At 45.3% G+C, this 137,863-nt stretch overlaps 3 protein-coding genes and 1 long non-coding RNA gene across 11 annotated transcripts; 1 reads left to right on the top strand and 3 right to left on the bottom strand.

The window, feature by feature from the left end:
* Nucleotides 1-25,186: 25,186 nt before the first annotated feature.
* Nucleotides 25,187-68,970, top strand: plekhg4 (pleckstrin homology domain containing, family G (with RhoGef domain) member 4). 4 transcript variants are annotated; one of them, XM_072718361.1, is made up of 24 exons: nt 25,187-25,299; nt 33,879-34,076; nt 35,900-36,854; nt 40,155-40,373; nt 40,719-40,842; nt 40,951-41,044; nt 43,591-43,677; nt 44,080-44,196; nt 44,562-44,660; nt 47,346-47,491; nt 52,148-52,286; nt 52,601-52,723; nt 52,869-53,060; nt 61,598-62,478; nt 63,606-63,855; nt 64,804-64,893; nt 65,196-65,420; nt 65,583-65,753; nt 66,009-66,189; nt 66,346-66,462; nt 66,554-66,793; nt 66,881-67,077; nt 67,886-67,960; nt 68,098-68,970. In XM_072718361.1, the coding sequence occupies exons 1-24, from the start codon at nt 25,297-25,299 to the stop codon at nt 68,101-68,103; spliced, it is 4,929 nt and encodes a 1,642-aa protein (XP_072574462.1). In that variant the 5' UTR covers nt 25,187-25,296; the 3' UTR covers nt 68,104-68,970. The 4 variants fall into 4 exon arrangements, with proteins under 4 accessions (XP_072574462.1, XP_072574460.1, XP_072574459.1 ...); XM_072718359.1 differs by having other exon boundaries at nt 35,900-37,778; nt 67,917-67,960; XM_072718358.1 differs by having other exon boundaries at nt 35,900-37,778.
* On the bottom strand, nt 68,926-74,839 carry LOC140593467 (uncharacterized). Of its 3 annotated transcripts, none has more exons than XR_011993875.1 (4): nt 74,400-74,839; nt 71,474-71,609; nt 69,974-70,723; nt 68,926-69,289 (listed from the first exon to the last, which is right to left on the bottom strand). It is a non-coding gene; the product is annotated as an uncharacterized lncRNA (long non-coding RNA). The 3 variants fall into 3 exon arrangements; XR_011993876.1 differs by having other exon boundaries at nt 68,926-70,065; nt 70,600-70,723; XR_011993874.1 differs by having other exon boundaries at nt 68,926-70,723.
* A 6,760-nt stretch (nt 74,840-81,599) lies between these two features.
* tppp3 (tubulin polymerization-promoting protein family member 3) lies at nt 81,600-87,493 on the bottom strand. Of its 2 annotated transcripts, XM_023790439.2 has the most exons (5): nt 87,336-87,471; nt 87,184-87,259; nt 84,059-84,257; nt 83,769-83,922; nt 81,600-82,578 (listed from the first exon to the last, which is right to left on the bottom strand). In XM_023790439.2, the coding sequence occupies exons 3-5, from the start codon at nt 84,244-84,246 to the stop codon at nt 82,375-82,377; spliced, it is 546 nt and encodes a 181-aa protein (XP_023646207.1). In that variant the 5' UTR covers nt 84,247-84,257; nt 87,184-87,259; nt 87,336-87,471; the 3' UTR covers nt 81,600-82,374. The 2 variants fall into 2 exon arrangements, with proteins under 2 accessions (XP_023646207.1, XP_023646208.1); XM_023790440.2 differs by lacking the exon at nt 87,184-87,259 and having other exon boundaries at nt 87,336-87,493.
* A 7,252-nt stretch (nt 87,494-94,745) lies between these two features.
* zdhhc1 (zDHHC palmitoyltransferase 1) lies at nt 94,746-111,678 on the bottom strand. 2 transcript variants are annotated; one of them, XM_023790418.2, is made up of 11 exons: nt 111,012-111,678; nt 109,343-109,561; nt 108,657-108,832; nt 108,203-108,304; nt 105,937-106,061; nt 105,383-105,538; nt 102,576-102,697; nt 100,255-100,343; nt 98,545-98,659; nt 98,222-98,321; nt 94,746-97,437 (listed from the first exon to the last, which is right to left on the bottom strand). In XM_023790418.2, the coding sequence occupies exons 2-11, from the start codon at nt 109,559-109,561 to the stop codon at nt 97,007-97,009; spliced, it is 1,635 nt and encodes a 544-aa protein (XP_023646186.1). In that variant the 5' UTR covers nt 111,012-111,678; the 3' UTR covers nt 94,746-97,006. The 2 variants fall into 2 exon arrangements, with proteins under 2 accessions (XP_023646186.1, XP_072574458.1); XM_072718357.1 differs by having other exon boundaries at nt 94,746-97,311.
* Between the last annotated feature and the right edge of the window lie 26,185 nt (nt 111,679-137,863).

Here is a 137,863-nt window from a genome sequence, read left to right as displayed (position 1 = left end):
CAATTTATCGATAAAGATTAATACATTGCTCCTTGTTAGAGTCCAAATCATGTAACCCAAATTTCAGATAACTAGAATTTGCAGGAACAAACAGAATACAGGTGTTAGGAAACTCTTCATAATGGATGTGCTACCAACAGAGGAAGTTGCAATTTTCCTTTACTGAAGGGAGGCTCATAGTCTCTCCCAGGCAGCATAGGGCACAAGGCAGGGGTACACCCTGGGTGGGAGGGTAGGTCATCACAGGGCACACACACATTTTACAGATACCAGTCAGCCTAACTTCCTGCTTTTGGAATATAGAAGGAAACATGAGTACAGGTGTGACACATAACAGACAAACTCCACACTATTCTGTATATTTTAGCAATTATATATAATTACACAAGACTGTTTAACATCTTGTAACAACTTGAATGTATGACAAGTGGCCAAACATTTGGAGGTAATGTTGTTTATACAAAAATGCTTTGTACAGTACTTCTCCGGTACCATGCGATCTTTTCCCCGAAGAGTTAATCCTAAATCTTCAGCACTGCGAACTTGTATATGTGGATATATGAGCTGACAGAGCAATTTCCCTCTTTCATCGTATATATCATTTGAGAAATGAAGTGGTGCTGTCACAAAGTCTTGAAACAGTGGGACTGGGACTGTGCTACTGTGGTCCCTTTGTGGCCTTGACAGTAGGATGTCCTTGTCACGATCTGCATATGCGGAAACCCAGAACAAAATTGGCACAGTGCCGAAATTGTGAAATCCATTCACAAATTGGCACAGTGCCGAATAACAAAGAAAATCCAATCCCAACCTTTTGCACCTATCTGCACAGATGTATAATATTGTGCCTTTGGAATAAAGAACAGAGCTAGAAAATAGAGAGGGCCCTCTGTCCAGCATGTGGTGCCACAGCCAGTTTCCATATATCTCAAGTGTCATCAATATTCAAACTGTGTAAAATTTTAATTTCTTGTAAAGTTATAATAAACCTATACTGCACAATGTTTATTTTGTAATTTCATTGTTCTATTTTCTTTGTGCCTACATCTTCTCTTGCCATAGTTATAGCTCCGAAGAGAGCTACTAAATTAATGGCGAGCAATTGGAACAGTATTACTGCTGGTCACGTGACTTTCCTCTGGCCTTGGATGAATCGTGCCAGTTTTAACGGAGTCTCTCATAACCAAAAAAGTTATGCTAAAGTAATAGTAGTGCTTATCAATGTGACAAAATATCAAGATGTTTTATTTCACGTCAGCCGATATAATTATCACTATATATAATTCAAGTCAATTTTTTTCACTTCAAGGCTCCATTTTTGCTTAAAATTCCCTATGAACTGCCCGTAAACAGATACAGAACATGAAAAAAGCGAATGAATGGAGCATTGAATGGACCGCAAACTGAAATCTAATTTCAATTAATAAATTACAGAAAAATTTACATTAATATGTTAGGGCCGGCGTACCACTACAAAACGTCAGCAGTGCGGTTTATTGCTACTGTAGGTGTTTTCCTCTGACTGCCTTTCTACCCCCTTCAATTTTATAGGACGATAAGGCAATATATCATTTACATCGCCCAGCTCCCATAGAATAGCGTGCCATTAAGAAAATCGAGCGTTTTTGTGTACAGGTACGTGTTTATCCCAGCCATGTTTTCTGGTAAAGTAGTTATTTTAACTTATCCCAGATTAAGTAAAATAAAAATATATCCCCCGCGAGCCTATACTGGGTAAATGGCTGGAAACCGGATAAAAGGACAGTGCTTGGACTCACCACCTTTAGGACAACAGTCTTGCTTTTAGTACTAAATTACTGCCTGCATCACGTTTTCAAGACTATAAAATGAAATGCATACAAAAGGACCTTGATTTCCACAAAGCTGATAACGAACTGCAATGGTGTTCGTAACAACAAATCATTTAATTGTACTACATCCTTCTAGGAACTGAGTTAAATATATGATGTAATGTTCGGCAGCGCAGCTGACCAGTATAAATTATGATTACTGTGGGTGGAGGTGGAAGTATCATACAAAATTAATGTGCTTCTCGTCAGGTACGTGTCAAGGTCACGCTGGCATTTGATAACCATACATTTGCGATGTACTGTATGAATTATTGCGTCGCGCAAGAAGCATTAAAGGTGTTATCAGTAAATATTTCAGTGGTTATTTTGTACATATTTTCCTCCAACAACACTCAAGCCCCTTTTGCAGCCACAGCCTACAAAAACAGACGAACAATTAACGCCAGCAACCGAATTATATGATAAATATATTTTTGCTAAACTAACTTAACTAAACCAACTTCTTGTCTTAATGTTTTACAAGCGCTAAAAGCAGCCAGAAAGTATAGAACTCCGCACAACGTCACTTGGCCCTAATTGGATTATTCGCAAAGAGGCAGTCGGTTTGTTCAAATGAAAACACGTGGTTACTTGCAAGCCAATCATCGGTTAAAATGGAAGGGCGGTAAAGGCGATGTGGCGTTTGCGGCTTCAACGACTTTAACAGTAAGTAAAACTGTTAATGTAACTTTAACTTTATAGCTAAGGCATTTTATTTATATATACATAGTCAGCAATTCGTTGTAGTAATATTAAATTTAAGTAAGAAAATTAGGTACTAGTTGCTAATGTAAGAACGTTATTTAACGGTAGCGTTAATAGGAACGTGTACAGTAATTGAGACATGCCACCTTAGGCATACAGATTTTTGGGCGGTGGATAACAGACAGTAGGGAGAAGTGTGCAGGTTAGGATTTGGCGGCATTATGGCAGTACCCCTTCCCGACAAATTTTATCGTGAAATATCGGAATATCGTTGCTTTTTAAAATTCATCAAGATACAGTATACTGCGGTGTAACGTGTATGCGGTATAATAACGGTATTAGAGTTAGATTCTGCCTAAGCCGGGTGCTGGCTGCGGAGTGACGACTTGCCAGCAGTATATTTTCCGACCTGGCGGTACAGGATTGCAGCAAATTTTGACCGTCGCTAAATAGTGAAGGACAGATTCCAGGGACACTGCGCATCATTCGCTGGTGTCAAGGAGCTGCTATCAATTTGTGGGAGACTCCCGGAACTTCTGGGAGACGTACGTAGGATGTCTGCTTATGAGGTCCCTTAAGGCTTAAGCTCTGTTTAGTTAGGTGTCCCTGAAATAGTGACATTTTATTTTCTTTTTTTTTTTTTTACTTCTTCCTTTTTTACTTTAGAGTAGATTTCCATATAACCAGTTCTCCGGGTTACTTCCTAAATAATCCGACAGCCTAGTCGACTACCGAAATAAAACTTTTAGAGATTAAATAACACGTTGGCACCATCATTAGGCTACAACTTAAGATTTAGGTTGGTGTTTATACTTCCAGTCAAAGTTTACGGGGATTTTACATTTTGTGCGGGTCAACCCCTCGAGATGTAAACGTATTTAAAATGAAACGAGTACTTCCAGAGCTTCATCACATTTATGATGATTATGTTAGAAAACATCGCAAGCTATACTGCTTAATTTCCGTGTTTGGTGAGCAAAAAAAAAGGAAATGACTTAGTTGCTTATAATAATGTACATGCAGTAAATACGAGGTATCTTGCCTTCTTTTTGTGTATTGAAACATTGTGGCTCTATCTCTGTATTCCCATGCACAGATAAACAAGTTATCTCTCTCATTAGAATCTCTTTCTGTAAGATAAAGCAAGAAAAGTCAGACGTTCCAAATCACGACCAGTGATCAGGATTATTTTTCCACCCCTCTCCTCCCTCCTTTGAAATATGAATAGCCGGGTGAAGTAATGACATGAGCATAAAGAGTCTTTCCAGCGAGTTGTGGCTGAATGTAATCCCTCGCAGTTTGTGAACTGCAGTGAATTTCACACTCCACAGCAAAGGGAAAATGAATAGTTTGAGTGCATTGTACACTTGGAAAGCGCAGGGTGGGCCTCTATACCCCATTCTAGTATTTGGCATATAATTTTTTCCCTAAAGGAAAACATGGTTTGCATAATGGTAAGATTGTCCATTAAAAATGTTATGATCATTAATAGTATTATACTGTAATACTTGTGGAGGAATTCAGGTATTTTGCATTGATGATTGTAGCTATACGTGAGGCCTGAGAATGAAAGGCACAAATGTATCAGCCTAAGATTTCTGTGCATGTACAAATCGTATGTATTTAAAATGAGACATGCAGTCTGTTAAGCATTTACTATTCACTCATACTAATAACACAATTAGTCATTTTGGAGTACAATACTTGTATAAAACTTGTACTTAAGCATTTCATTGTGTTAAAGAATATTTTCTTGTTTTATGATTTTGAAAAGATTGTTATTGTTATTGCACCGCTGTGCAAAAGATACATCTAGTTATCTGCTTGCAGCTAAATGTAATGCTACTGGTAGTGAATTGTCTGGTCTGTTGTCTAGTGCTGACCACTGAGCAACTATTGTAGAATTATACAAAAAGTAAGGAATTTTGGTGCTTCAGACTTATGAAGTGATTTTCTTATTTTTTTTCTGCAATTTTTACAATTATAATTTGCCTACATTTTCACAGTGATTGTTTCTGGTCACTTGTGAGCTTTGGAATGGGTAGTGGAAGTCGGCAGTGGGACTGTGTTCCTTGAATTTCCTGTGTGTTAACTATGCCTTCACAGTAACTCCAGGTATAAAGGCCTTGGCACCACAGAGAGTTCTTGACATGGCTTGTCGAGGGACAGGGGATTCTAGTAATAACATTGTATCCGTCTCATATTTTGAAACAGATTTACTTGTGCCAAGGTTTGATAGCAGTTCTGTTGATGAATCACCAGCTATTGTAAAACTCTTTTCACTGTAAAACTTGCAAAAGCACCTGTATGAGTGCATTGCTTGCATGTTTCTTGTTGGGATAAGTGCTGACCTTTGTTTTTAGGTAAACATGTTTTCACAGTCCTTTATGGTATAAGCATTTTGTTGTCCTACTATTATGTAGTAAATCTGAGTTAAGCCAGAGTATGTATTGGAATGATGCAAAATCCAAACACACATTGCTGCAAAAGGCTTTTTTTACCTTTATAATTTCTCTGGGTTTTTTTCTGCATGGTTTGGTTCTTTGAGCCATGTCACTGCATCCTCTCTATCTTTCACCGGGCTTTCTGTCTTCACCGGGGGATTAACTCACTTTAAATGAAAATAATTGCTGAAGTACAACCAGATATCACATGGGAATAATCCTTGTATGTGGCACAAATGAAAGACTGTCCGAGTGTCAGATTACAGCCCTTCAACATCTGACAAAAGCACACCAGCAGTGGGAGCCCAGAAACCTCCCAACCCGACAGTTACAGTCCTCATTTTGTCTCCCAGGAAGTCGGAGGATTGGCACACTAGGGGCAAGTGTTTTAATCAGCTGGGTACTGCAAATGGTATCAAGTTAATGCCAACCTCTGTGGTATTAAATGGATGTTGAGGGTGGCCAAGGATATCGAGGATCTTAATCGGCAATAAAAGAAAGATTAAACTTGTGTTCATTTGGTTAATACACTCCAGTAGGCAGTTTGAGGTGATATCTGAGTTTAGTTTAGAGCAGATGACATTTTTTTTAATACTTCAATTAAATACATCTACAGAAATTCAGAAAATGAATTGAATAAATGGATTTTTATGTGTTTACTGGCCCTGGAGAAAACCGCAACCCCTACACTTGTGCCAGAGTAGATTTTCTAGCTTCTGAATATTACAAAGGAAGCATAAACTCAGTGAGACAGTGATTCCACATTGGCCAGTCAGCCCATGACAATGGGAGTCTCTTTTGTATTTTAATAGATTTTTTTTTGCTGCTATTTTTTTTTGCTAGTGTTGTACATGTGTTCACTTATCTGTCCATTGACAGTACTGGACTTGCCAAACAGAGCGTGGGTGAATTGAGCTGTCACATGGAGCAGAAGTTCGTGGTGATAATTTTTGCTACTTGAATGTGATTAACCACTGAATACTCCAGATCCCAGTTTGAGAACAAGGCCTTCAGTCTACAGTGTGTCACCACGACTATTGTTTTTTTGCACTTTCAGACATGTTTCTGTGTTTAAAGAATTCCCAGTTTATTAAGTGACAAGTTTCATCACTGTCCTTAGGTTTACTCTTATTGTTACTTTGTGTTAAATGTTTATTTTTCAGCTGCATATTGCACAACCACTGTAGAAAACTAGCCTGGATGGGTGGAGTCAGTGAGTGTGTAAGCAGCAGTCATGTGACAAATAGGGTGGCACTTTTTTCTTGTACTTTCTTGTGTACTGTCAACAGTGGAACACACATAGGCTCTGTTGGTAGAGAAGCCATGGAGTGATGTACAGTTGGATGACTGTGGTGCACATGCTTAAGGGGAGCACTCTATACATCCTGAGCAGTAGACCCCATGGGATGGGCACTGTCCTACTCAGGAAGCGCAGATGCATGACTAGCAGAGCTCTGCCAGGAAGTGTCGGATGTGTGCAGTCTGAAATCCAGGCCTTTTTTCCCTGAATTCTATAAATGGATGTCACTCTTAACCAGTCTTTACTCGTACACCACCAAGCATTCTGTCAATAAATATTACGTCACCAGCATCTGAAAGTTTTATAGATGGTAACTATGTCTTACTATCCCACAGTGAAACACAAATATTACAAATACAACCTGAGATCAGAAGTGTATAGGCCTAGCATACCCAGACTTGCTGTGTAGTCGCTGTGAGTCACACCTTTTTAGTGCTTTTGTCGTTAACTTGTTGCATAAGAATGTGTTTGAGAGCCGCCTTGCCTAGCAGGCAATAGCAATGAGCTACTCGTCTCTTCTAACTCCCACTTGTCATTCAAACACAACTCTTCATTTGTATTTATGCTTAGATGAGACGTCGCTGAATGCTGAGGTCTTAAGGAACAGGTAAGCTTTGAAAACACGTCATAAAATGTCTTGCGGCACATGAGATAAGGATGGAATTATAAACGTATGAGAGCATTTGTCTGGATTTTTAATAGTTGATTAAATTTTTGTCTGGTATAGACTTTAGATATTAAAGACTGTTTGTTTGTGTTTCAATGTTGTGAATGGAATACTTTTTAAAAGAAATATTCTGTCTGCATCTGTTTAAACTGGTCCTCAGCTGAGTTTTTGCTTTGGGTCTTTTTATTCCATATTCTATATATACACTTCACTGGCAAGCAGCAATGTTCTTCTTTAGTGTTAATTGGATGCTGATGTTGGGTGCCCCTCTGTAGTCTTGAAAAGGATTTCTTATGCTTTCATTTGGAACGTTCCTGAACTTGACCTCAAAAGGGTATTTTTTCTGGTGTGCTGAGTTAATTAGTGGATTTTCTCTTTTTTTATTCAGGATGGACCCTGCTACCCAGCTTCTCTGACCTTTTGATAAAGGCTAAAAAGAATTGCTAAATATTAATAGGTATTAATGACCTGAGTGCGTTCTGGTCTCCGTTTTGCCCCCAAGGAGACATCAGATGACTGGCGCTTTGTCTCACAGTAGTGCTCTTGGTCTACTGATGTCTTGTTCATTAGGAGTGGTTTTTCCAGTCCATTTTTTGAAGATGGCCATTAATGAGGCAGGGCCATTCATGCTATGGCATCCTTGGCATCACGCTCGATATCTGAGGCTGAAGTCTCAGTCTTCAATTATGTTGTGCTCCAGGCTGATTGCAGTCCAACCCAATGCAATATCATTACCATGCAGGTAGTCTAGAAATCACTGCTTGCCTTTCATTTTTATTTAGGTACTTAATAATTTTGTCAGACAAATTAGATTTGTAGTTATTTGTTTTATAAGTTATGTGAAGGAATCGTAACTTCGGGGGGGGTGAAATCCATCTAGCTCTCTGCTGAAGATGGAACAGGCTTGTGTGTTTAATGAAAGAAAGGTCCTCTTCTAGGTGCTTGATGTAAATGGACATGACTCCAGTAAAGCAGTGGGGGCTTCCTGGGGTGTACATGACTTCCCTCTCCTGAAAGCTGATTACAGGGTCAAAACTAAAAATGTTGCCTAAGTAGTTCTTACGTCCCATCATGCACATGGTGTGATTTAAGGGTTCCATAGGTAATTGTAAAGACTTGGTGCTTTAGTTGGCTTCTCTCTAAGTGTTTCTGCTGGTTGTTGTGCAGACTGAAGGTGGTCTTAAAGCACTTCACCCTACAAAGCCACCCCCCAGGATGTTTCAGCTTCTACAAACCAAACACAAGCACGGCTGACCTGAAATCTGCCGTTTGGGGTCACCTGCGGCTGTGGGCTTGTTATGCCACTGTGAAGCACAGTGAATTGCAGGTCCTTCTGCAGTATCAGGGTACTGCTGGACTTCAGCCTCAGCCTGTGTCAGTGTCACATCCTGTTACTGTTATTCGAATAAAAAGATGAGTATACTTACTTTTATTTAAAAAAAAATAAAAAATTCTGGATTTCAGTCTTCATTAATAATGACATCAGGGTATGATATTTGATATAACCACTATGCTGCCTCCTTTTTAAAGTTTAGCGCCGCTTTTGTTTGTTCATTGTAAATCATTTGAAGTTTAATGTAATTACCTTAACATTTATGTAATTATTAGTGCTGTCAAACGATTAAATTTTTTAATCAGATTAATCACAGGGTTACTGTGGATTAATCACGATTAAAAATCATTCATTTTTAATCTATATTAATCACATTTCATTTTGCCTGAGCAAACAGACTCAAGAAAAAAGGGAATATATATGCACTTAACATGTTTATTGAACATCTTGAACACGAGTCGGATGCATTTCATCTGCCACAGAAGTGCAATACCATGGACCTATATCAAAAAACAAGATTTTTTGCTTAGCCGGACAACTCGGATTTCAGGTACCTCAGTTTATCTTCGTTCGCTTACAATTAGCATGAACTACCGTAAATCTGACAAATAATCCAACTAATCATGAAGTCCTATTCTAGCCCGGTTAATTGCCATTGTTAGCAATATCAGTTGATAACACATTACGTGCGGTGCTTTACATATAAAACTCCGTAGCAACACGTCCCCAGATAAGTTGGACGGTATAGTGTGTGCAACCGATTTTATGAGCCACAAATGAGAAGTAGTGCTTAAACAGTATAAAACTACAACTTTCCCTTCTGTTGATAAAGGGCGCAGCCATCTTGGATTCTGAACTCGGGATCCTCTGTGCTGCTCCGAGATATTTCTCGGATCTCCAAGAAACGGGAGCGCATGTCGTCATTCTGCGCTGCAGATAGGTTAATTGCGTTAAAATTTTTAATCGGATTAATCCCCGTTAACCCGTTAATTTTGACAGCTCTAGTAATTATATTATAGCCATTAAACATTAAAATCATTTAGCTAATTAACAAAATAACCAAACTTGTGCCATTTGAAGGGTGCTTATTATATGCATGTGGATTTATTGTGATCTTTGGCTAGTATTGCATATTTAGTGTTGTACGTTTAGATAATTTGGTTTCAGTATTTTGGTGTAGAAATGTTGTCTGGACAGCACTATGTGGAAATCATTTGAATTTATTGGTTATGCCTTTGGGATAAAAATTTCTTTGGTACCACATTCTAGGTTTTCCGGCCGTAGTCTTTAAAGGCAATTACATTAAAGAATTGAACATCATCTGGTCTCTCACTCTCCACTGGTGTCCGAAGGCTCTAGGTGTGGATTTATGTGCGGCTAACCGTTGGCCACGATGCCAGAGTGAACCGCCATTCCCAGTCGCTGGTGGTCTCCTCCAGCTGTCTGCCTCATCCGTGTGCGATCAGATAGATGAGCTCACATGCTGGGGCAGGCAAAGGGGGAGGGGGTTGTTTGGAAAGGAGGAGGGAAGGGGGAGGAGCCTTTGTGGCGTGCTGTCCGGGTCATAACTCTCAGGGAGCCACTGTGCCGAACGAATCCCACGCCACTGTCTCCTTCCAGGGTCCCACTGCACCGGGGCTACGGTTCGTGTCACACTCTGTAACTCCAGACGGATCCGCTCCAGGCTCTTTCCGCACGGCAGTGGATGGGCGGGAGTTCACCCTGGGGTAAGTGTCACCTGTCTCTGGCATTCAGCCAGGACGACCTGGATTTGGGGTGTCGAATGACGCCACATCTCCGGCTTGGGACAGCTAAACTTTTTGATTAGAAATGCAATAATAACATAATGTAATGTCTTGTTTTTAAGAGGTTGTGGTAATTTCCATGGAATCACTGTAAGATCTGCTCTGTGTTATGGTTGAATATAAAGTGTGGAAATCAGCAAAAATGTAGCTTGGGCTTGCTTGTAGTCCAGAGTGTATTTATTGACATTTACTTTAATTAGGAAGCCAGAATGGAACGATCACAAAGCCTGAGTTTGTTACCCCAGTCATTAAGTCAGTTAAACTTTTTCAAAAGTTTCTTGAGGAAGAAGGCATATTGATCTTGTTCGGCATGTAATTTCTGCTCTGATGTGGCATTCAGACATAGGTGTGTAACAGCAAAGAGGTTATGAAATGCTTTGTCTCGTATTTAGGTAATTAACCTTTATACATGCTTGCGCACACATACAGACACTGTAACACTGATAAAAACAGTAGTAAAGAAATGAGATTTCGTGGCCTTGACTTTATTGCCGTTGGCCAACGCTCTGGCATCGCTCTGTCATTGTGGCGTCCGGCCGGTTATACAGGGAAGGGTTTTTGCCCCGGCCTCAGCCCATCTCAGTCATTTTGCCAATGCTGCCCATCTTCTGGCAAGGCCCTTTCTGAGCTCGCGGTCAGGCTGGCCAGTCGTGTTTCTGAGGAGGTGCAGGTTAGAAGTGTGTGATGCAGGCACACGCCCTTCGGGAATTCCAAGCTCCAGGATTCCAGGTGAGCGAGTTCTCGCACGTGTGGGTGGCGCGTGGCGCGTCTCCTGAGATCACAAACCTGACATGAAAGAAATGACTTAATCTTAGAAGATGTAACAGTCCCAGGTGCGATGTTGGAAAGACTTATACACCCCTCTTTTATACTCCGTATCCAGTGCAGGGAGGCAGTGTGAGTAAAATAATAATGGAAATAAAAATGGATATTAAGTTTGCTCGCCCTCCCCAATACTACTAAAATCAGCAGTCAGTTTGTGTATGATGAATGCCTTCAAATAAGATGCTCAGCTCGAATACAAGGCAAAACATTAAAATACTTCGGGGACACAATTCAGCAGCATCTATAGATGGGAATACCCAGTGAGGCATTCCAAAATGACAAACTGATGGTGTGGTTCCACTCTGGAATTCTTTCTACATGCAGGGTGTATTTTAGAGGTGCCATATGTCATCTATGAGTTATATCACGCTCTGCATTGTTTACAGGGCAGGCATGGCTGTCATCAGCATAGAGATGGATCTCAAAGACAGCCAGTCATATAGACACACACACACACACACACACACACACACACACACACGCGCACAGATCAGACCTTTTTCTATCATGAGATGAGAAATGTCTTTTTCCCGGCTGGATCTTAAAAGTGCTATTAAAAGTGTTTGGGGGATGATTTATATGGCTTAAAGATTTTCAATGGGCTGTGTTTCATGTGTAACACATCTGTAAAATGCAGACAGGTTTTTGCTGACCCTGTACAGTATGAAAGAGACACTTTAGTGAAATTGGGCATATTCAACTAGGAAAAGTTTTGTGCTTCATTATGCAGTATATAATGAGATGCACTGAGGATGCCTTGTAGGCCTTGGGATGACTATATTGGGATGGGGTGGCCTCCTTCAGCTTGGAAAGTTGGTTTTCCTCCCTAGTGAGCTCAGGCCTGTCCAAGTGACATGTGCAGCTTTGGTCAGCATTTAGGCTGGTAAAGTGTTCCCTGGAAGGGTACGAGCAGGAAGACCGTAAGCACATCCAGCACGAATCTCAGCTGCACGTGTGATTCTGCAGTGTCATCGTGACACCAACTGACATGCAGTAGCACTTAAAAACAGCCACGCTGTCTCGGCACAATTTTTTGGAACGTGTTAAAATGGTATGGAAGTAATTATATTCTCCATGTATCTGGCAGGCTGACTGAAACCATGCAGCTGTGAGTCCAACATGGTTTCCCATGCGAATCAAGGAAGCCGGCACCTTATTCATGAAAACACGGCCTCTTTGATGTGCCTTTAAAACACTCTGGCCTTTTGAGACTTGTCTCTACTGAGCATCTTTCCATTTTCTTACAATGTAAAGCATTTACATTTGGAACAGTTATCACGAAATAGCCATGCTGTGTATGAGGGTACTGTCTGACAGTTTAGAGACGACTGAAGGATTAATGAAGAGTACAAGCTATAGAGGCACTAGATTTATGACTAAGAGGTCAAAGTTCAGTCCTTAGATGTGTGCTGCATTCTGCGAGCTGTAAGGTCCGTGGTACTGCTGAAACACTACAGAACATTCATTCATTGTGGACTTTGAAGCCATTCTTCGTACCTGAGGGTTGTGGGAACTTACTGATCCCCGCATGATGCCTTTTTTTGTCAACCCATATGCTCATTCACCTGCTTGTCCCTCCCAATCAGGTGAGGTTTGATGAGGTGTCCTGCTACAGTTGACGTTGTCTTCTCAGGTGACAAATTGTTTTCACGGTAGTAGAGCCTGGTAGTCGGTTCAGGGTGTCAAGTGCGACTTATTCTTCCTCATTCCAAACAGAAGAAGTAACAGTTGGTGCCTTTTGAAATTAGCTTTCGTCTGTATTGTGTTGCTGTCTATGGGAAGCATTTGGTGTAATTTGAATCTGTACCTCAGTACCATTTTAAGGCAATAATCATGACTATCGCTGGGTGTGGTAATTAGTTTCTGTAATATAATGCAATCATTTAACAGAAGCTTCCGTTAAAAGTGAATTTGAGTGCTCCTTAAGGACTGTTATGATCAATTAGGGAGCAGTGCACTTTGTCGCATGGGCTGGAATGCAACCACCATGCTAAGAATTGCGCTTGAGGAGAAGACTGTGAGTCGCTTCTTGTGTTTATCTTCATAACAAAACCAGGTAAGCCTGACATGGACATGTGGTATCATACGAAGCTCTGTACATCTTAATTCGTCTTTACATTCAGTGTGTGTGATCACCATGGTTATTCACGAAAGGTGCATTTTTAACAGCCTCTGTAGATTGGTACAGGATGTGGATTGATGATTTTGCAATGATCTTTTTAGTTGACATTAATCCTTTAAATGACTGGGATTAGCCATGGATGATCTTAGTTACTTATTTGCTCACCTTTTTCTAGTGTTATTCACAAGACTGATTTATCTTGCAGCCAGGTTGATAAATAGCATTATATCCTTTTATCATTAATGTCAGTAGTTCTGTCTGCAAGATTGCTTTTAACCTTCATCAGCTGAATGATTAAGCTGATTCAAGGTCATCCCAAGTTACTAAATTTGCCTTCCACTGCCCACCATGTTCTGACGCTGTACTGGGAGATATACTTTGTTAGTTATTCTTTCTTTGTTCCTTTGGACTCAGCTCAGCCACCTCAAATCCAGTATTTTCCATCAGTCACAGCTGATCTTTGAATATCTTGACCTCCCTTGGTCTTAAACTTGGATCAAGCTTATCGTGTTTGGAATGAAAGCTGTACTTTTTCTTGAAGGCAGTTACACATTTAGAATTGGATACGATTAAGTAAATGGCTGTACTTTTCCCAAAGATCTTTCCTGCTTCCATGCCTCCCAGTTAGCATTGTTGGTAGGATTAAAGGAATCTCTGAAAGCCATGATGGATTTGAGCATCATGTGTTATTAGTCACTGACTGGTTTAACCCACTCCCAGCTGGATTCTTTATTTGTTCATATTGGTTTAAACCATACAGAGCCACGGAACTCGTGTAGCTCCTGGCCACTTTGTGTGTCGCTTTCCCACTGCACAACAGGAACTGGGATGCTAAACAAGCCTGGGAGAAGCAAAAAGCTTGTTGGTAAAACGTACACGTAATTTCTTTAGAAACTACACTGCTACCCCAAAACAATGGATGACTAACAAGTTGTTTTGTTAGTTATTTGTTAGTTCCTGGGAAACATTGATCGCAATGATAATGAGAGACAGCCTTTTATTCATATTTAGTTTATCATTCATTGTTAAATCTGGCCAGTAGATTGATCTTTCATTAAAATATTATTCCACTAATAAACTGCCAAATTTTAACACTGATTGTATTTTCTGATACAGAAATATGAATACACAAGCAAAAAGGTATTCCTTAATGTATTAAAAGTAATTGAGGTACAAAAACAATTCCATCTGCTCAGTTTTTGCTCTGCTAGTTCTGTCTTTTTCCCTGCACTTCTTCATAAGTTCCAAGCCAGTGTTGGAGCCTGTGGTGAACCAAATCAGTAAGATATTGCTGTAAGGACCTCCCCAGTAGTACCTCTGAAGAACTACAATTGGACTGAGGTCCATCAGCAGGAACACGACAGAACTTCCTAATTCCAGAAAGTTCCTACCATGGGAAAGTGCCTTACCGTATTTTGCGCTCTCTCTCTCTCTCTCTCTCTCTCTCTCTCTGCCTCCCTCTCCCTCTCTCTCTCTCTCTCCCTCTCTTTCCTCCCCATGTGATATAGGATGATGGTTTAAAAAAACAAAAGGTATACTTGCAAGTCACACCCCCACCAGACTGTACTTTTGGCACAATGCAGTCAGGTAGGTAACGTTCTGCTAGTATCCACCAAACCCAGAGTTGTCCATCATACTCCTAGACTGAGAAATGTGATTTGTCACTCTACAGAGCACCGCTGCATCCAACACTTGACATTGCACTTAGTGATGTGAAGCTTGCGGCTGCTTGGTCATGGAGTCCATTCCATGAAGCTTAGAATTCGAAGTTTGGAGTTCTGCAGATATTGAGTCAAAAGAGCATCTCTATTGTTCCTAATCACTTCCACTTTGCAATAATACCACTTAAAATTGACTGTGGGGTATCTAGCAGGGAAGAAATTTCGCAAACTGACTTATTGCAAAGGTGCCATCCTATGACCGTATCCCGCTTGAATTCACTGAGCTCTTCAAAACAACCCAGTCCTTCACAAATGTTTGTAAACCTGACTGCATGGCTGGAGGCTTGGTTTTACACACCTGTGGCAATGAGTCTGAATGAAACACCTGAATTCAATAACTGAGAGGTGTGTCCCAATACTATTTTCATATAAAGTACATCGGTTGTACATATAGCCATGGTCTAGTGAGTGAAATGACTGATAAAGTCTTGCTATCTGGAACATGTGGAAATGTGTGCAGTTGCGAAACATGGTAAGTTTAGGGCAATAAACTGCCAACCCTGGCAATTGATTATGTTGCAAGTGGTGCTGGCTGGCATTGCAGAGGAATAAATGCCCGTGAGGGCATCACAGTCAATGGGACATGCTGTGACCTTTGACCTCTTGGCGGAACAGAAGCATCAGTCCAGGCACGATATTAGTAATGCAATTTTTGCAGTCCTTCACATTTATTAAATATGCTAAATAAGGTAGTGGTGGAAAATACCTCAATTCAAAACTTAAATTGGGTAGATGAAAGACTGTAGTGAGAGCTTATCTTGGTGTTGAGTGGATGTTAAAAGCAGGGATGCACAATGTTGGATTTTTGACGATATTTTCAAACTCTTTTTAGCCGATTCCAGTATATATTGACATTTTTTTCATATTTGCTTGAAGAGAAAAACACCAAGTCACTACTAGAAATAACCTTTTACTCTTATTGTAATGGCCTACTTGGTATAGAGACCTAAAACAAGACCAACAACATTTGATTCTACCCTAAATGAAGTCAAATTTGCAAATGAAGTTTTGAAAAATAAGGGAATTATTTCAGCTTGGTCTAGATGTAGATTATATACCAGTGCTGCATTTAATTTTTAAGTAAAACAGCAACGGCAAATCTAAACTCCAAATCCAACTTTTGGTGATCCATAAACACCACTGTAACAACCCATTGACAGTGAGCTGTCTATTACACAAAATAAAAAAGTTATTTTTAAGCAACATTAAAGTAACTTTTTCAAATTGTGATGTTAAATATGTGTTGAAAATAACTTTTGCTATGTTTCAGATACAGTCTGCCCACTGTATGTATGGCATCTCGGATGCTCAAGTCCCTTATATAAAATGGTGTAGTATTTCTGTATAATCCATGCACATCCTCCCGTGTTCTTTAAATCATCTCTAGATAACTTACAATGCCTATTACAGTGTAAATGCAGTGTAACTAGTTGTTACACTGTACAGCCTTACATCGAGATATGCTTGATTGAGGCCAAGGTCCATATACACTGATTGAGAGATGCCTGAAAGTGAACATAGTACAAAGTTAGTAGGTATAATGCTTTTTATTATAAAACTATTATTTTCTCTAGAGCGCTATATATATTACATAACTGTACTTATTTCCTTACCTCTCCCCTATGACTATCGAGAGATGCTCAAATTGACTTGTGTCCGATGGTCCTGGTCCAAATGCAGATGCATGTCTGTACACTAACTACATGTCGGCAAATAACATTTTCTTCCTTTAATGAGCGTGTGGCTCAGTGGGCTAAGCCTGTGTACCTGTAATCACAAGGTCGCCGGTTCAAACCCAGCCTCAGCACGTCTGTGGGTCCTTGAGCAAGGCCCTTAACCCCCAGCTCCCTGGGTGCCCCAAAAGGTGGCTGCCCTTCACAGACTGCTTACTCTACAAAGAGCAAGTTGAGGGAGGCATAGAAATAATTTCCCCACGGGGATCAATAAAGTGTCTATTATATTATATTTTATATGTAAAATACAAGTACATATAGAAAATATAATTATTAAGTAGAGAAAAAACTTTTGGGATTTACTTTTCCCCAGAATATTTCCAGTCTGCAGACTGGAATACAGAGGGCTGAGTATACTTCAAAATAAGTCCATAAGCAGACATGTTAAAGCTTGTTCCTGGCTCTTATACATTCAGCACCATCGCGTATGAGGCGTTAACACGTCACCTTATTGGACTGGCTCATAGGCAGAAATGTTCATACCTACCGATACCAATAATGAGCTTTTAAAGCTTTTGTCGGCCGATATTAACGTCGTTCTGATATCATGCATCCGTAGTTAAAAGCGGTCTTTAACTGTGGGCAGTGAGTAAACTGGTGGGGGCTGCATTGGCTTTATAGGCATTAGACATTCAAAGTCCTTATACAAGAAACTCCTTGGATGGACAATATCAAAGGTCTGCTAGAAAGTGCCATTTTTAAGGCTCATCACAGAACAGGCCCAGCCTTGAGAAAACCAAATATTTAACTTTTGTTACCTATTGATGGGAGAAGGGTTAACCCGTGTTCCCACAAGGATGTGGCCGGTGTGGGCTTGCAAGGTGGCGGGCGGCCCTGACCTTCAGTCTCTGGGGGGGGGGGGGTATTACAGACACGGCGGGCCTCTGCAGGCCCGCACCGTGTGGCTGGGCGCGCATTTCCACATGCATTTCACAAAAGCCGGCCTGCTGACTCCCAGTTCCTATTTCGATTTCTATTGCATTATAGTCTCCTCAGAGATGAAAATTGAGGTGTGGTTTATGTGGTGTAAATTTGTGTATATAGGTCGATGTGTAGGTCTACTGTATATTGACTAACTGTTTAATGGGTTCCTTTTTCAGCCATGTCAGTGCCTGGAACCTTGATGCCACCTGGCTGGTATGCGGGGGTTGAACTGGGAGGCTAAGCATCAACCTGGGTGTGACATGTGGCGGGGTTGGGGGAGGGGGCAGGGTCAAATTAGTGGCCATTGTCAATTTATAAACAATATCTCTGAGTTACGATTCATAAAGCAGCTGTGAGTTACTGAAGTAAAGAGCTTTATTAGAGCGAACATATGGCATTGTTAATAGTAATATTTTAAGTGCACACAGTTTAGGTCTTTGTGCTTTGTGTTAAATTCAGAGCAGTCATTTTTTAAGGCCTTTGTTGTTCGCTGCATTAGCAGACGATTTGTCCTGGATAATTCTGACATCAGCTGTGGCTGCGTTTGACAAACGTGAGTAAATTGAATTTGAGCAGCAGCCCTATTCTAGACCTCAGCTTCCACATCTCTCAAATCCATTAGATCCGAATGGGGAAAGCGGCCAGGCACACGTCACAGTGGCTGAGGTAGAAATGTCACATCATCATCCGAGAGGAATTCTCTCTGACTGAGCGGATGGACTTTGCTTTCATCCAATAAAACCTGCTATCAGCAAGTGTTCCCAGAGGGCTGCTTAGAATCTTTCATAATGTAATTACAAGATATTTAGCCTGCAAATCAGTCTGAACACCCAGATTGCATTTCCTCTCTGCCTATTGTACAGCAGTGCAGAGAAGCACAACGAACAAGGTCAGCTTTTGTCGTTGCTTCTGTTTCTGTCAGCCCAGTTGAATTTGGGGTTCTCTTCCTTTATCTTGTGCCTTGGTGGCGACTGATGAAGATGCAGTGAACCTGCGCTGTCGTCACAGAGGCATCATTGCCTAGACTGTGCTTTGAAGACGTGCTGCTTCTGTCCTTCACCTTGGCTGTGAGGCAACAGCCCCTGGCTCCAGATGATTACCCCGCTGGAGCAGTAAAGCAGTGGTTTTAATTAGGGCTGCATTGATATCAATGCTAATATTGGTATCAGGTCCAATACAGCAGTCATGTACTGGTACTCATATTGGTATCAGGTCCAATACAGCAGTCATGTACTGGTACTCATATTGGTATCAGGTCCAATACAGCAGTCATGTACTGGTACTCATATTGGTGTCAGGTCCAATACAGCAGTCATGTACTGGTACTCATATTGGTATCAGGTCCAATACAGCAGTCATGTACTGGTACTCATATTGGTGTCAGGTCCAATACAGCAGTCATGTACTGGTACTCATATTGGTATCAGGTCCAATACAGCAGTCATGTACTGGTACTCATATTGGTATCAGGTCCAATACAGCAGTCATGTACTGGTACTCATATTGGTGTCAGGTCCAATACAGCAGTCATGTACTGGTACTCATATTGGTGTCAGGTCCAATACAGCAGTCATGTACTGGTACTCATATTGGTGTCAGGTCCAATACAGCAGTCATGTACTGGTACTCATATTGGTATCAGGTCCAATACAGCAGTCATGTACTGGTACTCATATTGGTGTCAGGTCCAATACAGCAGTCATGTACTGGTACTCATATTGGTGTCAGGTCCAATACAGCAGTCATGTACTGGTACTCATATTGGTATCAGGTCCAATACAGCAGTCATGTACTGGTACTCATATTGGTGTCAGGTCCAATACAGCAGTCATGTACTGGTACTCATATTGGTGTCAGGTCCAATACAGCAGTCATGTACTGGTACTCATATTGGTATCAGGTCCAATACAGCAGTCATGTACTGGTACTCATATTGGTGTCAGGTCCAATACAGCAGTCATGTACTGGTACTCATATTGGTGTCAGGTCCAATACAGCAGTCATGTACTGGTACTCATATTGGTATCAGGTCCAATACAGCAGTCATGTACTGGTACTCATATTGGTGTCAGGTCCAATACAGCAGTCATGTACTGGTACTCATATTGGTGTCAGGTCCAATACAGCAGTCATGTACTGGTACTCATATTGGTGTCAGGTCCAATACAGCAGTCATGTACTGGTACTCATATTGGTGTCAGGTCCAATACAGCAGTCATGTACTGGTACTCATCCTCGTGACAATGTGTCGATGCCTATAAACCGACATCACGTGATGACGTATCAGCGATATAATTCAGGAGTGAAAGAAGCAGGACCGCAAAATGTCTGTGGTGTGGAAGCACTGCAAAATTAACCTTTTATAGTGAAAGTAACAGAAACTCTTACCCAGTATTTTGTTCTTGACGATCAGACATAATGTTGAAATGGCGGTATGCAGAGATTGTAATTCTTTTCATGGTGACATACCATGTAAAAAGTTTGTAAACCACTGCTTTAGACAATTGAATCGGATATTTCTGTGTGACACCATACTACTCAGTTAAATCTGATTTGATTCCAGAGGTGTAAAGTAGCAAAGTACAAATACTCTTTTACTGTACTTAAGAAGTAGGTTTTTTCCAGATTTGTACTTTTACTTGAGTATTTTAAGTTGTTGCAACTTTCACGTCTCTACATTTCTTAGCCAAATAACTTATATATTGTCTTTATGAAGATGGAACAGTCAACATGTAGAGATGCATGATATATCCATTATCATACCACAGCTAAACACATAATTCTTAAAGCAATGGAGATGATTATATTGGGCGATCAGCCATTTTCCCTAGTGGAGGATGAAGAATTTTGTTGGCTCAATAGCCAGTTAGAAGAAGCCAAAAAGTAACAGCCCGCGACATCTTTATAATTCTTTATTAAATCTGGATTGTACATCTATTTTTTGTTTTCCACAAAATAAAAATGTAATTCCACTAATCTGCTCTGGCAAGCTTGCCAAGTTTTACTTCTTATTCTGACTAAAAATAAAATATCTGCAGTTTTCCTTATTGTGCTGTAACTTACGATGCTATATTCAGACCTGTCTTGAGTGAATTTGAAAGGATTGTTTGTGTTTCGTAAGATCAATAGATTTGAATATATGGTACTTTTTACTTTTGATACTCAAGTACTTTAAAAAATATTTTACTGGATGACTTGTCTTAAGTAATAGTTTGGTTTGGATTGAGTACTTCTGTTTAAGAATGACATTTGTGTGCTTTTTCTACCACTGTTTGTGTTACATTTACAGTATGATCAGATTATCTTTAATAATAATCTTTATAACAGTTACTTTGTGGGAATTGTAGTAATCGGGGTCTGGACCAATGTAATTACTGTATTTTTCATTTAGTGCAGGTGTGAATCTTTGAAGAGAGGCTTGTGACACATTGTGTGGTCTTTGGTGTCGTAATCATTTTGTCCCCCCTTAGTGGTGTTTATGGGTTTATTTATGTTTAGTTAACAGAGGTGGACAGCCTCATTTTCTTCGAGGTATTTGACTAAAAGATTGGTCCTTCTGTCACTCTTTTTCTGTTTAATTAACTTGACCATGCCAGCGCAGAGCTGGACATGGGCCATTCCAATGCCGCACTGGACAACAACTGCTAGCCAGGGTTTCTACGGAATGCCACTCTGGGCAATACCATGAGAGAGGGGCTGTCTACACTCTCTTGTGCCCAGTCACCCAGCGTGCCATTGGCTGCCTGTAGTGCCATTCAAACAGTGGGTCCACCCATGCACTGCGGGATCTTTCCAGAAGCACAAAAGTGGGCTTGTGTTGGCACTAGAGGGCAGCCAGCCCATGTGCATCTCAATCTCTGGGCTGCCTTGGACAGAAAGGCCATACTGTCAGCCAGTCCACCCTTTAGACTTCGGTGCCCGTGACCACTGTTCATCAGGAGTCAGGTGTTTTACCTTGGCCTTGAACCACCAGGGAAATCAGAACCCGTCTGGTTAAGTTAAGATCTCCCAGTGCTGCCACTCCATGTCCCCACTGACCAAAAGTGAGTTTTAGGGTTTGAACAAAAAGCCCTGTGAAGAGTCAGACAGAGAGATGAGCCAAATGAAATGTGTGGTAGGCTGGAATTTTTAAAGGTTTCCCAGGAAATGCCTTCCCAGTGCCAGGCTGTTTATGCCAAAAAGTGTGCCCCCTGTGTTTCTTCTTGGAATTAATAGCCTGTAAGTCCAGTATTTAGAATGTTAATGCTGGGCCTTGGGGAGTGGGGGTAATCTACATCGCCCTACTTGAGTATTAACGTACAATTACTCACTTGGTGGGGCTGTTTATGGATGCTGCCACATGCTGGTTCAAGATTTCAAAATTTCCCAGCAGCAGCTGGGATGGATGGAGATTTTCTGCTATGCCTGAGCGTGATGCCTGGTGCCCCCACTGTCCTGCGCGCCGCCATTGACCGAATGTTGACATTATAATCCAGCCCTTCAAGGGGAGTCGATGGAATGTCCCCCAAGATGGGGGGGCAGTGGGGCCCTGCACTGCTTTCATTGGTCTGGACACCCCTGCACTGCACCACGAAGGCTCACTTGCCCTCAGCCACCTTGTAAAAATCTTAGTTTTTATTACAGTTTGTTTTGGTACATGAGATAATGAGCATCGTTAAATGCGTCGTTACTGCCCTAAAGGCTGAGAATGCTTATCTGATGAGGCCATGGAGAAGATTAAGTTCTGTGAATGTGCATGTGGCTCAGCACTTAGTCAGGCACCAGGCATCAGTTTTTGTAAAATTTCAGAGAAACCCTCAGGTTCCGAAACCTGTCCTGCTTGCCTTTGCTAACTTTACTGACCACAGCGCTGTTTCTCACATACCGAATAATCTACTGCCACCTTGGGATTACCAGCAGCAGCGCCACGCTGTGTAGGTGTGAAGTCAGAAGGCTCAGATTTTTCTTGCACACGCAGTTTGGTGTAGGTTTTCTCTTCCCTTACACCCCCCACCCTCACCCCTACCCCTCAGGTGGCTGGTGTTGCTTACAGATCTGCAAGTTTCAGGGATTTAGCAACAGTCTTCTGGGTGAAGCCAAATGACAGACAGCAGACACCCAGATAGTTATGTAACAAGTCACTGGATGGTTCAGAGCTCATGTGAGCTCCGCCTCTGGGCCGTCTGTGAGTCAGGGGATTTGGTTGGCGGCACGGACTTGCCCCATGTACTGTAGCTCTGCTATATTCCTGTGTTTTATCATCAGGGGATTTGGTTGGTGGCACGGACTTGCCCCATGTAGCTCTGCTATATTCCTGTGTTTTATCATCAGGGGATTTGGTTGGTGGCACGGACTTGCCCCATGTAGCTCTGCTATATTCCTGTGTTTTATCATGACGGCCTCTGAGCTGCTCCTTTCTTAAATGTATGAGGAGTGTGTGGCTTGTGCTGTTGCGGTGAGTTTGTGCCTCACTGAAAATACCTCTGAGGTGCAATATGAAAATACATCCATCTCCTCACATGCTGCTTCACGTAAGCTATGCTGTGCCATTTACTTACACATTTGACAGTATGTAAATCTGTAGTCTGTTTTCCAACTCCTTTGTTGTTTCCTCCATTGCCTTATATGATTTATACAGGGTATTAGGCCTGCTTGTACAGTGGGTGGGCTGTGTGTAAAGTACTGAATGCTTTGAGCCATTTAGGCGTGATACTACTGTAGCTAGGGATGTAAATCGCAGCTTTCCTCGCGATACGATACAAATCGATGCATTGTTACACCCTAATACTAGCCTGTATGTTTGATATGGGGTCAGTGCAAGTGTCTGCATGTATAGAAATGTCTGCTGTCAAAGTTTTACAGTGAGATCTAACTAACATTTATTAATATGTAATAATAACAGTAGTGGAAACACTTGTTACTAGAACAGAAGTGTTTTGCATATCATATAAATCATCTTAAGCTCCTTTCTAAGGGTACAACAGTAGAGCCTCTCTTTGGAATTGATCCAGCAATCTTTTGGTCTCAGCTTCTGAACCACCGCTGTACTTCGTGGGGTGTGTGTGCAATCGTAGGTTTTTATGCTCTGTTAAAACAACTCATGAATAATTCATTAGATGCTACAATTTACTTGGTTGATATGTAGGCCTTTTCCATTTAGGGTTGTTTTATGGCTCCTGTCTGGACCCCACGCGGACACAGCATCCCAGGGTTTGTCACGGCAGGCCCGTGGGCCGGGTCGTCGCTCCTCCTCATCCTCACGGTCAAAGTCCGTCTCGCTAATCAAGTCAGCCGAGTGAAGCTTGTGTTAGAGTGTCATGGGAAAATGGGATCAAAACACTGTGTGACTAAGTCACGCATGAAGGTTTTAATGGATTTCCTGCAAAATACTGGGATTATGGATTAATTACTGTGGGATTTTGTGCCGAACCTCCTTTCTGGCAAAACAACACAAAACGTGAACGTGAAAAGCAGCGCTTCCTTTACTATGTGTAAACCCGCCATATGCTTTTCCAAGTTTTCCTTCTCCTTTTATGTGCTTTTATTTAGTTTTAAATATGATGGCGCACTTTTGGTTGGTCATGCACTCAGGAAGCCGTCTCCTCTGCGTTTGAGGGTTGCGGCACACATCTGCAGTGAATTTCCCTGTGAAACACAGCACTCCACATGCTGCCAGGCCGGTTAACTTCCCACTTGACCACATTTCCCTCTGTCTAAAGCTGGATCGTCCGGGATCAGAAAGGGGCTGCAGAAGGGAGTAACAGACACAGCTTTGTTGTCAAAGCGCAGTGAAGCCTGTGGAATCGGACGTCGCTAAAGCGATTGTGCAGCTGTGTTACCGGGGCAGGCTGAGAGGAAACCACGAACAGTGGGGCTTTAAATCTCCCAGTCTGCCTCGGAAAATAGATCACCTTACCCAGGGGGTCGTTAGCCCCCCCCACCCCCATGCCCCCTTTATCGTTCACCTAAGACGTTTGGAGATTTCATTGTAAAACATGGTAAATAATTTCAGACTATTTTAGGATCACATTTATGTCCTGTGTCTCTTTTTTTTTTTTTTTTATTCTCCTTCCTGCTGAATTTTTCTCTTCTCCTCCTGCTTGCTGTATTTTCTCTAAGTATCAGGATACACATTTCTGGTCTTGAAGCCCAGCTGTGCAGCTTGGGGTCAGCCCATGTTTGAGTGCAAGTGGCTGTTTGGCAGGGAGGTCTGTTTGGGACAGGAACCCCCCCCCCCCGCATACTGTATCACCCTGTCCATGTGTTGTGGAGTGTGAAATCAGCGTGCAGGAAACGCGTTTAATACTCTGGAGATCAAAGCGGGGTCCGACCTGAGTCAGGCACTGCCTGCTGCTCATGCTGAACCTCCTGGGCCAGACCTGGGGCCAGCGACAAACCCATCTTAGTCCTGGACCCTTAGTGGGCCCTTAAATGAACACATTTGGGTTTTTCATTGTGTCTTTTGAAAATAAGGTAGCACAACATAAAATTGAGCAGAATTTATTGAGGAAAAATAACAGTGAACGATTCCATTAAAACTTTTGAAACAGTCATGTCAGAGAGGCTGTACTAGGCCGTACTCGAGCTTAATTTACACACCAGTTTCCCAATTCCCCCTTAGAAGCCCCCTATGTGTATATGTCGCTTGTCTGAGCACCCCCTTCCAGAGCCCCGCCAGCAGCAGCAAGTGTTTGTGGAGAGAGGGAGGGGCATCAGGGCAGGGTAGGGGACGGCCAGGGGCGGGCCCAGCTTTAGGAGGCTTGCTGCAGTGTCTAGGGCAGAGCAAGCGCTGAGCCCTGGGGAGGACGGAGCCAGGTTAAGCAGGCAGAGCTGAGCATGGTTCAGGAAGAGGCAGTCCACCTCAGCGCCGGGGCCCAGCCTGCGCAACATGGTGAGGACTGGAAACTTTAGGGTTGAGGTTGCGTGTCAGTTTTTTTACTTGTGTAAAAATCCATTTTACAACCTTGTTTGTTAGCAGTTGGTGCTGGTGGCTTGGCCTACCTGGGGGAGGGGTTGATTGGATGAGGGGTGTGGGAGGGGTGGGGGGCAGTGAAGAAGAGAAGTTTACTTTGACACAGAGGTGCTGTTAACTTTTGTTAATCCTGGAAGCTGTGAGGCAGCAGCTCTTCTCCGCGACCATGGTGTGGAGGAGCATGGAGGTCAAAAGCTGCATTGCTGCCATGCACTCAGAGTGGCTGGACGCAGGACATGCTGCAGCACGTGCGCATCAGAACGACGGCCCGCTGGCCGCGGCGATGGGCTCCCCACCCTTTGGCTAGGGAGCCATCTGGATGGAATGGCCCAAAGCTTCCTTCAGGCAATTGTGCGTGTCAGAGGGGGGGTGAGTAGATGGATTGGTGACTGGTGCTCAGTTAGGGGTTAGCATTGGCGGCTTTTGTCATGCTGAGGGGCTAGCGTTAGCAGCTAGCGTGGCACTGGGTGGACAGGGTTGTGGGCTACTTCCCCACTGGGAGGACTGGGTGAGTTGTAGGTGGGGGAGGATTGGATTGCAGCTTTGGCTACCACTCCTGTATGCCGGCTGATAGTGTGAGGTCCCCGTCAGGAGTCGCGGGAAAGCCTGAGTCACACAGGTGCTTTTTTTTTTTTTTTTTTTTTGCCAGCTCTTCTTCAAAACTTCGATGCAGGTAAAAACTCTCATTTCAGCACATTTGAGAACTGCAGCAGCATGTGAGCCTGCGTGATGTTTTGCGGCTCACGGCCGCGATTTGATGGGCTTGTAGCCGTTCCAGGACGAAAGATGAGTAGGATAGAAATGACTCATTCCTTCAGCGACACAGAGACTCAGAATCCCCCTCTGGGGTTAGTTATGGATTTGATCTCTCTAAGGTAATCAGGAACAAATGTGCAAATAAACTGGAAAACCTTGTCTGTTTCAAAGTGCTCTATGACTCATGATGTGAAAGTCTTTAAATAGATCCCCCTTGTTCACAGTAGCCACCCCCCCCCCCCATCCCTATTTGGCTTTGGCCCCACAGTTAACGTGAGGTTCCATGCATTCAGCCATACCACTGTGATGTTTGGGTTTTTTGACCCCCAACTCCCCAATGTTTTTGTTAACCGAGGGTAATATAGACTTTTCAGCAGCCATTTTAGCCTTGTGCTGTGTTTTTTTTTGCTTGTGGAGTGTGATTTGTTGATCTGCTAAAGCATTGCGCTCCGAGTAAGAGTGTCAGCCATGCAGTCGCAGATGTAACCCAACGCCGGATCACAGCCAGGAATCCCCGGGGGCCAACTTCTCAGAGTATCGTAATAGCTAGTACCCCAGAGGGCACCTTTCAGAACCAATGCAGACATCTCGGCGAAAGCGTCCATTTCACCAGGGCTGCAGTGGCAGCCGGCAGAGCTTTCGTGAAGGCTTGCTCCTTACAGGCCCGGTTCTGTTTGTTTTGTCAACGTGAGGAATATACCAAAGCTGGAAGCTGCACAGAGAACCTGATTTACATGTGAACGCACACTGTAAAATGGGCACCTACAAGGAGAGAGAGTGTGTTGTTCAGGGGCTCGGCTCTCATGTATGGGACCTAAGAGTGGGCTGTGTAATTACGTCCAGTTGTGTGATCGTGTCCGGTGGTTGTGCAGTTACCTTCAGCTGGGGATTCTGTGCCAAGGAGTGAATTATTTACATGCTCCCTGATGCTGGGTTTTAACTTTGTACAGTTGCTACAAGAAGAGACGCAAGAAATGAATACTCAGGGATTAAATGGTGGAATTACTCCCTGCCTTCTTCCTTAATGCAAGCTGTTTTGGTTCCTTGTGCGACTGAAATGTTAGCTTCGGTGTAATTTAAGCTTTCTGCACCTGTGCTACTGGCCTTTCTTGTCTTATTGTGATAGTGTTGAAATGATGTACAGTGTACAGTGCTGTACTGATGACCATGAAGGTGCAGCTGAAATATGGATTGATCACAAGTTTGTAGTTGCTTGTTTAGAGTTGGCCGATACCAAGATAGTTATGCTCTGTGCCGGAGAATATGGCTAGTAGTGGTTTCTGCTAACCGGTACAGCCAGCTAGTCTGAAAGTAAAAGGTGTACAGTTTTTGTGAGGAACAACAGCACACCCACAACTGAAAATAACAGAGGACAAACCTGTTTCTTTTTTTGCTGTTTTATAAAGAGTGTTCAGAGGAGTGTGACTGGCTGAGCAATATGGGTGAGAGGATGCTGAGGGTGTGATGTAGAGCACCAGGTACCGCTTGTGTGAGGCCAATAAACAGAACTGAACCCTTTGTTTATTCTGCTGTTTTGAAATTATTGCTTTTCATCAGTGCTACTGTCCACCCATTGATCCATCCATCCATTTTCTGTGACCTCTTATCCTATTCAGGGTTGCGGGGGGTCCAGAACCTATCCTGGAAGCTATGGGTGTATGGCAGGGAATAACCCAAGACAGAGCGCCAACCCATCACAGGTCACACGGTGCTACTAAATTATAAATATATGGAATAATAATTCTTTTTGAAACCGTACTGTTGGTTACGAAAAGACAAAACCTTAAAGAGCTTTGGCTCAGAGTTCTGGGGTACAGTGAAATCACCTTAGGCCAGAACAGCTCATAAATGTGAGCCGTGTCCAACCAGAGACATGTGGCTTTGGGGGCGACGGGGGGGGGGCTGCTGTGACATTGGGGAGACAGTGATGAATCGGCTGTGTCCAGAGACTCTTGTAGGACCTGCAGCCCTGCCTAGTTCAACTTCATCCTCTTAAGGGCAAAACCCATGGAAGAAAAGGCACACAGAAAATATAACAATAGTGAGGTGGCATTTGGATTGGTACAGCTGGCATTTGGATTAATGCTCAGCACATCTGCTTGCTAACTTTGTAAAATACAGCAATGTGGCTGATTCTCTTCAGATGATTTTTCTCTCATCATGTACTGGAACAGTAGGGGGGTTATGGTTTCTCTGAGACCTCCTTGTGGCTTCAAGGTTCATGGTCATGCTTGTCTTTGCCATCAAGGCACAGGTATCAGGTGAGTCAAGTCTCCTGTCAGGGCAGTGCTGTCCAGGCAGGTCTGGAAACTGCAAACAGGAGCCAGCCCCTCATATCGGGCTCTAAAGCGGTTACTGTGGAACTTTCCACAGGGGCTGGTTACAGGGCATGGCTTAATATTCCAGAAGAGGACCCATCTGCTGCGTGATAAGAAAGTCAGATGCTGGTAAAATAATGGCCTGGAACTGTGGTCTTTTCCAAAGCTTGGAGATGGTAATGTTTTCCACATACATGCAAACCCTAGTGTACTACTGAGCCCAATGTTTGGTGAAAAATAGTTACTGGAGAGGTTAAGTTTTGAAACTCATGAAGAGTGGGGTCATTGTGTCCCCAGATTAACTCCATTGTAATACCTCAAGTAACTAATAGGAAATGGGTGGTGTAAGTTTGTTCCCTCCCACCTGGCTGGTTTCAAAAATAGTTTTCCCAATAAAAATGTTAAATACTTGACTTCTAGTGTGTTAGTGAAAACTTTCTGTTGTGACTGTTTATGTGCAGTTTTCCTGTGGTGGGTTACTGATAAAATCTTTAGTTACTCCTAAGGTGGGGCTGGGAAATTCTGTTTGGTGTTCTGGTCTTGGAAGTTGCTTGTAAGGATCAGCACAATTTATGTGAGAAAGTCCTTGAATAGCAAGACCTCAGATTGTGAGGAGGTGATGTCAGAGCCCTGCTGATACTGCAGAGTTAAGTCCCTCTCTAGAGGTTCACATCTCAGGCTTTGTGATGCCGGCCTGCACTCACGCGAGCCGCCGCAGTCACAGGCCGGTGTGCACCTCTTCTGTCTTATGCGCCTGTCGTTGTTTAGCTCCCCTGTTCGTGCCATAAGGGCAGATCTTTTTGTGCAGTGGCAAGTGAACAGCGTGGACCAACGTTGCCTTGACTTCTTTTTGTTGTTGCCCTGGCCCTGGGATAGTGTGTGATGGGGGTGGGGGGCAGGCCAGGGTGGTGACAATAGCACTTTTGAGCAATCACACCAGAAACTTTGATTTTGAGTTTGTTTGAACAGACGCAGTTAAAATAAATTATTTTGATGATGCATATTTGACTTAAAAATGCAGAATAAAATAGAGTTGTTTTGATGACAGGAAGCTGCACTGGGATCAAAAAGTACACACTGGATTTAGTTGCAGTCTCTTTGCTTATATCCGTGTTGATCATGTTTTTAGCTGTGCAACACTTTAAAATTGGAATCAGGCTGTAAATTGTGTTCAGGTTTCCAGACCCCTACAGAACAGTCTGTTTTGTTCTTTCTGATCTGGTCTGGTAACACACTGTGCCCTTGTAGGGGGAGAGATGCATGTAAAAGGCTAAATTCATTTTTTGTCAACAAACAGACCTTTTTTGCCTTGGTAATTTTTTTCCTGAATATGATGTTTTTCTGGCTTGGGCTCTACATTTAAATCAGGAGAGACTTCCAGAGTTGGTGGTGATTCTGATTTTCATTTTTTCGTGGAGCTGATTCTGTTGAGAATCTCTGGCAGCGCTGGAAACGGAAAGGCAGAGCACTGTGATTCAGAGAGAGTGTCTCCGGAAGGCTGAAAGGTGAACGTCTGTTTCATCAACTAGGAAAAGAGTCCAACCCAAGACAGACAACCAGCAGGGCTTGAGCTCTTATCTGCCGTCATCAGCTTGCAGGAGCTTGCCGTCTCTCCCGCTGCACCCCTGTTCCTTCACTCTTGGTGTCAGAGCTGGGCTTTTTCATCCCTTGAACTGTTCTGCCGCTTCTTGCGAGTCATGCCTGTTTCTGCTGTCTCATTACACACACACACACACACACACACACTCGCAGTCTCTTGTGATTGACAGCAGGGCCACGCCATCCCTGCAGGGGTTCCTGTGGGAATATTTGGCTCCCGTCTGATAGATTGGTTAACTGCAGCCTCTGCAGTGGTTTCACAGCTGTCAGAGAAGAGAGTGCTGCTTTAAAATGTTTAGGAAGTGCTTTAAAGTAAACATGGCAGTGCTGCGGAAGGTTTACATTTCAGGAAAGATCTGATATCTAGTGCATATTGACAAAAGGTGTAAGAGACTAGAACATGCCTGGTGACAGGCTGCTAAGAAGTAGGAAACGGTGGGTAAAGAATAAATAGACCTTTATATGAAAGACATACAATGTTTTTTCTTAATTCTACTCTTTAAATGATAGGCAAAGTTAAAAACAAAATGAAGAACGTAAATCAGTCTGACTGTTGCTGACTTTTACGTCTTTGTCTCCAGCATTCTCTTTAGTGAATGAGCAGTTAGCCTATCTGTTCCATCGTCCTATTAACGCAAAACCTTTTAGTAAAAGCACAAAGTAGCATGCTTCTCCCCAGAGACTATTGATTGTCCTCTGAGCCATGAGCTACAGAGAGAGAAGATTAATCAGCAAATGTAATAAGTCTCCATTTGATGCAGCCTAGTCAACTTAGGCACATGCTTGACAAAGTGCTGTCTGTGTGGCTCCCTGCTGAGGGATATTAGTGGTTAGACAGTTCTTAGCATCCTGCAGGGCCATCGTCATCATTCATGCTGTCTGCTGTGCTGTACCCACCACTGTGCTGTCTGCTGTGCCACGCTCTCCGCTGTGCTGTTTGCTGGGCTGTCTGCTGTGTTCTACTGTCCACTGTGCTGTCTGCGGTGCCATGCTGTCTGCTGTGCTGTCATCTGTGCCATGCTGTCTGCTGTGCTGTACCCAGCACTGTGCTGTCTGCTGTGCCGCGCTCTCCACTGCGCTGTTTGCTGGGCTGTCTGCTGTATTCTACTGTCCACTGTGCTGTCTGCTGTGCCATGCTGCCTGTTGTGCCATGCTGCCTGCTGTGCTGTCATCTGTGCCATGCTGTCTGCCGTGCTGTCTGCTGTGCTGTCTTCTGTGCCATGCTGTCTGCTGTGCTGTCATCTGTGCCATGCTGTCTGCTGTGCTGACTGCTGTACTCTACTCTTCACTCCTCTGCGCTGTCTGTTGTACTGTCTGCCGTGACATCTACTGCACAATGCTGTCTGGTGTGCTGCCTGCTGTGCCACGCTGTCTGCTGTGCCACACTGTCTGCTGTGCTGCCTGTTGTACATGCTGTCTGCTTCTCTCTCTGCTGTGCCGTGCTGTCCTCTGTGCTGCCTACTGTGCTGTCCTGTGTGGCGTCTGACCCGCTGTACCAGGCAACAGCTGCCTCCTGTTATGTTGCGGTTGTCATGCAGACACATCAGTGGTAGAGGATAGGGGGGGTGGGGTGTTGGGCTTTTCTTATTCCCTCTCTCTGGATGAACAGCAAATGTTTCTCCCAGACAGTCCAGATGCCTGTGACAGTTCCTGCTACAGTGATATAATGTGACCTTGGACCCTACGATCCCTCCTCCAGCTATATTAGAAAGGAGGCGTATTTTCTTGTCTCTTCTGATAATACCCACTGCCTGCTGCGCTCTATGTGTGTTAGATTGAATTCCCTGCCTCGTGATTGTTCTGCTGTATTAAAATCCCACAGTTACACCATTGTCACTGTTCTCTGCTGCCACCTTCTTCTGCTGCCATGTATTTTCAGAGGAGCACCTACTGATTTATTGGATGTTTTTTTTTTTTCTCACTACCTATGCAATTACCTAAAATGTCCCACATCACCATAGTCCCAGCTGTGTAAGATCTGGTGGCACTGTGAAATGCATCATAGTGTCTCACAGTAAATCCATAGTGCTGTGTCTGTGTCCACTTCGTTTTGCCGAGCGCGCCTTACTTGCAGTTGGGTATTTTTGTGGCTGGTTCAGTGATGGGACACTGCGGCCCAGATCAGCTCATGCAGGGCCTCTGGCCCTTCTGTGGGAGGGGCTACAGTTTGGCCCCAACCATCCATTGCATTATTCAGGAGTCTTTGGTCCCAATGGAAATAAGATGTAATCCACCAATGGAGGATGTTTGCGGTACACGAGGCCTCTTGAGAGGGTGACAGATACTTTTGTTGTCTCATCCTTGAGGAAAATTAGCAGGGATGTGTGAGGACCAGGCCCCTGGGAGCAGTCCCTGCTGATTCCTCAAGAGGGTCCACGCTTCTCTGAGACACACTGCTAGCCGTCCACTTCAGTGTGTCCTGTCACTTTTTGGAATTTAATTGGAGCTAAGCAGTAATACACAGCCAGTTAAGTGCCACTTTTCCGATGGCTGCTTTAGCCAAGAGCAAATGATAATGTCTGTTCAACATTTAAGAACCTAATCTGCCATTGGTCGCGGTGGCTGTTTCCATTCCTTTGTCTATTTCTTTGTGTGTCTTTCAAATCTGTCATCAGTTCATTTTTAGCCTGTCCTAATGCTTGCTTAGCCATGCTGTTCATAACCCACAGCCGGCAGAGGACCTCCTGCTTCACAGTCATGATTGAGCTTCAACGATTTCCTGTCCTCGTTCACAGATATTGTTTATTTTGCAATGTCTTGGAACGCTGACTTATGCAAAGCCTATTTGTTAGGCCGTTTAACAGTTAACCAGAGATGTAAAGCGACAGTTGATTGTTAACCTGAGAGAATGAATGCAGATTGATCTGCAGTACATACAGGGGTCTGTAGTTGGTTGTGGTTTATTTGGCTTGCCTGCACAGTGGTAGTTATGCTGACTTAAGGTGCACATGTCCTTAATGTTCTGCTGTTTAGTCCGGTTGGATCCTCTGTCTGGCTCTGTTGTGTCTTCCCTCACTTTCTATTTTTTAAAGGACTAGGATGTTTGTTGTTCCTGTGTGTTAGTATGTGCTGTCCAGTAGCCACAGCTGAATCGTCTTAGCGCTTTTCAAATCTCATGTACATTCTTCTGATCTCTGTTAAAATGATGTTTGCTCCTGTTCCTCCATGCCTGTGCTGCAACTGTTGCATGTCAGGTTTTTTTTTTTTCTTTAACCAGTTATCTCGTTTTTAAATTATGTTTCAGCTGATGTTCTGGTCCACACTAATATAATTTTTCTTTTCATACATTTTATTTTCATATGCACAATGTAATGTGTCTACTTCTGATAGGGTGAGGATTGGTCATTTATATATGCAGAGTTTCATCCAGGAGGTGTAATCCATGTGGTGGTGTTGCAGGGTGATTTGTAGAAATCAGGAGGGGAGGGGCTGTGCGGACAGCTGAGCTCTCCATTGGGTTACCCATGCGTCCCAGGGGAATGTCCTATTTAAAGCAGGGAGTGACCCCTGTGCCACATGGTTCGGTCTGTCTGACATGAGGGGGAACGGCACATGCAGAGAGCAGCCGTTGCCAGGCCTTCGGGGCAGCAATCTGAGCGGATGTTTGTAACAGACATTGGCCTACTGCCTCCCTGGATCTCAGCAGTGACTGGAGCCCAGCAGTCTGTAGTGCTTCTGTGGTACCGATTGTTGCTCTCTGGGTTCATTGGTGGGTTTGATTTTGGCTTTACCTCGGTCCAGAAGTGAAGCTCACAGCCTCGCCGTGTGTCGGGCAGCAGCTCCCTTCCCCAGGTTTCACTCACTTTCTCCCTGCAATTACCACAGGACTCTGAATCCCTGGACAGCTGCGTACAGAGTGCCCTGTCTGCCCTGTACCCACCGTTTGATGCCACCGCGCCCACCGTACTCGGCCAGGTCTTCGACGTAGTGGAAGGCACCTACCGTGGGGACGGCCTGCGCTACCTGATCGACTTCCTGGTCCCGGCCAAGCGCATCCTTCAGGGCGTCCAGCAAGATGCCTGCGTAAGTAGCACGTGTGTACGGTCTAAAGAGCACGAAAAACAGGAAAAACAATGATGGGAGAATGGACTGTGGATGGTTCCGCTGGTTATTTGAGAAGGTGACCCCCAGACGGGGGCCGTCTGAGGCCCAGTCCTCGATGCCTGTCGTCCGTGTCGGTTCCTGTGACGCTCGCCTGCAGCTATTTCTGTTGCCCACCTGACCCTGGCAGGATTTTTTTTCAGCAGTCGTGATGGCTGAAATATTGGCCGACATACATCTCACAGCCTTGCTGAGGTACCCTAAACTCAGGCAGATTCTGGAGTAGTGCCTGAACCATTAAACCATTTCAACTTTTAAATAGCTCTTGGGTAAAGGAAGAAAAATAAGCTCTGATGGTCAGCCTCTTGCACCAGGTTTTACAGCTCAAATGGCCTTCCGCTGTACCATGATCTTCTGCATGGTCAGACAGCCTTTTAATAGGACTTTCTGATATTGTGTTCTGTGATTGGTCAAACACTGTATCATCACACAATAGGGGAATGATTATTGATCAGCAATTAGTAATTGGCAATATTTGGAGTATTTGGCAACAAATTATAATGATACATAGTGTTGTTTTTGTATTGTTAATTATGCATGGAGACTTTTTGGTTGGAGTAAGTTCAGGGAATGTGTTAGCAGGCTACTTCTAAATTAAATTCTTTATAATGTACCTCTATATGTAGCTGATATTAGTTTTAACAACATTGCATTTATGTTTGTTTGTGTTTTTGGTTGCTATGAGTTCCTTGCTGCAGTTAGTGTCCCTTTAAGTATGACCAGGGTCCTGATTGTAATGGAAAATATCACTTTAGCTTGGTGTTAGCTTGCTTTTGCTTTGATGGTGACAAAAAATACTCTAGAGACAAGAATGTGGACATTATTTTTAAGAAGCACTGTGCAGAACATCTCATAAGAACTTGAAGGTTGCGATTCCCTGATAATTTCAATAAATGACAGATGGGGCTGGATCCATTAAGATTGTAGGTCTTTGCTAAGAATCATAGCCATATGTCATGCTTTATGATACAGGCCTGATACTCTTTGAAATTTCAGCTGCTTTGGGGCTTGCCGCTGCACTCATCGTAGCAGATCATTGCAGGCAGATAGATCCTACAGGGACCATCTCTGGAATACAGCGGGGTGTTCTGTATGGGGTGTTTGAGAAGAGGCATCTGCCCCGGCCAGCTCCACGGTGGATCATTCCAGGCATCCCCCTGCATTATCAGTGTCGACGTAAACCTTGAAGCTCCTACAAATTGCTAATGCTGTAACGCCACTGAAGCAGGCTATTGCTGGCACGTGTCTGCTGGAAAAAGGGCCAAATCCGGATGGGATTGTACCACTACACAGGCTCATCTGGAAACTTCTGGAGCTCTGTGATCTTAATCTGGTTATTTAAAGTAACCTCCGTACTGGATAAGGTCCCAGAAGTGTGTCCGGCCTGCTCCTTTTTCGTGTTTGGTTAAATGCTTAACTCCAGTAGATTCACAGAGCTGTAAATGGTTGACGGCTGTTCCCCAGCCAGTCATGCCTCTCGCAGAGTCTCCTCCCTGTGGCGGTTAGTCATCTTGTTTTGCAGGAACACCTCATTCACTAAGGAAGTCTGTGTTGCTTTATGGATGAAAAGGGGGACTTTACATTTAAATCAAGGCTCAGCCTACTGGCTTGTTGCAGCAGTGCTGGTAGTAGGGAGAGTTATGTTGAATGCTGTATTAAATAACATACCCACTTCATGAAGGACTTCATCCATGTTGGCGAGGATTCCCCAGTAACCCTTCTCTCCTTTCGGCTTCTCCCCACAGTCTGCGTTCAGTGGCCTTCTCTTCCGCCATGAGGGTTGGCCTCTGTGTGTCCACGAGAAGCTCATAATCCAGCTCTCCTCCCTGGACCGGCGAGCGCTGCGGCCCGGGGACTTCTACTTGCAGGTTGCACCGTGCTCAGGAAGTCCCCCGCGCATCGTGCTGAGGGCCTTGGCTGGTGACGGACGGCACGTGGAGCAGTTGGAGGTGCCTGAAGTGAGCTACACCTCCATTTTCACCATGGCTTGGCTGGATTCGGTCAACCGGGAGCGAGTGCCCGGACCTCTGGAGCACTGCCTGCTGGCTGCCGATGGCCACGTCTTCCGAGTGCCCTGGGAGGATGTGGTGCAGCCTGAATTCGTCTACAGGCCCCCCATAATTGGGGGAGAAGGGCTGGACAGTCAGTCCATGAGGATGAATGGGGAGGGTTCAGACATAGCTCCACAGGAAGTGGATACTCTGAGTCCGGAGGCTGCGCAGGCCCCAACCCTCAGCCAGTCTACTGGAGATGTGGGCAGCAGATCAAATGGGCTGGATAACCTAGTATTTGACTTGGACAGTGAACAGTTCTCATTGGAAAACAATGACAAACTACAGGAGGATGACAACAAAAAAGTACTGGAACAAAATGGCGAAGTACTTGAGGAGACGGTTATGCAGGACCCTAAAGACACGATGTTGGAGGACTCGGACCAAGAGGGGGAATATGTGGAACTGGCTGATCTTCCTCTGCCTTGTTTCATCCCCCAGAAGGGATCATTGACTCAGTCTATAAGTCTTTGTTACAAAAACCTGAACACGCCGAGGACTAGTTCGCATGGCCAGACCACCTCTGCTGAAGGGTTCCTGGACAGTGGCCGTTACTGCCAGGCTGCGGTCTGTGCTAAACTCATAGAGGAGAACCTGAGCGATGTACCTCCCCGGCTGCCGCTTGGCCCTGCAAGCAAGCCACCAGGAGGTACGCATGTGGAGGACACTGCCGTCGTGTGTGAAAGCGAGGTGTCTGTTTGCTGTCCTTCTGCTGAAAGCGATGGCTCGCAGTCGGGATGCATTGACGTGGCTGACGGAGATAGCGTACCAAACTCAGAAGTAAACTTGGGGTCTTCAGACAAGGTGGGATTTCCAGACAAGGTGGAGGGAGGTGCTGGTAGCCATAGCTTGAGTGGGATTAGTGAGGCAGGTGATGTGAGCCCCAGTCTCGATCAGGAAGATGACACCAGGTGTAATGGTGAGGAGATATGTCTGGTTCCTGTTCCGTTAGCTGTAGACTCTGACTCGGGGGAGAGATCCCAGAAAGAGTGTGGAGCCTCTGGTCCTGGTCTTCAACCAGATGCTCTGGGGAACTCTGGCACAGGATCACCCCCAGTCGTGCTCTGCATGGAGGGCATTGGGGGTGTAGAAGAATGCCCGGGACTAGAGATTGAGGGGGAGATGCTGAAGAGCGCAGCACAGGTGTTAGCCCCCAGCGCGAAAACAGAAACAGAAACTCCAGTGGAGCTCACTAGTGTTGAGGAAGCAGCAGAGAGTGAGCAGACTGAGAAAGAGGATAAAGAAAAGGAGGAAGGGAAAGAAGCACACGGAGAGGTAGACAAGCAGAGCGCAGGGGCTGTAGAGATGGGCAGAGGAGAGGTGGGGGAGGACAAGGTTGCTGAGAGTGTGGCAGAGAATGGACATACCTCCTCCAGCAGCAGCACTCCCAGCGTGGAGGTGGGGGCAGAGCACAACAACTCCCCCCTCCTGGAGAAGCCCTGTGGCTTACTCACAAACGGCCCCGAGGAGCGGGGGCTGGAGGATGAGGCTGCGGGGCGGGAGCCAGAACAAAGCCCTGAGAGTGACGGCCCCCTCCACCTCAAGGCAGTGCCCTTGGACTCTCAGCCGCAAGGTACACAGTCATTCACACTGATTACAGGCCCCCCGCTTCTGTCCCTCACCCATCTCTAACTATCAGCCTCACCTCTTCCCACATCCTTTCCAAGCACTTCTCATTCCATGCCAGTAAGTCCGACATGCCTGTATTTATCAATGCTGTCTTCCTAAAGATGTCGTCTTGTCATGCATTTCTCCCACACCTTCTCCTGCCTCATCCCCACCTTCTTCTTCATAGTCTGGTCTCCACTGTCCCATAATGCCTTGACCTCTTTTTCTAATTATAGCTTTTTATTTTAAGCCAGTTCGTTAATCAGTATTAATCATCTATTTTCCAACCGCTTATCCTGGTCACGGTTAATCAGTTAAGTAATTTTATCTAACAAGGTTCAGTTGAATGTGGTGTACACTTGTGCTTGTTTCTTATTAACCTTGGAGTTTAACTGGTGTGATACCTCCAAGTACCTCCAAGAATTTCTGTGTATTTTGTTAATTTAGCATTATCTCTTTCTAGTCTGCTTTGTTCAGATGGCATATTACCTGATAATAGGTTTAAGGAAACACCTTAACTTAATTCGTAGTAGGAAAATCATGCCTCACCAAGAGCAGTCTTCCTACCTAACCTTGAATAATTCTTTGTTTTGTTATCATGTTGATGGGCTCTAAGGAATTACATTTATGTTATTTTCTTTCTGCTCTGGGGAATCATAGCCATTAATATTGCCTTTCCATTTGATGTATTCACCCTCTGATTGCTGGGTTTACTCCAGTGAGTTCCCAGAGCCCAGGCCATCATTTAATCGACTCTGACGGTACCTCTGGGGGGCTGGGGGTGCAGCATTGCCGTGGACCCCGTTTCCTGCTCCTGTTTGTCAGGAGCATTGTGCTGGTGTCTCCTATGGCCCACGTTGGTCACCCTCGCGGGGATTTCTGTCTGCAGATATGCTTCTTGTCTGGGTGATGCATCTGCTCTTGGATGGTTGTGTCATAAGGAGTATTTTGTAATGTGAATATTGTTTATGGAAAGGATTGGTTTACTGGTCGTTATGTAATTGGTTGCAAGGTAACTGTCCTGCTCACTGCACTGATTTGCTTACTGCTGTCCCAGTAACAGATTGAGCTGTGTTATAAAAGTCAGCTTTGACCTAGGAAACGCATTCACGCAGTTGAGTAATCCATATTCTTCATTTCCAATGAAATGAGGCATTTGAAGTTTGCTTGCTGGACAGATTGTTTTGCGAAGCCCTCGATTGGGTTTTTGTGAAGTCTTTTTTAATCAAATGCCCTTTGAAAGGTTTTAGTCTTCCTCAAAGGTTTTATTTTCAAAGGGACAGAATTGTTTCAAAATTGGATGTGACTATACAGGCTGTACTGCTGTACAGTCATTTTTCTTTTTTTCAGTTTAATAGTAATACAGTGTGGCAGGTCTGATGTATTTTCCAGATGTTGCCTTGTCAGATCTTTGGAGAGGAGCAGCGTGTATCTGAAGTCACGTGACCTAGTGTGCTTCTGTGTGTGTCAGTGGGAGTTCTTGCTATCAGAAACTAGCAGGCCAGTAGGGTTTGGACATGCTGGTAGGGAGGAAGGCTTTCAGCCAGAGTTGGAGGTAATGGAGGTCGCAGTCCAGGCAGGTGGGAAACTGGGTCACCAAGAAGTCAATGTTTGTAGTATCTGACTGGGCGTAAAACAGCAGCATGGGTTTGTTGACGCCAGTGCTGGGCACCAGGCAGCAAAGGGAAACCTGTAACAGGTGACCGGGCATCCAGACCCTAGTGCCTTATCTGCAGGGACTAATAATCCAGATAGTTCCATTAAAACCGTGCTGCTGCTGTTCCTGCATTCGCAGCTATCTCATTGCTCCTCCAGCCTTTGAGTTGTGAATTTACAATGAAAAAGTAGCGTTTGGAGTTTTAAAAGCCGCTGTTTGTTTTTATATAGTCACATTTCCTTCTTCGGTGTGCTGCATTCACTTCCCCGTGACGTGAGGTTGACTAGAACGGTGCTTTGTGCTGCCGGATCCCTTTCGGCACCAGCCAAAACAGGCTGTGAAAACGTGGGCCATTCTTCTAAAACCCTACGATCCCTCTTCACTGTGTTTCCAGGGTTAAACAAGGAAGCACAAGGAACCTTAAGAACATCTTTAATGTTTTCTTACACATTTTTAACATCAGTCAGCAGCTTGGTTGCGGTTGCCAGTCTGGTGTTTCATTTTTGTGGTATATTTATTCGATTAATTTTAATCACCCAGAAATAGGGTTATGCATTGTTTGTGTATATGTTTGTGTGCGTGGTTTTAATGAGTGCGTCTTCACAGACATCTGTGAAGCACTTGTTCTGTTTGTGCGTGTGCCTGTATGAGATCTGCACCCATTCACATATCGCACTGCCCTAGGGCCCAGTCGGGGGGAGCAGCAGAGCCCAGAGCCCACCCACACACCCCCCTCTGCCGCGGAGCCCGCAGCCCAGACCGCCACGCAGGGAGGGGTGGTTTCGATGAAGCAGCAGGACACTCCCTGCCTCCCGCCGGCCTCCTGGAAGACACACCCCATCCTCGCCGAAGCCCACAAAGTCAACACAGATGTCCTGGGCTCTGGAGTGCTCTGTCTCACTGGTGAGTTTATGTGTGCAGGATCCCAATTAACATGCAGCGCATCACAACCTAAACATGTAAATAATTAGTCATTTTGGGTGAAGGGGTCTACATCTGTATTTTTTTTTTTTTGTATCTGAAAGTTGGACCACTTGGCTAAATTGTAAACACTGGGATACAGTTGGGAGCATGAATGTGCTTCTGTTGTTCTGCTAACTTTGTGTTACCAGCTAAAGAATGGTGTCATTGAATTTATTTTAAATGTTGTTTCACATTTATATCGCTGCTTTGTTCAGCTCTGACCCCCCCCCCCTCCTGTTTAATAAGCAATTAATTAGCAATCCTGTTTTTTATATATTGCCACAGGGACAAAAGATAAATGTGGGCGTGCCCTTGTCACTGTGACAACCAGGAGCACCGTTTGGTTGAACCCAGACTGCAACAGCGGCGAGCTGGTGCGGATCCTGCAGTACTTCTATGCCACCCTAAGGTAGCCGCCGGGCCTGCGCCTCGTCACCTTGTCCCTGAGCGTGCTTTTGCCCGCATCATCACCTGTCTCCAACCCCCCCTCCCCCACGTGTCTCCCCGCATCCTGCAGGAAGGAGGCACGCTCGCAGGGCCTGACCGTGCTGGTGGATGCCCGGCGCTGCTCTCCCGTCGCAGCCCTTTTCAAGGCGTTTTCCATCTTGCAGGTGAGTCTGCTTCCCACGGTTCGGTCTGTTCAGCTCTGCCGCTCTGCTCTATTCATGTTGTTTTGCACCCAGTGCTTTAGTGTGGTCGTGTGTCTTGTTCTGTGCCTTTAACAGTAACCACTCGCTTCAGGGTATAACAGCATTTCCCCTGGGTTTTTGACTCCACCCCTTAGAGCACCTGCCGGCAGTTGAAGCTGATGTGAAATTAGTTGATACAGTGAAAAGGGTGTGTTGGTGTAAAGACCTGACTTTTTAACGGGTGGGTCATTTATATGGGACCTCATTTCAAATTTTGCATTGTCTTAATTAGATTTGGACCAGATCCCTGAGGGGTTGTGCATTATATTTGAATATCTAATAGTATTATGGCAATTACCCAAAAATATTAAATATTCAGGGGCTCACAAGATGTGTCACTTTGTCACGATGACAAAAGCTGACTGGAATAAACAAGATCAATTTAACAGAGACGCTGAATGGATTTATGGATTTATTCCCCACACAGTGTGCTCTGTATGAATAGAACGTGACCTCTGGTCATGGCTAGTGTTTGGTAAACAATGGTGTAATATTTGATTAGCTGGCAATAGCGGTCGCTAACTCGGGGCCCCGACGAATGTTCCCTGCCTGTAGACAGAGGCCGACCTCATTATTTCTGTGTTTATTCTGCTGCCAGCGTAACTTAGAGATTGATCCAAACCCTTGGCTCAGGCTGCGGGGCTGTGGAAACCAGCCTTGTATCACAAATTAAACGCCGAGACATTTTAAAAGTGGAGCGCTTTCTGCAACTGGTGGGGACACTGATCCGGATGCTTTTAAATGCCGTGCTTGCTTTTCCATTTTTATTTTATGACTCCGGCATAATGCCGAATCCTTTCTTCAGGGACTTGGTTCTGTTCAGAGTTTCTTTTTCTAAAGTGGATATTCCGAATCCTTTGTAGTTTGATCCAGCCACGGTCATTGGTTTTGTTCTCAGGCAGGTGTTGAGAAGCCTAGGCATGACACACACACACAGGGTTAAGCGATGCAGAGTGTTGACAGATAAGCATCGCTTCCTCCATGGGGGGGGGTGCGTACTGTTTGTCAAAGGACACCTTGGCTCTGTGTTTCCAGCCCAAGAAAGACACATCTGACCTCTACTCCATTCCGGGTCGCCACTAACAAAGACAGAGGAGGCGTCCTGAGCTCTGCTTTCGGCAAGGGTTGGCCCTGGCTGGTCCACTGTAGGGACAATAAACCAAGATAGCATCTTCTTTTTAGACCACAGTTTACCACTGACGCTGTAGTCTTCTGCTGGCTTCATTTATCATTCACTGATGATACCGTGACCTTCTGAGCCTTGTATGTAATGGGAATAGTTCTAGTCCTTTAAAGGTCATTTTTATTTTAATTTTGCTTCTGTCAGGTGTATTGGGTTAGGATTAGCCGAGTCAGTCCATGGTCGGGTTGCAGCACAAACCCGGTCGGCCGTCCATCACCATACACCACTTCAAAAGGAGTCCTTCATACAGAATCCTGCTCTCTGATAGGCTGTGGTTCTGTGTTTTTGGCATGTTGGTGTTGCGTTCAGAGAGAGCCCCACGTAATGGGGTAAAACTGAAGGGACACAGACTGACTCCTAAATCAGCTTGTGATGTAATGGTATTGTGATTTTTTTTGACCACTGAAACGGGTAACACAATTTTCTTGAAGTGGTCAACTTCACATAGTATAACAATAGTGGGTATTGTTTATTATGTCAGCTTATTGGATTTGTAGTAAAATTTTGGGCTGTAGTTTTGCCAGACACTGAGATACTGAAAGGACATCTCGTCTCTGTGATGTCTGGCCTTCTAGGAGCCATGTCTCGTTGTGGCTGCAATTTCTTCGGGGGGGGGGGGGGTGGTGGCGGTGGTGGTGGTGGAGGGGTTGCCGTGTAATTCCCCTGGGCTAGCTTCGTATGAGACTCATTAGTACATTGTACTCTTACTCTCAGTCAGCAAACTTCTCTACAAAGCCAGTGTGATTTGTTTCTCAGTGCAGTCGACTTCCCATATTAAGAGCCCTGTCTGTGTGTTTTCGACATTTTAACGTTGTTACCATGTTATGGAAAGGTCAGCCACTCTCAAACCAGGTGCACTGCATCGCACTCCTGCTAAAGCAGGGCATAATGAATGATAGAAGTCATTTAAAAACATACATATTACTGCTTCCCCACCATCCTTTGCATATTTCTTTACAGTTTTCTTTCGGTGACACCTATGCCAGGATGACAGCACTCATCTCATTTGTAAATGTCAGAGAGGGTAATATGGAAGTAATGAGGTTTTCCTGCCTGTAGGATACACACAGAGTCCAAATACGTGTCATAAATTAAAGAAACGGAAGGACGAGGAGACCTTAGAACTGCCAGGGTCGCTGAATAGGGGAAAGGTCCTTTCACATGACATTTAGAGTCTGAGAATCGTGGGGCTGAAGCAGAAGCCTCCCGCACAGCACATGGTGAGCAGAGGGTCACCTGAAGAAGGGGGGGGTTTCAGCAACTTTTCATTTCCTCTCCCTGACAGGAGGGGGCTCCCGGCTGCATTAGCACAGTGTTGCTGCTGTCTGATAGAGAGCTGAGATCATGGCCTGAGAGACCCCCCACCATACAGGTAATACCCTGTGACTTTCAGGACCCTCTCCCAGCCCGCTCCCTAATGCGCGCCAGCTTGCTTCAGAATATCGCCTCGCCCTTAGGGCAGGCATGATAAGGGATCCAGCATGCCCTGAATTCCTCATTGTTTGTTAGCTCATTTAGGAAGATAGAGGGCTATTTTAAACCTGGAGTGGGCCCCATTAATCTCACTGTAAGCTTCCAAGAACACACTCAGCTCCCTTGATCTGTGGACAGTACTGTCATGTCAGCCGCAGGGAGAACTCCTCTGTAGTACAAACATGTTTTTGTGCCATATGTAGCCCGAATTCTGAGCTTGAGAGTTGGAATTAGACCAGGCAGAGAGGTGCTGTGAGATCTCCGGCACTCACACCATAACTCTTGGTGTTGCCCCTCGCAGTTTGAGGTCCTTACCTCCCTCAAGGCCCTCCACAAGCACGTGGACAGCACCCAGCTTCCCGCTGCCTTTGATGGAACCTTTCCCTACTGCCACAGAACCTGGATCTCTTTTCGGATGGTGAGTGAACTCTCTGAGCATCTTCATTTATCACCATCATGGTGGTTTCACAATTGATCCCTGTATCCCTCCAGAGTGATTCTGCTGTAAAGAACGCTGCGGGATGTGGGTTTTAGTCTTATTTATGACATGATAGTGAACATGTATTATGTAAAGTATACATTTGTTCACTTGAATTGTCAGTTGAATAAACTGTGTGAACACTTGTATGTATAACAGAGAGAATATTTTTAGTGGGTTTGTTTATTAGTATGGTGTCATGTGAGTGGTGTGGCATCAACTGATTGGTGTAGAAGTGACATAAGACTGGTGTGATGACATAATCGTTACGGCTTTGTCATGGCATTCTGTGTGTCTCCCCCCAGAGAGTGGAGCAGTTGACCAGCAGCTGCCAGGACGCTACTGTCCTTCTTAAGAAGGCTATCGCCACCTTGGAGGCAACAACCCTGCCATCCTGCACTGAGGTAACCAAACCATGCCCATTCTGTGGCACTGCCAGGCTGACAATACATTGTATAGCTGAAGCTGCACGTGGCTGTTTTATATTACTCTAACATACATGCTTATGTTAAGAACTTGTAAAGTGAACTGGCACTAAGGCAGGAAACTTATAGAAAATTGGTTCCTGTGGTGCTTTTGATAAAGTTTCCACAAAATTTGACTAACGATACATCTTTAGGAAGTATGTGATTTAATTCCTCACTGTTGTTGGGAAGAATGGAAAGATCTTATAATGAATGTGAAATTGTTTTGGAGAAATTATCCAAAGTGGGTGGACATGCTTTGTATGAAATCTTACCCAGAATGCTCTCAAAGGTGGAAGTGTGTAAAGATTAGATTTAAATAAATTGAGCGATTTGGCTTCAGTTCGGTCGTGGTTTATGCTTTTAATTTTATGGGTCTTATATTGATTCGTTTGACCTTTCGGTGTCCATCTGTGTGACTGAGTAGCACACGCTGTTCCCCAGGGAGTGGAGGAGTGTTTTAGTTAAGAAAAAGACAGAAATGGGGGAGGGAGCGCTCTGAAGCAGGAGAGACATCTGTCAACAGCCATCTTTGTAATTACAGTATTTTTGTATGTGGATGGTGCTTTTCAAAGCCTCCCTGTTGGTCAGATTTGTGTGTTCTTCCTGGAAGGTGTGTGACAGCTGGGTCCTAAAGGAGGTAATGCACTGAACATGAAATCTGGGGCCCTTCAAGACCTACTTTGGGATTAAGGATTAGGGGGTCTGTTGCCCTGAGGCTGTCAGTCAACAGGCAGGGAATTTGTGCACACACACTTTGCACACATGCGCACATTCACACACAAAAAGGTGGCATGAGTACGTATTTAGCACTATCTCACGACAGTCCCACCACACTCTACACACATGCATGCACCATTGAGAGCTATGCACATGCATTTAGCTCAATCTAAATACAGTCCCACCACACTCTACACACATGCATGCACCATTGAGAGCCATGCACATGCATTTAGCTCAATCTAAATACAGTCCCACCACACTCTACACACATGCATGCACCATTGACAGCCATGCACATGCATTTAGCTCAATCTAAATACAGTCCCACCACACTCTACACACATGCATGCACCATTGAGAGACATGCACATGCATTTAGCTCAATCTAAATACAGTCCCACCACACTCTACACACATGCATGCACCATTGAGAGACATGCACATGCATTTAGCTCAATCTAAATACAGTCCCACCACACTCTACACACATGCATGCACCATTGAGAGACATGCACATGCATTTAGCTCAATCTAAATACAGTCCCACCACACTCTACACACATGCATGCACCATTGACAGCCATGCACATGCATTTAGCTCAATCTAAATACAGTGCCACCACACTCTACACACATGCATGCACCATTGAGAGACATGCACATGCATTTAGCTCAATCTAAATACAGTCCCACCACACTCTACACACATGCATGCACCATTGAGAGACATGCACATGCATTTAGCTCAATCTAAATACAGTCCCACCACACTCTACACACATGCATGCACCATTGAGAGCCATGCACATGCATTTAGCTCAATCTAAATACAGTCCCACCACACTCTACACACATGCATGCACCATTGAGAGCCATGCACATGCATTTAGCTCAATCTAAATACAGTCCCACCACACTCTACACACATGCATGCACCATTTAGAGACATGCACATGCATTTAGCTCAATCTAAATACAGTCCCACCACACTCTACACACATGCATGTGCGTGCCTGCATGCTTGCTTTTCATCATACATGCACGACTTGCTGCTCTGAACCTGTCAGACAATGCTGTGTAGCAGTCTAGTTAGTCTCGTATTCCTTTAAGATATTTGACGTTGTGCTGACAGCGAAAGGTGATCTAAGTGTGTAATTATCGTAATTACAGTGTAGTTAGAAAGGCTGCCATCGCCCACTTGCATGTTTTTTTTTCCTTTTTTTTTTTCCTTTCCATTGTTAGGTGTGTTCTGGATATGTCAAAATTTCACAAATACCTTTAAATAGCTTTGGGGGGTTGGGGGGTCACAAATTGGAATAATCTTGTTAGTTTTCCAGATGTCATGCGATTGTCCCAGGATACCATGCTTGTGACAAATGCATAACAGGATTTTTTTTTCCCTGATACCTCCATCGTGAATCTCAGTTCGGCCAGATGTTCCGGTTCAGCAAATTCATGGGTCACGGAGTGGAATTAACCTTTGGTTAGAAGTCTTTGCCACAGGTGGTGCGTCTGTGTGTGAGAAAGCTGGCTTCCTTCACAGCAAGACTTTGAGTTGTGTGTTATGGGATGCTCTGAATTTATAACGCATATAAGGAAGCAGCTGTACCCTGTTAACTAAGCTTAAAACCAGGCATTCGACCTTTGCTCTTCAATTTAGGAACATAGTACAAATCATGGATTCACAGACACCCAAAACAGGTTAAGTAGGTCTCTCTCCAGATTCTAATTACTTCAATAAAACAATTAGTAGTTGCAACAATTACTGAGTGAGGACTGGGGTGGGGACACGTGCGGTTGAGAAGAACACCCAGTATGTACCCAGGCATTGCTGCAGTCTGGAGAGATGACACAGGGTTTGGGAACCTGACGAAATTCACTGCTGCCTTTTGTTCCGGCCAGGAGGCCCAGGTGCTGCTGTGCGAGTACAAGGACTTGATGCGCAGTGTGCTGGGGGACGCGCGCCTGGCACAGCTGCAGCTGGAAGGGGGTGCGGCTCTGTCCCGTCTCAGGAAGGAGAGCAGCATGGGCCTCACGGAGGACCACAGGTAACCCCTCCCCCTCCACATCCAGGCTTGTAATTGGCTGCTCTGTGGGAAATGAAGCAACACATGATCAGTGACCTACTCCAGGAACTGCTAGCTAAAGTAGTATTTCCATCTCTGAACGAACCCTGATATTTAAGGTGAATAAAATGTACATATTTTACTGGAACAATTCTCAAAATAGATACTTGTAGCAGATATACAGGCAAGTGTCAATCTACAGTTAATGTCGAATAAGTCTGTGTCCACTATGGAATGCGAGTTTGCGTTTTCCCCACTGAAAGCCAATGAGAACATTCTTATCCACAGTGATCTGGATTAGTGCTTTGACCTGCTCTTAATATCTCCAGCTTGTGTGAGAGATATGCTGCTGTTTCCCATTTATGTTCCATGTGCAACAAGTGTCATATCCTGCTTTAAGGAATATGCTGGACCCTGTGCCCAGTTTGCTTTTGGAAGACTGTAATATCAAGTAAAGACAAGCTTCATCTACAAATACTGTATTGCTTTGGGGTTAAAGAACAGTTTGTATTGCAAGCTTCTGCTGTGGAACCTAAAGATTTTCAAGGTGACACCCTCGCAAGGACGGGTGTCTTTGGCTGTAAATGTCATTCCTGCTTTGAAGGCTCGTCTCTCGCACTTCTGCCCGTGCTGTTCTCAAAACCCTTTGAATTGTTTCATGAGGTGAAATACGAACCACCATCCGAAGTCCTGGATACTCGTACCAAATTTGGCTCACAAAAACAGCAGCAGGTTGTGCAGGTTTGTTTGTTTTTTCTTTCTAAAAATCCTGGGCTGGAGTTTCCTCCCTACTTATCAGAGTCAGATAGGCAGCCTAATTCTTTCACAGTGAGAACATCTGAGGAAAATGTTTTCTTGGCTTGGCCAGCAGCCCTGGAGTGAACGGGTCCGACGCCAGCCAAGCTCCTGTGTGGCAGGAAAGCCGCAGGCAGGACTTGAGAGGTCAGCACTTTGGATGGTGCTTTGGAGAACCAAAAACCTCCAGATGCAACCAAAGAACCCAGTCCTGTTATGACCCTTGGCGTCAGAGAAAGGCTTTTAATCTCAGTGCTGTTCTTTTGGAATGTTTTCTTATATGCACTGTGATTATTGTGATTACAGTATGTTTGATGGAGAAGCTCCTCATTTATTTATGATACTTTTGGGATTTTTAGACCATAAAGCTCTGAGGTTCCTGGAGTAAGAAGGGCTTTGTGAGCTGTCATTCAACCTACTGACTTTTATCTTTAAAGACTTTTTGAGGCATTTTTCTCATACTTTAAAAAGGTCAAATTTCATGAGTAACAGCATTGTAGTAAAGATGTCGATGCTATATTTATTGTGAAGCTTACATGGTAACCATCCCATCTTGGGATCTTAGTTTGGTGTTTGCTGTGAGTCACTTCCTGGTATTGAAAGGCCTCAGTGTTTGCAAACAGCAAGCATCACTTTCAACGAAGGTCAAAGCCATCCGCTTCCAAGAGAGCAGGCCGGCACATCTGTTGCCTGGTGATTATGGCCCATGTTAAGCGAAACTTTCATCATGCGATGGATTCCTGGGTAACCAGCTCCTCTGCCCCATTAAGAGCTTATCAGTGCTTTTCCTCCTGACGCTGGAATGCTTTTGAAACATCTGGCTTGCTCACGAGTCGTTGATGTTTACACTGGGTGTGGAGAATGAGCAAGCACGTCCCCACTAGGCAGCGGGAGGAAAGTGGCACTGCTTCCACAAAGCTTCCATTCACTGCCAGGGCAAACGTCATGACTCACCCTTCCTAGGTTAAATACACTAATTATTTCATGGCTCTGATGAAACAAGTGAATCATGGTCTCTGCCCATAATTTCTTATTCATTTTAAACTTTCTTAAGGAGTTGAATGGAGTCAGTTTAAACAATGTATCGCTATTTCAGTTTCCTATTTAGACATTTTTGCTGTTTGGCTTAGTACAGATTACACCAGTTAGGAGGAAAAGGCCTTTAGATCTTCCTCTGAGAAATCCTGATTAAACCAGCACTCGGGATGGTGATAAACACTCAGTATTCCTTTTGCAGTTTTGACTTTCTGCGAGCCCTGCTGGTGATAAGGCCCTTTTCGGGGAATGAGCCTCCAGTCAGTCGGGGTTTGTTTGTTCTCCTGGCAGCGGGAGGAAACCTTGACTGCTCCTCTCTCTCTGCCTTCTTGCCCCCAGCCCTCCCACCTTCAACTGTACTTCCCCTCTGCTGGAAAAATGGGGAAAGTATTATCGCCTAGTATAGTTTGTTAAATGCTGGAAAATTCTTTTTTTTTTAAAAGAACAGAAAAGAAAAATCACAGGCTGTAGACAAAAGCCCTGGCTGACAGAACGGTCCGATTGGGGCACAGACATTTGCATAAGAATGGAGCTGAAAACTACCCAGTGGTCAATGGCCCATTGTTCTGCAAGGTTCTGGCCCACTGTTACCCGGGCTGCACAGTGGTGGTATTGGCCATTAACTTTGATTGATTGTTGATTTTATGTCAGGCGATGTTGCTGTGGATTTTTTTTCTCCATGTCCCTTCTTGGGCTTTACATTGTTTTGGCCAGGAACCTGCTATAGAACCGGACATATAGGGCACAGAAGGTACAGTCAGCTGCGAGAATAACCGGCCAGGAACCTGCTGTAGAACCGGACATATAGGGCACAGAAGGTACAGTCAGCTGGGAGAATAACCGGCCAGGAACCTGCTATAGAACCGGACATATAGGGCACAGAAGGTACAGTCAGCTGCGAGAATAACCGGCCAGGAACCTGCTATAGAACCGGACATATAGGGCACAGAAGGTACAGTCAGCTGCGAGAATAACCGGCCAGGAACCTGCTATAGAACCGGACATATAGGGCACAGAAGGTACAGTCAGCTGCGAGAATAACCGGCCAGGAACCTGCTATAGAACCGGACATATAGGGCACAGAAGGTACAGTCAGCTGCGAGAATAACCGCCCCCTCTGTATCAGTATCAAGTTCATTTTGGCTCTCTGTCGTTTTAGTGTTAGATCAGTAGAAATGTTCTCTGTTGGAATTAGCAGCCTTGTGAAGGTGTCCCACCTGGATTGTGTGGTCCGCCCCTCAGCAGGGGGTGCTATCAGCCAGTCATCAGCTTACTGTTTAAGGCTAGGGTGTAAAACTCCAGTCCTGGGGGGCCGGAGCCCTGCACATTTTTGGGTTTCCCCTCATTTAAGTAAGGAATAATTGACGACGGGCCGTTGAATTATTAGAAAAATAATGCACACCCGAGGTGGTGATGCGGCCGCGAAGCGGAGTGGCCGTTACACCTCGGGTGTGCATTATTTTTCTAATAATTCAACGGTCCGGAGTCAATTATTCCGCTTATACTACGGTTGCCACACCTCAAGACATCGATCAGATGATATATTTCAAGGGATTCGTCCGGTTTTTCTACTTAAATCGCTATTGTGAGTAGGATTATTTCTTCCGCATCTCATCCAACGACTCTTTTGCTAGTTCCAAAACGTCATTAGCTGTTGTTTTTTTGGTGTTTTCTTCGTGTTTTTCTCCCTCGAGTATGTCTAGCTGTTCTTCGCTGATCGTTTTATGTCTTTTGTTGTTGCTGGCTGCCTTTGATGTCCGCTTCCGTTTATGTTGTTTTTCATCTGGACTGTCTAATACTGCTGCAGCCCAGTTGTTGAAAGTTTCATATTCACCGTAAATATTAAAATTTACTTTCGGAAAATCGTCTGTCATGTTGTTGTTTTTGTTAGTCCTGTGTGCTGTATAGGTACTGTATGCTAATTTCCGTTATTACAGTTAACTATGCGAAGTGATATGGAACTGTAATACGGTCAAGAGAGCTGCCTGGAACTACGTTCGCCGTGCGTTTCCCTGAAAATAATTGCACACCTCAGAACGTTCGTCAGCCAATCAGATTCAAGCATTCAACGGTCCCGTAGTATAACACACCTGATTCAACTCCTTGTGCTAATTAACATGCAGCTCTTGAGCTGAATCATTTGTGGTGGAACAGGGAAAGAACTAGGCTACACAGGGCTCCGGCCCCCCAGGACTGGAGTTTGACACCCCTGGTTTAAGGGATCAATATGCTGAAACTTACTTCTCACAAATCTCATGAATATTATGTCATATTTAGTTGTCAGGCCTCTTTTTCATCTTTAAAAAGTAAAAATGCAATGGCATATGAAACACATCCAAACACAAAAGCATCCGAGCAGAACTGGCAAACACAAAGAGGCACACAAACAAACGCACAAACAGACACACGCGCACAGTCACACATTCAGGGGCACAGTGGCCCTGTGTGTACGCAGGGCTGCGCTGAGGGCAAGGCTGCGGCGCGCAGGTTCCGGGGTGAAGCGCCCGCCTCTCACTCTCGTTCCGAGTCTGCGAGCCTGTCGTACCAGCGGGCCCATCTCGGCCAGGCTCAGGGAAGCGACCACAGAACAGGCTTCAGGGAGAACTGCCTCTTCCTGTTGTTAAGGATTGACCACAGCCGTGACTTTTATGGACACGTCTTGCTCTGGTTCAAAAGCAGAGTCACCTTGGCCAGCTGGGATAAGGATCACGGTGTGCGAGCACGTGTGTCGTTTTAGACCCTTACCATGACCGGCACAACGAGGCAGCAGCCAGGCTGACCACGACTGTGTCTCCCCCGTCCCGACAGGGATGCCATCGATGCGGTCAGCCAGCTGTACGAGCAGGTGGACGAGCTGGTGCATGGGCTGGTGAAGCTGTCCAACAAGCGCACACAGGAGCTGGAGCTGGTCATGGAGTTCAAGAGCCTGGAGGAAGGTTTCCAGGAGGTGAGCTGCAGAAGGGATGTATGACAAAGGAGCTTAAGCAGATACGCTGTAAGTGTGACTGTGAAGAAAGCTGAATGGGAGAAAGCCCTGTGAGAATCGCCGCTTCGCAGGGTTTGGAGTTGACACGTAAATCTTCTGGGCCTCCTAGACATTTATACAAAGATCGTGTGGAACATATTAATGAGGTTTCTCGTGACCTGGAACGAAAAGACAATTTAGGAGCCTGGCTGTGAGAATAGTCATTGTAGCGGCCCTCATCTAGCGATGCATCTTGTCGTTCATTGTGTAAGTGAATCGTGTGGTTTTGAAATCAGGTGAGGGGCTGGATTGAGGAAGTGGGGGAAAGTCGCCTGAAGACCCTCAGTGAGCTGGGAGACTCTCTGGAGCAGCTGCACAAGAAGCAAGGCCTCTTCAAAGACTTCTACTCCGCCGCATACGTGAGTCTGTGTCCCGACTTTTGACTACTGAGGTACCATGTGAATGTCTAATGCCGTACTCTGTCCGGGGGGTACCCCGTGGAGGTAAGCACGTAAGCCGTGACCACTCCTGTGCCACCCATGGTTTATATTCCGGCGTTTACAGGAGCACTGCAAGAGCGGGGAGGCCCTGCTGAAACGGCTAGAGCGCTGGGAGGACGTGAGCTCCGCAGAGCTGCAGGTCTACGAGGTGAAGGTGCGCTCCTTCTGGGTGCACCTCCATGATTTCTCCCAGAGGGTGGAGGACACCAAGGATAAGATCGACAAGACCGTCCGACTCTATGAGTTCTTTGACAAGGTAAGAGCCAGGTGCTTCTGCCGCGTTTAGCCAGAACCATAAGCGCGCTCTCTGAGATCTCTGTAGAGGTGGTGCTTTGGTGGCATTGTCTTGGTGTCTGTGTGGGATGAAAAGCAGCTGCACTGCAGGGCAGATCATGATAATTACACAGCTCTGCTCCAGCACTCTGATGGATTTCTCATGGTAGTTTTCTTCAGGAGGCCATTCCTTAGCGTAAGCTAGCTTGGGACCCCGAGGGTGCTACTTCTCCCACCAGATGTGCTTATGGAATGCAGATGTGCAAACTGCTTTGGGTGATAGTGCTACTGACCATGAGTAGGACACAAGACTCTTGTGTGGTCACTTTGATTTGTCCTTGCAAGATATGGCTCCTATTACCTATTACTGTACTGCTGTGCTTACTGTAGTCTATATATAGATTTAATCATCATATATGCATTTGATTTGTAGTCTTCCTTGCAGTGTTTCAAGTTCAAAGTAATTGCAGTTTTTAATTCATGAAGGGGCCTGCAGGATGTCTGGCAGCTTAGTTAGTGTGTGTGACTTCACTGCAGTCCAACAACAATGAATGGTTTCTAATTGGAATCTGTCCATTCTGTGTGCTTCCATTGTATCCCCATGACTCTGGTAGCCACGGCAATGAATGAGTGACAATTGCACACTTTTCCCAAATTACGGAAGCCGTCAGACGGTGATACGCTGTCAAGTTATACTCCGAATTCTTATGCTGTATTTTAGGCGTCGGCAGGTTTTGTTAAATTTACACTTTAAACCCGAAAGAAAATATTGTTCTCGGAAATGGGCAAGATGCAGTGAAAAAATGACTGTATGTTGAAGTAGAGGTGAGGGATTGCCATAGCATCTGTATTGCATCTATAATCAGTTAACAATGATGCACTGAGTCAACAGTGTTTCATTAAAAAGGACGCATTAAATACAGGCTGCTGTTTTGTGTCAGTGAGATCATCCCAATGCTGCTGGCTAATGGGTTCCATAAGGTAGTGATTCAAAAGCTGCTTTTATGTTTAGACTGTGGTATAACATGGGGGGGCGGACGGCTGGTAGCTTTCATTTACAGCATCATTGTAGGATGTAAGCATCAGTTCCCCAGGAAGGAGGAGATCCATGCAGCCAGGCCTGGTCAGGTACAGCAAAATGCAGGGGCAGTTTAAACCTGAAGCCTTGTGCTGTTGTTTCAGTTCAGATTAGCGCCCCACAAACTCTGCCTCAAGTATTAATGTCTCCATACCTTCCTTCATGTGAGTCCTGGTGAAACTTTATCTGTTGCATGAGTCCCTGAATCCGCGTCCTTAATTCCTACATTGCTTGGTACCCTGTAAACGGCTTATTTGACTACTTTGACATGTGCTTGTAAAAGTGTATTTTGGGCTGGAGGCGTTCTAGTCGTGCTTCTTTGTGTCAGTGCTGAGGCGGCACATGGAGGATTCCCCTCAGGAGCGGGCTGGCCGGGCTGCTCCCTCCGACCTGGGCCAGCATGCCGGCCACCTTTCCTGCGCATGGGGATCCCATGCCATCTGTTAGCTTATTGAACTGTGACATTAATCCCAGTTGTTTTCAGGGCACAATGTGTGCTGATAGCTTAGCATGCATTTGCATTTAGATATATTCAGCACTTGCCCCGGGCATATTGTACCCAGACATGTTTACTAAATTGTTCAACAAGTGGAGAAATTCTGTGGAAAAAGCATCAGTTGTCCTTGTCGCTCGGTATTGTGGGAAAGTGAGTCACATGGATGGGCTGTGGAATACTTACTCCTATGGGGTCTGCTTTGTGGGACCAGCGCACACTATGGTCTTCTGGGTTCCTGTGCTTACATAGGGGCAAATTTCTTAATTTCCTTTTTATCTAAATTTTGCTATGACTGTCTCTCCAGGCTGGTTATGTTAAAAAAAAAGTTGTCCAAGTTCTCTAAGGAAGTTCTGTGGTATGGAGCATGCTCCATGTGGTGAACTGTTGGACGGTCTTTCAGTCTGCTTTTTGTGGTGAGTCATTACCCACAATTCCCTTGGAAAGAAGGAAGTAGAGCCCATTAAGGTTACTTATGGTGGGAAGCAGTACCAGACATGGCTCTCTGACTAGTGCTCAGCTCCTTCAGAATCGTGCTCAGAAGGTTGCAGTGAATTGACAGGGAGTTGATCCCCAGTGCTGTACCCCACTCACACCAACACTGGAGTGTGCAGTGCCTCTTACAGGTCAGCCCAATGGTAAATACACAGTATGAAAACACAGCTGTAAATGGGTTAGCAGCCCCCCAGCTGGGCTCCAGAGGGATCCAACCCCGCTTTCTCCTCACAAAGCCCCATGAACACGCCTGGGTGGGTTTGCCCTACAGCCAGAGGTGTCAGGTCTGGACTTGGAGCCAGCGGGCTGAACCGTGACTGTCTCCCCACAGTGGGTCTGCGACAGGCCCCCGTGGGCACGGGCCGCTCATTGTCCCTGACCCTGCGTGCCGCGCTGACCTCCTCGCGGGCCAGATGGGCTCAGCCCAAGGAGTGCGGAGTCACTCGGGTGATTCCTCACCGCTTGATGTGTCGACAAAGGAAAATGTGAGTGCCAGGTTCAACAGCCAGCCAGACGCATTGGAAGGAGCTGCTCTGACTCGACTCGACTCGAATCCAGATGCCTGAAATATTCGTTTCATACATTTAATAGGACTTAAGTTTTCTAACAGAGAAATGTTTCAGTAATATTAGGTTATTTAATCTTTTTTAATTGTTATTGTTGAAGTAATATAATACATTTCAAAGCTGTCAGTCATCTGAATCATAAAAGTTTCTCTATTATTTTGTCTTGCTGGTAGCTCATTATGAAGTCTGTTTTTGGGGAAATTTGGCCTAGGTGGTGACTGGGGAAATGGATTAGCCAAGCAGCACAAGAAAGACATTTCTACTGAAACTGCTTTTGTGTGACGCCGCTGGACGTTTGACCGTTGTCCCCCTGCCCTTCAGAACAGGCGGCTCGCTGGTGCCGCTTGTCCCTCAGCGGGGCCTTTCACAGATGACCTGCTGGCCACCCCAGCGACCAGCGGCTCAGTAATTAAGTCCTGGGCTTCTTCTCATGCTTTGTGCAGCACAAGGCTGGTGCCACGGTGTCTGACCTCAGGTGGGCCACCAGCTCGGCAGCGGAGATACGGATGCTTGCCGAGTATCGATCTGGACATCAGCGCCGATCATCTGCAAAGCTCTCGGAGGAGTTGGCTCTGCTTTTGCTCCCAAATTGAATATTGGGGAAAATTAGCATGTGAATGTGAAATTAGCAGCTGAATAAGAACGGTGTAGGCAGCTCAGGCCATCGCCGTCAGACAGCAGCCAAACCTACACCGCTTGTCACAGAACAGCCCCGTCCATAAAGCTGGCCCATTTCAGCCCTAAACGGACACATTTGACAATCTGTGATACAAACATAGATCCATCTGGTACTGATTCATGCATCACGTCTGTCTGGTCAGTCGCTGGTTTTCTGGGGTCGGTCCAGTGCCAAGTTTTACCTCCTCCCCTCCTTCCCCACTCCAGTTGCTTTGTAGTGCCGTGACAGACACCCATCTCACCCCCCCTCCCCCCCAACCCTCCACCCACCAGCCCCAACCCCCCCATCCCGTGACTGGGGGGCTTGCCCATCTGCTATTTAGACTAACATTTGCCTGTGAATTGGGGAAGGGAGCATGGATGGGGCCTCTGGGCGCCGGGGGCTGAGTGTGGACTCGGTGTGCAGCATGACTGCGGCCGCAGCAGCTCCATGTGCCGAGCAGGAACCGGAGCAGGAGACGGCGGACGGCCGGCGTGGCCAGGTAGGGCGGCCTCACGGGCTGCTGTGGCACCTAAGAGGGTCACCGATTTATCCATTATCACATGCATCTCTGCTGATATTTTTCATTAAAATATTGTGATTGGTGGGTTGAATGTAGCTTGCATGATGTTGCGGATTTGAGCTAACAGCGGACTGGGGGCTCGTATGCTGTAGATCTGTATGGAGCTGACACCGGTCTGTGTGCTGCACGGGGATGATCTGCCGGTGTAAAGCCGGGGCTCTGTGTGTGGCAGTGACCTGCGGAGTCTCATATACCCCAGCGGGGTCTCATATACCCCAGCGGGGTCTCATATACCCCAGCGAGGTCCTCTGCTCAAACAAGCGTCGTTTTTAATGTAGTCATTCAGCCAGGAAAATGGAATCCACCCCTTTTATATTTTGTAAGCTGATGTGTTGATAACTTTTTTCACAGCTATAGCATGGGGGGCCGTACTGCCCCCCCTCTTTCCTAGCTCTGTACGTCTCACAGTACAAGTTGGGGTGAGCTTCTCTGTTTGATGTTCGTCTGCGGAGTGTTGCAGCTGTTCTTTTGGTGGGGGGGGATTGCGTGTGTGTGTGGGTAACAGAGCGTGTGTCTCCCATAGAAAACTCTGAAAATGTGTGAGGAATGATAAACGGAATATAGAGATTGTTTATACACCAAAATTGTTTATACATTGAAATGCTATTGTTTAGAGAGGCAGATGGAGACTTCAGATTATTTCAGACTGCAGGGAATATAGGCCATTCACTGGGTGTTTATACATAGTGACACTTGTCCACTCTGTATAAGCTAATAGGTGTAGACATGCCAGGAGACATTCCAGAGGGGAATTAAACACCCCCCACCCTAACCCCTTCCCTTTCATCTGTTGGACTCCGAATCCTGGTGGTTTGATTTAGCTGAACTTACTGGGTCAGTGGGCACCCCAGAGCATACTTCCAAAGATCCTGGAGACTGAGTTCAGGGGTCACCAGAGTACATCTGCTGCGAGATGCAGTAATCAGCTGCCATCTCTTAATTGTGGCCCAGATGACTTCACTGTGTTTGCATTTCTCAGCCCAGAGTTAGGAAGCCTAAAGAAGCTCAAGGAAGCCTGTTGTGTCTGCTTTGCGTCTCAGCGCTGAAGGGCATCGGGCCCAGTGCAGTCATGAGCCTACTGGCACATCCACGGCACATGAAGCGGCTCACCCGGGCAGTCACCCGGACAGTCAGCTGTGGCAGTCACCCGGGCAGTCATCCAGACAGCCAGCTGTGGCAGTCACCCGGGCAGTCAGCTGTGGCAGTCGCCCGGACAGCCAGCTGTGGCAGTCACCCGGACAGTCGCCCAGACAGCCAGCTGTGGCAGTCACCTGGACAGTCACCCGGACAGCCAGCTGTGGCAGTCGCCCGGACAGTCGCCCGGACAGCCAGCTGTGGCAGTCGCCCGGACAGTCGCCATGACAGCCAGCTGTGGCAGTCACCCGGTCCTCTTTTTTTAAATCTGTTTTACTGATGTGAGAGTTCAATGAAACCTGCTCACTCTTATTATTCTGATGCCAATGGTGGAAAAGAGATTCAATAACAAAGCAGGCAGCTGTTCGCCTTCCTTGCTGCTCCTTCTTACACGACCCGACTCATACTGAGATGCTGCTCACATGGGCCCAGGACCCAGGCAGACTCGCCCGGGGCACAATTCACAGGAAGCCCAACCAGCCCAGCAAATGAAGGTGGATTATGAGCTTATTACAGTCCTCACATGAATGGAGGGGATATCGCAGCAATGACTACGACTCTGGCGGCTTGGTAACTCTGTATACATCATTAGCTGCTATAAAATCAGTGAACCGTATCTCTGTTTTTTTTAACTATAGGTTAGTTAATAAACATGTGCTTCTTATTTGCACACCAGTAGCTGCCTCTAAAGGAACCAGCAAACAGCATGGGGGGGGGGGGGCACTGCAGGCTGAAGAGGAAGCAATGGACAACAATAAGTGAGAAAAACATAGGATGCATTTAAATGGGAAGTCAAATGGGGGGTAGCTTGTGTCTCAGTTTGCCCATTGTGGTTGGGAGCCGAGCAGCAGGGCCGGCCAGACATGCTCCGCAGCCACACGCGCGAACAGGGCTCCCTCTCTCAGTCCAGCTGCTGCCGCTCCGGTCCCTGCATCCTCCTGCCCGGAGCACGTTCCCGCCTCCCGGCCCTCAGAAGGGCCTTTTCATAGCTTTACCAAAACAGCAGGTGGAATTTCTTAGGAGTTATTGTGGATGCAAGTTCCTGTAGATTTGGTGTGTTCATTAGTTGATGATCATTAGTCTTAGAAGGAACATTCACAGGAGATTTGTTTTCAGATGTGGCACTGGGACTTTTTCAGGGGGGCCTGACCTCACTGTGTGGTCCACCTCCTCCTGAGCACGTCCCCTTTCCTATTGTATTGCTGTCAGGTCACCTTTATCAGCCACTCTCCTAATTCTGCACGTGAACAGTAACAGGACCCTACTGGTAAAGCGTCTCCCATGCAGGGACATTGAGACCTCGGCAGTCAGCATATCCATACAGTATGTGTCATTAGTCCTTTAGACCCTGCATGGAGTGTTTTCCCACTGGAATTCCACTGTATGTCTCTTTGGCGTGTTTTGCTGTTAGAACCACCTTGGTGTTGTTTTTTCCAGTAGAGTGAATGATAGTTCCTCAAGCCTTCAGAATTGTTCTAGCAGAGGAGGAATTCCAAGGTTCACTTACTCCTCTCGATTCAACACACTTTTAGAAAAGCACCCTTAAAGTTGTTCAGTTATTATATCAGACAATAAATAAATAAATCCAGGCAGAAAGCTCCTCCAGTATGCCTTGAAGTCCTAATTTATACACGTGGACAAAGGCTGTAGGCTCAGCGAGGGTCATGGGCTCTTCCAGCCCATTGGGACTCCTCCTCTTTGCCCATGCGCTCAAAGGAATGCTGTCCCTTTTGTGGGCCCTGTGAGTGGAGGGCGCATTGTGGTGCTTTAGAGCTTTGCTCTCCCCCCCCCGCCCCCCCCCCGCCAGTGCTTTATCTAGGCCTACTCCAAGCCCTCACCAATCAAACATGCTTTTCACGGCTGCCCATTCACACTTCAAAGGTCCAGGACCGCTAACAATCTCCACCATGATGTCATTTTGAAACTCCAGCGACCAAACACAGGCTGGCGATGTTCCCCCAGTGCCATTAAGTGGCTTGAAACCTGAAACGGGCATTAGCCATGGGGATTTTAAGGCCGGGGTGGTCATTTGGGAGTCTGGAAAGAATCTGAGCCCTGTCCCCCACTTTCAAATGGCAATGATTTACACTACAGCCATGAAAGTTTAATATGAATGAAACAGCAAAGAACATAACTTACATTTTTGCTGTTGAAGCAGTTTAGCTGTTGCATTGACTCATTTTGCTCCTCAGGTCTTCAGAGTTAACCTTGGGTCTTCCAGAGCTGATGGTGCTTTGGCAGGGCATCCAACAGGTCCCTGAGTGATCGCGACTGTTGGCCATGTTCTAAAAAGATCAGTTGGCCAGTATTTTGCCCATCAGCTCTGAAATAACATTGTGAAGTTAAAATATTGTCTAAAATCTTCAATTATACGCATGACTTCTTCTGGCTGTTATCTCTGCATGACTCCAACTCTGTCGCCCATTCTGCTGCTCCCATTGTTGTGGGGACATGACCTCCAGGCCGCACGGTGACAGCAGTAATTTGCACTGGGAATTTTGTCACTGGTATGTGACCGCAGTGTCTCTGCATGCTATCCAGAAGGTGTGTTTGGTCACGGGGCTTCAGAGCTGAGGTACTGAAAACTCACCGACTGAAACACATATGCAGAGAGGGAGAGAGCAACAGAGCCAGGATTTTCCAGAAGCTGGAGACCCTCCCAACATAGGCCCAGGCAGGAACATGGGGTCCTGCAATGTCAACCCAGTTTATTCAGGTCTTGGAGCAGGTTTGATATGCGCTAATCTCTGCCAAAAATCCCTCTGTGTTTCTGCGCCTGCAAGCCAGATTGAGCTCATTTAGTCAATCTCTCTGTTGCTGGATTGGATGATTTCTATGTGTATGTTTATATATTGCCGGCTCTGAAAGGGAAGGACACCGATGTCACAGATGCATTTTCCCCTGGTTGGTACAGGTGCTCTGGGTTGGTACAGGTGCTCTAGGTTGGTACAGGTGCTCTGGGTTGGTACAGGTGCTCTGGGTTGGTACAGGTGCTCTGGGTTGTTTCTTGCCTTGTCTGGTGCTTAAGGTAGCCGTTCGTCAGACTGAGCAGCAGTGGCGTGATGTAACTGCTTTGGTTCAGCCTGTGGTCTCCCTCATTAGCATAACCATAACAGCCAGGAAAACGGAGATCTGAGAGGCTGTCGCACTCCATTAAGGAGCCGTTACCTCATCCTCGGGTGATTTGTGTGTAAAACCTCACCTCTGTAAATTCAGCCCCTGTTTCCATGACAATGGCCTTCCTCTGAGAGGGCCCTGGTCTCAGACGGACGGCCTCGCTTCACAGTGGGGGAGAGAATTGCCTTTGAGTCGCCACCCCCATAAAGCCGGCCTTGTCCGCTCTCCGATGTGCATAAAATACAGGCCCATTGTGCGGCTGGTGCCCTCTGGGCCGCCGGCGGGCAGTGCCACGCAGTGTCGTTTTCAAGCGCTCCGAGGCGCCCGCATCTTCAATGTTTCCTTTCTTCTGCCCATGAGCATGACCTGATGCTGTGTTTTGTCCTCCGATCTCAGGCATACGAGTGGGCGCTAGAGGGCATGCGTCACCTCGCCGCCATAGGCATGGAGGACTGCAGCGTGCCCGAGAAGTGCGGCTCAGTCATCCGCTGCCTGGAGAGCTACCAGCGCAACCACCCAGACATCCCCGACGGCCGATTCCAGGAGATGAAGGAGCTGGCCGGGGAGCTGAAGAGTGACAAGGGACTCAAGCAGTGGAAGTTTGCCTGGTCCAAGTGTCAGGAGACCAAGCAGATGTTTGAGAAAAAGCTGGAGAGGGCCCTTCGGACCAGGCGGTCATCGCCCGCGGACAGTGAGAAGGCCGACGTTGAGGATGCCGCTCCCCAGCAGAACCTGGAGAGCTTCTCCCCCCAGCCGACCCAGAAGCGCAGTGGGAGCCTGTCTTCCTGTCGGAGGGGCCTCATTGGTGGCTGGGCTAAGGAGATGCTGGGTATACAGTCAGTGGCCAAGGACGTCAAGGACTGTGACAACAGGGGCACCATTGCCCATCTGGGGCGCCTGGAGTACTGCAGCCCTGGGACGCCCCCTAACTCCCACCGGCTCTCCCGCAGCACCTCCTCAGAGGGGCCCTCGCCTCTCCAGGGGCTGCCGTCCTCCTACAGCCCTGGGTTAACTTCTGTGGAGCCTGGCCGCCGGGTGCTGAGAAAGACCCAGAGCTTCGACGCAGCGGGTGTTGCAGATTTGCCGCGGTACCCCACCTGCCAGCGCACGCTGAGTGAACCCGCCCGTCGGGGCAACACGGGCGTCTTCATCAAGGGCCTGGAGGTCAGTAGCACGGAGGTGGCAGACCGCTCACTCAGCTCCCACCTGCCCTCCCACAGCTGGTCCCCCACGGACTCCCTGAGGAACAGCACCCCGGAGCCCACAGCTAAGGGCAGGTACGTAAGCGTCTGCATCTATCCCATGTCCAGTGGCCTCAGCATCTTGGCATGCAGGTGTTAGCAGGAGTGACCTGTACCCCTAGCAGGAGTGACCTGTACCCCTAGCAGGAGTGACCTGTACCCCTAGCAGGAGTGACCTGTACCCCTAGCAAAACATCACCAAGAACTCACTGTCCTTGCGTCGGCTAAAACACACAGAGACATTTCTTTACTGTCCTGATTTTCTAGTCTTGAACAGCCAGTTATGCTTCTGAACCACATTACTGTATGTGTCTAAGGTCTGAAACAGCAAATTAGATGCAGTCTGTAAATGCAGTCCCCCCCCCCCATCTGTAAATGCAGTCTCCCCCCCCCCCCCCCCCCCGTCTGTAAATGCAGTGCCCCCACCCCCCCGATAGCACTAATGGCTTAAGCAGCCCCACCACCTTTAAGCTGCGACCCCCCCAGTAGAGAATAAGCACTTTTCCTGATTGGAAATCCATCATCAGCCCCTGAAACGCTTTTACACTTTATAACTTTGGGCTCTGTTTTTGTAGCAGGCGCCATCCAACACGAGCTGAAGTGCAAAATTTCAGCCCTTTTTTTGGGGGGGGGGGGGCAGCTTTGTGAACCCGACAGCCGAGGCTGCCTGTGGCTCCAGGGTATCAGGCTGCATGGAGCATTTTTGCTCTTTGCCGGGCCTTAGCCAAAAATCACATTTTCCTTATAAAAGGGAGTCAGCCGCATGTTCCCCCCCTCCCCCGCTCTAATAAAGGGATCAGCCTTAATACATTCTGCCACACTGACTGGCCCGAGGACATCCCACTCCGGCAGGCCAGGCAGTCGGAGGGTCTGTCTAGTAAGTGGAACCTCACGAATGACAGTGGAAACAACTGCTCTCGTACCTGTTTTTGTTTCAGTCACTGCTAGTTGGAAGGAAATATTAAATTTTTTCCTGGCCGGTTCAGTGTAGATCAGAGAGCGGTTACTCCTTCCTATAAGTATCCCTTATTTTTGGGTAGGTTTTTTTCCCCCAAAAATAGCCCATGAAATAAGGTGTCAAACCAGTATGAAATGGCGCGGTGACACTGGACAGGGGTGGTTAGAGGCCGTGACCCACTGGCTTCCCTTCCCTGCCCTGACAGCAAGCTGCGGCACATCGTGGACGAGATGGTGGCGACGGAGCGTGAGTACGTGCGCTCGCTCAGCTACATCATGGAACATTACTTCCCCGAGATGGAGCGGGCCGACCTGCCGCAGGACCTGCGGGGAAAGCGCAGTGTCATCTTCGGCAACCTGGAGAAGCTGGTGGACTTCCACAGCCAGTACTTCCTGAAGGAGCTGGAGAGCTGCTGCAACCACCCGCTCCGTGTCAGCCACTGCTTCCTCAGACATGTGAGTGCGGGGGTCCGGCTGGGGCCCGCGGGGGCCAGTCCAGCTCGTGCTGAATGCCTGAGCTCCTTATCTCTGTACCATAAATACCACAGAAAAGGTTCTGACAGTAAAGACTGTCCATTAAAAGCTGTAACCTCTGACTGAAGTCTGAAAAGATACAAAATAACATCACAGTGGTAAAGAGCCATTTTACATGTAAAGTTTTCTCTTGTGAAACATTCTCACTGTCACTCTCTAAGATGACCAGTTTCACTGATCGGGGCATGTTGGAGAATCGTTCACCTTCCAGTGAGCATCATTACCTGGGTCCTCTAACGGAAACATTCAGACAGCTGCACAAACAGTCTCAGGAATTCCGCTTCTCGTGATCAGACTCTAGGTAGTTTACTAAGTGGGGTGGGGGGGGGGGGGGGGGGTTCGTCCATCTCATATTTCCTCTTCCTAGCAATATATCTTTCATAAATACAAAAATCACTCCACAGAAACGAATGAAAGCCACATAAAGCACATGGTTGAAGTATTTCAGGGCTCTTTGGCCACGTCTCGCTCATTTTTGCGGTAACTCCAGTCTGTCGGCTTAGCCAGAGGCTCGAGGCTGCGGCATTTTAATATGCAGAACCAACAACGTCTGCCTGGGCACCAAGTGAAGAATAGATTCCTCTAATTAGTCTGGAGCCCAACAGTCAACCTTTCATAGAAGGCTGCAGGAACTGATAAATGTGCTCTGAGGGATGTGTTCTTGGCATCTGAAAATATCCTCAAAATACTGTATGTTGTCTATGTGGAAAACATTAAACCCATGTTCTGCCATACAAAAGTCATTCCAAATAAAAGGAAAAGTGACTGTATGAAAAATGAGTTCCTCAATGGTCCTGGAACGTGGGCAAAGCGCGTGACTGACTGGCTCGTAATGTGCGCGTGTTTGTTTGTTTTTTTTATTGATCCCAGCAAGACCAGTTTGGGCTGTACGCCTTATACAGCAAAAACAAGCCCAAGTCGGATGCACTGTTGGCCAGCCACGGAAACACTTTCTTCAGGGTGAGCCTTGCGTCCGCATGGATACCTTCACAGACGAATACTGGGGGGGTAGAGTCATGCACAGACTCCATTAAAGCATAGTTCCATGGGTGGTCTTGTACCTGTAATGTTTTGACAGATTTGTGATTATATGGCAGCTTTAGTCTTTTCTGCTGGGAATTTCACTCATTATCCTTCATGGGAAAAAGCTGTGTGACCCATCCTTGAAGTATCTGCATGTGTGAGAGCTTTGCACCTTAAGCATGATCCCCCCGCCCCCCCCCCCCCCCCCCCGCCGCCCAAAATGTGTGTTCTGACTACAGAACAAGCAGCTGCAGCTTGAAGATAAGATGGACTTGGCCTCCTACCTGCTGAAGCCCATCCAGCGCATGAGCAAGTATGCTCTGCTGCTGAAGGACCTCATCAAGGAAGTAAGCGAGGTACAGGAGCAGGAGCTGGCTTACCTGCAGGCCGCCGCCGAGATGGTGAAGTTCCAACTGCGGCACGGCAACGACCTGCTGGCCATGGACGCCATCCGAGACTGCGACGTGAGTGCCCACGTCCGGGCGGCTGCTCAGTACGCAGCACAAGGGCCGGTCATGAGAGTTCATTCAAGTCTGTGTGAAGGCAGCGTGGAAGGGCAGAGCCCTGGTTAGGACCATAGATCTGCTGGTTTGGAATCCTGAGGGATGTTCTTGGTTTCCTCTTAGGTCAACCTGAAGGAGCAGGGGCAGCTGATGCGGCAGGACGAGTTCACGGTCTTGTACGGCAGGAAGAAGTGCCAGAGACACGTCTTCCTGTTTGAGGACCTCGTGCTCTTCAGCAAGCCCAAGCGCATTGATGGCGGACTGGATGTTTACATCTACAAGCACTCCTTTAAGGTGATGCCGTTTAAAAATGATGCCGTTCAATTAATGAATTAAAGGAGAGTGTTGCCATTAAACTTTGCTTGGCAGGTATAGTTCCTGTGTGGTTGGTCAGTTCATAACCTCTTGATTGGTGCACCAGGCTGTGTGTGTGTCTGTGTGTGTGTGTTCCGAGGACCAGTGAAGTTCCACATCTGGGTCAATGAGAAAGACAGCATTAGAAACAATACATCTCAAGTTTGTGTCAGCATGTCCCCCCTCCTCCCCCAGACCGCCGACGTGGGAATGACAGAGACCTCTGGGGACAGCGGACTGCGGTTTGAGATCTGGTTCAGGAGACGGACCTCCAAGAATCAAACATACATCCTCCAGGCAAGCGCACCCGACATCAAGCAAGCGTGGACGTCCAGCATCTCCAGGATCCTCTGGCAGCAAGCAACACGGAACAAAGGTGACGTCCCTGTTAGTGAGAGCGGCCGCTTACGGTTCTGTCCTGTGTACATATAGTCAGCATGGTTATACTGGTGTCTGCCCGCAGGGGCCTGTCTATCGATCTCCCTCAAGTGTCCCGTTACAGCCTTTAACTGTGTATCTAATTGTTCTGCAGAAATAAGAATGCAGGAGATGGTGTCGATGGGAGTGGGGAACAAGCCTTTCTTGGACATAAAGCCAAGTGACGCGGCAATCAATGACAGAGCCATCGACTACATAATGAAGGGCAGAGGTACTGGCAGTGCTGAGCCCGGTGGCGGCCGTGGGGGATTCCGGAAGCGTCGCGCTCTGACCACCTGTGTGCTCTCGCCTGCCTCTCCCAGGAGCCAGGACCAGGGCCTCCATAGCGGTTTCCCTCTTCGACCACTCCAACCCCTTCAAGCAAGCGCAAGTTAACGCGGCTGCGGGTGGGAGCCCGACCTCAGGGGGCCCCTTGTCCTCATCCCTGCTGGGGCCCCTCAACCTGCACATGTACAGCAGCCAGGCCCTGCTGTCGGGCGAGCGGCCCTTCATCCTGGAGGAGGACGAGCAGGAGCACGAAACCAGCAGTCAGCCCTCCATGAGTACGTCCCCCACCAGCCGTCCCAGGCCCTCTGCCCTCCTGCATCAGGGCTTGGCCCCTCTGACTTGTGACACTTTTCCCTCTGCAGCCACAGAGAGCTCAGAGTCCTCCTGTCCTTGCCTGTCGGGCAGCGGCTCCAGCAGCTCCGACAGCGGCTGCGTGTCCAGCCACCTTCCGGAGGCTCTGTCCGAGGAGCCGAACTCCCCCTGCGATTCCTCCTGCTACTCCAGCGTGGCCTCCCCCGTCGAGGACAAGCCACGCTTCAACAGCCAGTATATCTCAGCGGTGAGTGTGGGCAGGACGCTATGCACTGCTCTGCCCACATCGCCACACCTCCCAGTACGCCACACCTCCCAGTACGCCACACCTCCCAGTCTAACGGCGACAAGGCCAGGCTACTGCTACCAGACACTCACATTCTAACCCAGTTCCTCATGGCTTTCTTCATATTGCTTGCAGTTTCTTCATTTCTTTTCCAGACACTAGACTACGCACTACTCAAAAACGAAGCTGTACCGTAATGGGGGGGGGGGCAGGTGTGGAGTACAGCCCACTGCAGGGGGCCACACACTCTGAAGCATGTAGGAATTACAGTCAGCTTGCTGAGTGTACCTTCATACCCACGCAATGTCCACACAGAGCAGAGGCGGGATTCAAACCAGCAACCCTAGAAATGCAAGGCAACAGTGCTAAGCCAGCATGCTAAGCCTCTTAAAAGCCCTTAATCCTCATTAATAAAGGTTTCAAAAGCAAACTTCTCCTGCAGATCATAAGCATGACTGGTTCAAGTTTCCCACTTTAAGTGCAGTATGAAATGCAAGAGAAATTTCATTTTATAAGAGACAGATACCGAAGGGGTGGCAGATCCTTGACAGGCGATGCTGTCACGTCTTAGATCACATCCCACAATCCTCAGCATCACAAGCGCAGGGAGTAAATGGTCAGCATGCCGACGCGCGTGTGTGTGTGTGTGTGTGTGTGTGTGTGTGTGTGTGTGTGTGTGTGTGTGTGTGTGTGTGTGTGTGTGTGGTGTCACACAAACCAGGACCCCAGTGACTTCATCCCCCACTTTCCCTCCATCTCCACCTAACAGCCCAGTAACAGCTGCCTCTCTCCACTTACAGAAGGCAGGCCAGATCATAAACCCATCCACCATAGTGTGAGCGTGGTAAGTGAGCACTCCTCTTCAGCTCAGGCTCCACCTCCCCACCACCTAACCTGCTTTTCCATTTCATTTACCTTTCTGTAGGCAGGCTGTGGGATGTGCATCCAGTCATGCTCATTTTGGATTGTTTTGTCTTTCAGGTCTGATGAAGCTCCTCTCATCAAGAAGCCAGTTTTGCCGTGAGGAGACTGAAGTATTTATAGCTCTCTGTGCCAGAACACCTCGTCTCAGACACTAAATGACCTTTAGTAAAGCACTGATAAGTCTCAGATATAGCCTTTAATTAAAGGGTTTTTTTCTCTCTTCCTTCCAAAACATGTTCAGTTGTGTTTGTGTTATAGTGAAAACTGTAAATAATTATATTGTAATAGTTTACAATGCAGTTAAACTGTCTTTTGACCACTTTGCTGTAGACTGCAATTAACAGCATGAGATGTACCTTCATGTAAAAAGGTATTTCCGAGGGGTACATGCATACTCTGGTTTAAAAGCAATGTGCTTTCTTTTTTAAAAAGGCAATTTTTCTACGACCTGGTCTTTTCCACATCTCTTCTCGTTGTTGTTGAACTGACCTGTGGTCAGGCCTCTTGTATCACTGTGACTCGCACTGTGGTTGCACAGGTCACTCTCTGGGTTTGGTAGTACTTCCATCTCAGAATAGTTCAGGGCCTCTGGTCCATCAGCTCAGGAGGCTCATGGCCCTGCTGACCTGATCCCCTGAGCAGAGTGTGCGCCTGGCCGAGGGTCCGAGGGGCCGGACAGGCCTGCCAGGGAGCAAAGAGGCAGCAGCTCGGCGCGGCTGATGGACGCCGTTTGAACACGCAAAAGTGTATATTGTAAATACTTTGCGCCAGTGGTGCTCTGCGATTGTACTTATAGATAACTTTGTACATGTATGTATTAACCAGCAAGACAGGGAATCACTTGTGCCATTCTTACCGTGTTCAAGAAGAAAAAACTTAATCCTCAGAAGTTCACACGTATTTAATAAAGATGGAGTCCGTTTCTTTGAATCCAGTGTTGTGTGTGTCTGTGTCTGGACTCAGATATAGAATTTATGTGCTCTGTGCTGCATCCTGCCTGTTGTGTGTGTGACCTGGACTTGTACCCAGTGACAGCGTCCAGGTTGCAGCACTTGGACTCTCAAATGTGTCGTCAGTGATTACAGCCCCTCCCCCTCCAGTCCAGGGGTCCTGCGGGACTGTACATTTATCCAGGCTCATTCAGCAAAAAGACGGCTTGATCATCACATCAGCACCAGGCTTCATGGATGAGTCCCTTGGGTGTGCAGGGACCCTGTTGCACGCTGTGTGGTGCTGACTGCCAGCTTTCCTGCCAGTGAAAAGGGGACATTTGTCTGTCCCGAGGAAGCAGTGTCACTGTACAGCTCTCCATTCCAGCAGGCACTTATTACACTGCCTGTAATGCTTAGCCAAGGGTAAGGTGACCTGGCAACGGGGTTAAGAAACGTGTGATTTAGCATCGGACATAATAACGATCTTGGAAGTTACACAGTCTAGTGCTACAGGACCCTTCAGAGAAGTCGATGTTTGTACAGTTGGCTCATCTAGTGTTTTGGGTATTCATGCCAATTAAAATATAATTTGTAAGACTACAGGGGACCAGAACTGTGAACTTTTTGTCTGGGATGTGTAGAAGCATCGCATGAACACACACATGCGTGTGCATCAGCTCCTATGATGCCGTCACTGACTGCCCCTAACACCAAACTGCAGTGTGGAGCAGTCACACCAGTGCCTTCCCTCCCACTGTTTTTCCATGTGCTGCAGTTTTCTGCCATAGCCACACCCACAGATGCACATAACAGGATGAAGTTCAGACACAAGGCCTTCACCCACTGCAGGAGACCGTCTGAATTGTGCTTCTTTTTCCTGAAGTAGGGGATCTTGAAAAAGCCCGGCGACAGACGGCCCAGCATCCCTCTGCTCGGTCAGTGAACACAGCACAGACATCCCCGCCGCCCATCCTCATGGCCTAGCAGCAGCCTAAGCTTACCCACTGGAAAGAGGGCTGTCGGGGTCCAAGGGTCCCTGTCAGAAAGGCTGGGAACCGCATTTCCAAATAAGACTGAAGCAAACATGCCACATCTGGAGAAAAATGTCAAAAACTCTTCATTCAACATATCTTCAGAAAGGTCAGAGCTTTACAAAGTCATAACTGCATGTAGCAGTCCAGACACATGATGCTTATTTTAGAAACCTATCATACCCACACCAACAGCAGTTTGTAGGCTATGATATAGTGACTGAAAGTGATACAATGCCTCCATCTTGTGGTGATATCCTGCAATGACATCTTTATAACAGCTGTCGTGATTTACAAGTTATACTCCACGGGTGAAATTATTTTTAATCCAGATTCCTCCACTGCCTTCACTTGCAGTTTTCACCACAGGTCGAATCAGATTTAGAAGAAAACATAAATCCATTAACCCCTGTCTTACGAAAATCTTGCTACCCTCACGCTTTTGTAATCATTTATGACTTAAACCAGCAGTGTAATTAAACTCACTCACTCCGGCTTTTGCTCTTCAGCGCCCCCGTTGTGAGTCTGGCCTTTATTTCAGAAGCTTAAGTTATGAAGCGGAGTTCCAGCTGTGGTGGAAAGGCCGACGTCCTCACCTTGGTATGTAAATGAGGCTCTCGGTGAAACAGCCCCCTGCTTTCCCTCTGGCCAAGGAGGGTATTTGACCCACAGTGCACTGCCCAGGGAAGGCTGGGCTCCACTGGCTGCTTTGCTGCAGACCTGTAGGGGGAGCCAAACCACAAACATAGCTCCTTAGTGCCATTAAGCCATCACAACAAAGGCCAACCCTATACAAACTGAGGCAAGGCCATCAAATTATTAATTTGTTTACTTAAAGGGGCCCTATAATGCTCATTTTCACTGATCACGATTTTATTTTATTTTTTACATGCTTCAATGTTCCCAAAACACACTGTCTCATACTGTACATATCTATTCACTGACTTCGACTCTGTCTGAAGCACTCTGTTAGAGCTTTAATCCCCACCCCCGATGAGATCAGCGTGCTCTGATTGGTCAGCTTGTCCGATTGGTCTGCTTGCCCTACACGGTCCACCCGTCTTGCAGTCTGCAGACAGATCATTGCAGGTAGGCAGCCAATAAGGATTGTGTTATGAGGTGACCTCACCATGTCATGGAAGTAAGGACTGGAATTTCAATGAGGCGTTTCAGGCCGATTAAAATAAAGTGGCTTCTGTGGTGAGATTTACTCCCTTTGTACTTTGGGTCTCAATATTTCATTTGGGTCTTTAATATTTCATTATCTGTACTGTTTGCATAAACTACATATCAATATCAAATTTTCAGATTCAGATTTGTCGGTGGCCTTTTAATTGAGAACATTTTTAGAACACTACACATAAATCCTAAATCTCCTAAATAAAAGGGGTTTTGTGTGAGGTGTAGAGGGAATTTACAGCATTTCTACAAAGACTTCTCAAACCCCGCATCCTGTAAGGTGCCTCTTACATGGAACAGGCCTTTGGTCCTGCACTGCCAACCCCATGCCAGTATCCTATCACAATCCACTGCTGACAGGACCCTGGTCACCATTCACCAGGTCACTGGTTCACCATTGGACAGGCAGAAGCCCCTCTCTTCAGTTCTGTGGAAAGTCAGACATCCTTGTTTCACAGTCTACGCTCATCAAAGAATAAGCCTGTGGTTCTGGCAGCCTGGGATTGTTCTCCCACAGGTAAGACTCATTTAGTGCATCTGAAACCCAAAGTTCCCTTCCTCTTCCCTGGGATAGCAGCCTGGGATTGTTCTCCCACAGGTAAGACTCATTTAGTGCATCTGAAACCCAAAGTTCCCTTCCTCTTCCCTGGGATGGCAGCCTGGGATTGTTCTCCCACAGGTAAGACTCATTTAGTGCATCTGAAACCCAAAGTTCCCTTCCTCTTCTCTGAGAAGAAGCAGGGACTCAGCTGATGAACAGAGCCCATTTCCTGCCAGCTCCTTGTTCTCACACCAGGCTCTGAAAGGAAATCAGCATTATTCTGTTTCACAGCAGAGGGAATGTCCCAGACTGTGGTTCACTTGGCTGCCAAGTGTTTTCTGTATATTATTTAGGTCACAGTTTTTATGAAGATTTGTATAGCTGGATAAGCCTCAGTGAAGAAGTACTTTGGTAACAAAGATGTCTGAATATCAGACTAGACGACTCCAAAATGGGTTTGCATCTATTCATTTGTAGACACAAACTGGACAGAGTAAATAAGGCACTGCTGGTGAACCAATGACTGTAAAATGCTGGAAAAGCAGAGGGCTGGAGATCCATGTGGTGGGAGTAACAAAGCAGGACCTTCATCTGAAGGTTCACATCTCCTCCAGAGTATCACACAGAGCCGGGGTCTGAAACTCCTCAATTTCATGGCAAAGCAAAGGCCACAATTTATATAATGAACATTATGGCTACATATAGTCCATAGTCCATCTCAAACCTAATAAAAATGTATTGATGGTATTTTAAGATTTTGGTGTTTTGAAGGTGTTATAGCACTGAAATAGTCTTATACACGTCATACCTGAATTAAGGGCCTTGAGGTAAGGAGCGTACCAGTGGGTCTCCACGTAAACTTTAATGACTCTGTAAACTGTGAATGTTGTCAGTGTGGGAGACCAGGGTGCAGCTGTGAAAGTTCCAGTTAAAAAGAGTGAAAATGAAAGGAGACGTGGGGAGAACAAACCAATTAGAGCATGAGAGACTATGTGTGTGTGTGTGGGGGGGGATGTCTGTGTGTGTGTGTGTGTGAGGGAGAGAGAGAGAGGCTTCTTGTTCAAGAATTCCCACGCCTCAATAGGCCCCACCCAGCCTGCTGAGGTACTCAATTACACCACAGAGCTTACTCCACATATTGTAAGGTGAGCCCTGTGCTGTCATGTATGATTTACTACCATTCAGGTTACTCCTCATATTAGAATCAGAATCAAAATCAGAATCACTTTATTTCGCCAAGGATGTTACACATACAAGTCATTTGCATTGGTGCATGCACACGTGATTGACAGGTAACATATTACACAAGCTGGACAAGTGCAGACCATTTACATATATTCAAGATAATGTTCCAGATAAATCAAGTATGTGAAAGTGTACTTATAAGGAACACACAGATAGAGTTACGTTTACTTTGCACAAATGAGAAATGGTGCATTATGTGAAAGAGTTCAATGTGGGTGTTTAAAGTGCAGAGCATCCAGCACTGTTAATGAGTGCCACAGCTCTCGGGGAAAGGATGTTGACATGCCTTGTTGTGATGGCCTTGCTGAGAATATACTGCCCTCCAATGGTGGAGTCTGGGTACTGCACCAGAAGGATACTGCATGCAAAAAACAGACACTGATTCTGGTCTCTTACCTGGAGGCTTAGAGATGTGTCTGCAAATTCATCACCACCTTTCAGTTTTATTAATATAAGTATTTATTAGTTATTTCATACCTCTTAGATTTTCTGGTTTGCCTGTGAATTCAGTCATGCCTAACTCCTGGTGCTTCAGAAATGTTTTATAATCACTGAAGTGGAGATACACCGATCGACCTGCTAGGGACCGTAATCGGTCGATTTTCATCGTGTTCGACCCGGACCAGAAACCGGTCGGTCAGTCTCATGTATTTCCGATACCAAAGCTGTACCAGACGTCTATGGGCCGTGATGTACTTCACGCGAGGCGACGCATACGCAACGCGACACGTACGCAATGCAAGCAGCGTACCCTCTGTACTTGCGCGCGTAGTTTACGTCTGTCTGGAGGGTTAAAGGTGGTGTCCGCCAGGGAGCAGTGCGTTTCAGTGATTATGAAACATTTCAGGAGTACCAATGTTAGGCATTACTGAATTCACAGGCACACCAATCTTAGAGGCATGAAATAACTAATAAATACTCGTATGAATAAAACAATACTTCGTACACATGATACTACTTTGTTAGAAACTTGAACTGCCATTAAATTTTGAAAACGCTGTACACATTGTGTAGTGCTCGCAATATCTTCTCTGAAGATACACATTCACTAGCAAATGTGGAATGAAGGGGAGTGGCGCTTATACTCAGCGGGGTGTGACTTTGTCTTACGCTGTCTGTCGTGGGCTTGAGGCTCTGATAGTGTGAACACAGCGTTCCTTTCCCATGTCAATCTGCCATCATAAAATGCTGTTCTCGTTAATTACGGTAGCAAGCCACTTATCGAATAACGTGAAACAAATCAAATTCAGCATAAATGCATGATAAATGATACTGTTTGATAAATGTTAGTTTGATCAAATGTAACACATCATTCTAAATAGCTTATAAATTCCAAAAAGATATAAAAAATCTCTAAAATATAGGAAAGACTGACATATAAACTTTTAATGAGACGATCGAGGTGCACTCGGCGCTAGGACGGTGGCTTACCAGTTTCTGCTGCATGCTATTCAGCTGCTCTCTTAGGAATGTCACCTCAATATTATCATATTGACTAAAGGGGGCGACACCCTCTCACTTTTTTTTGCCATGGAAACGGTCTCTTCTCTTTGCCAAATCCCTGCTTGTTATGGATATCTCAGGCGGGCAGTAGATGTGACCTGCCAAAAGGTCACAGGCCACAGCTGTGGGAGGGTTTTGTCTTTGCGTTTGTTTTTGAATACACTATAGACGGTTTTTACATGGAATCTCTGCTAACTTCCTGAGCAACATGAGTTTGTCCTGAATAAAGTAGACAAGATGGACCATCACAGGCAGGCAAACGAATCTGCATCTTCCCAAAAGATCTTGATAGAGATTTAAATAGAATGAATCAAGAGCCGCCCTGTCAGTCAGCATGAACCTGCATCAGCGCTCCGAGTCTTTATCTGCTCCCAGACTCTCAATCAGACAAGTGAGTCTCAAGCCTCAGGGTGTATTTTTCCATGGTGTTATGTATCTCAAACATCTCTAAACAAGAGCATCACGTCTTATTAAATAATAAATACTGACTCATATCCAACATGATGTATTTATATATATATAATGCATGTTACGTCTTTTAAACTGCCAAATGTGTTTGTGAGAAATTGTTATTTTTGATTAATGAGTGGTAACGTGTCAGATGCAGAGCTCTGAGAAATCGTCAGCTGTCACCAAAGATAAAGATATGTCAAACTCAATAGTGCTAAATATTATATTAAAAAAAGAAAAACGGGACACAAGAAGGATTGATGCATTAACTGTAAAGCTATTAAGTGGGTCATCCAGGAGGGGCTCCATAGGCTGTGGGTAGGGGGAGCTGGAGGGTAGCCGGGGAGAGAAGGGAGGGGCAGGGGCTCCTTGACATCCAGAGAGGGGGGAGATGAGGCTGGTGCTCAAAGCCCAGGAATCAGGCCCGGTGACCTAGAAGGACTGCGGTCCAACAGACTGTCCACAGAGACGCTTTGGGGAGAGCCTGTGCAAAGGGGCCTATTTTAAAAAGCAGGGAGAAACTGAGCAATGGCAGTCAGGAATGCGGCTGAACGAGGAGCCAGTGAGGAAACAGTAAGGATTACAAGGAAGTAGCCTGAGCCTGCAGTCGGGTCCCTTTTTGGGGGATTGAGGAAAATAAATTTACATGTGTGTGAATAAATAAATTTTACAGATTAGTATTTCATTTCCTTTTACAAGGTTGCCCTCTAGTGTCCAGAAGCAGGAACTTCTACCCTTTATTACATTTAGCAGACGTGCAGATCACAGCTAAAACACCACTGGCGATTTCCTGGGAATGAACACATGGAATAAATTTACTACAAAGCTTAGTAGATGAATAATCATGTGACCAGTCAAGGGTCACACAGCTGGCGATGCTACTATTGGTATGATTAAGCATTATCATCAATATAAGACTGTTTTCAATACACATTGATCTTCCAGTTAAGATCAACGGACCAGTTAAGTATAACATGACTGTGACCCTTTATGCGTAACTGGTTGGTTGAAACAAAATCTTGGTCTGGACTTATAATTTCTGAACCTGAACGTTCCACTTGTGAAGGTGTGTGGACAGGCTCCTGGCCCAGTGGATGGGTGCTTTCTTCACTGCTGACCGAAGGGGGGCTCTCTGTTTCACAGGGGGTGAGGCTCATAGGCTGTTCTAGAGCCTTTTTAGTGCGGCTTCAGCCCCCCTATTTTTTGTCTCAGCACCCTTAGAAATAATTTTTTAAAAACCATTTAACAATTTGTCCAGTATTTTTCTATACATCATGCATACATTTTGCAGTAGGTGAGGCTATTGTAATAGTGACTGGACTGTCCCAGTGTCCTGGGCAAAGGTCACTCTAGTGCCCCCTTTTGGATCGGGCTGGGTAATATCTTGAGTGCTGGAGAGAGCAAATGGGACTTGGGTCTGGTGAGCTGAATCACAGTCCATGACAAATCAAAGGCAAATCAAAGGAAAACACTAAGCCTCTTGTTTCACTAAAATTATTGCAAACAAAACTACCCTATCTTCAAGTAAGTATGATCCAATCATTTATGGGGTTTCCAGGCTACCTAAAAAAAACATTTTGAAGATTTTCTGGAAGTCACTGCCATTGTTTGTCATACTCCAGTGATGAAGAACATATGAAAATCTGATAATAATTATTGCAAAAATGTCACCCTGGTGATCTATAGAACTTCCTGATTTAGCTGCATAACATCACAAAGATGTCAGAAGAACTCAGACACCTCAATGTCAACAAACTTTGGTTTTCTGGAACCATTGAGGTCCAGTAGCTGCAGCACACAGATAACTGTTTTTTACAATGAAAACTTAGATGCAGTGAAATTAAAAGAGGTGTATTGCAGCTTGAGATTTATTTAATTTTTACATTATTTAAAGTAGGAGCATTCTGTGACAGGGAGACAAAGACAGAATGCTATACTCAAATCCTTTGTCATCAGTGTTGCAATATATTGAACTGTGAACACAGAGGACTGGAAAAATATGGAATGTCACTTATTTGGCAGTGAAAATGGATTGGCTACAGTCCTTAGGTGTTTACATGCCTGTGGGCAAATATGTAGGTATGCCAGCAAGAGGAATAACTAGTTCGTCCTGCCCACTGACTCTCAGCACGGTTAGCCTGAGGACCTACAATTTTCCTAGGTCATTAAGTCACAACTGACAGCTGAACCAAATTTATGTCACAAAAAGTAATAATATATGGGACATGCTACAGTAACAGCAGCATGTGTTGTTAAAAAAAAGATCAGAAAAAAATTCAAAATTTCTTTAACCACAACCAATGTCACACGTTAGTCACACAACCCATATTTGGGTTACGACCCACCAGTTAAGGAAATAGTAAAGTACTAAAGTACTCCTGTACTTCTCCCAAAATGTGATGTACTTTGTCATAAGTAATATGGCTTTCTTGTTCTATGCCAGAAAGTATGAGTGTGTGCGTATGATTGGGCCCCTAGATGTGGGCGGAGCTTTAGGTCACAGGGACATTAGGCCCTTCACCTTTCACCTTTCACCTAGGACCATGCCTTAAGCAGCCTTTCACCACAGATTTTGATTTTTTTTACAGCGGCTCAAAAAACCCCAGAGATGAATACGTACCAAGCTGAGATGCTGGTGCCCAGCTCTGTCCGGATGTCGTCTGTCAGTCACATGCACAGGTCCCTCCATCTTGGCATCCCGTTTTAAAAACAGAGCTCAAAAATCCTTTTCAAAACAGGCACACATTACTGGAAGCTGTTTTCCTATATTTCATTCACATTTGTTTGCGTAAGAGACCTGTTTGCCATCTTGCCTTGAAATTTGTTCTTGAGCATTATTGCACGTTGGTGATGTCATTTTTGAATGACGCAAACACCTTTTCAAAGTGACCTGTGTATTTAGTGTCACTCACCTACAGGGATGTGTCCAAACTCAGTTTCTTTTTCTCCTTTCCATCATTAACCGTCTGTAATGCAAACACACCCGTCAGCGAGACCGAAGTCACGCTGCTCCAAACCACGCAGCTATCAGTAGCATTGCAGCCCAAGAGAGGAAGCTTTGCGCTTCAAGGAGAAGCTAAATTTCTTAGCATTTCGGAGATCAGGTTTTGTAGTCATGGAAACACAAACATATAACCTCGTAAAAGACTAAAACTTCAGCTACAGAAGCACCGTCTGCCATATATATTATATACTTGAACTGATCAGATCTTTCTGTATTTAGACTTATTTTTTTAGCAGATGCTTTTGACCAAAGCAAAAAGGAAAGACCTACGATCAGTGTCAGCCAGTCAGGGATAACCACCACTGAGGAGTCCTGTTATATAGAATCAATGGATGATGCGCAGGCATGCGGAGCGGATTTCATAGCAGTCCCGATTAAGTTAGGCACAGTTAATAAACTCCAACCAGCCAATCAGAATATAGCATCTGCTGTTTCCAGATAAATTCCTAAATAAGGTATGCATGATCTCGCTGCTAGCTTGTTATTACAGGGATGCACAAACATACAGAGTGCAAACAAGGTGGAAGTGGAAGAGCAAGATCTGATGAACGCGGTAGGCGGGGCTGTCAAGTCTCACGCATTGACCGTGAGACACAGGCTGCACCCCTAACAGATGTAATCTCACCCCAAACTTCTGATGAAACTTGAGAGCCCTGGGGATAATTCTGCTCTGTGGCAGGGAGCTGTTATAAATGACCAAATAAGTTCAGTGTATTTAATCACCCTGAAGACAGATTCAGTGAATGGTCATAGTGATGGAAGACCGACCTAGAAATGGTAGGTCTAAAAACTTCCGGGGGGGGGGGGGGGGGGTGCATACCATAGGTGATTTATTTATGGAAGTATATGTAGTTTAAATATATGTAAAAATTAAGCTACGAAAATGCCTTTGTGTGTGGTCATATCACTCATCTTTAAACATTTAACAGTTGCCTCTCCCTAATTACAGCCAGCGGTGCTCGTAATGACTCTCCTAACAAATCCAAACTTTCACCGGGAGCATCTGTGGAGTCACACTGACCGACAGACCTGTTTGTTTCCCAGTGACTCTCATTCCTGCTCCTGCGAGCCTCAGCTGTCCATCTCCAGAGGATCTTTCTGGAGCGTCGTGTCAAGGCGTTGCGGTGTGGAGTTTATGGAGGCAGGCTTACTCAGCAGGTGCGTGCTGATTAATCTCCATCAGACACGTAGCAACGAGTTGGCTCCTAACCCCCCCCCCCCCCCCCCCGGTCTGCCCTCAGCCTCTGGGCCCTCAGCCACGCTGGACCAAACCTAATTAAATGCAGCCTTATGGGATTGCCCATGAGCTGCTCTGTATCGTATCACCAACAGCAGCAGGTAAGAGGCATGGAGGACCTCTACGACAGCCAAGGAAAGCCCAAGACCCTGGAAAAAGCAGACGTCCTGCTTCTGACTCACATCTTCGGTGTCAAGGCATTTTACTGTGTTATTCAGCAAAAGTATGAAAAAAAATGTATGACTGTATATTAGAAGCCATAACACCTATTTGTTGCAAGCAATACAGGAGTGTCAGCATAACACACCCAAGTGTGTTTGATTTCTGCATAACACTGAGTGCTGCATAGACCTAGTGCTTCTGACTGGCAAATCACATGCCAACTTCTTGGTTTATTTGCATGGCGTTTGGCAGGATGTTGAACGGCATGAACATTCAGGTGGAACAGTTGGACTCCACTGTTACATCCCCAACCGAGAGCCGCCACGACCCGCGGGAAGAGTACTGTTTCTGTCCTGACCGGCCAGTAATGACCTGTTTTTTGCGTCTGCACTGCGTAGCCAGTTCTGTCAAACACCCACGCCCTGCCTTTTCTCACGTTTCCGCACCCGACTGGGACATGCCAGGCCAAGGACCGGAGCGGTAGGCCTGGAAGCGGGCGAGGGGCCCCACACACTCACCGCTGCCAGGGCCCAACACATGGAGCTGCTTATATTGGGGCCCCTCACTGGGCCCCTCAGAACACACAAGTCTTTATGGGTAATTAATCACCCCATATACAGAGGCTACCCAACCCCCACAGCTGCTGTGGGCGACGAGTACGAGGCTATACACGTGACCTGTCAGTTATGCTATTCATCACCCTGTTACAGCAGGCATTGAAGGCCAGTGGCAATGAAGCTGTCTCTGATAGAGATGTTTTTGATTAGAGCTTCCAAGGAGATGTCCCAAACAAGCGTTGCCATGAACTTGTGTGTTTGGTTACAAACACAGAAGGGAGAGTGCTGCTGGAGCCAGGTGCCGGAATGTTTTCTTGTGTACACTCCTGCTGCCATGGCAACAAGGGACCCACGCCGGCTTCCTGTTCCCTGCTTGGAGACGAGTGTGTGTGTGTCAGTGTGTGTGTCAGTGGGCGTGTCCTTCCTGCCGCGCATGTGCTCCAGGGACAGATCCGCCGCGCCCACGAGAAAGTGCGATCGTCATCTCAAATAGCATCTTCCTGCCATGTGCTCAGTGACAGGCAAGGACACACAAGGGGCCCAGTGGAGACAAACAGCTACCCTCGTTTCCTTGGAGATGAGGCAGGTGGGGGTGGGAGGGGGAGACAGAAATATCACAGGGAGTCTCGGGAGACACAGCGGCTACTGCCTGGGGACCACTGTTTGTTCCGTGCTAGAGCCCTCTATTGGATGGTGGCCAGAAACACGGGGTTACGGCACAAACAGAGCTCTGTTCCTGCATGAGTCCAGTCCAGAGGGTGGGGTTGGGCCGGGGGGTAAAGGGCCAGAAGCTGGGGCATGAGGAAAACTCATTTTCGACACGAAAAGAGAAATAAATAGGGCAGAGAGGCACAAGTGACAGATCATTTACAGACGGCTGCCGTGTTCAGAGCTTTCATAGGTGGACTGTGCATGTAGTTACAGTACTGAATACATATATGTATGTTTATAAATGCACATTTTCATGTGTGCAAGAACAAAAATCTACGAGTCTGGCATTTTTAATTTTTCAGAGGCCTGAATTAGACCCACAGCCTCAAAGTAAGTGATTCAGAAACACATCCATGTTTTCTCCTGAATAACTTTGTTTGGTATGTATTTAATATTTCCAGTTTGGGAACAGATTCACAATGTCAATACAGAGATGGAAAAAATGGAAAAGTAAGGAGCCAATTCTGAAACAAGGTAATGTGGACAAATGAGTGAAAATTATAATTACCAGTGATGAACGACAAGGGGATATTCCACAGGGGTTCGTGCAGCCAGGATATCAGGCCCCTTATTTTTCGAAGTAAAAAAAAAAATGTGTTTTTAAAAGGAATCTCTTAAACGGACCCTCAGACTGCCGTTTGGGGCAGCTTGTGTTAAGTACGTATGCGCCCTGTTCTATTTTTGAAAAGCCTTTACTGTATTCACCTGTTGGAAAGCATATTCAAATTTCACAGGGGCAACAGTTGTCACACTTTACAGAAGGTGGTGGTCAGGCGACTGTGTTGCCATGGCGACCAGATCCGGGTTCGATTGCTTAGAGATCCAAGGGATTCTTCAGTTTGAGTTTGCAAAGTGAACAGGTACAGTACAACCTATGGGGTACTTGGAGGAAGGGCAATTCAATTCCAATTACATTTTTAAGTTCAGTTGCGGCAGGTCATTTAATATGTACCAACAGTTCCTGTAGCACATAGTGAAACACACAAAAGCAACTCTCAAAATTTGAATAATTTAGAATTTGAGATTTTAATAAGGGAAGTATTAAGATTAGCTGGAAAGTGAATTTTCAGGACAACAGAAGAGTTAAGGCAGATAGATACAATCAAAATGGCAAAACAATGGATTTCATGACTAAACAGTGTTACACAGCCTATACGCCTAATAGCACTAAAATATTTATTTCACAGTGATTAGCGGAAGACGTTTCTGGAATCTTTTGGAGATGACAAAATATTTTAGGCACAAAACTACTTCTATTTCCTGTTGGCCAAATTCACACAAGGTGTTTTTTTAATCAATTGAGAAATCAAACAAATATCAAAAAAAAGTTTATGACAAACACAGAGTCACAAATCATCAAGCCCCTCTAATGTAACGGTTTAGCTTAATACTGGGCATTTTCAGCGGCCAGGGAAGAAGAGTGAATCAAGTGTAAATGGCTTGTTGTTAGTGAACTCGTTTTTTCTTTAACATATATATCCAGAAAGGAAATGTCTGCAGCTGTCTCCATCATAAGCAGATTACCCATAATCCCCTATATACAGGCACACAGACTCTGCATGCATGGCCATGCATTAAGATCGTCCAGTAACACCAACGGGAACGCAGCCGCAGAAGGCATGATGAAGACAGCGTGGAGGACACTCCCCCTCGTCCCATTGGTCGCAGGGCACGACACATCCGTCACGGGGTACTGGGCTGCACTTCGGGCCTAATGTCAGACTTGGTCCAGACCTGCCTGAGTCGTGTCGGGGCGGGTGGGGCGCAGACCATCAGCCAGGGCTACTGCGCCTTCTCCTTCGTCTTGACCTTCTCCTCGTAGGTGCCGGCGTTCTTGTAGGCGCCCACGTAACCCGTGTTCTCCACCAGCTCCTCGCGGCCGCCTCGGCCTTTGCCCTTGCCGGCCTCGTCGAAGCGCTCCTTATGCGAGCCTGTGTACTTCGAGGTGTCCGTCAGCCGGTCCATCGCCGCCGTCTTGGAGACTTTCTGACGTGCATGCAAACGAAACACGCAAAGGTCGATGCCTGTCAATGTGGCACTTCAATGCGGACAGTCATTGGCGTGCCACACGCGACCTTGGCTGTCAACGAGAGGCTGGGGGGGGGGGGTAAATGCTTTGCGTTTGCACCCCTTCCTGAAGGGCAAGAAGCGTCAGGCCAAAAGCATTCGCTGTAACCCAAGTTGCAGCTCTCAGATTCAACAGTCATAATGAAGGTATTAATACAGCATTTGTCAGAGCATTGGTGTTGGGTGCAAACGTCTCCTTGGCGCCAGACGGCGTGTCTTTCCAAGTTTCCTTCAGAAACCTTGGAGGCCCTGCTTTCTGTGAGTGTCAGCTGTCGTGAAACACTACTGTTACGCCATGGTGTCGCTGCAGCTCAGGACCAGACTGTCGGGGGTGTGGGGGGGCAGTAAGGGGAGTGAACAGGCTTTGGGAGAGAGTGTACAGCCAAGCTAGTCTGAGGAAAAGCATGCAAAGTGTAGTAATACTGCCTCAGTGTTGACTTGACAAACACTGACCACGCCTGACAGCGTTTCCAATTCTGAGCAATGACATCAAATGATTGTACATGACGAAAGGAGGAAAAAATCTAAATCACACCAACAGGAAGTGACCAATTCATGGAAGTTTGGTACAAACTCCACTGTTACCTCCCGTCTGTGTATTATTGTGGCCCTGTCTGCCACGCCCATCTCTATAGCCACTGTGACACATTCACGCCAACAGAATGACGGGACTTTGCATACAAAGTTGGGGTGATTGGTAAATATCCCCATGTGACAGGAGTCTTGCTCATACTGCAAACATTTATGGACGTGTATAAACAGGTGTTATGCCATTGTGGATGTATCACGGCTTCTTGTCATTAAGATAATTAATGCGCTTGAAGGGGCAGGTGAATCGGGAGGGCTGTGTGATGAATTAGATGAAAGTTCCCATCTTTGATAGGTTAAGTTCTGGAACTGGGCCATAGTAGGAAATTTCGTACATTCAGACCATCATTCAAAGGATCGGGTTCCAAGGGGATTAGGAGTATTTTCTTTGCCTTTCTAACAATTAAATACCTACATAAATCACAATGCATCCTACACACAGTAATGTTACTTCATGTATTACTGGTATAGATGGACTGGGATACTCCCAGAGTATAAACAGATTGTTCCTCTGTTCTTACCGTCACACCAACATTTGAAGGCTCCTTCCCCTCAATCAGCTTCCACATGGACTGCAGAGCCTCTTCCTTGCTCTGACCTTTGAATCTCTTTGGGGCCAGCTCTTCCAGAGCCTTCTGAAACTCCTCGAAGGTGATTACACGAGACGTCTTCGCTCTGCCGATTAAATGAGTGCCATAAAAAACAAAACATTCGGAGCGGGGAGGTCTGAAGACTTCTATAATAAATCAAAGGTGTCACTCAACTCCTGCCACGGAGCCTCGAGCTCAGAGTGACTTTAGGACTAACTCACTTCACTTTTGAGAAGACGATGTCCACATCGGTACCGGTGATGTTCTTCCCGTCGATGACCTTGCAGTCCTTGCAGAGCTTGGCCCAGTTTTTGCCATTCATCTCCTTCCCGACGGCTTTGGTGTCTCCATGTATGGCAAACTTCTTAAAAGAAGTTAGGAGTTCATCCATGTCTGCACCCTCAGCCATCTTGAGGTGTTCTGCGGCACAGAATAGAAGGCATGCATCATATGAACACGCCGTGCAGAACCATGGCAGAGCCAAATCACCTGTCATGCCTTAAATAATCATTTTGAACAGGATAAAACCAACCAAGGGGACTCTAAAGTTGACCAGATTTTATTCTGTAACATGCATCATGACAACCAGCCTCCACAAGACATCTGGACAGCTTAAGCACATCTGCTAGGAAAACGGTCATTAAATGCATCACCTTGGCAGAAGCAAAAAAGAAAAAAAAATATATATCCACGATTTCAGCCAATAAGACTTAGGAGCTTCAAGCTTATATATATGCAGACAGATACGAAGGACTGGCAACCGAGATATTTCAGTTCTCTCTTATGTTACCTTAAATACTAGCTTGAGTATTAATTTCATTAGTTTTATACAGCAATAAATATACTATTTATGACGACAGATATTCCAGAACACAGAGATCCTGTTTGTATTCTTAAAATTTTGGAAATAATTAAAAATAAGGAAAGTGTACAAGCACCCCGTTGCAGACCGCTTCTGGTTTGCCATCATTTCTCCACCATTCTCAGAGGACCGAACCAGCAGCGCTCACTCCACAAAATCCATTTTACAGCCGAGCAATCAGGATCTTGCTGGTTTACACATCCATTAAGCTGGATGCAAAATGAACGTCTGCCAAGAGCAGAAAAGGCCATGAGGATGACATCTCTGTCTGCAATGCATGTGAAACCCTTGCTCTGATTAGAGGAGGCTGCCAGGGGTTGATGCATTTGTTTGACTTTTAATCTTGCTTATGTTTATGTCACAGAGGGATGGGCTGCAGAGTGTGCTGGGGGGGGGGCGGGGGTGCGTCGCGAAAGCTGCCACACTGTAGGCCTGCGAGACGTGACCTCATCCTTCCTGCTCCCCACACCTATGCTGAAAGTCATGGTGATGCAATCCTCGGCCTTGTCTCCATAGCAACCTTCCTCCTGCGGTACCAGGAGACCCTCTGGTTGTTTACAATGCAGATTCGCATTTTTCGTGCTTAAAAGAAGCATGGAAATACTGTTCTTCAGGATTATTATCATTCCAAGAAATAATTACTATAAAAATGAGCGGTTTGATGTGTTGCGCTGGTTGAGTGAGTGAGGGTGGCACCAGTCCTGTTCTCATTGGCAGGTCAGTTGGAAAGCCCCACCCCAGACTGCTCTGTGCTACACAAAGGGTGGCGCTGATATGAGTTCACCACTGTGTCTGGGCTCCCTGGGGTCAACAGACCCGCCTCCAAAGCCAGGAGAATAACGATGTCATTGTGAATGAAAGTGGCCACTACAAAGGGGTTATTTATTCTGAAACATCTTCCAATGTGTAACTAACTGTCAGCACTGCCGTGCAGGACCTAGTTTGTTTACAATGACTTCAAGGGTGGTGATAGTGATTGTTATAAATAGCCCACCCCCCCCCCCATTTTCCTCACAGTGCTGCAACAAAGAAGCAACATTCAGATACACTCCAGTTCCGGACCAAATGGCAATCTCCCAATTCTGCTCACCGACCAGCAGGGGGCGCAGTGGTTAGGAAGCCAAATAGATTGTTTTTCTCCCCTGAAAACTGAGTAAAATCTGTAAGTGAATGTGCGTAAAAGCGTCTGGTAAGCAGGCACATTATGCAATGTAAACAATAAAATAGCTGAGCTGTTTGCATTAGCAGGTGTGGCCTGCAGCTGGCAGACATGCGCCCTGTGCGTACAGAAGCCGCACCGCCCGGGGATCTGCCCTCAGTCTGCAGAAACGCCGCGCGCAGCACGTAGAAATCAGGCACCTCTGTGGGTTGTATGAAAATAACCACCAGCTGTAGGAATTTGGGTTTCCTGCTTAGCTTAAGAAGCACTTTATACGCGCAGCATCATTTGGATAATCGCTAAATATACAGTGAAAGTGCTGCAGCTCTGCGTCACTAGTTCGGTGGCGGCAAGTTAATAATAACAAGCACTATAAATAGCTGTCACTGCTATTATGTCCTGACACATATAGCACATTTGCAGAAGTGGGTTTTCACCTGAACAATCCTGATAAAACTCCTTCTTTAAAGAGAATTTGGCGGTAACTGATTGCAGCCGCTACATGCAGCGGCACCAGGAAAATCGCTCTAAAGATTTAAAGGGTAATTTTCATCGATTCCTTTTCTGAGCATATCTGCTGTCATTAAATGATATCATACCCCCCCTGCGAGCGTTACGCTGCAGCCTCGGAGACCCGCCGCCTCAGCCGCTGAGCTTCTGCCAGTCCGCGCTCATGAAGCCATTTATTTACGGACTAATGAATACAATTATCACACTATTCCATTATTAAAACTAAATAATAAAATGTGCACATGTTAATGCATGGTTACAAATATAATGGCAAACAATGAGAATAGGTTACACAAAAATAACATCAATCACTACAAATAACATAATGGTAGAATTGCTCATTGGTACAATTTCAGCCCGTTAGACTTTCTTCGACATGATGCATTTTAAAATCATGCTTATTAGTAGCCAATAATTCTAGTTTCTATGGCTCTGTACAGCCATCCGATTACCACCTAAATTCAGATTACTACCAAAAATTAAAATCAAGATTTAATACTATGAATGCACATGCTATTTCCTCTGCCAAAGTGAATGCACATTTGTATACATACAGACATTACCTCACTGCACAGGAAGCAATCAATACTAATACCTATACACATGCATGAATAATCCAGTGATATTGTCATCAAACAGCAAAGCCCCTTAAGAATCAGCCTGTGCAGAATTTCAGATCAGGAACAGGCAGTTTGCGTTTGGATCTGACAGCCACGCAACGCAGCGCCGTTAATTGCGCAGTTCAGAGCATGCATCAGACCGGAGGTGCATCCCCACGCGGGAGAATTCATGCAGAAACGCCGCACGGCACAGACCTAACGGCAGTGCAGGAGCAGCAGCGACAGCCTGGGTACGAAGTCCCGTCCAGTCCCAGCTTTGGCAGCCCAGACACTGGGCGGAGAGGATGAACCTCAGTCTCAAGGACAGGGACGGAGACAGAGCCCCACCCCTCATGGCCCCCCCTTACCTCTGCGAGCTGCTGCTGCGTATCCCTGCTGCACTGTGCTGCGCTGTGCTCCGGTGCGCCTTGCCCGCCCGCCTGCCAGCCACTCCCGCGCGCTCCGCTGCTGAAATGCGCTTTAAAGGCTGACGCCTTGTTATCCCCTGTTTATCCCTGTATCCATGGAGACATCCTGTTGAACATCAAGGGAGGGCAATAAAAAAAGGGGGGGGGGGAGAAGAGAAAAAAAAAATCTCTGCAACCAAGTGACCGAGGTCAATTCTTCAGGCAGGCTGTAGTGGCCTCTCTCATGAAATGAAAATAAGGTAGAATGCAAGCAAGGTCCCCCTGGATTCGGCTCCTCGCATTGTTCATGTGACCTTAATGACAGTCTCCAGTCACGCAAGGGCGTGCACAGACACCCGTCTCCCAGTGCGGCGGGGAACTGGAGAGCACAGGACCAAATGCTGGGCGGCACGATAACTGGACCCGGGATATATTTGGAAGGTGTGGAGTTTCGGCCTGGTACTGGCTTTGGCAGGCGAGCCTTCAGCTGCCGGTCGGCATCTTCTCACGCGGGGAGGAGTCGCCATGGCAGCTGGATGGATGCTGCTGGTCCTTCAGCAATAATTGCTAGTTGATGAAGCAGCATAACGTCACCCTGCCATCCTTCAATATGTTTGCTAATCTATGTCCTTGTTACCTCCCTTTGTTTTGTTAATTTTAAACGTTTCGGTGAATCACCCAGCCTGGCTCTCGGTTATGCACACAGGTAATATCCAGGTAAAAATAGGTTTGTACTTCAATTGAGCAAATTATGCTTAAGCAAATGCTTTGGTTGAAAGAGTTAGAAGGTCCCACCAGGGATTTTTAAAAAGTATTTTTGCTTGGGCACTTATTTGCCGCAGTATATTAGTGGAACAGCAAGCTATTTTTATTTTATTTTAGTCAAATTATGTAGGGTTTAAGATTAAGATTAAAATTAAGATGGACTTTATTGATCCCAGGGGGAAATTCTAGTGCATACAGCAGCAAGAACATAGTGCTAAACAGAAAATGTGCAAAGACAGTACACAGTGGAAACAAAGCAAACAAGCAAACAGATTGAAAAGAAATTAAATGTGTTAAAAAGGCAACAGTTGGTTTCTTCAAAGCTATGGCTGCACGCTCTCAGATGCGTTTGACACACACTTTTGGCATGACTGCCTTATTAGGATTTTTGCACTCAGATATCTGAGACTCTGAGATGTTGCATCATGGCGTGTAACTGTGACACGCATGAATGGCCTGAAGAAAAACCAGCTGGGCCTGCATCCAGCTCGGCTTGAGACGATGAGCGTGACGATTTCATGCTTAAAGCGACGGCAAAAAAAACACACACACACACACACACACACACACACACACACACACACATACACACACACACACACACACACACAATTCAGAGTCAGCAGGACACAAATGGGCCAGGCAGAGATTGCGAAGACATTCCATTCACCAGCCCTTCACACTAGATTCTAGTGTAAGGCTGGAAGGTAGGGGCACCTTGGGACCCCCCCTTGCATGCGTTGGTTCATCAGATTCTCCCGTCAAGACGCTCCGACCAAGCTGCCGGCCCTCGATTCCTCTCCCCTCCCCTGCTCGCTCCTTCCTTGGCACCACCAGCCATCATGCAGTTAGATTTTCCAGGCCCCTCCCCTCCCCCATCCGATCCCATCACCTTCTTTCCTCCCCATCCTATGGCAAGAACTTCCACTCCGGCAGGATTTGAACCTGTGGACACAGGCCACCAACTCAGAGCCAACGGTGACCTAGCTCGCCTGATGTCATACTGAAATATATTTTTTAATTATGGTTGGATGTAATTAAATTCATTTTCCCACAATTTAATGGCCCACAAAGTTATAAACAAATCCTACATTTACGCTGTCGTCTTCCCCGCTCCCCAAGTGTTACATTTCTTTTTTGTATTTCAAACTCTTTCTAACTTCTTGTCCCACTTTAACTTTCAGCTGTAGGCTGTCCTGCCTGTTTACACATGGCCCATAATGAGGAATAGCAGTGAGAGTGACAATAAAGCAAAGATGGTCATTAACACTGGAAACGTACAGGCGTTTCACTGGGCACCCCGTCAGAGCTGAGGTCCTTCATTTCACTGGGCACCCCGTCAGAGCTCAGGTCCTTCATTTCACTGGGCACCCCGTCAGAGCTGAGGTCCTTCATTTCACTGGACACCCCGTCAGAGCTGAGGTCCTTCATTTCACTGGGCACCCCGTCAGAGCTGAGGACCTTCATTTCACTGGGCACCCAGTCAGAGCTGAGGTCCTTCATTTCACTGGACACCCAGTCAGAGCTGAGGTCCTTCATTTCACTGGGCACCCAGTCAGAGCTGAGGTCCTTCATTTCACTGGACACCCCGTCAGAGCTGAGGACCTTCATTTCACTGGGCACCCCGTCAGAGCTGAGGTCCTTCATTTCACTGGGCACCCAGTCAGAGCTGAGGTCCTTCATTTCACTGGCGACCGCGTCTGTTCACCACAGCTGGTCATTCAACAAGTCAAACATTTAAACGTTAATAACAGGAATAAGGTTAATCGCCAAGGCAGGGTGCCAGCGCTGTAAATGTGAAGATGACAACGTACTCTGTTCTACCCGAGGCTCAGAGGTTTCATAAAGTGGCCTGTCCCCTTCATGACTTTACGCTTCTCTGCCCTGCTTTGCACGAGACATGAAGCCGAAGCTATTTGGTTCTCAATTGCCCTCATAATAATAATTGATACTTTCATTGATCCCCATGGGGAAATTGTCTTTTTTATGCCTCCCTCAACTTGCTCTTTGTAGAGTAAGCTGTCTGCAGAGGGCAGCCACCTATTAGGGCACCCAGGGGTTAAGGGCCTTGCTCAAGGAGCTGCAAATGCGCGGAGATGGGTTTTGAACCAGTGACCTTCTGATTACAGACACACAGGCTTAGCCCACTGATCCACACTCTACCCCCTCATGCTTATACTTAAACCATGATCCAAACGGCCCCTCATTGGTCTAGATCGGTGTTTCCCAATTCGGCCCTCAGGGACCCACAGCCAATCCAAATTTTTGTTCCCTCCCAGCTCCCTGTCTGAAAGTCCACATTTTTGCATATATCGTCAACCTCTTCTTAAAATCATCAAGGTATCTGCAGCAATCATACAATATACTGCCCTACCTTGTTTGGATAATCAATACCTCATTGAGTTAACTAATTAAGCTAATTAATTAATTGAGCTGGACGAGGTTTGGGAACTGAACCAGTGTTCTAGCCCTGCAGCAAGATAACTTACAAGATATATTACAAGTTAAGTTACACACAAGTAACTTTTTACAGAATAGAAGAAATTCCAGTCAGTGTTTATTTTTTCACTCTAAATTTGCATGTATTAATATTGAATTGTGCTTTTTTTTCTGAGCTAAGATACACTTACAACCCGGATAACTAGCCTTAAACATTTACTTTGACTGCCTAAGACTATTGCACAGGACTGCATATGCAAAAACATGGACCGTCTGTGGGTCATCAAGGGCCAGATTGGGAAACACTGGTCTAGAAAACAGAGAGCCAGGACTCACTTCCAAGAGCCAGGACTCAATTCAGGGAACCAGGACTCACTTCAGAGAGCCAGGACTCACTTCAGGGAGCCAGGACTCACTTCCGGGAGCCATGACTCACTACAGGGAGCCAGGACTCACTTCAGGGAGCCAGGACTCACTTCCGAGAGCCAGGACTCACTTGCATACCGGATGGGGTGTATTTCTGATCTCCTGGCAATTCCAATGAGCTGTGATCTACCACACCAGACTCACTCTCTCCTCTGAAGCCAAAACCTACCAAAATGTGTCGGGAACACTGCCGGCAGCGACCTGTAATGGTCCTAAAATTAGAGAGATAGTCTGATCAGCTTGGAAGCACTGGAGCCTGTGTGGCTGAGCTGTGGCCGGTACAATGGTCAAGGAACCCAAGTTATTGCCATAAAGTTGCAGGTCCATATCCCAGGAGGGTCTAGCTTGTTGTACCATTTGGTACATAACATGAATTGCTTCAACAATTATTGTTGTTGCTAAGTAGCTAAATAATAAAGCCAGCAGAGATGTGACCTTTGCTCACCTCTGTTAACTGGACCAGGAATCCCCTTCTGCCTCTGAACAATGAGAAAGCTGTCCTAACTTTTGCTGTTCCACCATAATTGCACTAAAATAGCTTCCCAGAACACAAACATCTGCATCATGTTTGAAATGTAATCATGGCCAATGGGTTTATCCAGTAGCCTTGGATGACCTCAGACGACGTCGCTTAGGTCATATGGACCCGGCCAGGTTCCAACAACGCAGCTACCAGGTCCACTGAATAAGTCCGGCAGATGTGGAACGCACAGACCACACATCTACAGCAATGGTTTGGTTTTACGAGGACCTCGAGTTCTGAACCTATTGATTACTGTAGCTGTGCTGGGAAGTATTTCATCTGAGGCATCTCCCACTGGAGGACAAGTGGATCAACCACAAGTGTGATTCAGCAGGTAGGTCCACAGAACAATAAATCAGGGTGTTATTTAAGGTGGCAGCAACCACACCGTTAGGTGTGAACAAACATCAGGCATTGATCACGTTCAGGGATCCTGCCGATGCCTTGTTTAATCACAAACACACCAGCCTGCTGAAGTCAGTCTCACAACCAGAACCAGATCAGCAGAAGTAAGACCATTGCATACAACCAACACTTGTGTCTTCCTCATGCCGTCCAGTTTTTCTTGCATTAATAGCAGAAATGCACACTGATGAAACCCGGCGAAAAGCCTCCTGCTGTCTGTTAGACAGGAACAAGCTCCCACCAATCAGCAGCCAAGAAGCCATCACACCTTTCACCGGGAAACGCTGTCGGTGCTGCAGTGGCGGATTAACGCACAGGCTAGATATGGCTTAAGCCTAGGGGCCCCACGTGTGCCAGCCTGCAAGGGGGCCCCCATTGGCGCGGAGGGGGGCGGGGTTGGGGGGCCCACAGACTACTGTAGCCTAGGGGCCTCTGTGCACCTTAATCCGCCCCTGGTGACGGCAGCCCCGCGGGGAGCTGCATGGCCGCTAGTCACATTCCCAGGAGAGCTAGAAAGCAGCCATTAGGAAATAACCAAGATGGAAACAACCGTTTTGGCGATATGCAGGACTTCATGAGCAGAAAAATGCTTTTTTAAATGATCTTCATATTAGTGCAAAATAATGATATTATACATCATGAAAATATGGGCATCAAAGTGTGTCAACCTCTTCTAAAATTACCTGCAGCAACTGTTCAATTCACTTATTATTCACGTATTATTATTTTATTTTTTTTACACGACCTCTACCCCACCTTGTTTGGATACTCAATACCTCATTGAGTTAACTAATTAAGCTAATTAATTAACTGAGCTGGAAGAGGTTTGGGAACTGAAGCGGCGTTCTAGCCCTGCAACAAGATATCATTAACTTTTTACAGAATAAAAGAAATTCCTGTTTTAATTTTGTCACTCTTAATTTGCATCTTTTAATATTAAATTGTGCTTTGTTCTGAGCTAAGATACGTACAACCCAGATAAATAGCCTTAAAGCATTTCCTTTGACTGCCTAAGACTTTTGCCCAGTACTCTATATGCACGGTGCACTTTTGGCCACTGAGGTCTGATCTTGAATACGGGGGTAAAGGGGACTTATCAGCACCTGCAGGACTCTGTGGCCAGCAGGCTTGTCCCTGCTGTTGCTCCGGACTCAAAGTTTACCAGCCTCCCAAGGGACAGGCCGCTGCAGTGGAGGGGCTCACATCTGTTACCAAATTGAAAACACCAAACTACTGAAATGAAAACAGGCTTAAAGAGAACGGGAGATTACCATTGCACACCTGGGTAAGGAAATTTAAACACTGACGTGCAAGAAGTACCATAATAAATGGGCAAAATGGCGTGCACTGAATAAAAAGCATTAATTAATTGGCAAAAAACAATGAACCTGCCTTAGTGAGCAGGACTGAAAGACGACATAGAGAAGGGCCTTTCTGGTGGCGTTCTCGGGGCAGCACAGATTCTGTGTTTTACACATCACACAGGCTTTTCTGCTAAACCCAAAAAGCTTTCTATTCCAGCCCGACTCCCGAATCCACCAGATTCAACTAATTATTTTGATTGAATCCATTTAAAATTTCCGTCTGAGACCTTAATGGCACGGCAAGAGCTGGGGCGGGGGGGGGGGAAGGCACTCTCTGGAGTAGTGCTGTAATTGAATAAGGCTGATGGATCGAGAAGCACTGGGCTTTTATGGACAGACGAGCATGGTCGTGTCATCAGCTTACGGTTACCCGCTGTTGCTTTTAATGTAAGCCTGCCCCTACGGAGGGTGTTCATCATGGGCTGTTGTGAGCTCACCACACTTCAGAAGGAAGGGGGGGGGGGGGGGGCGGACAAGGTCCTGACAGGAAACAGATGTCCATCTGCTGGCCCCTCCACCGTAACAAAGGGACACGGAGCCGCGTGCAATGAGGGCAGGTGGGCGATGCTCTGGGCCGCCCTCAACGCTCCCCCCCATCTCCGAAAGAACCCACGGGCGTCACAAGCCCAGATGGGGCACCGGCAGCTGTTTTCTTTGGGACGCGAACCAAATTGAGGAAGCGGCTTGATTTCTAAGTGTTTTTCACCCCGTTCCCACGGCGACGGCAACTGCTGAGCGGCTAAGCACAGCAATGTTTCTAAGGGAACGCGATAGCAAACATAAAAGGGTAATCTGACTGCACTGCATTCCAGCTCAGACTCAAAGTATGTCATCTGTATGTTAAAAATGTTACGCTGCTCTGATGGCTGTAAGGCCTGTGCAGGGACACCTTGACTTTCACCATGACGCCTAGAAAAACAGCAGTCGAGAGCAGCATCCCATCACATATGCTTCCATTTAGCTGCCGTCTCTTCGGGATGTAAACGGATGCTGGACTGCCTGTCGTCCATCTGGCCCCAGGAATCGCACTGTGTGGGCTGCGGCAGACTTTTGGGCTGGAAGAGCTAAATCCCACCATCGATCTGCTTTAATGTGCTCGGAAGTAGCTGCCCCAGCACTCACTGCTGGGAAGAAAAAAAAAAAAAAACAAAACATGGAAAAACGGACTGGGAATGTGCAAAGACGGAGTAAAAACAGCAGGCACCTGTGGACAATGGAGAATGATGGAGATATTCTGTGGGACAATTCACAGGACAATCACAGGAACAAAAGATAATGAAATTTGTAATGTAATGTAATGTAATGTAATTAATGTAATGTACTTAAGGTGAAGAACACTGTCACTACAAACAATATATCAAATTTAAAACATTTATACTGGTACAATGCAAAAGTCAACCATCCCACCATCCCATCTCTAATGCAGTAAAAAAAAACACACAACCAGACTTACACGCAAAGGAAAATTAGTTTAATTACAAAATACAGACCTGTTTCAGATGTATAAAATGAGACAGGCATTGAAGACGCAAAGGTCACATAGCTGAATGCTTCCAAAGACTCTGAGAATGTCATATTAACAACAGCAGGCCCTTCGGGTGCATTTAGCTCTTTGCGGTTTTATTAAATAAAATGTGTATAAAGAGACAATGACATTGATCAGTACAGCTGATTTAAGACAAACATGGATGGACAGGAAAGGGCACTGTCCTGGTCACACGACCGGCTGCCCACTGGAGCTGGCCTCTCACAGACAGTCTCAGTCCCCTTTCATTTCAAAATGTCTTCACTGACACTGTTATGAAATCGTCACCGTTTCCATGGAGACCCTCACTATTCCGCTGTGGTGCAGGATGACTTAGTGGCAGCTGGCAGGATTGGGGGTGCCAGAGAAGACCGTCCCAGCAAAACAATGCACAATACGTACAAAGCACACAAAGCAGGGTTGTGACTTTCCAGTGGGGGGGGGGGGGGGGGGTTAGTTGTACTGGACCGTCACATCACAGCTGTATACCAGAGCTGGAACCCCCATGAGAGCTGAGAGCTGCATCAGGAACAGAAAGTTCCAGCGATTTCTGTGGCGCGTGTCATCCGAGAAAACAAACTACATCGATGATTCGAGCCAGGGAAGATCTCGAGCAATGAAAAGCAAAGGTTATTTTTAGCGATTGCTGGACACTAACTGAGAATAGGGATACATAAAAAGGCTTTTGTAAAACATCATCTGGATTAGCGAGTCTTAGATTGGCTCACTGATTTTGACCTTCCTATTGTGCTTTGACCCTGGCAGAGGTGATTGGGGAGGGGTCACTGCTCTGGTTTGGCTGCAGCACTGGGTCTTATGACAAAGTCCCCTCCTTCTGGCTTACAGAGCTGAATCCAGTGAAGGCCACTGAGCACACACTGGAATCCTGTTAACATACCACACCAAACCTAACAGGGACCACCGACTGAACACCTGAATTAAGCCAAAACTTCAGGCTATTAGACATAAGGCCTTGATCATTTTAATGTCCTCACAGAGAACCAAAGGAAGCCGTGGATGGTCTCATGAGCCGTTAAACCTGCAGTCTTGGTTCTGCATTTGTTGGGCAAAAAAATAAATAAAAGAGAAACAGGTTGTTACTCGCTGGCAGCGCGGATGGGAACTGAATCCTCTTCAGGAACCGAAAATAAACCAAAATGACTGGCAGGATGAAAGCGAGGTCGCTCTGGCAGAGCAGCTCTCCAGGGTGCTGCTGGCCGCTGGGCTCCCGGCCTGGCGCTGCGCTGCCATAGCCGGCAAGTTACCGGGACCTTTTCATTTGGGGTTTAGCGACAGCAGGGAGAAAACGAAGGCAGCAATAGGAAGGGTGAGCCGTCTGCCACGCTTTGCCACGCCTCGGCCTGGCTGCTCGAACTCCAGCGCCAATCCCATGCCACTTACCGCTCACACAACACGGCACACACGTCGCATGGGGCCATGCGCTCCTGCATCTCCCAGACTCCTCTGCAGCCTGAAAGCATCCATGCAGCATGACACAGGGGATGTGCCAACGTCATGGTGACGCGACCAGAGAGACTGAACACAGGGCCGCAACGCAAGCCCGTTTATTCAAGCCGTCATCAGGAAACGCTTATGGGCCGAGGCGAACAGGGAAGGCTGTGAACATGAACACAGCCGGATTCGGTTCAGGCGTTTCGCTCTCCTTACACAGGATGCAAAATTTTTCTTCGTGCAAAGCTCCCAGCCAATCCACAGTGACTTAATCACAACACAGGGATGGATGCAATAGTACAAGAGAAAGATTTTTACAAAAGTGCAGAGATGGCTGAATAAAATTTGAAAGTGGACATATATATTAAAAAAAAAAAAAGAATCTATATTTTGAGGTAATGCAATTGTACCGGGGAACAAATTTACTTCCATATAAATAAATAAGCTATTGTCTTTCAGAAATAGAATGTTTATAAGCTTTGGCATTTATAATAAGAATAAATAAAACATTTACTATAAAAATATCTCTTGGAGTCATAGTATTAGGAAGTGCAGCGATTCACTAGGAATGAGGATTCCACCGTCACCTTATTGTAGGAGTGGTAAGCGTGTGGAGACACGCTGCTTTTATGGCACCAGAAGACCAAAGGCATCACACGGCATGTCCTCCAATCAGCTGCAATTGGATAAGCACCAGAGTCAGGGAAGCCCCGCCCACCACAGCCCAGCCTCCCTATGCTGAGGGGGTTCCTGTCCTGGGGCTGGGCCCATCCCAAGCGCAGGGGCTCTGTCCACTACTCCGGCTGACGAACACGGCCGGCTCCTGGGCTACCATCTCCAGCGTTTGGCCAGCTGGTCTGCGTGGGGGGGCCTTGCGCTTGGGCCTGAGCTGGGGGGAGGTCGTGTGCTGCACGGCGGTGGCAGGGAGGGAGGTGTGGTGGAAGGCCGAGGCAGAACGGGCCGTACGTGGGGGCCTGGACCCCACCGGGGCAGCGCTGCCCAGTCGTGCCAGAACCACGGGAATCTCCTCCAGGGACTCTGCAGAGTCAGAGTGATATTCAGCGGGGGGGCCGGCTGCCCGCACGGGGGCCATAGGGGGCAGGGAAGCCCGCACAGGGAATGCTGGGAAGGGGAGGCCCTGGCTCAGGGCGACCACACAGGGGTCTACAGGAGGGAAGAGCAGGGACACAAAAGGAGGCCATCTTTCAAACACAGTACCACCATGGTGCTAAGATGCTAAGCAGGCCATTGTCAGGTAGTTACATTTGCCACAAAAATACGGACACTAAATGAGCTACAGTCAGGTAGTTACTTGCTTTTAATAAGTGTGAAACATGTACTTGAAAGACAAACCCTTAGTAAATGCAGGCATGAGTACTGAAAATGATTCAGTTCGATGAGTCCTGATCTGCGGGACCTCATCTCCCGCCCCCAACCCCCGCCCTGGTGACATCATTCTCCGAAGACTGCCTTGTGGGGAGGTATAAATCTTGCCTGACAGCTATGCACTGCAGAGGATCCAAACTGCGTCCCAAACTACATGAGCGGCTTGCACTGTTCCCTCACAATTAAGAAAGTTTGGTGTTCAAATCCCGTTCTCCTGTGCGTAAGTGTGGAGCTTGCATGTTCTCCCTGTGCCCTGTGTGTCTCCTGTCTGGAATGTTCCCCTGCCTGGGACAGCCTCCAGGCCCCTGTCAGGACCCTACCAGAGACGAGCAGCTGGAGGACGGATAGATCGATGGACGGAATCTGAACAGTGTCCCAGAATCTGAATTATTCTTTCACAGTAACTGTGGCACGGCCCATATACTTAAAGTCTTTACTAAAATTAAATACTAACATTTAAAAAGCTACATATCTAAACACACTACCAGCACCAGAATGCCAGCAGCAGTGAAGGCATGTAACCAATCATGGGAAAGACCACAGCACCAGTGGAGAGTCTCACCTGCTTCCACAGCGTCCGCAGGGGGCCTGCTGGTGGACCCCCCGGGTCGATCATCGGCGAGCTCAGCAGGGACCTTGTGCACCTTCCGTTTCTTCCTCTTCTGTGAAGGGGAAGATCAATGCTGTTTACAGGACGCTTGCAGACATACACATTACGTCCACTCACATTGATGATTCAATGGCCCAAAATAAACTAGGAGGAGCGTAAGCACCACAAATATAGGCATTATCGAACACCCGTTAGCCTGACCGCTAAGCCGCTTGCCATCTCTCTAGCACAGAGGCCTCCCACACCCTGAGATGGCCACCCCCCGGGGCTCGTACCTGCGTGTGTTTCTGGGGGTGACGGTTCAGTTCGTGTTCAGCGTACGCAACAGGAAAATGCTCACCCTCCGGCGTCTGGGGGGACAGACTCCTCACCCGCCCATTACCGCAAAACCTGCGTCCCAGCAAGAACCAGAGAGGGAGAGCGGCCTTCTATGAGAACCATGAGCTGAAAAGATCGCGGCTTATATAAGATTCATACACTGCTATCATGTGGTTTTTTTTTTTATTTTTTAATTTTTTTTTTTATACCATTTCTGAGTTTTCCAAAACATGCTTCTTGGAGGAGGGTCGAAGAATCTACAGTGTTGAAGAGCTTATAAACTGAGAAGCTGCAAATTGCTGCCCACCAGCTTAAGAAACACTACTTCAGGGTAAGAACTTTGCTGTGGATGTGCAGGTTTAAAACAATCCGATCCTGTCACTGTTTAAACTATTTGTAAAGCCATTCCACTCCAGTGCAATTATCAATGATGCAGTTGCATACACAGTAAACAACTTTTTTCTCAGAGATATCTACATGGAGGGACACACCCTTTGGGAGACCATGATGAGCCAACTTCAGTCGCACAGCCGCCCCCCTCTTGATATACGCGCCTCTATGTGCTGCAGCGTAATACTTCTGAGATGCCAAACAAAATCCTCCATAAACGTTAGCAGGAGGGCAGTCGTTTGAAAGCCAGGCGTGACCTGGATGCCTTGCCAGTTTTGGCCAAGCCGCCATCACCACCCAGGCATTATTCCAACAACTGTAATAGTAATTGATCCTTCTGCAGGGTACTTATGGCTATACAGTGCACTCTGATGTACAATATACGAACTGGTGCATCGAGCTGCACAACTGCACTCACACACTGACTGACACTGCAAACCTGCACTACTGCACTGACACTGCAAACCTGCACTACTGCTTGCCACCGTGTCCAAAGCGGGAATTACAAATCTTATGCTCAGAATGACAAAATATAGGATAGATTAACAGCCTACACAATGTATTTCAGAAATGCACTGCTCTATACCCACTAACATCGAGGACACACTGTTCTCCAATTTAAGTCTTGCAATTATACACGAATACAATATCCACTGTTGTTCTTACCACAAATTATCTAAGTCATGGGAAAAGAATTTGATTTACAGTATTTTGTTTTTCCTAAGAAAACAGACTCCATGGCAACAGCTATGATGTCTAATTTGTCATCTCTGTTATGAATTTAACGTTAATGCTAAATGAGCGACTGTTTATTGTGTGTAATGAAACCTGCACCAACCGGTCCACTGCAATGACAACAGATCATCAAAATCTGAAGTCAAGGTTCTCACTTACACATTTTAACATTTAAAACCCTCAAGCTCTAAGGGAAAAAAGACCAATTAAGTCTGGATTAAAACTTCCTAAATCCTTTTGAATTTGGAGTAAACTTCTTTCCTCAAAAGAATTAATTATGTATTGAATAAAAGACAAATTGTCAGCAGTTGCAGATCTCTTATTTCTTAGTAACGCAGTAGCGCAAAGTGTTGACAAGCTGCCATTTTCTTGCCTGTCAAATTGAGGCCCTGATATCATGTTCCTCTCTCTGCTCATTTATAGGGTGATTTAGGTGACTGTCGGGCTCCCGCCCAGGGACACAACACGGCTGCCCCCCCTCCCACCCGTCCCAATAAACTGCCGCTGTGAACTGGGGGGGGGGGGTCCTGCGGGAAGCTTACTCTGGTCCTGCCCGTGTTGCCACAGCAACGGACTCCTCCACATCCATCTCAGCATTGGTGTAACCCAGCGTTCCTGAATAGCTCACATCCTGGTGTAGGGTGGGAGGGGAAATTGTGTTAAATATCATTTCCTTATCAAGTACTGGCACATACAGATCATTATAAAGGCAAGGGATTCTGGGTAAGGACCTACTTCCTGGGTGGATAGTGTTACAATGTAATTTATAATACAATGAACCACATCCAAATCTAACAGGTACATTGTTAAAAAAAAAACCCTTAAAACAAAGGCAAAATAATAATTACAGAGCAAATGTTTTTAAAATCTGCCATAAAAACTTAAGCGAGACAAATATTTTTCTTGATTGATAGGTGCTACCATCTGAAAGCTCTTTCTGCAGCATTAAAACACCTAGTGAAACCATTTTATATGACTGGTGAGAGGTGAAGATAGACCTATTTCAGCGGAGCCTTCACACGACAGCCTAGTGACTGAAGGACAGAGTCGCTATCAGTGAGGCATAGTCTGATTCATGCAGGGGGGGGGGGGTGGAACCCAACCCAGAGGGTCCCCCGGTAGCACAGAGGAGCAGCTAAGACACATGGGGAGACGATTCACCCACAGACGCAGCCGGCACAGTTGACGGACATTTCAGTGTCACCCTGAAGTCGCTTAGGCATGACTGGCAGCTGACTGTCAGCTTAAGAATAAAGGTCAGAGGGCTTTGAAGAATCATGCCAAAAGCAGATCGCACCGTGTGAAGATCATGACAATGTGCTTCTGTTCACATGTCATCAAAAAAGATAAATCTGTCTCTCTCCTCCCCACTCCCCCAAGTCTGCCTGAACAGACATTTCTAACAAGGAAACAGAAATACGGAGCATAAAACGTCAAACTGCTTATAAGAAATTAAATCTTTCAATCCGCCATCAAGTGCATTCAACTAGAATTTGACTTGGGATGAAACAAAAATAAACATTTGGAGAAGTTCCATTGATATAAATTAAATACAGTCCAATGTCCAAAAGGCATTTCACTCATCTCTCTCGATGGTAATTCTCCTCAGGAAAAGGAAATGACCTCACTGTCACACCCCCGATTTCCTCTACTCTGCGTTTATCTGGAATGGTGCTACACTTCCAGGGAATGTATTAATTGCCCTCAGAGACAAGGAGTCGACCACAGTTTCCCCACATTGGTGCACGGTCAGGTCTCCTGGGTTACGCCAATACCATGCTAGCCGGTGACATTCCTGTGGCATGGGGCATTGCGGATTGACGGCAGCATTTCTACCGTGGGGTGCAGTCAGTGAGGCGCTCTGCTGAATCCATGAGATACGGTGCGACCAGACACGCCCATGGAGCGACATCGCAGGCATGATTATCCTCATCCATCAGGCAGTGACAGACCGGCACTGGCTACAATGTAAATCCCTCATCATCTTCAGCTGTTAACACCTGTCCAGCACCTGTCACCTGTTCTATCTGATCTAACAATATGGCGGAACTGACTTCAGTGTAGAACGAACACGGCACCAAAATCAGCCCAACTGTCCCAGGTGACTAAAAGGCCCAGACCTGGACCAAAAGACCGCATTATACACAGGGTACTGAGCTACTCAAACCCAAGTGCATGTGACCAAGTGCCGTTTCGGGGTCTTAGTTGATGAACAAGCTACCCCCATTTTCCACACGGTGTGCGTTTCACCTCCCAAAAACACATTTGTCATTTCAGATAGGATTGTCTAAAAATTAATGAAAACAACAGGTGTGCTTGCAAATGGGAGTTCGATTTCGGGGCCCAGGTGGATAAAAGGACAGCAGCCCGCGGCAAGCGGAGATGAGGCAATGCTTCTCCGACTTTAACCAAGCAAAGCAGCTTGTGGAAAGCATTCAAAGGCTTGTCTCCCATTCTTTCACATAGGATCAAATTTCCAGGACTTGATTTAATCTTCAAGGGCAAGTGGAGACAAGGAGAAATGCCTTATGGCAGGTAGATCTATTACAGGCTGCTTTAGATCAAGACCAAGTCTTTCATATCTCAAGGGTAGGAGGAAAAAAAAAAAAACGTATGGCTGATATTTTTTTTTCTTCAATTCTGCCAAAGTTCTGATCCTCAGAAATGCTGATACCAGAGTGTGGGCAGTAAATGCTCAGCATGGAGGCATTGACCTCCCACAGCAGTTACGATTTAAACCCCCACCTACAGTACAGGCAGAAAGCGGTCATAGAGCTGCCACATGGACCATGGATCAAGCAGTGCTGACAGAGGTTAAATGACACACATCTGAAGGCACTCTTACTGGCCAGAGACTCTCTACCTTCGTCGGTTGGTTTCTGGGTGGTGCTGGGTTGCTTTCCGAGGGGCCTTTGGCAGATCCCTTAGGGTCCTGGCGATGCCGTTGCCGGACAATATACTCATACGTGCTCAGCCTGTTCCACACTGGGTAAAGAGAAAAGAAGAAAAACCAGAGGATAGCCAACATAATGAAAGATGTCATTATTAGTAACTGTCCTCAAACTATTGACAGGTAAAGTACATGGGATGCAAATCCTGTACAAAATTACTGGTAAACATCAAGTAATGAGTAATCGTCCTTCATTGTTTTTCATTGGCCACTACAACTTGCACATATTTGCACACTGTTTACACTGCAGACTGCTTATTGTTCATTCATGTTCTACACTTGCACTACCTTTGACACTAATAGTTATTCCAGCTTATGATGCATATTGGGGATTATTGCAATACCCTAACCTATTGGCCAGATCACTTACGGGATATTTCACCTGTGCATCCTTTTTTAATTATATCTTAAACCCTTCCTATACTGAAGCTATATGTGCCGTGTAATTCATGTTTGTAGCGAGACGTAGATTGCTGCTGTAACAAAAAAAAAATCGTAAAGCCCATACTTGTGGCTGCCTGTAATGACAGACTGAAAGCTCGTTTCTCAGCATGAGAAGCAGTGAAAGCAACTGCTGACCTGGACAGTGCCGTGCGCTGAGGGACTAGCCCATGCCACCAGATATTTCAATGATACTTATGCAACAAGTGCAGGTGGACCAAGTCATAATTTTAACAGAGAAAGCGTACAAGTACGTGTAAAACATTCATTTTCCTGTGCATAAACCTGTCTGGTTCCATGTTCAAATAAACTCTTCACTTTTGCCATCTTGTGGCTACACTGGGATTTGCATGAAGCTGAAGCCCAAACCAGACTACTGCTGATCCATCCATTTTTATTAATGTGAGAGACGTGCTGATGCAGGTTAGGTAAGACACAGTGAGCATGGTGGCATTTTGGGACAGAGGGTCGGGACGGAAGCAGGAACTAAACAGGTAGTAATAAGGCTCCACTTCCATCGAACCGGCGCATGATAACGAAAGATTCATTCAATGCCATTTCAACTCACTCAGGTATGGATTCAATTAGACTTGAGCAGCGTCTCCAATTTCTAAGGTAGTTCAGCAAGACAATCGGCTCTCTTGGTTTTATCCACATACACATTTGCTATGTCTTTGGATGGTAAAGTATACAAATGAATAAAAATAACTATCTAAAGAAAAATGTTGTACTTAAAAAAAAAAGAAATACAGATAAGGTCAGGCTTTCTACCTCTGGCTGCCATCACATGTAGTGTGTGACTATGGGGATATTGGCAATTGTAAATGCTGACTAACCTGGACAGGCCCATACACAGCTACATATGATTTAAACAAAAAACTGTAGATTTGTAATTAAGGCTGCCGCGATTAGTACATTTTATAAATGATGTTGACAATCAATTGAGGCTGAAAATGCGTCAACATCAATATTTTAAAATCGACGCATTGTTTTTAAAAATTATTTTAATTAAATTACCATTATGATTTCTAAAACACTTCAATTCATTATAACAAATGTTTTCACTGAATACTACTGTGTAATTATGGGAGTAGTTCAAATTATTACAACACAAAAAGGTGGTTTTACACTGCGCCAAGTTTCGATGGCATACTACAGGGGCACTAGTGCGATGCACGAGCACCTGAAGAAAAAAATACAGCCACTATTCTGGGCCGCCAGAACAAGCAAAACCACCGTAAGTGTTGTCTATTCATGTTTATTAAATTAGCATTAGTACAGAGCTTTTTAATATCTTTTTTCCTTGTAGCTTATTGAAATACACTCATGAGAATCTCCATTTGAGAAAATGTTTAGGCTAAAGTCTGGGCTTATTCTACGTGGACTGACCATGCCGGTGTGTGTTCCACGGCACGGGGCTTGATGGGACCCGTGTTATTATCGTAAACTAAAACAAACAAAAATAGACACAATAAAATAAAAGAAAATAATTCATGAACTGAAATAACATTGAAAACTATTTACAAAAAAAAGTGTCGTACTTTGATCACCAAAAAGCAGCGTCACATCACCAACTTCTTTATGGCTTATTTATCCTGTTGATCTGTCCCTTTCTTGACTTTAGTGCTTATCACTTCCATGATTTATCAAATAGTCACATGTGGCGAGCTCTGCTAGCCAGATTTAATAAGCCTAAGGGTACGTCAAATTCATACAGACCACTCACTTTTGGGTATCACATTAATATTTTATGCATACTACTAATTTGCTTATCGAGGGCGATATTATGGGCAAAAATAATGGCGTACCTGTATAGTGCCAAAAAGCCGGCGTCCATTATCTAAAGCCTTGCAAGAACATACAGTTTGGTGTAGTTAAAATACAATTAATTAAAATGGTGTATTTGATCTTCTGGAGGAAAATTTATCGGCTGCATTAATCGACCAATCGGTAAAAGAGTCGATAGATTAATCCATAGAAAAATAGTCGTTAGAGCAGCCCTATTTGTACTATGGCAAAACATAAATAGATGTATAAGGTATAATGGAGCACAGAGTAGAGGTTAATGGAAGTTGATACAGAAGTGCAGGGCAATTTAGAGTAAACATTGACTGAGACTGATGCAGCAGTGTAGCAGGAGTGTGGAAGAGACATCACACACACACACACACACACACACACACACACACAGTTACATAGACACAGAAGTGAGGGCAGTGCAGAATGGAGTAAGACTGACAGAGAGGGCAGCAGGAGTGTGGGGCATCACGGACACTTACTGAGGTACATGTGGAAGCACAGCAGGTGGCCCAGCAGTAGGGCGGACAGGAGGCCGATGGCCACAGTGATGCCAGCCAGCGCAGGGATGGCTGGACCACTGGTGGAAACAGGGGCCACGGGCAGGAACACAAACCACACCAAGGTCCCATTGCTCACTGAAGGCAGACAGAAGATTGAGGCAAGCTGGAGTAAATCTCTCATATAAACGTCGACAAATCTCAAAAACAATTCTACAATGAATCATCCTACTACAGGTGCCGAGGGACTGATGCAGTGTTGGCATAAGCTCTCCTAAATGCTCCTAAACTCCTTAAATCAAAAAATCACTTTATGCATCAACAAACCGCAGCCATTGTTAGGAATGTCACTGATGGGAAAGTTATGCCCTGAATGTGACTTTTTTAATCTCAATCTCAATTCTGAGCAAACCTGATGCTATAAGCACTTTAACAAATGGTGGAAGGCTGAGGTGGGAAGAGAAATGTTGTCAGAAGTTTACAGACTGAGAAAAGACAGTTTTGGGAAACAACACAAATAGCAGGCGGCGGGTTACCTTCGAAATGCTTGTCGGAACGTAGCGTGGAGGGATCCAAAAAGAACTGGATAAACACGTAACTGGCCAGGAGTGCCACCAGAAACACTCCCAGCAGTGCGGAGATCACACTGTGCAAGAACAGCCTGTGGCAAGGCAGGAGTAACAAAGGGGGTTAGATGGGAGCCCAGTGGGAAGATGCAAATGGCTGGACGGCAATTTCAGTGACAGCAGAGATGTAAAAACCAACAATAGCTTAGCCACTAACCAACAAATAATGCAGATGTACAACGGCTAAAAGGATAGTGAAATACAAAATGCAAATGGTGCTTTTATGACTAAATTTTATCACCTTTGTCCACATTGTTGTTTTCAATGCTTGATTATGATTCTAAAGGGTCAACCATAGTCGGACAGCAGAGTGCACTTGGGGTCAGACACACAGCTATGTATTTCTATCAGAAGTTCACTGTTACTGCCGGCAGTCTTTGGACTAATACCGATAGACAGAATGGTGTGTCCATGTGAAGATGGTGCAGCATCCTCTGTCATCAGGCTAAGGGGGCTATCATGGCCGATCTGCTCAGGGGCCTGAGGTCCAGGGTCTACAAACTGCTTATTTTCCTGTATGGGCCTAGACCCCCACCACAGGGGGGGGCACTTCCATGCCCAGACATGTGCCTTCATAATTGGACATAGCTTGTAAATACTTGATGTCCCATTGAATCCAGATGCAGAAACCAGCTCCTAGGACCTACTGACAACAGAACAAAGGGCTTAAGGAAGCTGGTTTGGCAAAGGTTTCCTCATGGCCTCATTTCGGCACTGGACCCCAACATTCTACAGCGCTGAGATATCCTATGGTTTGAACAAACTACTTTAGAATGGCAGATTTGCATAGAGATACTTTCAGATTAGCACAATGAAGCATTTAAATCAAGCAGACAGTGCCTTCGGGAAAACCTACTCACATTGTTACATTCAGGACCTATAGCCATCGGCTATGGAAACTCTTCACATGGACTGCAAACCCCATGGATTACAAAACACGTAATCAAAGTTGTACCAAGGTTTGATGACATGTACTGTACTGATCCACATTGTGTAATTGTAATTTATGCTCGTAATTTATTTTGCTGTGTAATTTACATTTGCTGCTGTAACAAAAAAAATCTCAGCTGGGATCAATGAAGTTCATCCATCTATCCATTCATGATACTTTAGGACCCCTGACTATACAGTCATGTGAAGAAGAATGTACATCCCCTTTCAGTTCTAAGGTTTTACGTATCAGGACATCATTTTAAAACAACCATCTGGTACTTACCAGGTCCTAAAATGATTTAAATCCAACCTCTAGTGCAGAACAACACACAGATTCCACAGTGTCATTATTTATTTAACAAAAATTTAGTCAAAAGGGAGAAGCCATGTGTGAGAAACTAAGTACACCCCATGATTCAATCGTTTGTAGAGCCCCCTTTAGCAGCAATAACTTGAAGTAATAGTTTTCTGTATGACTTTTAGTCTCTCGCATCATCGTGGAGGAATTCCGGCCCACTCTTCTTTACAGCGCTGCTTCAGTTGATTTCAGTTTGCCGGCATTCGTTTCTGCACAGCTGTCTGAAGGTCCCGCCACAGCGTCTCAATCAGGTTGAGGTCTGGACTTTGACTGGGCCATTGCTACACCTTGATTATTTTCTTTTTCAGCCTGTTGTAGATTTGCTGGTGTGCTTTGGATCACTGTCCTCTTGCATGAGCCAATTTCGGCCAAGCTTTAGCTGTCAGACAGATGGCCTCACATCTGACTCTACAATACTTTGGTATACAGAAGACTTCATGGTCAGACTCAATGACTACAAGGTGCCCAGGTCCTGTGGCTGCAAAACAAGCCAAAATCATCACCCCTCCATCACTGAGCACGATGGCTGGTATGAGGTGTTTGTGCTGATATACTGCGTTCGGTTTTCTCTACATTTTAATTCAATAAATGACCTTTACACTGCCCAGTGCCCCCAGGGAGTAGGCCAGGGGTGCCAATGGCAAGGAAAAAAAATCCCTAGTAGGAAGAAACTTTGGAAGCAACCAGACCCACACAGGGAGTCCATCCTCCTGGGGCCGGCAACTCCTTCACATTAAGGTGTTTAGCTGGCTTCATGTTTCTGGTGCAGGGGCCATTGCAGTGGGTACCTCAGGTATCTACATCAATGTGCAGAGGCGGGCTCTTCAGGGGGGGGGGGGGTGATACGACGGTCGAGAAGTACTAGTGGGCAGTGAATGAACTCACCAATAGTTCCTGCTGCCTACGCAGTTGTTGAGCCATCGACAATGATGGTCGAAACTGGCCACACACTTGTTGCAAGCGCTACAGTGCTTAGATTTGGGGCTCCTTGAAAACAGAGTGTACATTAGGGGACAGCACAACACCAACATAAAAAGGCACCATTTTTAATAGTATCATAGAATTCAACCAAACTGATGCAAGGATCACTGCTACTGTCATACAAAGGATAAAACATTATATTTTACAGACACTTTAGTCTAAAGTGGCTTACAGGTGAAAATCAGAGAACAGGATCAGCCACTGCCTCTAGTAATTTGGGTTAAGGGCCTTTCTCTAGGCCCGATGACAGAATCGGTGACCTTCAGATTACAGGCATACAATCCTGACCCACAGAACCACAGAATGGCATGGACATCTCTCAGTGGGCCCAGCCCAGGGCGGGAGGGGTCCTACTCACACAGCCACTTCGCAGAGGTAGCAGTGGCAGTTCTCGATGACATGGGCATGCTTGGTGCGGTCAAACACGGGCAGGGGCCCTTTGTAGCTCTTGGCCCGGACGTTGCCGTCAGCCGGGTCGATGGACACGGCAGTCAGATGGACGAGCAGGTGACACACAAACGTCACGCCTGTGCACTGTGGACCAGTCAAGGACAAACGGGGCCAGGTGCGGCACCATCAGCACCTCTGTCGGAGAGTAACCCTACCGAACAATTCTGCAACTAGTATTTACTTTACATGATGTTGTGGTTTCACTCCATTTTCACTTTAATTTCTATCCCAGTGCATCCAGAATGCCATCCAGAGTCACCCATTATCAGTTATCATCTATGTGTGCTGGGGATATAATGCGTATCCTGGAAGGAACCTGAAACTAAGAGACACAGATGCCATAACAAAATACTTGATTTAATTTATTTTATTTAGCTATTTACATTGATTGCAATGTTGCTTAGGAAACGTCCTTACCTTTTGACTCAAATAAACAGCCAGAGACATTCAGAATAAATTTTTTACCCCCAAGGTGCAACAGCGGAGCCAAAGTCCTAAATGCTACGCTAACTGAGTCCTGATGCTTAATATCTGTGCTATTCACTGCCAAGTGCTAGTGGGAGAGATGATAACAGTAATTAGGAGTAAGGATACAATGTAGCCAGCGGGAATCCAGTGTGGGGGCAGCAGGGGGACAAACACGCCGAAGCCCACCACAGCAAAATAAGCATACAGGAGCCAGGCCAGCAGCTGGAAGGGGTGGGGGGGCCAGCTCCAGCCATTGGTGCGGGAGCACAGGGGCAGATCTGGCCTGTGGGCACCTTCCTCGCCCACTGGGGCTGTACGGTTGGGATACCGGCTACAGAGGTCCATCTAAACAGGCAAAGTCAGAGTTATAACCATCTTTACATTCCGGACGGCCCTTTTTTGATATCAAAAGTGGTTTAAGGAATAAACATATTAGATTGGGACAATGTTCACCAATCAGGACCAAGACATATTATTATTCTCTTTTTGCCTGCTCCATCTTACTCTCCATGACACATGAGTCAGCCACCTGTAGCAACACCCACGGAGCTGGGGGTTAAGGGCCTTGCTCAAGGACCCCCAGACATGACTACTCTGCTAAGGTCGGGGCTCGAACCGGCAACCTTCTGATCACAGGCAAGAGGCTTAGCTCACTGAGCCACACGTTGTCATTCCATGTTAATTGAAGAAATGGCCTTTGCATCACCATCTTTGATTGATGAATTTCGGTATGCTAATCACACATACCTTCTATAGGACATCATTTGTTTTTTTTTTTGTTTTTGAGATGTATAGCACCTTTTCTTCACCACGGGTAGCAAAAAAATTAGAATTTCTTAAGAGCTGTAATTCTTTTTTTTTTACCATTATAGGTACATGACTCAGCTATAGCTCTTTGAAAAGCTCAAGAAGAGTATTTTTACACTTATCAAGATTTGCTGAAAAGCGCGGAAAGCGGTTGTGGTGAAACGATCATGAGAATCATGATCATGAGAAACTGAAACTTTGGGCTAGAATCTCCTAGGCTTGGACTGGATGTAATTTTTCATCCTATCCAGACATTATACCAGCAGTGATGAAAACGTGCTATTTCTCAAAGGGAACATTTCTTCTTTCTTTTTTTTTAAATAAAAACATTTCAGAGCCCTGGAAAGCAGGTGTAATTCTCATTCTAAATTTCATCAAAATCAAAAAATGGTGATGCAAAAACTTTTTTGGCAATTTGTTAAATTAAAATGGAATGACCTATTCATGAACTAGAATGCCATCTTCAGATTACCTTAAAATAGTATCAAATCAAAGATATACCGATGTCACAAAGACCACACAGTGCCCTTAAATGGTCCAATCTGTGTTCAGGTGCAGCCTTTTATAATTATTTTACCAGTGAAGGTAGACTCAGTGCTATTTCTGTTCTGTTTGATTTATCACACATTTCATTACTGTATAATAGTTATAAACCACCAAATTCTTTACTGTAAGGGATGTCAAATCAAAACATGGCAATATATGCGTTACAAAAATGTAATCGCCAGGTGAGCATAATTAAGTTATTCATAATGAACAAAATAAACACGGAACAGGTTTAGTACAAATAAGACTTGAACACTTTCATTTGTTTAACGAAAGTTAATCTGTTACTCTTTGGATGGTCGAGTTCAACACTACAATAAAAGGCGGATAGTGTTATGTTAAGTTACTCGGTAACAATCTTAAGTCCACTTCCCCAGCCACCAGCGTTAGAGGGCTCCTGCCAAATTAGCACAAAACCCGGGAGGTAAAAAACAAAACGTACCTTTTCACTGAGGACAAATGACAGCGGCTACGTGGTACCAGACCTGTGGGACATGAAGACGCCGGAGACGCAGGCCGCGCCCGAACTGGGCGCTCAGCTCACTCCGTCATAACGCCCGGTCCCCTTTTCTCACATTAAACCTCATATCCTTCTCCGTCTGGCTACTACAAACACTGACCAAGCGTCGTGGCTATTTGACAAATTCCGCCATCCAAGCGACATACTTCAGCTACATTATTCAGCTACGCATCGATTTAACATATTTATTCTACCATTTAGCTCGTGCAGCAACAGCTGCGCTGTTTGTCCATCCAAATGGACTGGACCCTACAAAAGGACCCGAAGCTGCGACCCAAACTGCCACTGCGTTAGCAAGCGAGCTGCCGGTTAGCAGAAAACAGCTATTCGCTTTAGCCTGACAACGTCGATCCCTCGGACGACTATTAACTAAGATGACAGATGGTACTATTTTCATTTAAGGTACGTTAACATCGCATTTTAAATATAATCGGGTTGTTTATTTCCACGGAAGTTAGTAAACTGCCGTCTGCGACACTTAACCAGGAAAAAGATTTTCTAATTTTTGTTAAATTGGATATCGCTATTCCCTGTCGATGGGTTTCTCCCATCCTCTATCCATTTGCTCCCTACTTCCGGGATATAGACCCGGTTGCCCTGGAAACGAATAGACTCTTCATCTTTATTGGTCAGTGGGTGACCGCTACGGAAGAGGGAAAAAAACGAAACAGACCCCCTATATGAGTAGCTCGATAGTAAATGAGTTACGGGTATCTGATTTATAGCTGCTTGTTCAGATCGGGAAACTCGGGCACCCAGCGGGGGACACGATCTGCAGCCTGAACATAACACAAATATCCCTACCTTGTGGTCGACTGTGCCGTCCGCTGTTTTCACTGTTTATTAAATAAAATGTTATTCAGTTACGTATTAAAGTTAATTATTTACAAACTAGAAACAGAGTCAAATAGGCCTACTCAAGTAACCCAACAAATTCTTATCATTTGATACATCCAATGAATGGAAGAATAAAAAAACCCAAATTGTAGTATAATAATCATACGCAATAAGTAAACGTAGCTGTTTTGCACAAAAACGTTCTTTAGCTTTTATAAATGATCATGACTGTAACAACAACAACCGTGCATATAGTAACAACAAAATGGAACAAACCACTGTACTAATGACGAGTTATTTTAATTACGTTGTCCTTGTGTGTTATTTTTTCACACATCCCGACGTTCCATATGTCCATTTTCAGTATCTTTGGTGGGGTGGTGTGTTGACCTCTATCACCTGATTTGACTGATGGAAACAAAGGCGGGAATATATGAGAAGCCGTTTAGGGAAAACGGAATACTTAACTTGCACATATATTTGGAGAGGGGAAAAAACTGCAACTTCCATTCATCCATCCATTTTCTATTACTCGCTTGTCCTTTTTTAAGTTAAAAAATACTTTTGAAAATGAATGCATATTTCAACTTGTGTGATGTACTTTATGTACGGGAAAACTTGAAGTTAAATTACATTGATGTGAAGCGATAGATTTCCTATATCTTTCCTTCATGTAGTTTATAGGTAGTATTTTATTGCGATGATGACATATTTCTCGATGTTGGCCTTAATGTTTGTTTTAAGTTCAGCAGGATCAAATTTTAATGACATTTGCGGTATGACAATTTGAGGGAATAGGAGTTGCCGCCGCCTTCTTAGCGTAATAAGAATCCTCGGTCATAGCCTTGCAGTACATAGACATTACCATTAGGTGACACTGGTGTCCTTACTGTGGGATTCTACGCGCACTGAGTTTCGCAAAATGGATGGGCCTACCTCATGCTCGGCATCGACAAGTGGCTCACAGCTGTATGATTTCAGAGTATTAAATTAGTTTTTCTAGCTAGTTTCAAATATGCAGGTTTCACAGATAGGTTATTGATAATAAAAATGAAATCTATTGCTTTCACAGCACATGGTGAGATACAGTTACAGCAGTTTCAGTGTAGTTTTCCAGCTTGGGCCCATCCCATGACAGGTGCCAAATGGTTTGTCTCAATAAAAGCTTGCAAAGTTTTTAAACTGAATTTTCTGTTTCGTATCTAGACCTAGTTGCAATCTAGACATCCTGAGTAATTCAAAACAGTAATTTCACGCTAAACTTAAAATCCTGTAACAAAGTCTGCATAGGTGTCAAGGTTGACAAACTTTATGTCTCACATTGGTCAGATTTCACTGCTGACTTTGAAGCACAGAATGCTCTCCACACAAGGTTAACTGCCTTGTAGATAATCTATGCTGAACCCTGCCAGCTGCAAACCCCAGTCATGCAATCTGAAGCATGCCAGTCAGAAGGATGCCAGTCTGAAGGATGCCAATCTGAAGCATGTCAGACAGTGGGACACCCCCCCCCCCTTCCCATTTGAAATTTCTTCTTTTCCTTTTGTGGGTGTTTTCTTTTCTCTTCAGGTACCATTTGTTCAAGGTTCTGTGAAAATGTAGCATATCATTTTCAGCCGAAGAGATCCTGTTATTTAACCTCATCAATTTCGATGAACATCTTTAATTCCGGAGAATTCAGTTGCTAAATTACATACATGCATCTGCTGTTTAATAAGTGGCAAATCACATCCCTGCTGAGGGAATTTCGCAGGTGCGGCCAGCAGCATGTAGGTTTTCTCTGCATCTCAGAAGGGTGTAAAGTTTTTAAAAGGATCAGATCCCTCCATTTAGGAGAAGGTTTAGACGGTGGTCACATCAGCTCATGAAGACGTGGGGCCTTATTTCCTTTGGAGGGGGGTGTGGTCACTTTCCTTTGGCAGGGGAGACCATGGGAGTGGGCCAGCAGCCATGGTGTTCACCCGAGGTGACCCCCGGGGGCTCGTCCGTCTCCGGCCTCCTTCCTCTCCATTTCTGCTACACGCTAGAATGATTCCTGCTCAGGTGCTTCTCTGGCTGCACAAGTGTAGCTTTGTGCTAACAATGCAAAGGTTGTGGTTTTGAATCCCACGGAATGCACATAAATAATACTCCCTTCCTCTACTGTAAGTCATGTTGGATAGAAGCGTTAGAAAATGTATAAATGCAAATTGCTGTGGTCGGTGTCTTTGTCAGAATACGTAGGTAGGTGTCCTACAGCGGAATTTGCCCCTTCTACGCTCATTGTAGCTTTTGAGAGCCCATTGTAGTGCATGGCGAACTGCCATTCAGTTGGCTTTTTCAGCACTTCCAAAACAAATACAAGCTGTTGCACCATGCATCACGACAGCTGGGGCTCATTCGACCCCAGACTTCCAGGAACAAGCGCAGAGATCGCCTCCTTGTCAGAGGAGCTCTGGCCAAGTGAAGCTGGGCCCGGATTGTTGCCGGGATCCTAGCAGGAGACCACATCAAAGGCACATGCCAAGCAGTGCCAAGGGCCTTAATCAGAGCTGTATGTAAGGAAGGCTGGCACCGGGAAAGCCTGTCCCATCCGAGCCAGGCCGCACAGGCAGAATGTCGCGGGCTAACTTCTTAAGGGGCAGCGTGATTTACCCCGAAGAGGTGAGTCTGCAAAGATGCACACGCCAACGTAGCGGCAAGTGGAACCGTCGTCTCCAATGACAGATTGCAACCGTATGATTCAAGATTCAAGATTAAAAGATTCAAAGCGCTTACTGTCGTATGTGCAGTAGAAAAGTGCATTTCTCTGTGCAATGACACTGTGCAATGTCGCAATTTAATGTGTTAACTCACACGGGAACGTAAGTGGAAGGGATGGAATCAAAGAAATCAGAAGCATTCTATCACATGGTCCAACGTAAGTCATGTGTTTGCCAGTGTGCTATTTACAGTACGTCACCATTGAAATAAACCATATCAAAATTTCAGACCTGAGCAGCATTATTCTGACTAAAAATACCCTTCGCACAATCGACTGAGTTTTGGTTATATTTCGTTTTCTGCAGGAGTACACCATTTCCTAAACTCCTTACCCTATATTTTCCAGGCGGTTGTGTTCACTTTGTGAGGCAAAATTAAATCCTAAATAGAAAGCTTTTTACAGCCAGGGATTTGGGGCCGTTCTATTGGGTGTGCCACCCAGACATTTTACTCACAGTCAATAACCAGGGAAAGCACCCAAAATGATGCCTTTGAAAAAAGGATTTATGAGAAAGGAAGATGAGGTTCCATTGGCTGGATGTGAAGGGAGAGTCACTAGAGTGAGATTTTCTATGCTGATCTGTTTCCGCCGGTCCCTTATTTTCATCTGATATATATAGTTCTGGTTTGCTTGGTTCCCAGTAACCCAGACCAAAGTCCTCATGTTTTGCAATTTTTTCTTCTTCCAGCCATTCATGCCTTTGTTTGTTTTGCTTTTACAAGCTAAAATGTCCGTTTCATCATTTCTACTTGCTATTTGGTGTTAGTACTACTATTTTCACCAAAGTTAAGGAGCACTGTCCTCGTTTGGTACATACTGTAACAAGGATTGAGGAAGCGGTGAGATGCTATGGCTTGTTCTGGTCCATGGGCTCATCCTGTTCCAGGGTGATCCGTGACACGTAGCCCCCCCCCGTCAAAGGAGGACAGTCTCAAACAATGTCTGGATTACTGCAGGCATTTCCAGCTTTACTGCAAATTCCTTTTCTGATGGTGCATTATGATGATTTAGGATGTTTTATTATTATTTTGTATCAAAATGCAAGCTGGTACTGGATTCAGGCCCAAAAAAATCCCCACTTTGTTTTTATGTATCGATGTAAGGATTAATGACCTGCCTTTCTTGTAATGGAAAGAAATTATAATCTTGTCAGTTTACAAAATAGCCATAAATGCAAATACAGCTATGGCACGTCAGAAGTGAGAGGCTGTATCCTTTTGAATGAGAAGGCTCTCTAGCCAAAGTGCACCTTGATCTTTCCTTCTCAGGTTACAAATATCATTTCGCATTGATAGAGCCTTTGCATTTTACATTTCATTAGCAAAATAGTGGCACATTTTTTAGCACATTAGCGGCTAACAAGGTAAATTTAAAGGAAGCAAAAACAGGAACCTGAAAACTATATATACATTAAATAACCATTAACTTTTTTTTTTGCTATGTCATGCTGCTCACAATTTTTTGGTGATTTCCAAAACATTCTTTTAAGATATTTTATATGTGTAGCTTTTACAGCCTTTCTACAGCTTATCTGTTTCAAAAGAAATGAAGAACCCGACCCATGAGAAATATAGCCAACAACATTTCTTGTTAAATGCTTCTTGGCCACATCTGGAGGTTTCGGAGATTTGGGGGGGGGGGGGGCTGAGTCACACCGGCCCCCAGAGGAAACCATTCAGCCAAAAGGCCAGTATTGTGGCGCTGGCCTGAATGGGTGCACCTGGCTTTCAGGAAGTGGCATGGGGGAAAGTGGCCGGCCCCTGGAGGATGGGCTCCCCCTTTGAGTCTGGTCCCTCCCAAGGTTTCTTCCTTCTAGGGAGTTTTTCCTTGCCACTGTCGCCTTTGGCTTACTCACTGGGGGCTTTGGGTGGGGATGCTGTAAAGCGCTTTGAGACAATGTAATGTTGTGATAATGCGCTATACAAAAATAAATTTGTTGTTGTTCTGGAAGCCTGAGATCAATGGTGGGTCTGTCACCCTAGACCAGTGCTTCACTATCTAGTCCCCGGGGTCAGTTCACGTTTTGCTCCCTCCCAGCTCCCTACTGGGAGCAAAAATGTGAACTGTCTGATCGGCAGCTAGGAGGGAGCAATAATGTGGAACGTCTGTGGGTCACCAAGGACCAGATTGGGAAACACTGCCATAGGTATCTTCCCATTGAACACCAAAGTACAATAAAATAAATGTTATTATCAGTGACGCTAAGACAACCCAGACTGAGCACAGTGAGAGATGGCTGCATTGAATCATTTCTCAGCGGTTAATATCACCCCGAGTGTCCAGTAAACTACGAGAGTAGGTCAGCTGTCCAGGAAACATTGTTTGCAAACATTATGAAAAGAAAAAATGGTCGTCCATTTTCCCTCCAAAAGCCACTGCGGTCTGATGTAACAGATTGTGAAGGGCGAAAGGGAGGGATGCATATAAGCGCACACTGCGTTCTCATGTTCATTGCTTGACCCACATTACTACAAAGCCCCCCCCAGTGAACAATTATTTTCCGTTTGCCGGCTCCCTGAGAGTTTGCCTGGGGTTTGCTGTGAGTGCAGACACAGTGTCTCCCAGGCAGCCCTGGCCCTCGCTCACCTGCTGGGCCGTAATGAGCAATCACACAATGAGAAAGTGGACCGGGCGGGATTCCCAAGACCCCATAAGCCGATGCCACTCCCATTAAGTGCTTGCTTGGGTCACCGTCCCTGGGGGGGGGGGGGGGGGGGTTCCTCGGCTGTGGCCAACACCAGGTCATGGCACCCAAGTCCATTTAACTGTGGAAAAAAATGAGAATTCCTCTGGACCTGGCCTGGTGATTTTGAGGGCTACGATTTTGGTACTTTGAGTGCCATAACCTTCTGCCTACGAATAAAACATTTCACAAAGCATTTTAAGAGATAAAAAACAGGGCTATTTTGGTAAATTATAACCTATTATCTGTTCTGAGTAGAACATCTGATATGTAACAGAAAATTAACAACAGAAACATATACTGACAGCAGAAAATTATGAAGCAAGCAATGAAATTATTGCATTTTTAACATGGTTTGGATTACAACAGAACTACAAGGATCTTTTTTAACATGATGCTAACACTTCTCTGTGTCATGTGACCATGTTTTATGGTCCAGAACAGACTGCTCATATTTGAGAAATTAAAGCCCACATCTTACACAACGGAATAGACCACAAACACTGATCGATGTCCTGAACTATAAGGTCATTATTAATGCAAAAGAAAGATAAATGTGGAAACACAGTCTTGTTAATATAATTAATTTGTGCTTTTGATTTTGGTCACATAAATTATCCATGAACAGTTGCGTATGGGACTCTGTGTAGCGAAGGAGGAAGTAAAAGCCTGCATCTGCAGATGATTGTGCATGAAAAAGTCATTGTCTGGTTTTGCTGACTTAAACAATGATGGAAATGTTGTTACTATTTGAGATGAAATATGAGTAAGTGTTGCAAAAGTTTTATTGCTCTTTTGCAAGCCGCTTGTAGCCATGTGAGGGTCACATGTAGATTATCAAAGGAATTACAAAACCAGGGCGCTGAAAAATTCTCCAGAATCCCCACAGCGAGGCTTTAGCCGGACCGTGTCACCAGGCCCTCACATGTCAGCTAACATCACCCTGAAGTGGTGCTGAACCACACGGACCGGCCCCCAGTAACCAGGGACGTGCTGTTGTGCAATGGAACGTCTCACCCCCCAGTGGATTTTGACAGCTCTGTTTCAGACGGAGCTCACAAATATACGACTAGGGCCTTACAAGCCAGATGTGAACATACCTCAATGTTCATTCAGTGTTCCAGGTATCAAACAGGTTCTGAAAGCCCCTGTGATCGTCACGCAGGCCCAGCAGCACTAGCAGCATTCAACAAAAAGCATATTGGTTTCGGAGAGATGAAACGTCAGCATCCCTCCATTCCCAGCAGCCGTCCTTGTGGAAAGAGTGGGGCTTGTAATGGATATGATGACAGGGTGCTGATCGATCCCAGTGCTGTTTTTGGCACGAGTGGAGATTATGGAGACCTGGGGTAAAAGCAGAAGATGGAGACCACTGCTGGCATGGACACTCTGAACTCACCCTGGGATCCCATCTGGATTCGTGAGTAGATGGGAGCCAGGTTAATAGCACAGAGTACTCCCCCGGTAAATTATAGGGGAATACTTAGGTCAGGGGTGGGGAACCTATTCCATGGAGGGCCGGAGTGGGTGCCGGGTTTTTGGGGTGGCCTCTCAATCAACCAATAATAAAACAGTGGTTCTCAACTCCAGTCTTGGGGACCGACTGTGATTGGCTGATTGAGAGAGGTAAGGGTCATGCACAGATTATGGTAGATTGCCCCACCCACCACACAACCTCAGGGATGAGAACCTGAATGCAGCCATGCAGTGGGTGATACCTCAGCACCACATTATTCTGAATGGACCAGTGTGAGGTTTTTTCCAGTGCCTGCAGTGCCAATCCTGCAATCCCACACCCACACCAGTACTCTATGGCACAAGATCCCCACCCTTGGCTTAGGTGCTGGTTCAAGTTGGTTGTTTTAGAACCTTAAACAGGGCAGATTTTATAGGAGCAGTAGGATTGCTTGAAGGCTTTTTTGAGTCCTCAGGCTCCCAGGGTGGAAGAGTGAGCAAAACGTTATGGATGGAATCGAACTAGAGTACAAATTGTACAAGGATTATGGCACCAAGCATGTCCTTGTTCTGAAATCTCAGATAAATCTTCTGATAACATGTGAGCCTTTTGTGGGTTTCGGCACGCGGGGACTTAGCCGCGCTATGAAGACAGCTGTCGTGCTGGGACACGGATGCTCTTCACGGGTCCAAGAGACACACACAGTTCTGTCACACTATGTCCAACATGTGTGCACAGCAGAGAGGATCCTGGGAAGAAAAGCAGAAAACCACAAGGTACAAAGAAAAAGCAGGAAAAGGACATACGTATGCTGGCGTCTTAATTCCACCCAAGAACACCCCCCAGCATGTGCTAACCTAAATTATTTAATGAAATAAAAAATCTCTTATGTCTACATGTTCTTCCCATGTTTCTCTGGGTTTCTTCTTGGTAGGTGAATTGGTATCTATAAATCGGAGATAGTGTGTAATTCAAATGAGTTACGTACTGTATGTGCCCTGTGAAGGTGGCCTGTCCCCAGAAATACGGAAATCCTTCTGATAGTGAGAGAGGTATCACTCAGCAGATTTGCCAACTGGGGTGGGGAGTTCAAACTTATAATTCAAATTCCAAGAAAGTTCAAGCTATTTTTCTACCAGGCAACATGCCTAATTGGTAACAAAAATTACTGGGGGGGGGGGGGGGGGTTCAAACTTCTTATTATTGTTATACTATGTGACTGTGATGGACTGGCACCCAGTGCCATGCTTCACACTATGTTCTCTGGGATAATAAAAGTTTTCTGATTCTGAGAAGAGGTTGGAGTAGTAGGATGATCAGTAGTGCTGGGACACGTATCTGCTGTATCTGCTGAACTGTGGCACCTTGTTCCCTTGTTAGAAAGGATTGAAGTTTTTCATTAAAATCTGTTCAGTGATTTTGTATTTCGAAGAACTGACCTTACAGCTTATTGGCTTTGTGCGCGGTAACGGCTGTGGTGCACATGCCGCAAAAGCGCTACCCTGGCCGTGGCCCCCGCAGTCAGTGCAGCCTTGTCTTCCCAGTCCAGCCTGCGCAGGGTCACGCAGCTGCACGAGGTGTTTTGTAAAGGGGGGGCGATTAACTCGAGGTCAGCCAAGGACAGGGACGGCGATGTGGCCAGAGGCCATTGTGCTAGTGCAGTGACAAGCTCAGGTTTCCAAGTGTAATATTTCAACATGTGCTGAGACGTTCAAGGTCACAGGTGGCTCCATGCTCAGGTGGAAACTTCACGGCCGATCTGGTGGCATTCATGTGCAGAAAAGGATCAAATCCTTGAGTTTTTCTAAAAAAACATGATATTTATAACTCATACAGGACAGTAAATGCATTAACTCATTGCAAAGCTGGCCTGACACAAATTTAAAATTCAAAAATTCATCTTGTTTGAAATACATTAATATGCTTTGTATACCACACATGAAATTAATAAGCTGTTGGTATAACAACGGCACACAATTAATTTGCAGTAATTTAATTAGATCGGTCTGATGAATAAGATTTAATACTTTTTACTGTAGTATGGTTACTACAGGGCACTTAATCCATAAATAGTTAATTGTACATAATGGCATATTATGAAATTATAATTTTCAAATGATATTATCAAAGTATTTAATTTTTTCTTACAACTCAATGATAAAAATTGTTTCCATATGAAAAGCTTTGCTTATTATTGTTACCACTACTGATAACTGTGCTGGTAAGAGGAGTTTGATTGGCTAACATGGCTGTACAGAAATGTCCCAAGGCCACCCAAACCCTGTTAGCGGAGACCAAACAAATGACTGTATCTCGATTATTTGAAATCTATGTTTTTTTTTGTTGAAATTCTGGCATGACTCAGATTGGTCACAATATCCATCCAGGCCACTTGTCCCATTCAGGAAGCTATGGGCACAAGGCAGGGAATAACCCAGGATAGGATGCCAACATGCCAGCGCCGCACACGCAGCGCTAGGGTGGGGACTCGAAGCCAGGTGGCAGCGGTGATAAACACTGAGCCAATTTGAGCTACCAGTAACTTCGAATGCAGCGGTATTTAAGACATAGAGATTAAATGATTACAAGCATCCATGCAAATGCTTGAGGGTTCAAATCCCACCAATGCTCTGTGCCCCCATGGCTGAGAAATGGCAAAAATGCTGCTATTGGTTGCCTGTCACATGATTTAGCTCCGTCTAGGGTGCTCCCTTCATGTTTCTTGGTGTGTCCAATAGAGCAAAAAAATGTGATGAAATCTCTTAATAAGTGCCCTTCCAGTGGACAGATTGCGATGCAGTGCCTTATGCAGTGCCTTATGCAGTGCCTTATGCAGTGCCCTTAGAATGGTCTATGGGTATCCTTCCAATGGCAAAGTGCAGTCTCTGCCCCCCCCCCCCCCCCTACTTTATTACATGTCCCAAAAGGGTACCCTTTTCAGGAGAGAAATGGGGGTGCAGTGCTGTAAATGGTATTCCTATTGAGATAGATTTATGTCTAAAGTAACAGCACTTCAATGTCACGATGATATCGTGATTTTACGATACGCAAATCCATATTCAGACTTGCAAATGCAGCGCTCCAGTGAACTGAAAGGGCTGAGCTGAAAGCGGAAGAAGACCTTACGTAAGTAATTGTACGTAAAAAGTTAATTGCACATCTGAAAAATTAGAGTGAGATTTTTTCCCCCACGTAAATAGCGATTCGTTGATATAGTTCTGAAGTTGCAAATACATAAACTGCGATTCATAATTACAACTTGAACATCGTAAACTCATAAATTGCGATTCGTCATTGTAAAATAATGATTGCACTTGTGAAACTTAGGCGGCAGTCATAGGTACACATTTTGCAAGCGTGAATATGGATTTGCTTTTCATGCAATTACGAGATTGTCTTGACATTTAAGTATGATTACTTTAGATGTAAATTTATCTACCTACACCCATTAATCGATTGCACATTAGTAGCTAAAGACTGTGTAATCTACTCTCGGAAAATAAGAACCTAGAGTTCGACACGTGCAGGGCGATGTGTGAATCTGTTGTAAATCTCACAGTAGAAGTATACTTGTATAATCTTTGCCTACAGGTCAGATTACTAATATACAAATATGGTTTTGGATTTGCAATTCATTTTTTATGTATGATTACTTTAGACATAAATCTCTCTATATATATTCCTGAGTAGCAGAAAATATGAAGAAGTGCCAAATAGGTGCCCTTCCAGTGGGTAAAATGTTATGCATGTTGTACATCCATGTATGAGAATGTGAGAAGCCATGCTAATGGTATATTGTGTCAATTGTGTGTAGATTGTAAAACGGCAGGTGCCATACGATTGGGTTTCCCGGATGCAAATTTTCGCTTTACAGGGTGGTTTAGGTCAGGGACGGATTACGGACCGGGCCAGTGGGGCCGCTGCCCAGGGGCCCTTGGGGTGCAGGGGGCCCGTGGGGCCCCTAGCCCAAAACAATTTGCAACGCTTATCAACAATGTATTTTCGTTTGTCTATTTTAGAGGGCCTACATTCTTTGATCCTCTGCCTACAAGGGCCCCTGACTCTATAGGGCCTCTGATGGAAACATGGAGGGAGGGCGTTTGGCTGCCAAGGGCCCTTGAATTGTGGTGGTTGTGGTGGTGGTGGTGCTGGTGCTGGTGGTGGTCGTGGGGGGGGGCCCTCGCGAACATTTTGCCCAGGGGCCCACACAACCCATAATCCGTCCCTGGTTTAGGTAAATGCATTACGTATCTTAATGTCATTATTGTATTTAATTTTTATTTTATTTATTTATTTATTTATTTACCCATATTTTATTCTCTTTTTTGTTTAGATTTTGTTTCTATTTCATTATTGATACTACACTGGACCTGAGTACCTCATTTTGTTCTCTTCATGTACAATGTGTTTTGGAATGACAATAAACAGCCTTATCCTTAATAATCGTGAGAGAAGCCAGTGAATGTGAAACTCATTAACATTCATCAGAGAAGCGCTACGCGATTGGTCGGTGGATGGATGGATGGAGGCGTGCGGGAAGCCTAGCACCATGTGTCATCTGAGTGGCATCACAAGCGTTTGTAAACTTCTAGCGGGAGGGAAGTTTGGTGGCCAGTAAGGCATGGGTGTGGTGCAAGCTGATTAAGTAAAATTGTTATGAGGGTGACAGACAGACAAAACAGTGAAAAAAATAAGAAAAAAACAGGTGATAATGAATTGTGGGTGTCTAGATGTTCTGCATGCAGTAGTGGCCAGAGGCCCAGGGCTTTCAATCTCACTGGACTGTAGCAGATAGCCCAAGGAGGTTCGGAAGTTGGGGCATGGTTTCGGGATGAGTGAGAAAACTCTGTTGTCGGGGTCTACTTATTCATGCAGGGTGGGCAGCCTCAAGTGAGTCACAGAAATCAAGGGGGATTGAGTCTGAGTCTGGACAAACAGCTGCACTGGATTTATGGTGATATATTGGAAATTGTCTGAGGGGGAAAAAAATGGCAAGATCTGCTCACCAGTGCAACGTTCTCCGCAAAAGTTTAACGTTTTTTTTTGTTCATTTCCTGTCCCACCGGGCCAGTTGATTTCATGTAATTAATGAAGAGTGAGCAGAAGGCCTGGATTTCTCAGTTATATGGGAGTAACCTGAAGTCCTCACACGGAAGCTCATATGCTCCTGCCTTATGTCAGCTGTGATACAGGAACCAAAAGGCCTACCTTTAAGTGAGGCAATAACTGAAAAACCTGAGTTTCAGGATGATGTGAAGACAGCCATCAATGCCTTGGCTGCAGTGTAGCTGAGTCTGCTCACTGGTAACAGAAAGCATACTGCCTCAGTGTACACTGTTTGGTGGCTTTATTAAATGCCATTAGTAGTTGAAAGCATATATTTAAAGGATTTAAAAATGATATGCCGTCATTTGCACCAGATTTAAATGAGCTTCGGGAAAAATGGAGGGACATACTTCAATCTGACGGCACTGGGTTTTAATAAACCCTGATAGAAGGATTTTGAATGTGAAGAATTAAAAAGACAGCTAACTTTCATCCTTTTAGCTGACGCACACGCCTAAGCGGCTTAGTGGTTAGAGACTCGGGAATGGAAGGTTGCCAGTTCAAGTCCCAGAAGGAGCTCTTCTTGAACACCCTGGAGCAAGATACTTAACCTGAGTTGTTCCAGTAAAATTCTCAGCTGTGCAAATAGACAAACTGTGACATTAGGAGCCAAAGAAAAATTCATCTGCTTATGCTTCAAAGAATAAAATATAATTCTATGGGGATGCAAAATAGCAGGCAGAAATTCCCCCTGTTGTGGAGTCGTACTGCTTGGTTAATGTCTGAGGGATGTGACCCTTGGATACTAAGGGGTGAGTTAGCAAAAAATGATTGCTGTGGAACCAGCAGCAGGTCCACCTCTGGGCTGTGGGCTTTCTAAGGGTAGACGGAACTCCTGGGACTGTTGTTCCTGTTTTAGGAGGGTTGGAATGCCACAAAATTGGGACAGAATAGCTAAAACACAACACTCTTCCCCCAACAAACCGCCGCCTCGCTGTTTTTCCCAGAATCTACCCAGCCGACCCCATTTCAACTCTGCCAGGCAAGCAGACTAATCGGGGTCACGTGGGCTTCATTACTGGTGACTCCTCGTGTGCCAGGGCTGGTGAGCAATCACTACAGGGGATAAGCTGTGCATCCCATTTAAAACTTTCTGCTGGCTGACGCTGTCCTGCTAAATGATGATGTGTGGGAAAGGAAAAAAACAGGAACTCGCTGGTTTTTTTTTAAGCACGAGTTTAGTACTTGCTGGAGGTCAGATGAGGGAATAAGCAATATGGAGATTTAGCTGATTCTCAATAAGCTGTCTGTATCAAAGTTCTTTTATATTCCTTTTCGTGTATATGCACTCATTTCCCCTCCATTTTCCTCCCTGTTTTGTTATTGTAATTGTAACTGGTCCTTTTAAAAATTGATCTTGTTTTTGGTCTTAAAGCATTTCTTAATGACTTGGGTATGGGCATAAGTTAGAATGATCATTGGAATGATTTCTCTTAGTAGTTATCTGTCAAACCAAGTTACCCAGTGGCTGTCTAGGACAGGGAGCACACAAACAGGAGGTCTCCCTGTCTTGTACTTCGTTAGAGTTGCCATAGAATTAAGCATAGTAACCTTCGACTGACACCACCGAAAGCAGGGGACAAAACGAACTTGTTCCCTAAGCAATTACCTTTAAAAGAATCCTTTACTCACTCATGTCAAGTTGACCCTGGCAAAGACAATAGATAATGGTCTGAATTTCGCTGCTCAATGAACCATCAAACCAGCTCAAGTCTCGCCGTCAACTGCTCTGCATCGTAGAAGGTGGATCAGGCTGGGTGATCTAACCACCCCCCCCCCCCCACCTACCCCTGCTTCACCTCGCTCTCTGCTGTTATACTGACACGCTGCTGGAAGGCAGAGGTGTGAACCGTTCTTGTGTAGGAACTGCTACATTCATCTGTATATACCGAAGGTTTCATCTCATAGTGCTGTTGTCTGCCATTGGTCACAAATTCTCACTATTGTCTGGATCAACTCACCATCATGGTCATCAAAGCACAAAAGAGCAGTGTTTGCACAGCATTTGCTGTAAGAATCTTTTTTTCAGAATGGGGTGTTTTGGGGTTGCAGGATATGGCCCATGGAGCAAGCGAGACGATCCCTGCAGCTCACCGAGGTCGTGGCCAGATGCGTCGAGGATTTGGCAGCTCTGATCTCCCTGGCTCTCCGCAGGGGATTGGCGGGCTGCTGTGCCCACATGTTCTACTAACCCGACTCCCCTGACCCCTTCTCCGGGAGAGGTCTGGATGTAACCTACGTTGCTGGAGGCCACACATTCCCAGAGTGAAATCCAAATGATCCGTGCTGTGGACAGATGGCTTTGTAAGGCTATGTAATTACAGACATTCCTTCCTGGGGAGCAATCTGCAGTGTCGCAATGAACATTTCATATCATGGATTTTTAATAAGATTACCAGATGCGGCTTAACATAAAATTTGAGCAAAAGGTATAATTATTACATATGGTCCAGTAAACAAGATTAGTAGAGCACATATGGACCAAATCTGTGTGTGTTGGAGGCTGGGGGGTTATTTTCAATGCACTGTTTCAGCCATCTGGATCGATTTGGTTATATATACCTGATTGTAAATGTATGTTTATAAATCATATTAGACATTTTTCGTCTATAGGTGCTGAATAAATGATTGGCCACTGTTCAGCAGCGCCTCCTGGGGTCTGAAACCTCAAACTGCAATCTGGTTCCGTAAGGACCCTACTGATCCGCTCCCTACAGTAGCTCCGAGTGGAGATAGGAGCAGGTATTTTTGTTACTGTAATGAATGCCAGTCCAGTTTGGAGAACCCACAGCTACTTACACATGTGGACCATGGCACCAGTACATCTCGTACAGAACAGCCGTTCCTCAAAGAGAAACTGCTTCAGGTCCATCCTAAATTGCAGGATAAATTGGTTTCATCATGCAAATGGGATGACTCAAACATTCCAGAACAAAAGCGATGAAGGCCTTCTTGTGGAGTTTTTGTGATTCCTCCAGAATATGGTTAATTAATAACATATTAGCCATTTAAATGGTTACTGGCTAAACCAATGCAGTAACATTAAATTAAATTAAACAAAATCATACCAGGCAGCTCTGCAGATGTAAAATTAAGTCTCAAGCAGACATATCACACTACAGTGACAGTGAGCTGCTCTTTCGCAAAATGCAGGTGTGATACATCTTGGTAAATGTGCAACTTGTCAGCCTGGGGAATTCTGGTTCACAGACTGGCAAGTGGATTGCAGTATACAGAAATGTCGGGATTTTCAATGTAAAGATATGCTAGTCTGGATTTCAGTGTATGCATGAAAAACAGGTTCATATATATACAAACAGACTTACATTTACTTTATTTAGTAACACTTTAGACCAAAAAGACACACACCTTATATAAATATAAGATGTGTGTGTGTGTGTGTGCGTGCGTGCGTGCGTGTGCGTGTGTGTGTGTGTGAACATACATACACACATACATATGGCTTGAACTTCTTCAAGACATAACAAGAACCTAATGAGATGACAATTCAAATCAGCAGAAGCCAAAATGCAACACAGAGCATTCATGGAACACAGAGTGGTGCAGGCTAGTAGAGGTGTTCATGTGAAAAGAAAGTACACTTTCAGTTCTATGGTTTGACATATCAGGACATAGTAAAAATCATCTGGTACTTAAAACTGGATAATTACAACTTCAGAAGAACAACAACACATGACATATTACACCATGTCATTATTTATTTAACAAAAACTAAGCCAAAATGCAGAGGCATTGTGTGAAAAATTAAGTGCACTTAATAATTAAGTACTGCTTCCATAGGAATTAAGAGGGTAAGTATCAGCCATGTCCTGCTAATCAAATGCACTACATTCACTGATAGTCACTACAACCTCCATAAAATAGCCTCTATAAGCAAAAGTTTTGGCAGTTTGCTGGCCTGGAGCAGTCAGGTGTGCGTTAACACAAAGCCATGGAGGAAAGACATCAGCAATGGTTTTAGAGAAGCAATTGTTGCTGCCCATTGATCTAGAAAGAGTTACAGATATGGACAAATTTGTTGGCACCCTTATAGTTTATTGAAAGAATGCTTCATTTCTCCTGAAAAGTGAAGTTAAAAGCAATTGTCTAATTTATACCTGTATGCCTTTAGTATGTGATAGAGTAAACCAATAAAATTGTGAAAAGAAATGATTTGTTGTTATTCATTATTATTGATAATGAATAATAAACAAGGCTATAATGTGTTATGCCTTTTAATAAATATTTATAGGCATATTTATAATGCTTTATGAATGCATTATAATGTATTATGAATGTGTTTATAAAATACTTTGTGCTCAATGAGGGATAGCTGGTCATTTATCATTACTCCTTGGTTCCTGGCAGACCTTGATAGAGAGCACCATCAACTATCTAAGCATACATTGGTGTAGTAGTAGTAGGAGAAGTCATATGACTGGATGATTGGTCATAAGCAAGGAATGTAAAGATAGAAGTGGAGGGGACCAAGGACAGAGCCTAGGGGAACTTTAGTTGTTACCTGATGTGTTGTGGATACCTCTGGACTCCAAGACACTACCTAGAATGATTTGTCTGATAGGTAAGAGTCAAACCATCTCAGAGCACTCTGCATGAAGCTTAGTTGAGAAAGGGTAACCAGGAGCATTTTATGGTTTACTGACTCAAAGACTGCAGAGGTGTCTAGCAGGATCAGGACAGTTGATTGAAATGCAGCTCTTGCAACTCTCAGGGCATTGACAAAAGCCAGGGGGCCATCTCAGTTGGAGGGGGAGAGGGAGTAGGAGGGTTGAGAAGTGTTGAAAGTGAAGAATATTTTGCGTGTCTGAAGTGGTGGCAATATTATCATGATAGTAGGTGGTTTTTATGGCAGTGATGGAAGTGGAAAAAGATGACAGGATTGATTGGTACTCAGCCAAATCCACGGGTTGTTCTCTGCCTTTTTCTTTGGGCCATCCCAAGCTTCGTCTTTTGCCTGCAGATCGTGCTGGAGAGGCAGGGCTGAAAGGGTTATGCGCATGCTTGTCTGCAGGAAAGGGGACAGAGGGTTTCAGGGAATGAGTTCAAGACAAGGCATTGATGGAAGGGCAGAGGAGAAAGAGGCAGAGAAGCAGGTCGAAGAGAAAGTGAAAGTTATGGAAGAAGATTCACGGAGGGGAGGCAGAAGGAAATGTAGAGAGCGACAAGGTGAACCGAACTGAATAGTGTTTGGAGACATGAAAAGGGGTGACAAGCAGGTCGTCAGAGATACTTACCTGTCAGGATGAGGTCCAGTTTATGTCCAACCTTAAGAGCAGGACGAGTACAGAACTGGGTCAGGTCATATAAGATGAGGAGAGTGAGGAAGATGGCAGCTGATGGTGTATAGATATGCAAGTCTGAATACCAGTATATGCACATGACGTGTCTGACTGCGACTTCAGTGAGCTGCAGGGATCGGACTCCCCCACTTGCTGAGCTGTATCCTGCAGCCCCAAAACAGTCCATCCAGTCCATTCTTATAGCAAAGGAAAACAATTAAGACCTCTGATTCAAAAATACATAAATTAAAATAAGGCCTGTGCACTGTGGAATTATGCAACTTTTTCGCGTTTTATATAATGTTATTAAGTGACTGTTATTATTGCACGTTTTCTCAAAGTCCATGTTTATTTTCGCAGTAAGTTTATGTTTCCCACCTCCATAGATCTGTGTAGAAAATGGTGTGGGCTTCCCTGTGAATGTTCCAGCTGTTCGGATGACTTCTCCTGTTGCTTAGCTCTGGGAGGGAATCCTGCTGGCATACTTTAGCCAGAGAACAGAGCCGGCGTTCTGTCATAAAATACTACCTATCGAGACGTGCTATCGAGCCTTTCTGCGCATGTGCAGTTCCACCGTCTTGGGATTAGGGTTAGGTTATAGGAGTTAGGGTTAGGGTTAGGGTTAGGGTTAAGGTGAAGGTTTTAGGGGTTTTGGGGGGTTAGGGTTAGGGTAAGAGTTAGGCTTAGGGTTAGGGCAAGAGTTAGGCTTAGGGTTAGGGCTGTCGATTAGCACTACGGTAGCATTTTTTGACAAGGCAGCATATATCGACAGAACACCGGCATGTCCAGGTGTGTGCGCCTGTGTTTCTCTGAGAATTTGTGTTTATATTTGTGTATATTTAGAAGTCACTATGACACATGTGCATGTGTTTGAATGTGTCTGAGCATGTGTGTTCATCTGTGTCTACACTTATGCAGTATATATGTATTTACGTGTGAGCTTTTCAGTCCTTGTCAGTTGGGGTGGTCAGGGTTTAAATCAGAATCAGTGAGATATAAATCACAATCTTGATGGCATAGTATGTTCATTTGTCAGCATGTTGTGTCACCACTTTGAAGCAACACAAAACAAATGTGACCAAATAGTTATTTTTATTTGATGTAGGTATTGTACGTATCACATGGTTAAATAGTACTTGAATTTTTTGAAACAACATGTAAATGAAACTTAAAGATGTATCAAAATGGCTTGTCACTACAAGTAATATTCACTCATAATGTCCCCACGAAAATGCATTAAAATGTCACATTATTCATGGATTTCCTCAGGTACGTCTTACCGATATCAGATTTTGGCTAGTAAGTGAAATGTTAGGAGCAACAAGATAAACAAAATAAACCAAAATACAGAAACTTAGGAGATAAATCAAGGTGTCATCTCATCCACTTGATAAGTGAATGTCTGGTCAGAGCAACTAATGAAAATGAACAACTAACCAAATAAAAATTAAAAAAAAAGCTGAAAACTGACATTTTATTAATTACATTTTTCACTTTGCATCTTTTACTAAATGCCACATTAAGAAAAAATTGTTAATGATGAAGGAGAAGGAACTAGGCTCCATCTATATTTGAATCCTGGATGTGGTGAGTTTTTTTGTGCATGTTTGTGTGCAGCTGTGTAGGTGCATGTGTGTGTGCAGCTGTGTAGGTGCATGTGTGTGTGCAGCTGTGTAGGTGCATGTGTGTGCAGCTGTGTAGGTGCATGTGTGTGTGCTGCTGTGTAGGTGCATGCACTTGTGCTTGCGATGGTGCACAAGTATATTTATTCATGTTGGAAGTAACCACAACACGTGCGACATGAGTGCCATAATAATGAACTCAAAACGGCCTTCAATAGGGAGCCCCTCCCATCAAAAAAGCAGGAGCTAGTGCTTTAAGACAAGGATCTAAAGAACACAAAAAACATATTAAAATGCCCAATTCCTACAGTTGCTCCAGTCCTGCTGGCCCCTCATAACACATGAGTAAATTAGAGCCAGCTGTGAATGATTACAGTTGAGATGTCATCGTTTTCTGTCTAGTTCAGTGTCCAGAATCCAGTGGCCTAAAATACGTATGTGTGTCTGTGTGTTGCTGCCTGTGCTGCTATGAAACAGGGCACTGGGACAAACCCAGTGGCGGGAATGGCCACTGGGAAAGGAAGTTCACTAAACAAGTTGAGAGGGCTGCCAGGAAGATTTGGTGTTGAGGGCTGCAGAGTGATCTAATAGAATCAGGATATGTGGCTGAAATGTAGATTAATAATGTAGATTAATAATGTCATATGGAACAGGGAGTACCCTGTTTAAACTCAATTAGGAGGAATTAGGGTGTGTTCTCTGTAAGTCGGTCCAAGGTGAGGGGAAAAACATGCAGGCTGATCCTTTTGAGTAATGGGGACGTGCTGCTGAGTCTTGCTTTGGTGTATTTGGACACACGCTGGGACAGTCTCGACAACAGGGGCATTGTTCTGGCACTGTCTACCAAGGCCGTGCAGGCAAAGGAATGGCGGGCACGGTCAGCGGCCTCTGACAATAGAAAATGTGGTGGAACACTCTGTCTCTGAGAACAGGAACAGATTAAAGAGATAAACCTATTTAGGATTCTGGCTTTCATGCTCCAGCTATATTCCTCTGGGGAATGGCCAACATGGTCCAAAAATAGAATTTATCTGTGAAATAGATGCTCTTTATCAGCCCCTGCAAGTTTTCACTTGCTGAACAGGGTTGTTTATGAGAAAGGTGGCTTATAAAAGGGTCCGGAACTATGACATTGGCTGGTTTGGATGCTACAGGAGACCAAAGTGCTTACAGTGAATTTCTGAAAGGAAACCCACCCAAATGGCCCTCAAGGTCTGTAAAGCTGCATGTGCCAAATATCACTTTCTCACAGTACATGTCCTTCTGATGACAAATTGAATGCAACAATTGACCTGTTGCTGTCCTCTCCCTTATGCAGATTTAAGAAGAAAGAAGCCCATTGCTCTGCTCCCGGCAAATAATCAGCATAAAATCCCACAGCCAGCTGCCAGTAACTGGTATTAGTTACCCAATGCCGTCTACCTGTGCATGTGAGACAGTCATTAAGAAGGACTCCATTATGATAGCTAAAGTTTTGCCCTTTATGTGTGCATTAGGATGTCAAGAAAGTTAAATAGAAGAGAATTTGTTAAATACCAGTTTGATTCTGTTAGGCTGTGACTGTGTGGTTTGGGTACTGTAATCCAGATTTGAGAGCTAGTCAAGCCTTTGAGTTAACATTCCTTGGCAAATGCTTAAAAAAAGCCTATGACTGCAAATAAATGGAGAAACAGTTAATTTATATGGCAGCAGTCTTTGTGACCATGAAGTCTCACAGTGATGCATTTTTTTTTTTTAACATCAGTTAGGAATATTAAAATAACTGAAGCGGATTTGGGGGAGAATTAAGTTTGGCTCTAATCTTCACATACGCGTCATTGGTTAGGGAAACATTTGGAACCAAAAATGGAAATTGAACACCATATGAAGTGTATCACATTTACTGGCTGTTGATCTTTGTTACAATCAGCACTCATCCTTTCCTCCACATCTATTGGCAGAGATGCTCTCAAACTGAGGATGAAGTGCCCCCCCCTCCAGACCTGGGCAGACATGTCCCCCCTCCAATATGTAAATTGGCTTCATTCATCCTATCAGTAAACAAATCTTTGTATTCAAATTATTCAGTTCTCTTAAGCCATTGGCAGGACACATACACAATCACACACTATAGGCGACTTAGAGACAACATTTAGTCTAACTGATTATCCTTGGGTACGCTGCGATGGGTTGACGCCCCGCCCTTGGTTGTTCTCTGTCTTGCCCCATTGGCTTATGGGATATTTTTCGGACTCCGTGACCCTGCATAGGTCAAGCAGGTACAAGAAAACAGATGGATGGATGGATGATTATCTGTGGACTGTGAAAGGAAACCCACATAACAGGGAGAGAAAAAGTAAACTGCATACACACACTGTGTGAGGTATGGAGGTATGAGGCAGTGTTGACACCTGTGCCCCCCCCCATGTGTTTATAGGTGTAAGGTGTGGGCGCTTTCTGGGTGGCCAGGCAAGACTTTCATAATAAGCATTATGGGTTCCAGCGGTGAGTAGATATTTTACAGCAGGGCTCCTCAAATCTGACCCTCAATTCCAAATCCAGGCCTTGTTTTCAGTTCTCCCAGGTAGTTAGTTTAATAATTTCTGATTCTGATTGGTCAGAGGCTTCACATCCGGCTCATGCATAAAGGAAGGCTGGAAAATCAGCAGTGCTCAGTGCTTGTGGACCGTGATTTGAATAGTCCTTTTTCACAGGTTATAATTGAAATCACGCTTGATTAAGTTACTGCATATTCTCTCTCTATATATACCTTCCTAGAAATGTATGCTGAAATTAATGTTGGAAAACAAATTAATTTAAAAAAGGTTTAAATGTCTATTGTCTTCCTCACATGTGTGGCAGTTTTGAATACTGACAATCCTTCTGGCCCATAAGGGTCTTGGTATGGAACATGTCAAACATTAAAGGAGCAGAATTTATCTGACACATGCTTCATCTTCATTGTTCTGTAAACAGAACTTTCACTGCAGAACCAAAGATTTGCATTTTGTGGCTGTGATTTGTCATTTGCTAATTTGGATGATATGACCCAGGTTCCCTTGCAGAAAGAGAGATGCCCATTCAAATATCCACGGTAATCAGTCCATTGCAAAGCATTAGGCAATAGCTCTGCTCTAAAGAGAAGTATTTATATTGATGGTAAACACACACTCATAAGCCCCCAAGCCCCCAACCCCCCCCCCCCCCCCCCAGTGCCATTTTCCAAGCTTCATGGCCCACAGTGCAACAGGATACAAACAAGCACTTTTTAATTGCATGCCACTTTAAAGTTCATTGTGTAAAGTAAATAAGTGCAGAATTGACTGTTTATAAGTGCACTCAGGAGCGACGGCTATGGATGGTTTACTTGTCAAAGGGGATGGAGGGACAGGAAAAACAAAAGTTGGGCTACATTCTAATTTTATGATGCATCACTAGGGTACCGTGTACTTTAAAGACTGAGAACAAAGACAAATTATTCTGAATAGTGCCAGGCAAAACTTAACGGAATGCATTCTAGGAAATTGTTGATTTAAAATGCTGCTGTTACCGATTAAGGTCAGTCCCTTCTTCTGGCCTGGTTTAGCTGGGGATGGTTTACTGACCATCCAAACTGCAACATTACCCTGAGGGCTCTGTGGAAGGTAGCTGAAATCTTTCCCTGCTTTTCCTAAAAATAAAGAGGACAACTCTGGCTTCCCAGAACACCATGTTCTCAGAATCTGTGTCAAACGTTCTCTGTAAAGTAAATAGTGGAGGTCTGTTCGTGTGGAACACCTAAGGAGCAGCAACACGCACACACACAAACACACACACAAACGCGTGCGCACAAACAGGCTTCCTCACTGAGGGCATGCCCACAGATCTGGATCCTGATATATATGAATACACACAGTCTCCTTCGTAAACACACCTTGACTGCTGAAGTACAGGAGACCTATATGGCGTGTATATGCACATATATGCACCTCAATTTTGCCTATATGTGGCATATACACGCATATATGCAGCATATATATGCATATATACTGCATATAGGTTTCATATATGCGCATATATCCTCATATAGGTTCTTTCCATGTGGGTATGCATGCCAGCACACCAACACACACACACACAAAACACACACAAAACACAAACATGCACAGATTTGCATGTGCACACACCACACACAGAGACGTACATGACCAAGCACAAACACACGGGGATTGAACACAGCTTCTGATGGCAAAATCTTGCACACGCAGTGTCACCTGCCAAGGAACGGAATCTGAACTGAATGTTCTCCAGAAGACTGGCTTTCGCTGGGGTGGGCGGAACTTTGCCACCCTCCCACTCACACGCTCAGCGCCTTCAATTATGTCAAATGCCTGCTCGTCTTCAAAGAGCTGAGGTGGATGCATATGCACCTAGCCCGTCTTCTAAATGTAAATTTCTAGGGTCTGAAAAACTAATCTGCAATGGCTTTGACTTGAAAGCATATAACAATGATCTAAATTCATATAACATCATATGTTTTAATCTATCAAAAAAAAAGCATCATAATATGAAATCCGGGAGAATTTCTCAAAAGATTGTTCCAAGAACCAGCGTTCATATCATATTTACTTCTGGTATCTCACTTCAACAAAGATGCCAAAGGCCTCGTTGACTGTGCTTGGTCAATATTAAAATGATTTCATTGGGGGAACTTATGACAAATTACATTTGACCAATGAAAATTCAGAACATAGAAATCGACAGCTGTGCATCTGTAACGCTTTATTATTTCACACTGTGGCTACATTGTCTTCACAATTAACATGGTTTAGACTGTTTTATATCTATTTTTAATACTTTAATTCCTTATATATTTCACAGATTTTCCAAGCTTTCACTTTTTGCTCCTTTTACTAGTGCTGCTATGCTGGCAGCACCAACAAAATATTTTTTTCTACTGAATTCATCGACTGGTGTGTGAGTGTGTGGTGTGTGAACCCTGTCCTGGGTTATTCCCTGCCCTGCGATGGGTTGGCACCCTGTCCTGGGTTATTCCCTGCCCTGCGATGGGTTGGCACCCTGTCCTGGGTTATTCCCTGCCCTGCGATGGGTTGGCACCCTGTCCTGGGTTATTCCCTGCCCTGCGATGGGTTGGCACCCTGTCCTGGGTTATTCCCTGCCCTGCGATGGGTTGGCACCCTGTCCTGGGTTATTCCCTGCCCTGCGATGGGTTGGCACCCTGTCCTGGGTTATTCCCTGCCTTGTGCCCGTAGCCTCTGGGACAGACTCCAGACCCCCTGCGACCCTGAATAGGACAAGTGGTTACAAAAAATGGATGGAGGGATGGATGGAATTCATCCTCTTTTACTACACTCTGTAAAATCGCAATTGTCATGGTGCATTTTATCCTGATGATTGATGTCCTGAAACATTGTGCAATCTAAATCTAGGCAGTGTTATTTTAACCATAAAACTGTGATGCTTTGAATACATATTTCAAAACAAAATAAAAAAAAAAATATTAATATGTGTTCCAGTACTGCTAATCCAAACCACCTTTTATATTCAAAGTGATTAATTAATAATCGCCCTGCAGTTTAAGGAGAAATTCAGCAAGGAGTCAAATATTACAGCCTGGTGATGGTTTTTGGATTACAACAACAACAAAGTTGTATCAGCAAGGTCATTGAAACCTGCACAATCATAACTGACGATACATTAACCAGAAGGTAACGGCAGCAGCTAGGACCGTGACTGAAGCTGAATCTGAGGAGGTCGGACTGTCCTTACTCACAGTAGCAGGCTGATGTCATTGGCTGTGCTTCATAATCCAGACACTACAGTGACACCTTGCCTACTTGTAAACGTGGAGACTATTTGGGTATGAAAAACTAAGCACTCCGTGGCCAGGGTCAAAAGAAAGGAGGTTCACAGCGGGTACAGCAGTGCATTCACTGCGGAGCGCGAGATGGCCCGCTTCCCGAGAGCTGCAGCCAAAAACTACATCAGGCCCCTGGATTTTCGAGAGGGATATGAAAGCCATCCAGGGGTCCAGAGTACAGACAGTGCTTCTTTCGTGACATTTTAAAGACTATAGCACAAGAAATGTGTTCAGTCCACACGAACAAAATATATATACTGGGTAGGTAAGTAAGAGACAGTAAGTAGCTTTATATAACAATATTTCGGGAGACTTTCTTTATAAAACAGCAGGAGGATTGTACACATGCTTGATGTATATCATTGTAAGACTCTAAAGGAGATGGGGTACACATACTTTATTTGGAGACCGGAGAGGAGATGTGTTATGCAAAAATAGCAGGGAGGAAAGAAAACATTTAACAGCCATTTTGGAGTCGCACACAATAAAAGCAAAATTAGCATCTGGTGCTGGGCTGCAGTGGGGAGAAGGTTTGGTCGTCATGGTCTGGGCTCATTTTGTAGGTTTGAGATGATGAACAGAACTCTGGAATCTTCCATGAGTGGTGATAAGGAGCAGGTGAAATGCTTAACACCTGATTTGCAATCCACTTGAGGAAATGTTTTACTGTATTTGTCACCACTAATTTTAAGATGTCACTGTGTTAGCATGTTAGCATATAGTAGCTGCTGTGGGTTTGTTACCCCTGTATGGAGAGGAAGGCCTCACTGTATTCACTGCACACAATTCTAAGACCACTGTGACATATGTTTTAACATATGAAGATATACACTCCCTGTATATCTTCTAAGTAAACAAAAGCATCAGGTAAAAGAATGCATGTAAAAGTAAGAAAGGATTCCAAAGCAAAGAATCACATGGAATGAATCCCCTTTGCATTCATGATGATGGGTAGCTGCTTGTGGAGAGTTGCAGGCCAAGCTGAAACTGTTAATATGTTGCAATTTTGGAATGTAGAACTGTATCTGTAACACTAGTGTTGGGAGGTACAAATCATTACATTTCTGAGGTTTGGTATTACCTTTATTATCTTATTGGCCATGAACAAAAGTGGGTAATTCAGGTCCAGGGAGTAAAAGTCCAGACAAAGATTTTGTTTCAACCAACCAGTTGAATACTCTGTGACTC

Source organism: Paramormyrops kingsleyae, chromosome 11 (assembly GCF_048594095.1).
Source record: "Paramormyrops kingsleyae isolate MSU_618 chromosome 11, PKINGS_0.4, whole genome shotgun sequence".
NCBI classification, from domain to species: Eukaryota; Metazoa; Chordata; class Actinopteri; order Osteoglossiformes; family Mormyridae; genus Paramormyrops; species Paramormyrops kingsleyae.
This window is presented reverse-complemented; position numbering and strand designations above follow the sequence as displayed.

Excerpts from the sequence above, each read along its gene's own strand:
- zdhhc1 (XM_023790418.2), bottom strand. The coding sequence starts at position 109,561 with ATGGACCTCTGTAGCCGGTATCCCAACCGTACAGCCCCAGTGGGCGAG. Across the intron at positions 106,062-108,202 it reads GTAGGCAGCAGGAACTATTG|GCTGTTCTTGCACAGTGTGA; the intron begins GTGAGTTCATTC and ends GCCTTGCCACAG. Across the intron at positions 98,322-98,544 it reads ACCCCCAGAAACACACGCAG|AAGAGGAAGAAACGGAAGGT; the intron begins GTACGAGCCCCG and ends TCCCCTTCACAG.
- plekhg4 (XM_072718358.1), top strand. Across the intron at positions 53,061-61,597 it reads TCTATGAGTTCTTTGACAAG|GCATACGAGTGGGCGCTAGA; the intron begins GTAAGAGCCAGG and ends CTCCGATCTCAG. Across the intron at positions 66,463-66,553 it reads CTACATAATGAAGGGCAGAG|GAGCCAGGACCAGGGCCTCC; the intron begins GTACTGGCAGTG and ends TGCCTCTCCCAG.
- tppp3 (XM_023790440.2), bottom strand. The coding sequence starts at position 84,246 with ATGGCTGAGGGTGCAGACATGGATGAACTCCTAACTTCTTTTAAGAAG. Across the intron at positions 83,923-84,058 it reads ATCGTCTTCTCAAAAGTGAA|AGCGAAGACGTCTCGTGTAA; the intron begins GTGAGTTAGTCC and ends TTTAATCGGCAG. Across the intron at positions 82,579-83,768 it reads CTTCAAATGTTGGTGTGACG|AAAGTCTCCAAGACGGCGGC; the intron begins GTAAGAACAGAG and ends CATGCACGTCAG.